Source organism: Bolinopsis microptera, chromosome 4 (assembly GCF_026151205.1).
Source record: "Bolinopsis microptera isolate Bmic1 chromosome 4, MBARI_Bmic_1.0, whole genome shotgun sequence".
Lineage (NCBI taxonomy): Eukaryota > Metazoa > Ctenophora > Tentaculata > Lobata > Bolinopsidae > Bolinopsis > Bolinopsis microptera.
In genome coordinates this window covers 13,902,708-14,024,377 of record NC_087075.1, presented here as the reverse complement: position 1 = coordinate 14,024,377, position 121,670 = coordinate 13,902,708, and the positions used below count along the sequence as shown (strand labels likewise).

The 121,670-nt window shown below is 38.2% G+C and overlaps 4 protein-coding genes across 7 annotated transcripts; 3 read left to right on the top strand and 1 right to left on the bottom strand.

Annotated features, from left to right (window-relative positions):
* The first annotated feature begins 8,575 nt into the window (after window positions 1-8,575).
* LOC134814474 (uncharacterized) lies at window positions 8,576-104,808 on the top strand. 2 transcript variants are annotated; one of them, XM_063822600.1, is made up of 13 exons: window positions 8,576-8,700; window positions 9,028-9,154; window positions 9,351-9,452; window positions 9,746-9,900; window positions 94,230-94,365; window positions 95,070-95,168; window positions 95,327-95,397; window positions 96,076-96,150; window positions 97,051-97,102; window positions 97,371-97,464; window positions 97,773-97,876; window positions 104,207-104,348; window positions 104,520-104,808. In XM_063822600.1, the coding sequence occupies exons 1-13, from the start codon at window positions 8,656-8,658 to the stop codon at window positions 104,644-104,646; spliced, it is 1,329 nt and encodes a 442-aa protein (XP_063678670.1). In that variant the 5' UTR covers window positions 8,576-8,655; the 3' UTR covers window positions 104,647-104,808. The 2 variants fall into 2 exon arrangements, with proteins under 2 accessions (XP_063678670.1, XP_063678671.1); XM_063822601.1 differs by lacking the exons at window positions 8,576-8,700; window positions 9,028-9,154; window positions 9,351-9,452; window positions 9,746-9,900 and adding an exon at window positions 93,242-93,338.
* LOC134814472 (GMP synthase [glutamine-hydrolyzing]-like) lies at window positions 16,804-55,238 on the bottom strand. 3 transcript variants are annotated; one of them, XM_063822598.1, is made up of 20 exons: window positions 55,164-55,238; window positions 49,511-49,608; window positions 48,658-48,772; window positions 47,279-47,376; window positions 46,997-47,100; window positions 46,693-46,835; window positions 35,344-35,455; window positions 26,701-26,805; window positions 25,732-25,750; window positions 25,308-25,431; window positions 24,906-25,073; window positions 24,632-24,737; window positions 22,480-22,601; window positions 22,037-22,162; window positions 21,270-21,391; window positions 20,997-21,087; window positions 20,775-20,872; window positions 20,398-20,471; window positions 18,194-18,260; window positions 16,805-17,948 (listed from the first exon to the last, which is right to left on the bottom strand). In XM_063822598.1, the coding sequence occupies exons 1-20, from the start codon at window positions 55,227-55,229 to the stop codon at window positions 17,876-17,878; spliced, it is 2,031 nt and encodes a 676-aa protein (XP_063678668.1). In that variant the 5' UTR covers window positions 55,230-55,238; the 3' UTR covers window positions 16,805-17,875. The 3 variants fall into 3 exon arrangements, with proteins under 3 accessions (XP_063678667.1, XP_063678668.1, XP_063678669.1); XM_063822599.1 differs by lacking the exon at window positions 25,732-25,750 and adding an exon at window positions 25,517-25,535; XM_063822597.1 differs by lacking the exon at window positions 25,732-25,750 and having other exon boundaries at window positions 16,804-17,948; window positions 25,308-25,450.
* LOC134814316 (beta-1,3-galactosyltransferase 5-like) lies at window positions 27,381-28,424 on the top strand. Its single transcript, XM_063822412.1, has 3 exons — window positions 27,381-27,577; window positions 27,751-28,014; window positions 28,191-28,424. The coding sequence occupies exons 1-3, from the start codon at window positions 27,386-27,388 to the stop codon at window positions 28,422-28,424; spliced, it is 690 nt and encodes a 229-aa protein (XP_063678482.1). The 5' UTR covers window positions 27,381-27,385.
* LOC134814475 (uncharacterized) lies at window positions 84,448-91,045 on the top strand. The gene is made up of 9 exons (XM_063822602.1): window positions 84,448-84,566; window positions 84,899-84,973; window positions 88,313-88,364; window positions 88,559-88,660; window positions 88,957-89,111; window positions 89,372-89,517; window positions 89,727-89,830; window positions 90,330-90,468; window positions 90,622-91,045. The coding sequence occupies exons 1-9, from the start codon at window positions 84,522-84,524 to the stop codon at window positions 90,812-90,814; spliced, it is 1,011 nt and encodes a 336-aa protein (XP_063678672.1). The 5' UTR covers window positions 84,448-84,521; the 3' UTR covers window positions 90,815-91,045.
* Window positions 104,809-121,670: the final 16,862 nt, after the last annotated feature.

Genomic DNA, 121,670 nt, shown 5'->3' with positions numbered 1-121,670 from the left:
AGATTAGTTAGCGAATTTAGACGTGTGTACCAGCTTTAGCGCTCCTTTTCTTTGTGTTGTAGCGCACGGTCACATTTGTCAGTTGATTTGCTAAATTTTCTATTACATGGTGTAGAGATAATAAGGATTAATAGATACAATTTAAAGTACATTTTGTACGTGACATGTGTAATAAAATTACCGCTAACAGAATATTTCAGATTCCTACTTCTAAAAGTCTAACATTTCAGTTTCAAACTTACTTTTCAGAAAGACGATCCTTTTCTTCTCAAAGACATGAAAGTGTTTACCTGATATTACTTTATTAACTTGCATCTTCTGTAGGAAGTGTTAAAAGGGGATGTTTGGTATTTTCTGTTGGGATGAGCTAGGAGCAGCTTGCTCAGCGTGAGTTTTTTGGTTTTATAAGAATGCTGTCGTTTCGATCAACATGCTATTACATGTTCTTCACTGATCCCGAGCCTTTAGGGACTCAGTTTGAACCTGTTTTTAAACGACAGAATTCATGTATTTTACGTTTTAGAACTGTTTAGTACAGTGGTGTGTGTCAATGATTGGTTAGTGACTCATTATTGACTCTCAAGAGGTTGTGTTTAAAGCTTGAATAGCTCCTAATATTTAGTTGTAGTACGCAGTTTTTCTGTCATTACGATAACTCGATACAGAAATCTCTCAAGATCACACGTGATTACTGTGTTGGACGGGTATTTTTTGTGCACCTGTCAGTCTTAGAACGATGTTTCAATTCCGTTCATAGAAAAGAGATTTTCGTATTAAGAACTTTGATAGTTAATTAGCTAATAGTTAGACTGTATTAATTCTATCGGACGTTTTGTACAAGTATTATATCTCTCAGATCTCACGCTCAGCGTGGAAGGCAGTCATTTTAGCCACTAGCCTGTTTTACAGCGGATGTTTTTCCCGCGTTAACAGAGATTTAATCCACTTGTACCACGTGACTCGCCGAATATGGAATAATCATTAACTGCTTTTTTAGTTATCTGCTTTCATGACAGTGTATCGACACGTATTTAGAATTAACTCAGATTGAGCCGCGCATTTTTTTATATAGCTGAAACTCATAGAAAGTATTTTTAGCGCGCACGACACGTTTTTGTGTTGCGTGTGTGGATTAGAATATTCTTAACTCTACGGTTTTTGCTGGAGTTTATTTCCTAATTTAACTCGGATAGTCGGATATCTATTTTTTAACAAAGAAAGTATAGGGAGTTATGACTTTAAGATTGTAAAAGTCATGAGTTAAATTATTAGTAAGTACTTTTTCTTTTTTAAAGTAGGGGGAATGTTAGAATCTTAATTCTATTTGTAGCTTGTTTTTGTACTTCATATTACTAACCCTGTATCTCACTTTAGCAAAGGTTTAGTTCCAGTGATTGTATATACAGTGTTGGGGTAAAGGGACTCCAGAAGGCAGACAAGGCTCGACTCCAGACTCTAGTTGAAGTAACAGAAGAGAGAGGAGTGTCCAGTGTTTAGTTGACTCCAGACTCTAGCGTAGCAGAAGGGAGAGGAGTGACGTTGTCGACTCCAGACTCTAGCGTAGCAGAAGGGAGAGGAGTGACGTTGTTTTAGTGATCCCACAGATTCCAGTCGACAGATACTATCTGTGTTCTGTGACGTGGAAAGAGTGGTAAGTAGTTTATAGTTATAGTTTAGTAGTTTAGTCTAGGAGTTCCCGCTTCCTCTTTCACTTTCATTTATAGTTTCACGTGGATTACCTTTCACTTTACTCACGGTAGTTTTCCCCCAGGGTTTGGTATTATAGTTATCAGTTCCAGTTTAGTTGAAGTCCTCATCATTCAGAAGTCCCTCATATAGTAAGAAGAACATCATCATCCTGGGTAGTAGTTTTAATTTAATAGTAGTTTAATCTAATAGTAAAAAGACATTATTTAGTTTAGTATTGAATTGTGTATTAGTTAGAGCAGTGTGAGTAACTGAGTCACACCAATCACCTTTTAATCACTCATTCACTATTTGAGGGTGAGTACATAGAGTAACAAGGTTACATTTGAAACACCATTTATTTGTATAACCTCTTTATTCATCTAATTTGTATTTATAATAATTGAGTATTATTTGTTATTTAATTAACCCAAGAACAGGGTTCCAACAGTAACTACTTTAGCCTTTGTGCTCGTATAGATACCCTCAATGAGCCGCACTATGGCTTCTGGTATGCCATATGCTTTTAATATCTTCATGAGCAAACCTCTATGCACACTATCGAACGCCTTTTTGAAATCAATGAAAACCATGGTGGCCTTAAGATTTTTGGCTCTAGCACCCTCCATAATTCTTCGTAGAGCAAGGATGTGCGATGTTGTAGAGCGCCCAGGTCTAAAGCCATTCTGGTTGTCCCTTAAAACTTCCTCAAGACTTGGCTTCATCCTGTTCAGCAACATTTTGTTCAGAGTTTTACTGACTATCGATGTCAGAGATATTCCTCTGTAGTTGTCGGTCTTAGTGAGGTCCCCTTTCTTTGGCACAGGAACAATATTACTGAGCTTCCATTGATCGGGCATGAGACCATCACATAATGCATCGTTGCAGAACTTCAGGATGACGTCATCGATGTCCACCCTCTTCATCACTTCAGGTGAGATACCATCATCACCATAAGCTTTGCCTTCTACTATCTGCTTTTTGGCAAGACGTAGTTCCTCAATGGTGAACGGGCCATCCTCTATATTCAGTGGAGGGTGTATATTCCTGATCGGAATACTATTGTCAGGGACTGTGGGTGGCTGTCCAAGTAACCCAGAGAAGTGCTTCCTCCAGTTCTCAAGACGTTCTGTTGAGCTGCCCCCTTCCACGAGTCCACAGCTGGGATTTGTCCTCCCTGAAATATCGTTGACAAGCTTCCAGGATTCCTTGTTCTTACAACGATCAGCAGTATCCTCAACTTTCCTGATCTTTCCTTTCAGGATCTCCTCCTCTACCTCTTTGTAGCAGGCCTTTAACAAATCCTTTTTAGTGGCGACTTCCTCTCTCTTCTCCTCACAAGGCTCCTGATGGTATTGGTCCTTGGCCAAGAACAGTCCCCTCCTTGCACTGTCCACTCTTGGGTCACTTGAGGGGTCAATCTGCTTTTGTCGAGTCTTCTTTGGCAGAAGGCTCTTGTTTGCCGCCTCAATAGCAACCATAAGCTTCCCGTAGCTTTCAGTGGCCCCATCATCCTCCTCTACCAGGCCAGAGAATCTATTCCGAACTTCAATTGCATATTTTTTTTGAAGCTCACCATCCGACTTCAGGGCACTATAATCATAGTTAACTTTTTTCGGAAGACAAAACCGCCTTATAGCTAAATCATATAACTCGATATAATTTAATCCTGGAGATAAACTCCAGTGCTTTCTAAAGCGGCTCTTACATTAACTGAGCTTAGTTTAATTGAAAATTAGACATGACATACTAATTGTTTACTATTTCAGAATGTGCCACAAACATGTTGTCTGTGGGGTTTGATAATTACTTGTAACAACTGGTGTGTTTCATTGCATAGTGATCCATTTAAAGTTAAAAACAATGACCCTATATAAAAATAACCCTTCTAAAACTCAATATTTTGAAAATCACCCTTGGCCTTGCGGCTCCAAGTTCAAATCTAACCTATCTATATTGACAAAGTTCTTTCTCGCCCCTCTGTCTCCCTTAGTCCACTTAGTCCACATACCTTGCAAACTTACAGCAGGGTATTTGTAATGGTCTAAGTCCCTAATACCCGCCAAAGATGGTTCCTCTATACTCAACCGTAGGAGAAGAGAATTAGGTGACTGTATTTTGTTCTAATGTTGATATTAATATAAGTATGTTCTAGTTGTTACTCCTTTTGTTTTAACGTTTTTATGGTACTCTCCTTAAATTATTTCAATGCAGTCACTCAGATGATTTTTAAATCAGGACACTTAAATAAAGACACATACTCTGCCCACAATAAGGGGCCATAATTTTTAAATTATGTAACAGTATAGAATTATTATTATTATAAAGGGTCTCAATAAGAGGTCTCGACTGCCTAGGCGTCAGACCTTGGCAGTCGGTAGTTTTCCTCTGGTTTTCTGGCCCGGGATCAGCTGACCCTAGGGACCAGAGGATAAAGGTGTAGAAACTATATGTATCTACAAAACTTTCAAGGTTGTTTTTACAAGAGACAGGGCTTGCTGCGCAAGGGAAGAAAAGCGGGAGAAACACTCACAAATTATACAAATAAATATTAAAAAACATAGCAAAAAGAAATTCAAACAAATATTATTATTATTATTATTATTATTATTCTCCCCGGAGAGAAATTACCGTCGTTCTTAAGATTTCGAAACGAAGGCGCTTCCTAATGTATCCCACAGCATCTGAGTACCTCTGCCCTGTAAGACAATAAAACTTGGCGTCTCATTGCATTTAAATTATATTCAATGGCGTCTTGCGACTGCTAAATTTGACAAATTAATTCATTACTTTATTTAAAATGAAACCTTTAAAAATGCAATATATTCCCCAACTAAAATATCGGCAGAAACATTTCAAATCCACCCTTGGCCTTGTGGCTCCAAGTTCAAATCGAGACTCTCTATATTTACAAAGTTCTTTCTCTTCGGAGAGAAATCACTGTTGTTCTAAGGATTTCAAATCGAAAATGCTAAATTGGACTCCTCTGATGTTATTTAATAAGTATGTATTTGATGCAGTGACCTAGTTCTGCAACCAGGTGGAGTTATAGCTGGTAGGAACTCAAAATATTTAAGCCTGGCTTTCGGATAATCCTGAAACTCATAAAAGCTCAATTTTGAAAATTCATTCGGAGAAACTCCAAGTAAATGTTGCAAGCAAAAACTCAGCAATTCTGTTCATAACCATGCTGTTTAATTTTAAAATGTTGATGGCTGACTTGTTTAAAACTATAAACCATTTTATTATTGAAATCTACAACTAGGTAACTAAAATTTCATTCACATTGAGATTTAAACCTTGTATCACGTCGTGACCTCCATGGCCGTTTCACTATAAATGTAAAGTTTGTACGATACAGGGGGAGCCGCGCACTCGTGCGCGGCGGGTCATACAACGCCGCATAACAATTGATGCGTGTAGGGGCTGGAGTTCGCTTGTTTATAAATTAATGAAATGTTGCATTTGCACTGTAAATATTTACAAATCATAAGTTAACGATATATTATGATCTATTAGTAAATTTTACAAAGCTGGCTTTGGAATTAGGTAAAATTATAATTTATTTATTTTTTAAAAACCACGGATAGTTTTAAATTTACGTTGTTGTATAACTATAAACAAGTTGATCCTGTTTTCAAGAATGCGCGGCTTTGGCGGCCTGCAGTTATTGACTTATATATATATATATACATAAAATTGAATTTTAAATAGCAAATAGAAATGTGAATATATTAAAATTTAGAACTTTCAAAACAGAGGTTTATAAAAATTATAATGCCCTCAGGGACGTTATATGTGATAATGTGTCATGAGGAAGAAAAGTGATAACGCTAAATTTTTCTCAGGGAGCATTATCAAAACAAGCATATGAACAGCGAGAGACAACTTTCATTTCTCGTGATACGTTTCCGGCTCTACAGCTACAGTTAATTAGTTTTTTATTTTAAAACAAATAACACTGGCGTTCTATATATTAAACACTATATTTGATATTGTATCATGCGCACGTATCACATAACACCCCTTCCAATCGGACAGTCGGGCAATATAATTAATAATGCTCTCGCGCTCTGAGGGCCGCGCAAACCCAGCTCACTACGTTAGGGTGTTATCATGCGCGGCCCTCAGAGCGCGAGAGCATTATTGTGTTATAATATTATGATTGTAAAATAAAAAATGAAATTTTAAATTTGTTTCACTAACAAACAAAATTTGTTTCACTGTTGCTCTATCGAAAGCCCTTGCGCTTGCAGTGGCGCGAAAGCACATGGTTAGGTGTAAATCTACTGTTGATTGACGATGTCAACCCATCGAGATCGTTGCTCTGCGAAGCAAAGTAATGATCGACGATGGCAAGAATGCCGTGCTAGTTCGCGCGGCGCGTCGAAAAAACCTGGAGTCCCACGCTATGTGTAGTCCCACGCTTGCTGCCGCTGATTCTACTCTGAGCAGGAACCCGTTAGCCTTGTCCATGTCCTCAGATATAATATAAGTGCTATATCATCTGAATTGTCTCGATTTCTGGCTTTAACCGGTTTAGAACCATTTTGTTTAGAGACTTGGCAACTAGGGATGACAAGCTTATTATTGTTGTAAAACAGGAGTAAACAGGAATAAATTTAAATTCGTCAATAAAATCCTTAATTCTCACGTCTTGATTATACATCAATAATTAAGAAATACAAATTTTACGGACGCGGACGAAATTATCCTATACTAAGGGGACTCCCAACACACTGCTTTGGCGGGTAGTTGATACACCTTTCAAATTGCAAAAGCCACTTTGGTCTACTTGCTGTGAGGTGTTAAAGAAAAGAAAGAATAAAGAAATTAAAAAATAATGTGCAATGCAAGAATGTTCTGAAAATAAAAATAAAAATCATTAACATTTAACTTCGTTACATCTTTATCAAAAAAGAAACAAGTGCGAATATAGTGATCTAACTCCCAATTTTCCATATTCCCATGAGTATGTTCCATAATGATATAAATAAGTAACTGAATATCAACATGTGTAATGTTGTGATGTCACAATTTTTACTTTGCTTTACTTCACTTGCAATTTCTTTCACATATTGGCCAAATCCCCTTGCATTGATACGTTTCCCCTCGGAAAATTTACCACTAGGATACTGAGTATCACCCTTTTTTCTTACATTCATAACTAAATGCTACAATATGATTAATAGGCTGTTCAACACCAAGAAATCTTTGGGAGATACTCCTCAGAAGATAGGTTTTGGTTGTGCTGTAGAAACTGATGGAATATGGGGAGTTATACGATTATTTGTTTCTTTTGTCTTCCATGAACTTGAAACTTTATTATTGATGAAGAGTAACCATGTTCATCAATTGGTTCCGGAGATTCTTAATTTGGTACTGACTGTCGGCAATTTGTTTGTTTGGAAGAATAATGTTTCAGTATATTATTATGTATAAGTTCGAAAAGAAATAGCGTATCTTACTATATTTAAAGCGAGACGATATGTATATATATCCAAACCATTTTACTGACACCACGGCATCAACTTTAACACGAATTCCCGCAAAAACCGTAAATGATATACAACTTAAACTTTTTTGACTGGTTCAAATGCTTTAATGGCCTTCAAATCGGCATGAAAAAATAAAGAATTGGCCAAAGAATAAGAATTTTAGTGCCCAAAATGTGGACCCCCAAGTGGTGTCAAAAACGTGAATTAAATAATAATTATTTTAGTCTCTTGAGTCTTGACACCACTAGAGGGTTAAACGGGTTCCTGCCAGTATATTTAAACAAATACGTTATCATGCATTATAAACTAATTATGCTTTGATAATATATTGCTAATTGCGTTAGGGACGAAGGTTTAGTTACGTGATTAGAGGTGTCTAATAAATAATGATAAGAATATATTTACCATGTACTGCTAAAATGAGATTAAGTTAATCAACTTAGGGCCACAGCGGGTAGAATTCTCTTCTTGTTCCAAGGAAATTCTAACTATAAATTACTGAATGAACTGATAAATCTGATGCGATTTTAAATATTTCATGCGGACTTATCACATGAGAGGGCTCCTTACTGTTGTGTTACAACAAGACGTACAAATCGTTTCATTAGAGGTCGTTTTTACTAAACATTACCGATTTGTATTACTAAACTGCAAAATTAACATTTGTGTTTTAGTATAAACTCTTTCCAGTACTTTACCTGTCATTACATATTATTAAAGACAGGATTTATTTTAGTTTTCGAAAGTTAAGAACTTTTATTCGGTCCAAAATAAGACTTTTTGCTAGTACTTAAGGACAACGGGGCCCTTCGTCACACCACTGCAATGAAGTAATAATCACATTTGTATCCTAATTGTGTATGTACTTCGAAATGGTCAGGACTGTTAGATGACCTTTAGTTGACCAATAAAACCCGTATTTGTCGTATGTACAAAACCTGTAAAACAAAATACTTTATTACATAATATAATAACTTTACAACCAAATTAAACCAATTCCAAATAAATACCTAAAAACTAAACATTATAAATACTTACCGATTGGACGGTAGTGTGCTGCCTCTGGTCTGCAACTCCCCAGTCCAATCGGTTATCCCTGTTTCCTTGTCATTGCTAGAAAGGGTAAACACGGTTAGAAGTATTCCGTCACAAAAGAGAGATAAATGTGTGATCAGAAATAACAAGGACCATGAAATCTTAATGCAATTGTCTGCGATATATCCCTTTGAATCACATATTCTAACATCTGGCTGTTAAGGGAATTTTACTATTGTCTTTTTTTTGATAATGTTATCAGATGTAAACTCATTGGTTTACAAATGTAGCTGGTTCTAGTCATTGATTTATCACTTTTGCGAAATATTTTAACATAGGCACTTACCACTTTTCATAGATGAATGACTTCGTAATCTCATTGTCTCCGTAGCATTTATAAGCACAGAGATGAGTAGTTGATGCTTGCAGATACATTATGCTCATTTTTATTTGTTTCATCTTGTTGGTACCTCTCCTAAAAGTAAGTGTCCTTATATTTTAATAATCCGCTGCAGATAAATTGTGATCAATTACAACATAGCATTATTACAGGATTAGTCGCTAGGACCAATGGCTGATATTTCACCACTACTGTGTTACTTAAATATTTTAACCAGTAACCAATTTTGTATACCCATTGCATTGTCATTGAAATGAACTTAGGGGTCGTTCACATATTGCGTAATTACTTTTTGGAAAAATTAATATCAGTTTTACACATAGCTATTGTGTCAAAATTACAAATCATTCGAAAACCCCCCTTCCCCCTCGGGTGATTACATAATATGTGAACGACCCGTTAATTCAGAGTGAAGATTACAAACCAGTCCACAAAGGAATTCCTGGCACTTTTAGCCATAAGGTATACTTGAAGAATTCAGATGGTGTGCCTATCTCTCCCTTTCATGACATTCCCTTTAAAGTTGAGGATGGAGGTAAGAAATTGAGATTTGACTTTTACTATTAGTACTTCTATACTATGGTTTGATTCTACGACTACTAATTCTAATGATTTAAATTATAAATTGTTGTGATCTTGATGAACAGTACTGCTCCTGTAATTTACCACATTCGTAGTGTGTACTGATATATATTTTAATTATTGACTGATGAGTTTTCTTAACATTTCAGTATACAACATGGTGGTAGAGATGCCAAGATGGAGTAATGCAAAGAACGAAATTACCAAGGAGGAAACATTAAACCCAATCATTCAAGATACCAAAATATATGGTAAAGCTTCTGATTCATTGCATGAGTAATAAGTTAGAAGTCAAACTTTTGTTGAAAATGTCATGAATTTGTATTGCAGTTGGTTTGTCACTACATAATGCTGTCAGTTGTCACTAAAAAGGGCTACTACCGGTTCGAAACCTCATAAATTGAACTTATGTTATCTTACTATATATCTTAGATTTTAAACTTATACTAGTATAAGTTTAAAATCTAAGATATATATTAAGATAACATAAGTTCAATTTATGATAGTTATCAACTGTATCACTGAACACTACTCCAAACTACAGATGGAGTAAACACACTGAGATATGTCAGCAATTTGTTCCCTTATCATGGTTACATGTGGAACTATGGAGCTATTCCACAGACATGGGAAGATCCGGAGTATGTTGACCCAAACACTGGGGTTGGAGGTGATAACGATCCTGTTGATGTTGTCGAGGTGGGTACAGCACAAATGTGATCTGTGAAAATAAAAATCTGTGTGTCATAAAGAAACTTCAGTTTGGACATTTAGTTATTTGTCAAAGATTAGACTTGGGCGCTGATTTTAACTATCCTTTATAAATAGAACTGTAACTTTTGTGGAATGATATTATAAGTAAAAACAGTCACTATCTCCTTCTTCGTGTTACTTTACCTTTAAGGGTATGCTGCCCAATTGGAATGTAGCGCTGTGTAAGACACGAATAAATGCATGTAGAGGGTAAGGCTAACTACGGAACAATTTTTGAGAATTTTACGTGTATGCCATCTGGTCCCTGGGCTTATTTGAATTAATATTTGAAAGAAGCTTACGAAATCCCCGATGATCGATCAATATCAAAATTCAACAATCATTGGACATAGGAGATATCAGTGTCTAGTGAAGGATCCGAAAACTGGTATAAAAGAAGAATGAAAAGTTCCGCTTGGCTTTGGGTTTAACCGAAGTGTAGAATAACTATACACAATTAGGATACGGCAGGTGTTTGATTTATATTAACATGTGGACCAAAACTTCTTAGTTATTTGCGCTGGATCATCAATATTGAAAGATTGTCTCTTATATTTGGTGAGAAAGCTTTAAAATCCTTTACGGCTAGTAACAAACTTAATCATCAGAAATGAACCAGAAATTTTAAATTTAGATCTGTGTCTTCCTTTTTACGGCATGAAGAAAAAAAGTTCCATATCGAACGGGGTTGTAACTCTGATTTATAGTTACTTTAGGAATAGGTAGATCAACTAAATCATAATGCAGTCTTTTTACTAACTTCCAAGAGATCATGGATCAGGCTATTCTAGGACTTGCCAATTAATCGAGCATAATTCACGATTAATCATGTCCCAGTTTGCTTTCTTATAATTATAATTTTCGTTTAGGAGTTTGCTTGCGGGAAATGGAGCTTTTATTGAAAAAGTGACAGGAAAATGAATCAGATTTGCAAACGGAATGAGGAATCACAGACATTAAGTTATCGATTGTGTTATCATATTATGAGAAGAATGTCTAATGTATTACCACTTTTATGGGTGGGTGATGTGGATCAACTGGGGAGGTGAATGATCACTGAAAGAATTATGAAGGATTGCTCAATAGGTACGGTATGGATAAGATAGCCAGTCTGTATGGGGGAGATTTAAAATCACCAATATCATAGTTTAGGGGGATTCTTTTGGAAACTAGCTTGCGATATAACTAACTATGACATCTTGATAGGTACCCAAGAGTTTCCTACTCTATAACAAGTACAGATTACAATACTCTTTTGTTAGGAAAAAGCAATTTTAACGGCAAAGATTCTGCACCTTGGCTATGGTAGTACGGGTGTAGTGGCATCGAGTCGACGAACAGCCAAAGAAACACACCTCCATTTTCCCTAAACTTTTTAGGGTATCTAGGATCTTGAGGATGAGTCTTTCTCGTGCGGTCATTGCGGAGAATTTCATATTGAGAAGAGGAAAGATTTCGTTGTAGAAATAGATTTTTGAGCCAAGTCTCTGTAGGGCATTATGTCAGCTGCTCTATGTTAGCAAAGGATGAAGTTCGGAAATTTATTACCATCAAGAAGGGGATGGGAGGAGGCTTAGGTTACGAATGGAATAAGACTGGAATTTGGTAGAGTTAAGTAGGGAGTTGGACTGGATTAGATAGAAGGATTAACAAGACGTTATCAAAGAAAGTTAGAGAGAAACAAGAATGAATAAAGATATAGGACGCTGAGGCGGCTGGAATCTTGACTTATTCATTTACCAGGAGAAGAACATTTCTTTTAACCATGAGGAGATAATACAAAGAAAAGTGTGATGTGGGAGCAAGCACGAAATGTTTAAGATTAGTGGGCTGTAAGGAGTGAGAGGAATGAATATTAGAATCTAGGGGGAATACGGTGTTACATGGACCTAGTCGTGGAGAGATAGAATTGCGGAGAAGGTAAGTCTATGATGAGAAGAATAAAGAGAAACTTATGATTATGATAATTGTAGTTGATGTTGTGGGGTTGCATGGAGAATTAAATGTGTAAATTTTGTTAGGTATAAAGTGTTGATATGTATATGTGCATTTTTGACTGTGTCGAGGCCGTTTGCATGCAAAAAGACTATTCTAAGTCTTTAAGATTCATTGTCTAACATATGGAAAAAATGGGCAGTGACGAAATGTATGAAATAGGAGCATAAAATTGAGAAAAGATAAATCAGAGATTTGTTTGGTTTTTAATTTTAGGGCGCAACGTTTATCAAAAATATTAAATGAAAGAAGAAGATCAAGATTTAAATTCCAGAAATTATTTACAACCTGTCAAAACTGTGTTCGTTTACAACAAACTTAAGCCAAGTGGACAGGAAACCTACTCCTCTCATGTTGAGATGAAGCCAATCATGGTAAGAAGTTCATCTACATGATCTAAAGTCTCGTGTTAAAAAGTTGAGGAAACAGTCTAGGAACACGCATTATTCTTTAGGCATAAGTTTTAAGTTAGATTGTTAAATCTTGAGAACATTCTTTGCTTATGTAGGATTAAATCACTTAATTGAAGACAACTTGGACATTTTATAATTGCAGCGGGAAATAACTGCTTAGTGTGTCAATTTAATTCAGTCAAGATACTTCCTAAGGAAACTGAAACCCCATAATAGAATGTCTTATGTCATTGTTCCAACACTAAATATACTTTTTTCAATTCGTAGCTTATGCAGCTGCATGAGTTTTATGAAAAATGCATTGAGGAGCTTGTAAGGAAAACTTAAAGCAAATTCTCCAAAACATTTTCCAGATTTTTCCTCTTTCATCTTTTATTTGCTCCCTTTTCGAGAACTATTACTGTAGTAAGCATATTTTCAAAATTTGCAGGACTTTATCCTTTGACCCCAAAATTGGCACAGCATGAAAGCCAAAATCTTGCTGGATTTAAAACTTTATTATTTGAAATTTGAATGGATCTTGAAACTGTGTTTGAAAATGATCTCTAGTGCCAAATTGCTCAGCTAGCTAGGCCTTAATGGTTCATTTTACCATAAGTTATTCAAATAATTAGAGATCATATCTTATTAGTCGCTCTATTATAGGGTCAGGAACAACATAAACATTTTTTTGACTTTAATGTTTCGGATAATTTTGACTTGGGCTGCGCCCATATTTTTCACCAATTTTTAACAGGTAAAATTCTCTAAATCTTCAATTTAGTCATGAAGGAGTATAGAAAGAGTTTTAAATGTGTGCTCCTCTTATATAAACAGTAGAACTAGAAAATGGTTAACTTTAGTCGAGGTCTCAGTTTGTACAATGTCGGGAAGTTCCTGCAGGAGTTTTACTGGGCCGCGCTCAGCCTGTCATGCCGCCTAATCTCTATGTTTATGAACATAATAGCCTGAGGTCCCCAGGTAAGCAGGAGTTTTGCGCAAGGTCGTTTCAAGTTCAACCCGTTCTCTAGCTGGCCCTGAACGACTATTTAAAACCCTAACCCTAACACTAACTTCTTTATACGATTATGGTCATATCACGTGATCGAGGACGAGACAATTTTTCGCCAGGACGCACCAGGGGAGCATTTTAACCCTATGTCATGGGGTGTGATTCGGAATCAGCGTCCGAAAATACATCAAATTAAGTTGGTTTTAATTACATGGGGACCTCAGGCTATTATGTTCATAAACATAGAGATTCGGCGGAATGACAGGCTGAGCGCGGCCCAGTAAGGTTTTAACTGATGGCATTGGCATGATGATTGATGCCTGATGGGGTCCTTTTAGAACATTTTCGAGGATCGATTGTGGATTGTAGAGTTATTTAGCACGCTCGTACTGCGTGTTTGTTTGGGGACCGGTTTTTGTACACCGGCCAATGTTTACAAAATCATATGATACATAACAATATAATTGTATTTAATATACGTGAATATTAGAATAGAAATGAAATCTTAAATTTCTATTTATTCCCTGAAATTGTTACTAAGTTCAAAATAAATTTATATGATGAAGTCTATCACTATAAGAATATATAATTATATGAAAGTCAGACCTGCTTCGCGAAAACTAACAGTTCTGTGTGCTAACAGATCCTAACTGATACTAATTTACACTAACTAACTAATACTCCTAACTATCTAAAAACCATCTAGCTAGCGTGTGTGCTCGTAGAGCAGCTTAAATAATAAAATATGAGCCACAGTTCATGCTGCCTAAATCTCCTCACAAAATACTGCATCGTAAAAAAACTCGTTAAAAACGGTTAATTAGACTACAACGGCCACCACTTACACCAGATTAAAATACTAACTATGTAAAAACTACACTGTATCACCACGTAGATAACGAAAGTGAACATAACATATTAAAGTTCATAAATTCTGATAACAAGTCAGAATACTTGTAGATAAGGCTCTAGTTCTCACTAACACAATTAACTTTATTGTCTCTGATAAAATAACGCTTGCTATTGTCCTGCTTTATTAGTTCTTTCATCTGTTTGACAAGTCCACTGTGTAGTATTCTCTGCTCCCTTGTCCTATCCGGTGCAAGATAAACTGACTTAAAATCATCACTTGTTTTAAGTTTGTGTGCGTTTCTTAGTATAATGTCCACATCGCTAGAGCTTTGTAACTGAACTTTGATCGGTCGCGTTTTCTCAGGAACTTTCTTCCCAATCCTGCATATCTCATCCGTGTCAGGAAAATGACAGTTGGCCTCAGCAAAAACTGACTTGAAAAAGTCCGGGAGAGGGTCCATCTCTAATACGTCCTCCCACTCCCCTTCTTCCGTCTCCTTCAAACCGTAAATAATCAAGTTTCTCGATCTTTCTTCTTCTTTATTCACTGATCGCACGGCTTCTTTCACAGTTTTTGTTGTCAGCTGATTGTTTTGGGCGCTATTCTTCTTGACGACATCTGCCCAACTTTTCAATTCATTCTTTACAGTTTTCTGCACCGATTCGATCTGATTCTGCTGTCTGTTTATCAGCTGCTTTTGCATGTCTATCTGTTCTGTTTTCATCTGATCTATCTTGCTGGCTGCAGACTTGCATAGCTTCATATTGATGTCCATTAAATTTACTATGCTGCTGAGGAAATTTACAAGCGGACCCTTAAGCAGTTTTTGTAGAACACCCTGGTTGATATCAGAGAATGACGAGACATTCACGGCTTTCATGAGCTTTCCGATCTCCGATTGCATATCCTTTTCCACTGTGTGTAGTAAGTCCACAGAGAAATTCATCAGGTTAGCGTGGTGTGTAACACTTGCAGATAACGACTGCTGATAACAAGCTAAAAACGATACAAATGCTAAGTGGTTTACTGCGAACTGAAGTGGTTTACTGCGTACGTTAAAAACTTTGTCATTTTAAAACCCCCTAGTGTCATTAACAATTAACGGCTAACGTATTGATATTTTTTGGTTTTAATGAATTTACTGGTAGTGGTAACGGATTTCTTCTAATTAATTGGACTTTGGATTTTGATTTTAGCACCGCTGATGATCTGACATCAATCATTATTTAATACATTTTAATATAGATATATTTGATATTTTGTAGAAAATCGCAAAGTTATCTCAAGGAAGTAATATAACTGAATAATTTGTAGGGGTCGTTCACATATTACGTAATAATTGTTTGGAACATTTTTACCCCCCCCCCCCCCCCCCTCCGTAATCCGTTTTAAATTTACACATATAAGCAGATAGCTATTCTGTCAAAATTACACAATTTTGACACAATAGCTATCTGCGAACGACCCCATATTATTTAATATCAAATGTGGCGATTTTCTCACGCTGCCAGTTCACGTGATTATGTTTTCGCTCTCACGTGATCATTTTAAACAGCGGTGATCCAGGAAATTATTCCAGTGTTGTGAACTAGCTGAATTATTGGACAGAAATGAAATGTTCACCATAGGCACATTGGAGAGAAAACATCAAAACATGTGAACATGTATAAAAAGTCTCCACATCCAATTTCATGTCTGGGAATATTTAAAATCTTACCGTATACAGTGTGTTTATACATGTGGACTTGATCGACATAAACCATTTCGGACCAATTCAAACACTTGTTATTAATGTTATACAGTTCCTCTGTATAGTTATACTTAAATTTAATCGATAAACCATTTCGGACCAATTCTAATGTCTAACACTTGTGAGCTTGTACTTGTAGTCAATACTCTGCAGTTCCAATTTTGGGGTTAAATGAGAATTAGCTTGGGACGCTGAGTTATGAGTTTTCTGGAAAAGCTACACGTACAACTAAATATTCCAATAATATATGCAAAAGAACCGCCTCTCAATCCTGGATACAGACGTGAATGCCAAATGGTGACGAAAAAGGTTGATTCCGGCAGTGTTCTACAACTAACGACCCTTCTGCAGTGGTTTAGCGTCAACATAAACATTTACATTATAATATATTTATAACATAATATTTATATGATCGTTCGCAATTTTAATTGACGCAGGGTGTTGTGAAAATGTTGTAGGTTTATATCCTACCAGTGACCAGGACGCGCGCCGAGTTGGACCCGTCGACGGTAATATTTGGAACAAATAACTTAGTCTTACGCGACGAGTAACACCCGTTAATGAAGATGACACGTCATGACAGTACAGTATTACCATTCCGAGTGGGTGCTGAGACGTATCTTTCCTGTTTCCCAAAAACCATGATCTCTGTTTTCTTTTCATCTTCAAGCCCACAGTATTTAGCAATATTACCCGCTGTTTCTTGCAGTCCGTCAATGTACATGGCGAAATTAAAGATTACTCGATGAGTTCAGCGCGCCGCGCATCAATAATAATTTAATTCAGAATATCACGTAAAATAACTTTGCGTGGCATTCTGATATAAAGAGTAAAATGAAACGAGATTTAAACGTCGTAATAACAAATGCGTATTAATATTATAAGGCAACTGCTCGTGTCAAAACGACTTAAAATACCTAGAATCGAACGCCGTGAAACTTAAAACACGGAGCACATGGGCGCTTAAAATATGGTTAATTCTACCTCTTTTTTTTCTTCGGTACAAACTCGATACATCTTCTGGAATCTAGTTTTTCCAGAAAATACAAATTGTGCAAAGAAGGAAATAATCGTAGATTAGTATGTTTCGACAATCCTGTAATTCTTTGCGATATCAACAACAAAATCCAAGCGGTAACACACTTTTTACAAAAACAATAAGCTACAAATCAGAAAACTTAGCAATTCATTATCCATTCGGGGTTCAATCTTGTGAATAACATAATCGCAAATGCTTGGATTTTGTTAAGTTTCATAGGAAACCATTAACATGCCACTTTTCAAAACAAAGCTATTTCACAACTCTAGACTGGATCAGTGATAAATTCACGCTGTCCTGCACCATATCTTCACACTCGGTCTAAGCATTAACCCTATAAGTATCCCATTATCCCAATTATTCCAATTATCCCAATTATCCCAAGTATCCCAATGTGTCAGGTCAATACCACCCAAAGTTCAGGAGGTAGCAGAAGAAAAGAAAAGAATTTCAAATGGGAATCAATGAGAAATAAGTCCTATATGTATCTAGAACTTTCGCCCCAAATTATGACATTCAAAATAGTTTTCGATGAATTGTCAACATGAGGGATGACACATCTACCCGACGAGCGTGAACTTTCACTAATTCATATTGCAAATAATCCTTTTCTCGTAGAAAAAGCAAAGTTTACCCATTTTATACAACAAGATACCTATAAGTTAACCCCCAAAAGTAAACATACATTTCCGGTAGGCATAATATAATCCAACGATTCCAAGAACAAATTAGTTGCTTTAAACAGTAATAATACTGAAACACTCAAGCGAGTCCACAGATTTGCAAGGAGTGCACGTTTTCGCAAGTGCATGTTTTCGCGAGTGCATAGTTTCACGATTGCGTATATTTGCGAGTGCAGGTGGTCGCAGGAGTGGGGAGACTATTCCCACTCGGTGGTACCAGGGGGTTTATCTGTCAGATCGTACATTACTCGAGAGATACCCAACACTCCACTGAAACAGACAGTTTTAGTTTAGTTAGATAAATAGGGTAGGGAGAGAGGAAAGGAGGGGGAAAGGAGGAGGGAGATGAGGTGAGGGCGGGGAGGGTAAAAGGAGAAGGAGGAAGAGAGACTCAGCACTCTACTTATACATATAATCGTGTATTCGTTTTAAGTTGAATCAGTGAGAGTTATGAATAACAATTCGGGGGAGGGGGAGGAGGGTGCCATCTTTGCCACTTGAATCAATGTACTAACCTGACTGCAGCTACAATGTCGTTCACCACAGGTTCAGGTATGTGTTTGCCAGGTATAGCTGCTGAGCCTGAAATGTTGGACCATGTGTATTGTGGTTCAAAAGTTAAAGATACAAATATGATTAAGATTTAGATTATATTGTAAAGTTTTGAGATGATTCGAACATCATTTGCAATTTTGTTAAAATTTCAGAGATAATGGTAAATGGACAACAGATTGAAACTCAGAAGTAAGCTCAATAAAGCTCAATAAAGCTCAATGAAGCAAAACAATATAAATAATACACTCGAATCTCGAATAGGAATAATTTGAAAAGTTTGCGACGCGCACATAAAAACTCGTAAATCAAAAACTGGTCCGTGCTTTATTTTAACATGTATAATATACTATGTATATTTAAGTTAAAAGACTAAGATTGTTTTTAAAATTTACAAATCAGTCCATTTTGGATAATTCACACCCAATCAAAACGACAGCTATCCATCATTTTTCAAGAGAGACGAGTAAAGAAAAGCGGAGCACTGGAAACCCGCGAACTCCGTCTCACAAGTTTCCGAGGAATAATAGCACCCAATCTGCGTGACATCCTCATCTTCATACGTCACGTGATCAACCTCCGTCCAGCGCCACGCGTTAAATATCTTGCAAACTTTACCGTCAGAACAGGGGGTGTTGTAAGGGGAGCCGAGAGTACGGACACATGACCGGATTATGGTGGGAGGAAAGGGGAGGGTAATCCGGGGATAAGAGCTGGTGTATTTGATGATGAGAGCGGAGTAGTCACGGCATACCGGACATACCGGTGAGGTGGCGACAATAACTGGGGAGTTGGTGACAGGAACTGGTTCAATGGCAGTAGCAACCGAGAGGAAGAGGGATAGCAGACAGAACATTACTTGTGGCACAAGGTTAAGAAATGGACACATTAGGTGGCGGTGGGAATTTCAGAATGGTTAGGTGGAGGAATCGTTAGAGCATGCGCTCAGTTGAATATGAACGCGGCTTATCTTTTGAGGTGATTATATGTACGGTCTGGTGTTTTAAAATTCGGAACTCGTTAGGTTAATCGTAAAACCCGTATGAATTTCAATAAAATAAAAATAAAACCCCGGAAACAAATTTGTTAAGTTCAAAGAAAACTTTTGAGGACAAATTTACATCATGTGCAGGGTGTTCCATAAAAAATGTGACTTTTTCCACTTTAATTTTGTTTCACGTTTATTTTAACAGAATTTTGTCGGTAAATAATCGAATTTTTAAATATGATTAAAAATATGATTTAACATATATTGTTAAGTATCTGCACAAAAAAGTCAGTCACGCTTCTCAGAAATTACATCTGCTATTGACATTATTTATGGCAAAGGTCCAAGATTTTCAAAATCTATAAAACAAGAAATGCGGTCGCTTTTCTTTTGTGGATGGCCGCTCAATTTCCCAATCCGTGACGGCGTATTTTGTCTTATTTCATACAATCTGTTTTTAAGCATGCAGATATGGCGGAGTGATTATAGGCCGAGCACCGCCCAGTTAATTCCATATTGAATTTGAAAATCTTGTATATTTCTATGTAACCATATTATGTTTATTGTTTATGCAACCTGATATGACAACGGATCTGTGCAAAATAGTAATACTAACTCGAAAATCGAAATAATACTCTATCAATTATGAGTCGGCACTTTGAGTCATGGATCGGGAAAAAAATTCTGTCTAGACAATCTCTTTTAAATATTCCTTAAAGCATATTATCCTGGAAATTTCAGGGTGATTGATTAAAAACTGTTGGAGAAGAGAGATTTTCGATTAACTACGCGTATAGATAAGACTCGATATTCAGAACGCGCGATGTAAAATCGCTAGCACAATACAATTACTAGTTACCCATCAGCGCTGACCTTTTGGTTCAGGAACAAAATTTTTCGATGGGACTAAGAGTAACTAATAGAACTTACTCATCTCTATCAGAAAAAACTAAAAAGTCGGTTCCGAATATTGAGACCCTTTGTTAAGTTCGTGAGGAAGCATCATAACAGAACAGCAATTTTCGAGAAATCAAGAAGTGATAAGGACTGGAAACTTGGTGTGCACAAATTCCATACATATTGACACATTCCCCTACTGCCCTACTTAATGAAAATTACTTTACTAAAAGTTTACTAATTAACGCTAATTGTACATTAATTAATCGAATTGTAGTATACCTGTCATGAAGTCCGAGGTAACGAAGGGCCGAAGAACTATCGAGTGCTTTGTCGAGGGGTCATGACGACTTGCTCTGACGGTAAACAGTATATAATTATCTGTAATTAGTTAATTACTTGAGCTGATTAGTAATAAGGTAGTTATTTTAGTTTAAAATTAATTAGTTTATTAAGTTAGTTTATTAATTATTAGATTAATTAAGTGAATTAATCAATTAGTTATGCGGTTTGCTCTTAAATTGTCGCAACTGAGATTAGAAGAAGACGAACAATAGGTAAGCGAGATGTTCTGAACCTAAAAATAAATTATGTTAATAATGTTATCGTTGAATGGTTATTGGTTATAGTCACGTGGTTATAGTCAGAGAGATATTTACCGGTCAAAGTGGAGAGGAAGGAGCACTACTGGCATCTGACTGACCAGTTTCAGAGCGTCGTGCTGTCTCAACATGTCCATAGCGGCACTGTCTGCTTCCTGAGTGATCAGTGATCACGTGACATTAGTTCCACTTTAATTTCATCATTAATATAATTTGTGACGTCACAAAACATTTTTAATATTATATGACGTCACGAGGGACTATGATGACGTCACTTACCCTGAGTCTAGAGATAGCACCGGGGTTAAGGAGTGTTGGTGTTATGTCACGTACTGGTCCCTCAATCTTGTCACCGAACACGAAACAGCATCTGGACAGTGTGGAGGTTAGATGATCGGCCAACAATTATAACATTACCCCCCCCCCCTCCCCCTGATTTTTCCGATTTTTCCGACCTCACAAAATGTACAAAATTATAATAATAATATAATGATTGAATAATATAATCTTTAGATATATAAATAATAAATATTATTTAGACTATAAAATAACCTGTTAACATTAGGACAGAGCATTGTGACTAGCTTCGTGAGATGACTGAGGACATCCCACTTAACTTGAGCTCCTGTTTCACAACTGAAGGCTGCAGCGTAACTGTACGTCCTCCCGTCACCCTGGACAGTGGAGACGGTTAATTGATTAATTAATTAGTAATTTAATTAGTTAATTAATTAACTAATTAACTGTATGTTCTCCCCAGCTGATAAGTTAGAATTTACCTGTACCCCCACAGTTCTGACGGGCAGTAACACTGGGTATATTCTATGATTTACCTGGACCCCCACAGTTCTGACGGGCAGTAACACTGGGTATATTCTATGATTTACCTTGACCCCCACAGTTCTGACGGGCAGTAACACTGGGTATATTCTATGATTTACCTGGACCCCTACAGTTCTGACGGGCAGTAACACTGGGTATATTCTATGATTTACCTGGACCCCCACAGTTCTGACGGGCAGTAACACTGGGTATATTCTATGATTTACCTGGACCCCCACAGTTCTGACGGGCAGTAACACTGGGTATATTCTATGATTTACCTGGACCCCCACAGTTCTGACGGGCAGTAACACTGGGTATATTCTATGATTTACCTGTACCCCCACAGTTCTGACGGGCAGTAACACTGGGTATATTCTAGGATTTACCTGTACCCCCACAGTTCTGACGGGCAGTAACACTGGGTATATTCTATGATTTACCTGTACCCCCACAGTTCTGACGGGCAGTAACACTGGGTATATTCTAGGATTTACCTGTACCCCCACAGTTCTGACGGGCAGTAACACTGGGTATATTCTAGGATGGTCCTTTAAACTGATCAGGAATTCCCTCTTAGCGTCCGTCAGCTGGGCCTCTAAGCTATTTAACATCTGAGATTGCTGAGGAGAGAAAAAGGTGTTTCTGTTATTAATTGGTTAATAAAAAAGAGAGAAAATTTGTCATATATATTTGTAAAAGCAAAAGTATGCCTTGTTTGAATCTTCCCCCATAAAATAACTATAATAATTATTTTAAATGGAAGTTCATTAAAGGACTATCCTTCATGGAAACAGAAAACAGAAAACAGAAAACAAAAACAGAAAACAGAAAACAGAAAACAGAAAACAGAAACCAACAAACAGAAAACAGAAACAGAAACAGAAAACAGAAACCAACAAACAGAAAACAGAAACAGAAACAGAAAACAGAAACCAACAGTGGTTCGAAGTCGATGATAGGAGCAGATAAGGTTGAGTCGGTTGTTAAAGTCGTTATAATTCTCCAAATACCAAGGGTAAAGGTCCAACTGGCATATTATCCTGGGACCCAAACCTGGACCTGAGAAGTTTTTAATATAGTTAATATAGTTAATATAGTTAATATAGTTAATATAGTTAATATACAGGGTGGGCCAAAAGTCAGTACCCATACGTTGGCCTTTATAGCTCAGTCACTGATTGCCCAATTTAAATACTTCTTTCTGGTATGACTTACTACCACCACTGGTTCGAGGAATTTGTCAACTCGAAAAATATTCGCGTTCATTTTTTTCAAATGGAGGTTCATTTTCACATTTATTTGATAGTTTGGATAGTCAGATCAAGCTAAATGTTATTGAATTGTGTTTGGCCATTCGAATTACGTTTGTCCTGAAAGAATTAGAACTGTAGCTTCTCAGATGACCGAGATATGAAGCATAATGAGTTTATTCATTACGTGTGATCAGGTGATTGGTTTACCTAATCACGTGATAAGGTGACCCCGTTAACTACCCCGTTAAACATGGGAATTGTTAAGGGTGCCCAATTAAGGTGTCGTGTCACGGTGTCACATAATCACCCAGTCAATTTTGTTAACGAGATACAGAAAATGCTTGATAACTTCGTCATTTCTAATCTGTTTTGCCTCATGTTTTCAGATCATATGCAACATTTGATAATTTACCGTCTCTGAAAAAATTAGGCGTTCAGCATGTCCAGAGAAAACAATATAGGTGTTTTAATATTGAATGGGCGTGGTCTAAAATATTCGAATTTTCAAATTTTGACGACGGAATCCTCGAACCAGTAAGTAAAGTATGCCATCTGCAACATCTCTCAAATATAAAACACGGCGGAGCTATTAAGGCCAACGTATGGGTACTGACTTTTGGCCCACCCTGTAGTTAATATAGTTAATATAGTTAATATAGTTAATATAGTTAATATAGTTAATATAGTTAATATAGTTAATATAGTTAATATAGTTAATATAGTTAATATAGTTAATATAGTTAATATAGTTAATATAGTTAATATAGTTAATATAGTTAATATAGTTAATATAGTTAATATAGTTAACGCTATCCAGCGCAAAATATAAATTTTCGATAATTGTCGCAATCCAGCGCTAGTTGTCGCCATCCAGCACTAGTTGTCGCTATCCAGTTGTCGACAACTAGCGCTGGATAACGCTGGCTATGCGACACTGTCGCACCCGATAGTTTGTGATGGCCAGCGCAACTGGCCATCGCAGAAAACAGTTCGATAACTAGCGCTGGATGGCGACAACTAGCGCTGGATGGCGACAACTAGCGCTGGATGGCGACAACTAGCGCTGGATGGCGACAACTAGCGCTGGATAGCGCTAGTTGTCGCCATCCAGCGGCCAGCGCTAGTTGTCGCGTTTTGACTATCGCAAAAGAACCGTTAATAGTTGTTAAGTTGGCAAATTAAATAGGCTGTTGAAAGTATAGTTGGTTTGATAGATGTTTGGTATACTGAATGATTGTTATTCGTTCCAAAAATTACCACATCGGATCCATCAGATTGGTTATAACATGTACCTAAAAAGATCGATATAACAAGAATTTCGCCGCGGTTAAACCACGCACGATCAATTTTCCCTACGATGTACTTGTATACCTTTAATTCTTTTGAGTGAAAGGTGTGACTGGAAAAAAGTGCAACATATTTACATACTATGTTATTTATAAATGAGTGGGATTCGTGCATGGTAAAAATTGACGATTTATTTGACCAATGTAAGAATGTAGCGCCGCGCATCAACAATAAATGAATCCAGAAGATTGCGGAAGATAACTTTGCGAAGGAGGAATTTCACTGTAATTAATTAACACATGGCTAGCGTCGCGCGCAGCATAACAGACGCTTCCTATACACATTACACATAATGATAGGGGAGTGGTCTATATTGCGAAGGAGCAGACTTTTGTTATCAACGCAGGTCCATCGGGCCACCTCATATATCCAAACCCGAATACTTATTCCCTACGATCTTTTTGCCTTCGGCAAGAGTAGGGAAAAAATTCACTACAACACTTCTTTAATACAACACTACAACACTACAACACTTGTCTAATACATTACCTGGGAAAGGGTGTCTGTTAACTAGTTCAGCTGGAAGGCTCAATTCTCTCCCTAGTTCCCTAACCTCATCCTTATAAAATGTTCTCAGAGGCTCTATTATTTTCCCCTGAAAGATACTTAATTAAACAAAACAACTTAGCTGTTTTCCATAAATTATCCCCAAATAGGAAGATAAATCCTTGAAATTTCAAGAGATAATAATATAGCACATGTTACTAATATTAGTAATAATAAATATTTTTATAAATTCTTTAGGTCGCGAACAATACCTTACCGCATTCCTGAACTCCCTAGCAAGAGGACTGTCATTGTGATGAGTTTTAATGGTGTCAGCCATGGAAGAGGATAGTTTAGACCCGGACTCTATAAGATCAGGAGCTAAGGTTCCTTGAGCCAGAACAAACTTGTCTTTGTCAAGATCGTTTAGCAACTCCGACATTATCTAGGGTTTTAATTATGAATTAGTTAAATAATCAAAAGCAATCCAAGGTGATTGTTTTATCCGATTGAACTTTGAAGTCGATGAATACTTGCCAGTTGCAAAACAGTGAGCCATTTACTTCAAGAATAAAATTAAACATCATTGTTAAAAGAAGCGAATAAGGGAAATAACTACAATATAAATTTAATATAAGATCAAACATACAAGATAATTAATGTAACAAACTGATCATACCTGCATAAAGACATCTCCAATGATCCTCCTCTTCTGCTCAGGATCCACCACAGTGTTCAAACACTCACTCAGCTGAGCGTTCTTACATCCCTCCAGGTGCACCCACGTCTTACCGTTTAGGAACCTATACGCGCAATCAACACCTGAAATAGGAAGGATTTAGGAACCTGTACGCGCAATAACACCTGAAATAGGGGGGATTTAGGAACCTGTACGCGCAATCAACACCTGAAATAGGGGGGATTTAGGAACCTGTACGCGCAATCAACACCTGAAATAGGGGGGATTTAGGAACCTGTACGCGCAATCAACACCTGAAATAGGGGGGATTTAGGAACCTATACGCGCAATCAACACCTGAAATAGGGGGGATTTAGGAACCTGTACGCGCAATCAACACCTAAAATAGGGGGGATTTAGGAACCTGTACGCGCAATCAACACCTAAAATAGGGAGGATTTAAGAACCTGAACGTAAAATAGTTATAAAAGAGTCCTAAGAAGCTTGTAGCCCAGGACCCTATCCTTAACTCTGATCCCAACCCTAATCATAACTCTAATCCCATACCAAAACCTTCACTCTAACTCTACTGAGGCTCTGGGAAGCAAGGTCAAAAGGAAATCGCGGCACGTGCGGAATCGCGTGAGTTAAAGGAAATAACCCTCATGAGTTATTTCCTTTAACTCAGAGGGTAAAGGAAATAATTTTTCCCATTCTCTACGACAAATTTGTTAAGTGAGATTTGGAACAATGGGAACATTGATCAATTGTTAAGACAGTTGACAATTAATCTATATTATAACTTTATAGCATACCTTTGCGAACACAATATGGACAAAAACTCATGAGGGTAAAGGAAATAATTCTACGAACATAGTTTATATACATACATTATTATTTGATTGTTTCACACTTTTCACATTTCATAATTTTATTACTAGGTGGAGATGATGTTATTGAGACTTTGGGCGGCCAAAAAACTCCTGTTCTGAAAGTTGTCCTTTGTACTTGTTTCACTGACCCACGCTTTTTAGCATTTATACATTTCGGCCCATTTTATATGTTTGTTCGAATTGCTGTACATTTGTATACTTGCTATTTTGTAAAAGTTTCAAATCAAATCAAATCAATAGTGAAAAACTTATACAAAGGATGCCATAATGCTGGCAACAGTAACCACCCCTGCATCTGAGTCGTACACACAAACCAACTAGCAAGTCATTACATTTACCCTACAAACCAGTCCACCCCTAATTCATAATTCTATTCGTGCAAAAACATTATCTTTCGCTTCGATTTTCGAGATTTTGGCCTAAATAATCGCGATTTTCTTTTGTCCTTGCTGGGAAGCAATGTTCCGGGGCAGGAAAATGGGTACCAACAGCAGACTCACGTTTTACATCAAGACCGAGGGCCTTCAGCGCTTTGACCACCAGAGTGCTCTCATTCTTACGCATCAGCCCATTGTCAATGTGTATAGCTAGGACACGTCCAGCACCTGTAATTGTTAGTGTCATTTGTATAATAATTATAGTTATTACTATTATAATAATAGTGTGGAACCCTCACGTTTGTACTATAATAGTATAACATGCTGTAATGTTAATGTGTGCAATGTATGGTAAAGTATTGAATATTGGTGCTCTGCAAATAAGCGAAACACGAAAACAGACATCTTTTAATGTTGTGCAGTTTCATTTGTTTGACTAGATATATGCTATAATCTTCTTTAAATTGAACTTAAATTATTGAACTTGAATCGGACTCAAATTGAATTTGAATTAAACTAAAATCTTTAAATTAAAAGGATCATAGGTACTTATTTCAGCGACATGGTATCAATAAACTTGACAAGATGGGACATAGTTGGAATACTACTGCTAACTACAAATATATGTCTACTCTACAGTTATCAACCTGTTTCAATCATCACACCCGAGTTAATGAAACCGAACTCTAATTTAACTACAGCCGATATTTTAGCGGTTAACAGAACCCGTGAAAAATATTTCATTGTGTTCTTAATACCGTCACACCCGCAACGTTTTAACGTGAGGGATGCTATTCGTCGAACATGGATGAACGTTAATAGATGGAATAACTTAACCTCGATCGATGAACAATACAAGAGAATCAAGGTAATGTTCTTGTTCGGCTCCTACACTGATAGCGGTGATTTTGACCAGGAGTTTTACGACGAGCTTAAAGAACACGACGATATGTACATGATATCCAATCTTAGAGAACACAAGACCGCTCTCAAATACAAGGTACATTAGTAGAGGAAATCAAGAGAGCAGGACATTAAGAAACCCCTTCCCGCAGTTTCTTAATTTTATGCCCTCTCTTAATTACGGTCACGGGTATGGTTTGGGTTTCCTAATTTTATGCTTACTAATTTTATGCATATTAATTATTTGATTTATTAATCATTTGTACCAAGGTACTCTGGGGCACCAAGCAGGCGCTCCACCACTACGACTTTGACTACATCGTCAAAACGGACGACGACATCGTCGTCAACCTGCCCGTCCTGATCACAGACCTGATAGCTCTACCACGTGACCGCTACTACACCGGCAACTGTAACATGAAGTACGGAGACTTCAATGGTTACCCTAAATGGAAATACTGCTCCGGAGGAGGATACGTGTTTTCACGTGATGTGGCCAGCAAGTTTCAGGAGTTACCTAGCTCTGTTCACCAGGTACTTTTCAGACCTAGTACTGCATTTCGACTTTTCCGTACAGTATTTATACTATAATTGTTGAAAGTTTCATGACTGAAGATCCACCAGAATGGTTTCATGCGAAGTTCAATAGGATAAGCTAATTCTTAATGGTGCTGAATATCAAACTTGTTTTACCCAGCTGTGTTCACCAGGTACCCTTCAGACCGGAGGACGCGTACACGGGGTATCTGGTAAACAGACTGAGAGAGCTGCTGGGGTACAAGGTCCAAATTGTGCCTAATCCCAAACTTAAAGTTTATGGTTACAAGTGTGGGCCTTTTGTGGGTTGGTTTTACCATTCTTATAGCACGGCTAAGAAACACGAGGTACTGCACGAGAAGATAAGGACAGATGTGTGGGTGCCCTGCAGTGAGCCCAAGGGTTAATGATGGTCGCGAGCGTTTCAAGTGTAGATTCAATAATTATACATTTATAGTTCGTCATCAGATTTAATTGCCATGTTATGGTACATGCTATTGTGAATATGATTGTGTACGATTTTTAAAACGTTCTTAGGAGGAGTATGAGGAGGAGGAGTAGGAGGAGGAGTAGGAGGAGAAATAGGAGGAGTAGGATGAGAAGTAGGAGGAGGAGTAGGAGGAGAAGTAGGAGGAGTAGGAGGAGAAGTAGGAGGAGGAGTAGGAGGAGTAGGATGAGAAGTAGGAGGAGGAGTAGGAGGAGTAGGATGAGAAGTAGGAGGAGGAGTAGGAGGAGAAGTAGGAGGAGGAGTACGAGGAGAAGTACGAGGAGGAGTACGAGGAGAAGTAGGAGGAGAAGTAGGAGGAGGAGTAGGAGAAGTAGGAGGAGGAGTAGGAGGAGAAGTAGGAGGAGGAGTAGGAGGAGGAGTAGGAGGAGAAGTAGGAGGAGAAGTAGGAGGAGGAGTAGGAGGAGGAGTAGGAGGAGGAGTAGGAGGAGGAGTAGGAGGAGGAGTAGGAGGAGGAGAAGTAGGAGGAGTAGGAGGAGAAGTACGAGGAGGAGTAGGAGGAGAAGTAGGAGGAGGAGAAGTAGGAGGAGTAGGAGGGCTCATGTTATTTTTTGTCCGTTTTTACTTTTTGTCCGTTCAATTTTGTCCGTTTTCAGAAAATAGGGTACCGAACGGACAAAAACGGACGAAAATTGTAACTTTTGATTTAAATTTTCTCCACAATTTGTAACAGGCTATTTGCAGAAATGGGTAGCCCGGTTAATGACCATGGTCCTTTCTCAAACTTTTAATCCTCAATTAGGTACAAAGAATAACATAAAAAGGGATGAAAAGGGAATTTTTTAATGAAAAATATCATGTAACAACTTTTCCATATTATTATTACTGGAGAGTGAAACTCTGTTAAGCCAAAAGATTCTTGAGCACATTTTGAGTCAGACTCAAATACGTTTAAAAACATTTTAGTATAACAATAAATTGTGTAAACAATAACACCAACAATAATTATAAATTGAACAAATTATTGAGAGATGAAAGTGAGGAAGAGGAGGAGGGGGACTGAGGAGGGGGACTGAGGAGGGGACTGAGGAGGAGGAGGAGGAGGAGGAGGAGGAGGAGGAGGAGAAGAAGAACGACTCAGGAGGAGAAGGACTGAGGACCTGAGGGCTGAGGAGGAGGAGGAGGAAGACTGAGGAGGAAGAGGACTGAGAAAGGAGAACTGAGGAGAACCGAGGATGCGGACTGAATAGGAGGATGAGGAGGAGGAGGAGGAGGAAGAGGAGGACTAAGGAGAACTGAGGAGGAGGGGGAGGAGGAGGAGGAGTAAAACTGAGGAGGACTAAGGAGAAGGAGGATGAGGACTGAGGAGGAGGACTGAAGAGGGGGACTGAGGAGGAGGAGGGGAGGCGGAGGAGGACGACTGATGAGGAATGATGAGGAGGGGAAGGAGGTGGATGAGGAGGATGAGGAGGACTAAGGAGAAGGAGGAGGAGAAGGAGAAGGAGGACTGGTGAAGAGGATTGATGAGGAGGAGGAGGACTGATGAGGAGGAGGAGGAGGAGGACTGTGGAGGAGGAGGACTGGGGAGTAGGAGTAGGAGGAGGACTGAGGAGGGGAAGAGGAAGAAGACTGAGGAGGATCAGGATGACCCAGGAGGAGGACCCAGGAGGAGGAGGAGGAGGAGGACCCAGGAGGAAGACTGGGGAGGAGGAGGACTGAGGAGGACTGAGAAGGAGGACTGAGGAGAACTGAGGAGGAGGAGGAGGGGGACTGGGGGAGGACTGAGGAGGAGGACTGAGAAGGACTGAGGAGGAAGAGGACTAAGGGGAAGGATGAGGAGGAAGAGAAGGAGGATGAAAAGGAGGAGGACTGAGGAGGGGGAGGAGGAGGAGGACTGAGGAGGAGGACTGAGGAGGACTGAGGAGGATGGCTGAGGAGGACGACTGAGGAGGACGACTGAGAGGGAGGAGGAGGAGGAGGAAGACTGAGGAGGAGAAAGACTGAAGAGGAGAAGGAGGAGGAGGACCCAGGAGGAGGACCCAGGAAGAGGACTGAGGAGGAGGAAGAAGAGGAGGAGGAGGAGGAAGAGGAGGAGGAGGTGGAGGAGGAAGAGGAGGAAGCATCTAAATGTTCTTTCCATTTTTGTTATTTCTTGTCCGTTTTTGTCCTTATTGTCCGTTTTTGTCCGCTCTATTTTTTGTCCGTTTTGAAAATATAGGGTACCGAACGGACAAAAAACATGAGCCCCCCCCCCCCCCCACTAATTCTCCTAAAACAAAGAACTAAAAAATGTAAAATACGCGACAATATCTTCCTTGAGCTGAAAAAGAAGATACAGCGTTTCGTACGTGTCCTCAGCCCGTCCTTAGACACATTTAGCACTTTTTACCGCATTTTAGCACATTTTGACATTTTAGCACGTTGCACCTAGTGAACATTTCATTCTTTTCTGTCTGACAATCACTGCTAGTTAGTACCTTGTGGTGCATAAAATATTGACCGCTGTATCTGACAATTCAGTACTTCATAATTGGCTTATCTTTACAATTGTGGTTTTACGGCAATACTGCTGATGAACAACTTGTCCCTCTCATGACCATTTCAAGTAACTATATTCGGATATCAGATTCGGGATAGAGAACAATGCAGAGAGATATTCCTGGGCTGCCTATCATCTATTTGGTGTTTTGTCAAGTCTAATCGGAGATACTCTGATTCTGTTTGCATCCTTCCAGAAGGACGCCTTCAAAGTCAACAAATTCATACTGACTCTTATTCAACACATTGCAGCTTCTGATCTCATTTCGACTATCTGTACACCCTTCTCTGGGGCAGTCTCCTTGCTAGCCAACTCGTGGGTCCTTGGAAAAACACTTTGCTATGCTCGGGTATATGTCGGCAACTACTTGTTGGTATGTCCCTCATCGCATGTCCCTCATCGCAGTTCTCACTACAAGCAAGTTCTTTCTACTCAGATATCCTCTCCGAGCAGCAAGTTGGTCGACAAAAAGAGCTCATCAAGTTTGCAGCTTCATCTGGGCTTTCAACCTTATCTTACCAATACTTTTCTCCGCTGTAGACAAGGATGATGTTGACTTCGATTACATAATCTACAACTGTCAATACGGGTATAACTCTGATATTTGGAACAAAATATTGCCCTTAACTGGATTTCTTTCTGCTTTACTTCCAAACATAATTATCGTAGGAACAACAGTTCCTACACTGAAGTACCTAGCTGATGCAGGGATATCTGCTAGACGTGTCCAAGGAAGTGTTCCATGGCAAGGAGCCCTCACTGTAGTCCTCACTGCTGTCATCTACTGCATTTCAACTTTCCCGTACAGCATTTATACTACAATTGTTGAAAGTTTCATGACTGAAGATCCACCAGAATGGTTTCATGAGAAGTTCAAAAGAATAAGCTATTTCTTAATGGTGCTGAATATCATGTCAAACTTTTATATCTACACTATGACGATAAAGACTTTCCGCAGATTTCTTCTCTTGAAACTCTTCTCTGTCGTTCCCAGCACTGTTAGTTCTTTTGCTTAGCTTAGGTAAAATCAATACAGTTTTTTCTATTTATTATATGCAGTATTTAGTGTATTTGTTGCTATGGATAAAATTTTGAACATTTATTATGGATGGAAAGCTGATGACAAAAACTCGCGGAATCACAAAATTTCTCATGAACAGCGATTTAGCATTATATATAAATAGAATTTAAGATATCATAAAATTCGTGAATTACTAATACTAAGAAATATGTGGGTAAATGTGGAAAATTGAAAACGATAAGTATGACCCGCTTATTAGTATGACCCGCTTATAATTTTTACCATTTTCAGGAAAAAAGATATTTTATTACTTTTAAGGCTTTGTAAAAACTGTTTTTTTGGAACTTGAGTTTTTATTATATTAGTTATAAATTATCAAATCGACGTAAAAATCATGAGTTTGACCCTGAAAATGGAAGAAGATTCACCGACAAAATGGCTTTTTATGTCTAACCGTGCAAGGAAAGCAGATGCAGCATATTCTAGGGGAACTTGGAGGAAGAACAACCTCTGGAGTCAACGGAAGAGAGGATTATGATTTAGTCTATAATTCAAATGAGGCAATAAGCCCCCCCCCCGTCCATTGTCCAATCATTCTTTTCTTACACAATCATAATGACATTACACGTTCCATAAACCATAAAAATATCAGGACATGAAAAAATATTGACATTTTTGACGAATATCCCCCACATTAAAATGTCCAGGGTGTGACGTTATTAAGAACACAAGGAAATATTTTTAACGGGTTTTGTTAACCGCTAAAATATCGGCTGTAGTGAAATTGGAGTTTGGTTACATTAACTCGACTGTGGTGATTGAAAAAAGGTGGATGACTGTAGAGTAGACATATAGTTGTAGTTAGCAGTAGCATTGCAACCATATCCCATCTTGTCATTCTCGATACAGGCACAGGTTCCCTGTTTCCAAGATTGCATCTCAAAGGGGAGGCCTCGACTCCAAGATCATATAACGAGGCCGAGTGGTAAGTGTGGAGTACACCGAATTTGAATCATAAAAAATGTTTCATGTTTGCCAAAATTCAGGCATTTTTTGCTGACGTCAGCAAGGCTCAGACCCCCCCCCCCCCCCCCCCCCCCCGTCAGTATTTTCCAACCCCCCCCACCCCTCCCCTCGGCTGCTGACGTAAAATGTGAACGCTCCCTAAGTGCTACGTCAACGTGAATTGTTCAAGTTTAAGCTATTAGCTACTTAGTTAAGAGCCATGAATAATACAATGTGTCGTTGCCTGGCAGCAACTTGGCATGTTACAAACTACAAAAGAGAACGTGTTTTCATTGTATCAAAGGTAGGGTAGGAGGGGGTAAAACGGACCAATATTTTAGTTTTTGAAACTTCCTGCCTCAACAGAAGGACTTGGTTGAAGAATGTTACATGCCATTTACCAGTTGGACCTTTGTCTAAATTGGTAGGTATACAGTAAAATTTGAGTGTAACGTTTAGTAGGTGTACCACCCATTCCAAAAAAATTGGTCAGCTGGTCCGATTTACCCCATGCATGGGGTAAAACGGACCAACACATAACTCCACATTCTTTGTTAATCTAGATTTGTTAATACATTTAAGGCACTTGGGGCTAAGTCCTAAACAATATTCAATACAAATTTCTGTTCTTCAACTTTTCTAACCAAGAAAACCACGCCCTTGGTCCGTTTTACCCCAAAAAAAATTCACAATTTTTTTGTCGTGTAGATTGCTTTTACGAGCCATAATTGCAAATATATGCCTAGTTCTCACATTCTATGACCTTTTTTTCATAGTAATTGCCTAAATAAAGTAATTCTTTAGTAATTGTAAAAATGGTCCGTTTTACCCCATTTTGATAAGGGTAGATCTGTTTGGTCAAGATAGCTTGTCTAAATCAATAAAAGCACTTTCTAAGAGATGATTGAACTGGTAAATTAAAAAGTTAAATAAGACCCCACTTCAATCGGCACTACCACATCTTCATCCTCACAATCACCAGTGCTAAGGTCATCAGAATCTACGACGGGGCAGTTATCTTCTGCAGAGTCACTACTAAGTAATATCTTCTTCTTTAGAGCAGCCTTGGGCTTTTTTCATGGTGTAGGTTCAACAAGTGTTCTGTCATCGTTTTTGATCTTCTTTGCAGCAGATTTCTTGGCCCTTTCCTCCTCTTCAAGTTTCAGTCGTTTCAATGATTCCTCCTCTGTCAGACATTCTCCTATTTTCTTTTGGACCCTTTTACGTCCCTTTCTTCCTTGCTCTAAAGCCTTCATTGTGCTCTTACTGGGATTTGGTTTTAATGTCGTCACAATTGCATTTCGTAGAGCACTTCGAGGAGTAAGTGGGGTTTTTAGAGTATGGGTAGAGGGGCTCTGGTCCAGGGATGAAGAGGACGGTGTAACCTGGGCTGTTGCTGAGGAGGGGCCAGGGTTCTGATCAGGTACTGATGACGATACAATCTCAGTCTGCTCTGGCTCTGGAGGCTCCATGGTCTCACTCAGAGTTATCTTTGATTGAAGAACTCGACTCATGTCTAGTGGACATAATCCGCTCTTTGAAAAACCATTAACAGCATTTCCTGGGTGTGCTGCCATGTGCTTAAACAACTCATTGAGCAATATGGGGAAGTGTTCCTTCTTTACCTTTTCGTGTCGTGACTCGAAGAAGAATTTAGTTAGAATTATTCTCCATTCTGCTTTAGCACTCTAATACACAGGTAAAATACACTGGCAACCACTACAGTAGACATAGTGTCTATTAAATAGGTCAAATTGAAATGGTCCGTTTTACCCCAGCTATGATCCGTTTTACCCCAGGCCTGGTCCGTTTTACCCCGTGGTCCGTTTTACCCCCTCCTACCCTATTGTTAGTTTTTGCCGAATATTCTAAAAATACCATTTACAATATTTTAAATTCCGTAGCTTTTTACATGATCACACTTACAGTTGGTAGCCTTCAAACATTTCTTTTAAATTTATTATATCAAGATTTCTCTTGACAAAATGTATTAAAGTGCGTTACTTCGACAACATTCAGAATCATTTTGTAGACAAGTTAAGCCAATGTCCCATTATAGTTGTGTTGTTAAACATGGTTAAATTGCGTTAATTAAAACCACAAAATAAACATTTATTAAACCATCAAATCAAATTATCATAAAACACATTGCACTATAAATTAAGTTATTATAAAACATATTGTGTTATAATAAATTAAAGTATAATTTATTAAACAAATTAAAGTATAAATTAAATTATTTATTAAATAAATTAAAGTATAATTTATTTAACAAATTAAAGTATAAACTAAATTATTTATTAAACCACCACGAACCTAGTGCTTTAGTGAGGAGTGCAGCTAAGACAGTAGAATCAACACCGCCACTCAGGAGAGCCAGCACCGTTCTGTCTTGAACACTACTCCGTATATCCTCCAAACATAACGCCTGTAAAGTAGGGAAATGTTACATTTGGTGATGTCATCGTATTACGTGACGTCATCATATTACGTGACGTCATCACTTAACTTGATCACGTTACGCCTAATGATTTGAGCCTGGTTTAAAATACTGGTCAGGGCTTATAAACACATATTTTGTTAGCCAGAGTTATTCTTTTACAGCACTGCAGGAACACAAGCAGCTTCTATACTATAATGTTGCCGTACCTTACTTAAAATGCAATACAATTATTATAATTACAATAATTACTATAGTGTACCTTACTTAAAATCCAATACAATAACTATAATTACTATAGCTTAGTGTACCTTACTTAAAATGCAATACGATTACTATAATTACTATATTGTACCTTACTTAAAAGAAGTTATTCAGCAAGTAATTGCAACCAGTTCTTCTTCAAACAATGTAAATTCTGCTATAAAAGTTTTGCTTTTAGACTTGATAATTGATTACTTATAACACCTTAAATATTTACTACGAGTTGCTGTTACATTGCTCAAGTGCAATAGTATCATAGTTGAGCAATTCGCGTTCGGTAAAATTTTGTAAAACGTTCGTTGAGTTCGGCACATTGTTTCAGTTCGGAAAAAATTCCGGGAAAATTCAGATTCATATATAAATTTTCTTAATTAGCTAAATTTAATTAAGTAGTATGAGTACACACTTACGATGAGTTTATAATTTACAATGTGTGAAAATTTTAATTTTAATTTCAAATATATAGATTATAGTTGTTGTTAGGTAAGAGTGACAGGAATGGAATAGAAACTAAATTCTAGATATCACCCCCGATTAGCAGCAAAACAGTTACGAATTTCGATCTGACCTCCGAATTAAGTCTAATATAATATCATGTTATATAGTTGTTATTTGAGCCTATATATGAGCTATTCTAGTTCTCACTGTTATTAACTCACACTATATTATGTACATCTGTTAGTACGACAGTCCGGTACTGAGGGACCGAAACCGGAGATATTATAAATATTTGAAGAATGTTTCATTTGGAGAATGATTCTAAATTCATCTAAGTGACCTCTAGAATCTAGATATGTAGATATTAGCATACCTTTAATCTTTATGTATGCTAATATCAAAATTAAAGGATTTGTAATGATAGCCGTTAAGTTTAGATTAAATACTCTGCTTTCTTTGTAGTTTGTGCTTTACCATCAACATTATAATTCCTTGCAAAATTCCATGAAAGTTATTGTATTCATGTAATTGAATACACTGCCATCAAAAATATATACCACAAATCTTCTGCACAAGTCATTAGTAATAAACCATTATGGCCACTCCTCTTTGAAGAGTTTTGCTTATAGAAGTCACATAATAGTCACATTTTTTCTCAAATCAAATCTCGCTTGTACTGGGCGATGTGCAGTGTTATAAATTGTTGTCCCGACGCATTTTGTGAAGCCAAATATTTTTAATCATAAACGTCAATGACAACTTTTATTATAAAATTATAATTTTCAGTTGTAGAAAAAACTTAAAGGGGGCCGTTCACATATTATTTTATCAGCCGAGGGGGGAGGGGTTTCCAAATGATGACGGTTGACTACGGGTGGAGTACGAACTTGCATCATAGCAAAAATATCGTACATTTTGAGAATTTTTCTCTTCCACAGCTACTCAGTTAACAATTTTAAGTAAGAATTTCCAGAAAATTGATTATGTAATGGTATTTATATAATATGAACGACACCTATAAAACCTTACTAAACAGATCTTTTTTAATCAACTGATGCGTACACTTGCATCATAGCATGAAGATTGTAAATTCTTCACAGCTACTCAAATTTAACAATTTTAAGTAAAAATTGCCAAACAAATTTATTACGCGATTATGTATGTGAAGTACCCCTAAACAGAGCTTTTTAAATGAACTGCAATTCTAGCTGCCACTTTTTGTTTTGCACAGCACCAGAGGTTCATTTCCTAATGAAACTAGAATTTTCTGGAGATATGGCACTCGATAGTTGTCAGATTGTAGTTGTGCAGTTTTTAGATAGTTTCAAATTATAAACTTACTAATCGGGAAATGTATTTCAATTTTAATTCTTGTTATAAAGAAGTGGATCCAGAACTGTGTATCCACTTTTTATATAATCAGGAATTGCGCCCGTATTTTTGTGGGACGGACGCTAGATTTCCATCCACTGCATGCTCTGATCAGTGCACTCATAACAGAATTAATTGAATAATTTTAACAAGCTCCGGAATTTTTTTAATTGCTTTATTATTTAATTGCTTTATTATTTGAATAATTACAGTTACAACAGCCAATTAGGCTTGTTATACGTAATTTAAAATTAAGATTGTCGTCCATTTAAAGGCCAGTTGAGAGTGCTTCAGTATTTCAAATCAAATAACGATCAAATGTGATTCAGTAAGAACTCCAGCCAGGAGTAACCTGGTTGTAACTATAAATACATATTATACAATGCAAATTAATTTCAAACGTTCTCGTGAGTTTTGCATTTTATTCTTGACGGAGCAAAAAAATACCGCGATTACATTGACGCCGCGTTTTGGTTCAGTACATTTCGAGTTTTACGGTATACGCCAAGGGAGCAATAGTAATTATTCAGTTTACTCATCGCTGCTTTAATGACAGCTCCTTTTAACTGAACCCCACTCCAGGAATAATGATACCCAACATAACAAGTGACTACCCTTCTCATGTTAAGTCCTATCCGGACTATCCTGACATGAAAACACCCTACATCCCCCTCGACAATACCCTCGGCTGCCTCCTCTTCCTCTGTGCACTGGTCGGTATTCCTGGCAACATCCTCGGAGCTCTCTACTTCTCATCCACCACAACAGAAGACTCAGTGTCCTTCCTATACACTATCATCTGCAGTGTGGACACCATCACCTCCATCACCCACCTCCCTGTTGCTGTAGCTCTGTTCAGGGGTCGGGTACCCGGGGTGTTTGACAACTATCTGTTCTGTGCCGTGTGGGATGTGATCTATACTATCCTTCAGAAGTTATCCATGTTCCTGGTGCTGGTTCTCAGTACGTTCAGGACGGTGATAATAGTGAACCCTTACTACAAGATCAGGGTCAGAACAGTGATGTGCAGTGTGGTGGGGTACGTGGTATTCCTGATCCTGATCCCAGTGCTTCAGTACGTCATCCCTCCTCTCCGGGGAGAGTTCAAGTATTCCTGGGACGGTGCTTACTGTTATTACGACTTTAAGATGAAGCTGGAGCATGTTATCAACCTGCTCCTAGCTGGTCTACCTCCCATCTTAACATTCCTGATGCTCCTAGTATCTGTCTTCAAGCTCCGGTACTCGGTGACTGAACCGTGGAAACGACAAGCTAGCGTGACTATAGCAATGTTCACAACACTGTTTCTAGTGTGTAATCTCCCTCTCTTCATCAACCTCATGCACAATATGACCAGCACATTCTTTGGGGTGGAGTACCCCGGGGTCTACTTCGGTACTCGGTTCATGTTCTGGTACTCCTGGCACATTGCCAAGATGGAGAGTAGGGCCTGTCGTGATATCATGGATCGCTTAGGTTCCACCAGGATCTGGTAGTCCTCATAATTCTGCGGCCTCTATGTGTCGTCATCTCGCACAACTCCGAAAAACCGTTGTGAGTTTGGCATGTGAAAATTTGCAGCCTTCCAGACATCGATTGGGTTAACGAGTTGTCGTACGTCACCTCAAGATCGGGTGACAGGGGGCTGAACAGGCCAGAACCCAATTGATTGGGTCTGAGGTCACGTGATTATGAGCCTGAGGTCACGTGACTATGACGTCACCAGAGCTCGTTCTCCTTTTCCCGCTCTTTGGACCAGGTGAGCTTGCATGCATGTGAAAGTGGGTGTAAGTACAGCTGTACTGTAGTTACATCCAATTACCCCTAATAGAACGAAGATTTATTTTCTGACAGAAAGCTAGAAATTTACCAAAATATCGACTTTGTTCAAAATTTATTTTGATGACCACTCCTGACCTAAAATTGCACGAGAAATCGATTAAACTTGGTTTCAGAACTCAACAATGCTTCCTTATGCCTTAAAATCCATGTTTTATCGATACAATAAACATTTTGATCCTGTGGATTAATTAGTAACAGGTAACAAATGCACAGAAAAAACCATCGCACTTACATTGCATTCTTAACGGGTCGATTTCGAGTGACCAATAATCGTCGTGATGATATTTATACGTCATGCGTTCCTGATCATCATCAGCAATCAAGAGACAGGAGCGGCGGTTGCTTCAAATCAATGGTTTACGTTATTTTTGTGAATTCGACCCCTGTTTTAACGGTTATCAGACTTTGTAATTGAATGTATTGAGGATATCTTTACAAATAAGAGGACCAGTAAATAAAATTGCCACAAGTGTTTCTCTCACTCACTTTCGATAAGACACAATGAAAATTCTTACTTAACCATAAGATTCGGAATTTTTCAACCGTTGAAGAATATCGGAATTTTATAAAATGTAAGTTCAATTTTTACAAAAAATCAACGAATCGTATGAAATTCCATCAGCAGTTAGTTCTTCTGCTTTTTCGTTTCCTGTCTGTGCTCTGCGACAGCAATTTGTTGCCCAGACTTCCTATCCTCCCCTACCACTTTCTTACCACAGGTTGACATAAGAGCCACTTGCCTCTCAACGGCTTGATTGTTGTTGACAAATACCGTTTTGAGAGGCATTCTTATATAGGAGATGATAGCGGCTCTCGTCAGACCATGTAGTGATATTATATTATATAATATGTGTGAAAAGAAGCCGATAATACTTCCAGATTATTTCTCGAATAAATTCATTTATATTGTACCAATCGCCGACTCACTTTTTCCAATTAGCCTCACCAGCGCAACGTGAATTTTATTAGAAATCGTTAACAACATATTTTACTAAAATAGATCTGCTGGATTTGCAAAGTGCTAGTAACAATCGGGGATCGGATTGCCGGATTTTAAAATTTAAAAAATTTCTAGGTAGTAGGTTTACAAAAATTGAAAAAACAGACACTTTAAAAAGCTGCCCAACTGAAATTGCATAAATTGCAATACAATACAAAGATATCATTGGAAATAACCGTCGCGTCATTCTAACAACTCATTCCTCATTTAACTGCCACCTAACGCAAGGTTTTTATACATATAACTGATAAGACAATTGCAGCGGTATCATTCACAATTTTTCGATTAACCGTTCAAAGGTTGATAAGTGTGATTAGATTTTATAAAATTCCGATATTCTTCAACGGTTGAAAAATTCCGAATCTTATGGTTAAGTAAGAATTTTCATTGTGTCTTATCGAAAGTGAGTGAGAGAAACACTTGTGGCAATTTTATTTACTGGTCCTCTTATTTGTAAAGATATCCTCAATACATTCAATTACAAAGTCTGATAACCGTTAAAACAGGGGTCGAATTCACAAAAATAACGTAAACCATTGATTTGAAGCAACCGCCGCTCCTGTCTCTTGATTGCTGATGATGATCAGGAACGCATGACGTATAAATATCATCACGACGATTATTGGTCACTCGAAATCGACCCGTTAAGAATGCAATGTAAGTGCGATGGTTTTTTCTGTGCATTTGTTACCTGTTACTAATTAATCCACAGGATCAAAATGTTTATTGTATCGATAAAACATGGATTTTAAGGCATAAGGAAGCATTGTTGAGTTCTGAAACCAAGTTTAATCGATTTCTCGTGCAATTTTAGGTCAGGAGTGGTCATCAAAATAAATTTTGAACAAAGTCGATATTTTGGTAAATTTCTAGCTTTCTGTCAGAAAATAAATCTTCGTTCTATTAGGGGTAATTGGATGTAACTACAGTACAGCTGTACTTACACCCACTTTCACATGCATGCAAGCTCACCTGGTCCAAAGAGCGGGAAACGGAGAACGAGCTCTGGTGACGTCATAGTCACGTGACCTCAGGCTCATAATCACGTGACCTCAGACCCAATCAATTGGGTTCTGGCCTGTTCAGCCCCCTGTCACCCGATCTTGAGGTGACGTACGACAACTCGTTAACCCAATCGATGTCTGGAAGGCTGCAAATTTTCACATGCCAAACTCACAACGGTTTTTAGGAGTTGTGCGAGATGACGACACATAGAGGCCGCAGAATTATGAGGACTACCAGATCCTGGTGGAACCTAAGCGATCCATGATATCACGACAGGCCCTAGATGGAGAGTGTAGTGGTGAACGCAGCTCTGAATCCAGTTCTGTACTACTGTAGGATGAGAAGGTTCAGAGCGTGGAGTGACGCAGTGTTAACATTACCTTATTTGGGCATCACGTGGAGTGACGCAGTGTTAGCCTGCAGTGGATCAGCAAACAAGGAGGAGCAGAATGGTGTTAATAAGACAGGTGGTCATGAGACATCACCCTTGTGAGACATCACCCTTGTGAGACATCACCCTTGTGAGACATCACCCTTGTGAGACATCACCCTTGTGAGACATCACCCTTGTGAGACATCACCTTTGTGAGACATCACCCTTGTGAGACATCACCCTTGTGAGACATCACCCTTGTGAGACATCACCCTTGTGAGACATCACCCTTGTGAGACATCACCCTTGTGAGACATCACCCTTGTGAGACATCACCCTTGTGAGACATCACCCTTGTGAGACATCACCCTTGTGAGCCATCACCCTTGTGAGACATCACCCTTGTGAGACATCACCCTTGTGAGACATCACCCTTGTGAGACATCAAGGCTTCAGGTCTAGACATCAGGAGGTTAGCAGTGCAGATAAGGTGGGGAAATGATTGAGTACAGAAAGAACGATTGAAAAGTGTAGTGTTCAAAAAGGTGTTCAAGTCTTTTAAAAAAGGTAACTGTTTTTTTGTTAAAATTTTTTAAAGAAAAAGAAAATGGAGTAGAAGGGAATTAACTGTAGTTTTTGTTATTTTATTACAATTGTTATTTTATTACAATTGTTATTTTATTACAATTGATAATCACGGTGTAAATTATGTTTCTTTGAATGTGAGTTGTAACCGTTATCGTTTATTCATTGATAATGAAAGTTTTGTTCGTGGAAGATGGCATGACTGACCAGTATCAAATAGTTAAAGTTTCAATTGCCGAATTAAATCTATGAGTATTGCTGAAAGCACAGTGTAAGGCCTACACGGACCGCCTCTAACTAGCCAATCCCTGTTTACATGCCGTGTGTATGATATAAATATATTTGTTATTCATTATTGAAAGGTATTTGCTATTTATATTGGTGATTGTTTCATTAGGCTGTAAATTTCCGAGTGAAGTTGTACCTTATTTTATTTGAATACTGTCCTGCTCCATGATTTCCTATATTTTACGAACTTTTGTTGAATACATTTTATTTTTGTTATAATTTTTACATTTGATAACTTTTGAGGATCATACGAATTTTGCTTGATCATCTCAAATGTTTTGCTCTCATGATGTAGTTTTTTACGAAGATTTTAAGCCTCATATTGTTTGTTTTCCTTTGTGTCCAAATGCAACATGTCTTTAAGAACATTGTTTTTGTTTCTGTAGAACCTAAGATGTCCCTAAGTCCTCACTTGTTCCTCTCGAGTCTAAAACGAGGTAGTTATGTTCAGATCACATAGGGACCGTTCAAATATTACGTAAGCCAGGTTTTGACTTTTCAGACCCCCTCCCCTCGCTCCTCCAGAAGTGGCCTTTACACACAATTGCGTAATTATTTCAAAACCTCTTCCTCTAATCTGGCTTACGTTACATGATGTGAATCATCCTTCAAGAAATCACAACTTAGCCTGCGAATCGTTACTGTTTAGGCTTATTTCTATCAAAATTATTTTACTAAGTTACAAACCATGGTGTAGTTGGTAAAGGAAGGTAGCTCAGAGGTATTAAAACTCATTGATGCAATGCTGTTCTGTGACACCGCACTGTTCTGTGAAACCACACTGTTCTGTGACACCACACTGTTCTGAGAAACCATACTGTTCTGAGAAACCACACTGTTCTGAGAAACCACACTGTTCTGTGACACCACACTATTCTGAGACACCACACTGTTCTGTGACACCACACTATTCTGAGACACCACACTGTTCTGTGACACCACACTGTTCTGTGACACCACACTGTTCTGTGACACCACACTGTTCTGTGACACCACACTATTGTGAGACACTAAACTTCCAGCAACTAGGGTGGAACAACCACTACTCAGTGAGGACAGTTCTTGTACAATCACGTGACAATTATCCGGCAAAATGCCAAGCAAGTCAGGTGCGTTTGGTCGGTGAGGCGATATTTGGTCATTCTCCGAGCTCACATCAGAAGGGTTATTATAGCTGGAATGGTTTGGAACAGTCTGGAACGAGCTAGGACCGTCAGTAGGCCAGCTGTTTTCAGACGAGTTTAAGCTGCTGAACAAATCCTCGGTGTTAACTTCGCTGATAAAGCTGCTCGCACAACTCGGATAGTCACTCCCACTTGAGGGGTCCCTACGGTCTGAGAGAAACGGAGACAATGTGGTGGTGAGTCCACCGCGCCGTTCCGCACGTGGAGAAATGTGGTACTGTTCATGTTCAGCACGTGGAGAAATGTGGTACTGTTCATGTTCCGCACGTGGAGAAATGTGGTACTGTTCATGTTCAGCACGTGGAGAAATGTGGTACTGTTCATGTTCAGCACGTGGAGAAATGTGGTACTGTTCATGTTCAGCACGTGGAGAAATGGAGCTGTCTGAGTTGGTTACTTCGAATCTCAGCGAGGAATCCACTTTCAGTTGAAATGGTGAGCGAGAAAGCAGACTGTGCTGATTAGTTTTAGCAGTTCTTGACACCTTAGAATGAGAGTTCTCGGGTTTCTTAAAGTAAGAGTCCTCGCTGCTTTTTGAATTTTCCTTGTCGGCTGAGGAACTGGAGTCCTCATTTTTGAACTTTAAAAACTCGTCCCTTCTAGACTTTTCCTTGCCAGCTGATAATAGAGATGAGGAACTGTCGGAAGAGTCTTGATCCTTGATGACATGGATTGCTGCCGGAAACTCTGGAGATTTCGAGCTGGTCGGGTAAATTTTGTCCGAATCACTACTCGACATGTTAGGCGGTCTTGTAAAGCCCTCCTCTTGTCCCGATTTTTCAGGCTTCTTTTCGTAATCTTTTGATAATTTTGAATGTTTCATCGAACAAATCTTCTTGATCTCAGCGCACTTTCTGTCGGAGGTATAATGCGATATCTTGATGTCAGAGAGTAGAACATTCTTTAGATTCTTGTCAAGTGTAGAGTTATAAGCTGGCGAAGCAATTGGAGAACAACTGAAATTCAGAGATTTGACCAAAGTACCCATCTTCCAATCATTGTCAGTATTCTCAATGATATCATCCTGAACAGACTGACCAACCAGAGATTTCAGCAGCTGATACAGCACGACATTCTGTTTAGCATGAAGACTAGTCTCTAGAAGAGGCTGGGCGATGTTCAGGTGACTGACCTCCCTTTCAACTTGTAGTGAGGTCAGTAGGGGTACCAGCTCCGCGCACGTCACAGTACTGAATGTGAGACTTGGAGAAGATGTTTGAGTGGATGAGTTTGTGGTAGAGGAATCTGGTGGTAGTGTGGAAGTGAGGATACCATGATCTAGGGAGGCCATATCTTACATACCATAGCTTGTTGAAGCAAGCTGTTTGTTTTAATATCAAAACGGAACAAACGCACAAAAACTGGTCAGTTCCAAAATAAACACCGTTGAGACAGCATTTCGGGTCGCAATACATTCTACGCTGTACTGTGGAATACACTAGGAAAAGAACTAATTGATTAACGTAGTTTTATTGTTGTTACCTGGTAAGCTGTTAAAATGACATAACGCTGTAATGTTGTCAGGAAACATTTCTTAATTTGAATTTTAATAGTGAATATTACCCGGCAATAAAAATAAAACTGATATTTTAAAGCACTGTTGAATGAAATACAAGGCCAGGCTCTGACACCCTGACACTCTGACATTGTGCACTTTTATTTATCGTAGCAACTCTACAGAAACCAATTTTTTGGTTGGAATAAAATCTTATCGATCAAGTTGGATCAAATATAAAACTCCTGCTAAAACAAACTTTTCGTATCTCTTATATGCTTTAAAAACAAATCCCCTCCAGGTTGGATCAAATAGTTCATTTCGACTCTTCTTGAATCTTGATTTGGTATTGCATTGGTTAATAATAGCAATGGGTAATGGGTATTGTAAACCATTTTAAGCCAAAATATTCGTATTTTTAGGTTGTCTATTATGAATAGAGATTAGACACTAACGATAATGACACGCGACCTCGCTTGCAATAATGGCTTACTTCAAATAGTTGGCAAAAAACTGTTTGATTACACTTAAAACTGATTAAGAGTAGAATTAGAAGTGTATAAAATTAGACTTTATTTATTGATTTCTCTATACATGAATCTACCCAAGACCAGACTAAACAAACTTAGATCCACCCTTAATGGGGCAGTTCGTTTCATCTATAACATAGAAGACAGAACCACGGACTTTGGATGTAGCGGATAAAGAACTCTCAAACACCATGACCATGACCAGGTCGAAGAGACCTGGTGACCATCTCATGCTCAAGGTACCAAAGAATAAAAAGTCCAAAGTTGATGACAGACGTTTCTCAAGCCATGCACCGATTGCATGGAACTCTCTTCCACTGATGTTGAGATGTATTACTGATACCAACTGCTTCAAGCGAATGTTAAAGAACCATTTATATAATCAGTTTTGATGTTTTTTCTTTCCATTTGTCTTCATTTTTGCAAGACACCTTGGCTTTTATCTCTTACCGCACCCCATTTTATGTCTAAGTTCTCTACCTTTCTATGTCACTGTACTAACCTTTATTATACCTACATGTATTGTATGGTCTCTGCTTCTTTTTAGTTTAGTGTGGTTTAAAATAAAAGATGTTTTAATTTTGTCTTGGTCTTATATTAATATTACGTTATACTGTTCATTTTTACACATTTGCTCACATCACTCACAGTCAGCCGCTCTGACATGGTTAACCACCTTCCTTGTGTTGTTGGTTAATCATATGAGCGGGATATAAATACCTCATTTCATTTCATTTCATTTCATTATTTGTTTGTTCAACTGCGTTTTCCAAGGATGAAAACGCTCGTCAATCAAGATCAAAATATTTCTTTTCAAATACAAACACAATAAAAAAGAACGAATTCTGACCTGACGATTCTTCATAACATCGCTGATAGCAATGCCACAAATCTTATAACAGAAGTTCCTCATAATTTCCCGACCGTGAATAGTTAGGTCAACTTCAGGATGGAATTGAACACCGTATATTGCCTTTGTGTTGTGCTGAACGCCTGAATGTCATAGTGAGGTATAATTGTAGCGTTTGTGGTTGTCAATTGTAATCGCCATTTCTGCCATAAACTTTAGAAATATTCCAAATAAATCCTTTTCATTGATTTCCCTTTTCAAATAGCACGTGGAAATGAAACAATCGACTTCATTCAGCACGTACCTTGAATGTGACCGTCAGAGGTGGCAATGATTCTGAGGTCCGGGCCCAACTTAGTGATTCCATACCCGTGCGTTACCAAAACTTCCTGTTCCTCCTTCATACCACTGATGGGAGGTGATATTAAAGATGGAAAATAATCAAACTGAGCTAGGCAAAAATAAGATGGGGTAGTAAGATCTAGCTGATAGCTGAAATTGTACGGAAATTCTAATATCCATATTATTGACAGCTGAGATTTAGGAAATTTAAATAAATACGTTGATTACGAATTTCTTAAAATACCTAAATAACGGAGAAGATATGTCGACACTTATTCTAAACTGTCCATCTTCTCTTGCTTGGGTAGATTCAACGGTGGAACCAAACGCGGAAGCTATTATCTGAGGAGAAAGGGTGTTAAAATTCTGAAACAGGAGCAATGCTAAATCACTGATAACGATCTACTTACTCTGGTTCGACACGCACTACAGTTCGACAACTTAGGTTCACCAGATATCACCCCTGTCTAACTTAGGTCCGTGTCGGACTAGAGTCCAGGTAGCGCACTTTAGTTCGACAGAGTTGAACCTTAGGGTTTGTCGAACTACAGTACATGTGGAACTTGAGTACGTGTACCACTGATAACAGTCACTGGCGTTGAGTGTTCCCACTTTCCGTTCATCTTAAATTTTCAGATATCGTTGATTCAGTTGATTTAGTGAAATAAAGTATGACCATAATGACCGTTTCTGAATATCGAATGGTACGTGTGCTCATTAGTAATTACCGTGCGTAAATGCATGTTGTCTAGGTAAAATTGAACCGGTCCGATTCGTATTCGGTATGGTCTAAGTCTAGAGAGTTAATTATGAATCAGGATTTTTGGATCCAAATGGGAACCATGGAACAAAATGGGGACGAAAGTGAGACATGCGTTTGTAACCCTAATAATAACCCCAAAAATAATGACTCAGGTTCATGGAATGAGCGGAAATTATCGAAAATGAATGTTCTCCTGAAAATGCTCAGAATGGTTCAAAATTGGTCGAAAAGTGTTCGTGTTGATTCTAGGACCACTCCAGCCCAGTTTAGGAATCACTGCATGTCAAGAACCGACGTGAGGGTGGTAACAATTTTGTCCAAATAATCCTCCTGAGTAATGTTTTGGAATTTGTCCCCATTTGGTTTCAAATTTATGGATTCATCTACTCAGTCGACTAGAAACCATCGCGTCCAACTATTAAAACTATAACTGCGCGCGCGTTTACTATATATATAATACAATGCGCGCTTAATTTTTATGATTTCTAAACGGATTTTCATACATTATCGTCGCCGCGTGTACCAGAACACGACCTTTTTTAGCGCAACCGCCCAACCATTAATTCTAATTTTCAATCGGAAGTGGAACAAATTGGAGCTCCACCGCAATTAGATTCTGAATAAACGTCGAAACTTCATTACATCAAGGTTTAAGAAAATTGACAAAGTCAATGCTAATTTGGTTGTCAGTGTTTAAGACAGGATCCGAGCTATGACTCATTCAGTCACATACTAGATGGTCTTCCCAATGTCATCACCAAGAAAGGCTAGAAAGCAATGAAATACAAATTCCTAATTACTGCTCCAGGTTGCTCAACCGCAGCTAACATTAAACTCACAATACAAAACCACTAACGAACCTGATTCCCAAAGCAAATCCCCAGAATGGGAAAATCGAGTTTAAATACTGTTTCCTTGAGCTGGTCAGCAGTCTCAGCGGTCCCTACTCCTGGACCTCCACTGATTATTACACCCCTGAAATAAGAGGTCATTACAGTTCCTGACCGATACTTGAGCGGTCATTACTCATTACAGTTCCTGACCGATACTTGAGCGGTCGTTAAAGTTCCTGACCGATACTTGAGCGGTCGTTAAAGTTCCTGACCGATACTTGAGCGGTCGTTAAAGTTCCTGACCGATACTTGAGCGGTCGTTAAAGTTCCTGACCGATACTTGAGCGGTCGTTAAATTTCCTGACCGATACTTCTACTCTTCAATAACATTGACTATGTACTTATTGTCTTTAACTGGTATAGCGTTTATATAACCCGACAAGGACTGTTTTACCCATGATGACGTCACAGAGGTTGTTTTCATGGTATTCCTTGTAATTACTGGCCTTGCAATCATTTACCAAGTAAGCGGATAACGAGACAAGGAGATTTGTTCTGCCAATAATATGACGTATTTGTTTGTTATCGTTTAAGCACTGTCCAGAGATGTTAATAGGGTTCATTACTGATTTAAATACTTGAACAGTTCTAATGATGCCTTTAAGATGAATAAAGGGAGCATGATAGATAATATAGATTCACAGATTTCAGAGTTTTGCTTGAAATGAAAGTGATCGAAACAGCTTTTCGTTATTGTTGCTATTTTCGGCATGGCGAAACTGATGTATTATTATAAAGCTTATCGACCACTTCTTTGATAAAATTCGGATGACTTATGTCATTATAAAAATAGAGTTACACAAAATATTTGTGAATTCACTTCAAAGATTCCGAGTATTGAGATAATGTTTCAAATGTTGAGGTGAGAGGCAGAAATACAGTCTTTACTCCCAGTTCTTCTATTTTTCTGTTAATTACCTGAAATATTATATTATTATATTTTAGAACAGTTATTATTCGAGATTTTTATAAGAAATTGCTGGCTCCACTTTTCAACCGTTATTGAAATATTATTAGAATTAGAATTAGAATTTACAGAGCAGTACAATAAGAATAGTAAATAATTTAAAGAAACTTTAAGATAATGTTAAACAGATAAGAAACTACTATTATATTCTACAAACGTGACGTTCGCATGGTTCGCCAGACAATTACACTACAATAAAGTACAACACAGTGTACAGTATACAGCTTATAATGGTATAAATTCGTCCGATTGTTTTGAGAAGGATTATTTTTACAACCCCTAGATAAAATCCAGCAAACACTACAAAACATGATATGGAGTGGAAACTGGAAAGTATCCAAGTGGTAGAGCCACTGACATAAAATAGCACAAAACTAATTACAACACTACAAATCTAGTACATTTATTTAGTATTATGTAATGTGATGGAAACGTTTTAAGCGGGTAAAAGCCAGTCCAAACTCTGGCTCCATAACATAAAGGCCTCATTTTAATTTGTATTGAAAAGCCCCAATACATCATATTGGTTATGCAGTTCAAAATAAACATTTATGCCATGGATTTTGTTCATAAAATTACATATTTGACACCTAAATTCAACATCCTAACATTTTCAGATTAACTGGAAATTCGATTTACCGTGCCAAAGTTATGCTCCAAAATAAAGAACATATTTTAATCATAACCAGGATCAGGATCAACCGAACTTTAATTCATTTCATTTATCTGTTGCCTTTCTCGAAAGAGCAGACTAACTCCAGAACATACTGTTTAAACAGCTATATAGTGTTGGACTGTTGGTATCAATTCACTAATATGATATAGGCTTGCATTTATGTTTAAGCTCGAGTACATAATATAGGGTAGGTATTAGGTAATTTTTTTATTTTATTTGAAAATTCAATTAATCATTATATATATAAATCAAGCGTTACATTTCAGCCATGCAAAATTACAATGACATATTTTGATATACTAATTGATAAATGGTACTGCAATATAAGTTGCTTAATGCTTGGCCGGATGACAACTAACGAGAAAAATAAACTTGATTACATAATAATTAATTCGGCTGAACCAACACATAGCAAGAGCCACATTAACGTTGGGGCCGTCTAAATATATGGGTACACGTACTCAAGTTCGACACGTACTGTTCTTCGACACACCCTAAGGTTCGACTCTGTCGAACTAAAGTGCGCTACCTGGACTCAAGTTCGACACGTACTAAAGTTCGACAAGATAACTTCGACTGTCGAACTAAAGTTTTAAAATCTCAAGCAACGATCCTTTACGAGTTTACGAGCTTGAAATTTATTCGTTTGTTTGTTTTCCACTTGTCTCATGCTGTACAACTATGTGTGAATGTAATCTCTATAATCCATATCTATGAACATTTAATTGACCTCAGGCTCAATTGTTAGTTAGCAGAATTGTATACTTAGCAGAGAGATAAAAGACTATCGTGGTAACTCGTACTCCGTTTTATAGATCTAGATTGTAGAGTACGCTATATGAATATCTACCACGTAGTACGTACCACACTTTATACCTTTATATTATCACAAACAACTAATAACCGGGTACCGGTCTAGAGATTTGGCTGCTGAACCGGAAACATTCGGATGTCAATCTATTTTCCTGTTAGCTATCTACCAGAACCGAGTGGCAAACAGGAGAATTAAAACTATACTGAAAGGTTCTGGAATTTGTAACCGCTGGTTGCTGGATGTCAGAAAATTGTTTTATCTGCCATTGAACCCTGTGATCCTATGATGAGGACCCGGCAATAGCCGTTGGATCACAAGCAGAAAATATTTGCGTGTCGAACTAAATTATGCGAATCAATCGCTTGGCTCCACTAGTTTTGTCATTGTGATTCTGCTCACTAGTAATTTACCAGTGCAGTGGTCAATTCTGTTTTGGACGAACCATGTAATGATAGCCCTCATGATTCTGATATGGAGTTTAATAACCGGTCACATACACATGGGCACAATTATATCATCTCAACATGGTAAAAATATGTTAATCTTATCTGGTCGCCCAACAGAATATCATAACTATAACTAGTTTATTTAGCTGCAAACCCGTCATAAGTCGGGAACTGCTATAAAATTGATGATACTGTTTCGTTAAAAGACTCCATATATCAGAATAATTAGGGCTATCATTACCTGGTCCTTCCGTAACTGAATTAGCCACTGGCAAATTGTGGTATTAACTACAGTAAAACCCCGATTTACCACAAAACCCCGATATACCGCGGCTATCTCATTTCCCCCAAATAGGGCTTAACAGTTAACATGTAAAATGTAAACAAACAAAACCCCGATTTACCGCAAACCCCGATTTACCGTGGATGTTTCCGTCGCGTTCCCTAAACTCTGCAGTAAATCGGGGTTTAACTGTATCACGATCGCAACTATGGAGTAGAATCCTAATGACAAAACTAGTCGAGCCAAGTTAGCCATACCGGCCATTTGAACGCATTTAAGTTTAAATATAATTAATTTATACGCGTCCTAGAAACAATATATGAAAGTTGTAACCAAATTGGCTAAAGCAGTAAGCACTTCCAAGAAAATCAGTGTGATATCTTCCAGAAATACAGAAAATAAGTATGTGTTTCTCAGTCAGAGTGTTCATGTTGGGATACTATAGCTCCTCAGCCTGTTTTAATTGTCAAATAACCAGAGCTTATAGCCAGCTATACTGCCGATTCTCAGAAAAGGAAGTAAGTTACATCGTCGCCATTTCGAGATATTACGACTTTTGCGTTTTTGGGTTTTTCTCCGCTTTTTTTGCGTAAGATCGAAAGTAAACACATTGAGTTATATCAACAATTAGTCAAATTTTAATTTTTCAGAAAAATTAAAGCTTTCAGCCGTCCATATGCTTGGAAATAACAATTTTTATGCCAAATAATTGAGCTAATGTTTCATACTGGATAAACTTACTTCCTTTTCTGAGACAAATGTGACTTACTTCCTAGAAACTAAACATTCTCTTCGATTAACAGCTCAATAACTGCTCATATGTTTATGTTTAGTGACTAAAATACATCCGGTGTTTTTTGGAAATCAGCCAATAAATTTTTGTTGAGGCCTAAATGAAAATGTTGATCACTAACATAAGATTGAAATGTAATTTTACATCGATCCTGAAAATTTCATGCGAAAATATTGATCGGCAGTTAAGTTATGTTCTTTTTGGGAAATCGCTTTTTAAAATTCCGTTTTTAGCATGTTTTGATAGGAAGTAAGTCCAGCTAAAACTTCTTCCTATCAAAGATCATTTATCTCAGAAAAGGAAGTAAGTCCACGGACTTACTATCTCCGAAACTATTTGGGCAACACCGAACATAATGTTTCTCGACTGGTACTTACTTCCTTGAGAATTGCATGTAAAAACGATTCCTACATTAATTATATGTAGCTCATATGTAGAGAATTTTCTACTGAAAATTTTGATACCAATATTGCTATATTTCGAAAAATTGGACTTATTTCCTTTTCTGAAAAAACGGCAGTATAAGCCGGCTGTTACGATTGCAATCTTTTAGCAGCCGGCTAAAATGTCATGGTCACACTTTCATGGTCGCAATTTCATGGTTACACTGTCATGGTCACCATATCATGGTCACCATATCATGGTCACCATGTCATGGTCACAATGTTAAGGTCACAATGTTATGGTCACAATGTTGTGGTCACAATGTTATGGTCACAATTTCATGGTCACAATACTATGGTACAATATTATGGTCACAATATCATAGTCACAATATCATGGTCACAATATCATGGTCACATTGTCATGGTCACAATTTCTTGGTCACAATTTCTTGGTCACAATGCAATTACTCAAACAGATTATGGCAGATTAGATGGAAATGTTTGATAAAACTCATCACATGACATGAAACACATTCATTTCGGTTAAAACACAAAGAGTAGTACTGATTTTTTGATTTGATTTGAAACTTTTACAAAATAGCAAATATACAAATGTACAGCAAATCGAACAAACATATAAAATGGGCCGAAATGTATAAATGCTATAAAGCGTGGGTCAGTGAAACAAGTACAGAGGACAACTTTTAAAACACGAGGTTTATGGCCGCCCAAAGTCTCAATAACATCACCTCCACCTAGTAATAAAATTATGAAATATGAAGTGTGAAACAAATTATGAAATATGAAGTGTGAAACAATCAAGAAATAGCTCGTATATAAATTGTAAAATTGTCTCTCAAATACAGATAACGTCCGAAAACTATTAAGATACGCAATACTCATTCAAATACTGATCAGTGTCCGAGAGACATGAATTGCTTCACGGTGGTTTCTTATCACGGCTACAGACTTTCCCGTACCGGATATAGTGGTCGAGGTGAGTCTGTTCAACCCTCTTCTTCTTCAGGTCGGTAACCAGATGTTTCCTCGTTGCTCGTTCTTCGCTAGATCTATCTGGACAGATCCATACATTTTTGTGGGTCTCAACTAGCCTCAGTCTTCCTGTTTTCGTCAGAATCTGTTGAACCGCTGTAGAGCTTGGGACAGTGATCTTTACTGGTCGGATAGTCGTACTACCTGGCCTCTTCCTGCCGACTCTAGTCGCTTCGAAGTGAGGTTTCTCCCCAATCTCCTCCAGAACTGCGGTTACTAGCGCTGGAAGCTGTTCTCCCTCTTCTTCTTTCAACCCAAACACAATCAGGTTCTTGCTCCTGTCCTCCTCTGCAGCCACACTCTTCATCACCTTCTTCAGGATGTTACTGTTGCAGACCGTACCACTTGCACTGTTCTGTTGTACAGCTGCACTGTAGCTCTTAATCCCTGACTCCACCGTTGTTTGCACTGTCTTCTTAACCGACGTCTTAAACAACTCTAGTTCTTTGTCCTTCTGCACAAGCAGCTGGCCCTGCAGCCTGATCAACTTATCCTTGTCTTCTAACGCTTCCGTCTTCAAGAAATATATGATCTCCTCCATTTTAGCCATCTGGCATTCATGCCGTTGAACGAGGTCTATTGCTTCCACAAGCCGAAGTGCCAGATGCTTTTTATAGACAGTTGGAGCCATAAATATTTCTCTGTCCATATCTCCACAAATATCTCTGTCGTCGATTTTCAGTTCTTTTCCCAGCGTATTGAACCACTTAGTAACACTGTCCTTCAATTTTGTCTGTTCATCATACTCGAATCCTTGAATTTGGTCCAGAGATTGGGTCACCTTACGATCATCCTCCATAATGTACTTGTATAGGAATGTACAAGTACACACGCAAAATATTATTTGGTAACTGGAGAGTGGAGGATAAATAATTTAACTTTAGGATCTATATTATATTCTGTAGTGGTAAAGTGCAACTGGACAATAATTTAATATCAAAGTCTAATTTTAAACAGCAATTTGTCGCAAGATATTCTTAACAGTCATATATATATATAGAGTTCGTCTTGTAAATGATAAAGCAATTCAGGTATAAAATTTCTACCCAACTTACTTTGCCATATTGTGCGCCAGCGTCTATTATAAGAATTTGAGCATCACTCACATTGTTCATCTTCATCTATAGAAAGAAGTTTGTTAAAATAATGAGGGTAAAATAAAATGTTAGTTCATTAAAATTAAAAGTTAGTTGACTACTATGATGTGGAAGTGGCTATAAATGTATGGGTATATGGCTCAAATGACAGGCATCACAAAATGAAAGTCCGCATAAACCATATTGTAGCTCACAACAACAACAACAAGGGCAGGTCTGGCCCAGTGTTGGGATAGCCTGAGGTGCTCATCTCCTTTTCAGTAACGTAAGCCACCATGTGCCAATGCACTATACTAGTATACTAGCTGCAGGGGGTAAGTGTAACGAGCCAGAGAGTGTATATCACCAGCCGAAGCTGTACATTTTGAGAAAATGGGACAAACGTGTTCGTCGTTTTTTAGGTAACTTTCATCGCATAAACGGGGTTAATTTAGACATTTATGCATTATTATTGTCATACATGTCCTAAACATGATTAAAAGCATAAATTCGCCAACACTGATCTATAAACATCACTTTTTTCAGAATAACTGAAGTATTTTAGATTAGATTAGATTTTGAAATTGTTGCTTTAATCGATTTAAATACTTAAACACTATACTTCTGTATACTTCAGTGATTGGGCTGATGACTCCAGTGAAAGGGCTGGTGAATCTAGTGAAAGTGCTGGTGACAACGAGAAAGACCATAAACCAGGGATTCCTTCGGGATTTGTATTCTATGAGAAGCAGAAGGAGCTTAAAATTCTACGGATTAGATCTAAGTTCCATAATTCAATTACGCTCTTCTATAAAATAGTAAATGATTTGGTAAGTATATCTCTACCTGAATATATTACTGTTGTTGAAGCTGGAACAATGAGGTACACAAGGAGCACGGCGTCAGTAATTGAAGGACTTAACACCAGCACATATACCTGCTCTATTGTACCGAACTGCGATAGTTTCAGAAACAGCTTCTTTTATAGAACAATGCTTTTGTGGAATGCATTGCCAGCCTATGTTAGACAGATTGAGAAAGTTTCTATTTTCAAAACAAAGCTAACTGAATTTCTCTGGTCTTCTGACGTATGCTGGCCTGATTAGACGGCCCATCTTGGAATATTATATATTTTATTTAAATTTATTCGCACCTGCAGTAGAACGCGCCGTTTTTTCTTCTAATGTTCTATGAAACAATTAGCGCATCACGCAGTACGTGAAGGTCCATTGAGTGGTTAGATATATTGGTATATTATAATATATAATTATGTTATTTTGTTGTTATGTCGTGTAAGTTTGTGTAGTAGTGGCAAGAAGGTATCGTATAGATTTTAATTTGTTCTCTTAATTATTTATTAATGATTTTATGTAGGGTCGGCACCAATGTAATTATGGTTTTACCACCGTGTTTTGGTTCAGCCGAAATAAATTTTACTTAGATGTTTACATAATGTTTCTCACTCCAGCTGCAGTCTGGTAGTGTTGAGTCTCATGAATATTTTTCTAGCTCTCTTTTTCCATGTTTTTGCCTCACAGGAGATATTGTGGTCTTTCCTATTGAATATAACTGTAATACATTGATGTAAAGTTTATTTGAATTTTGAAATAAAAAATGTAAGATTATATCCAAAGTTGGGTGCTACTTGTGATGAATACATACGGTATCTAAAATTAAGCGTATAGCAAGCATATTTAACAATTTTTAAGCAATAATGTATTGCGAGCAGCTGTTCCTTAAATATCGCATAAAAATCATATAATTATAACACAAAACTAAAATTTTATTGGAATCTAGGTTAAACTAAGATAAAATTAATATCAGCCCCTTCGCCACTCTCAGCAGTCAACCAGGGCTCATAAAAGCTTAACAGCGCCTGGGTCCGTTCACCAACTGTGCTAATGTGAGTGGCGGTGTGGTAAAACCCATTTTAACAGCGTGAATATTCATCAAATATAAGCGCGCTAGCTGCTAGCATACTTGTATCATTTAATTTTTAATCAAATTTATTCGGATATATATTTATTGATTATGTATTGAATTGGTGATAAATAATAAAATTGTCTTTTCTCAAAAAAAATTGTCTTTTCTCAACTCTAGAAGGATGGGGTGGTAATACTCGGTCTGGCCGTCTGGAAGCCCATAGAATTCCAGTTCAGAAACAGAGTAAGGAGGTGCGGCTATTGATGAGAAGCCTCCTTAAAGTTTATTTGGGTTAGAAACGACATCTGGGTCCCTACCCTCGCACAAGATTATTTTCAATTTTCTTGTTGTGTTCCACAACTATCAAAAGCTATCGAATATTCGATATTTAAAAGTAGGGGTTGGTCAAAACGAAAATGTTGTAAAATTATTAACTGTATCGTAAACTGTATATTGAACGATACATTGATAAGGTAACGATATTAACACACCCAGTGTGCTTTAGTAAAAATATGCTTCCACAATATCAGAGTATTATAAGAAAAGTCGAATGTTCTTATTTGTAGCCGGTTAGTGAAACGTAATTCAAAACTCTGATCTGGTGATGTCCTTGTGTTGATATTTTAACGCCCTCACACTTTCATGTCTCAAACTCTATTAATTAAAAAAGGTTTTTTTCGTGATTTGTTCATTTTATTTTTTCCCTTTTCTAGTAGCTGCACTTGATGAATAGAAGGTGAACAGTGGATATTTTGAAAATGATATAACTAAACTGTATGCTTTGAATTATGCAATACATGAAAATTTTAAAGTAAAATACAATTTAAGTAAAATACAATTTTTATTTTCCACAGAAGAATCAATACATATTGAATTATAAATATCCGATAATTCCATTAATAATCATTAAAAGTTGCTTTGTCATTTGTAAAATCAAAAACAAAAAGCCGTACGCTGAACTGTGAACGCGCGCGGCGCCCTTTCTGCAGCTGCCTAGCTTCAAGCTTGTAGCCGCTAATATCAAAGCCGCCGCGCGCGCCCAGTGCTGGGGTGCATTCTCATTAACAATTAAACTTGGTCAAAGATAGTTATATACAATTCCTAAATTAAATCAATAATCATGTTAATATGAGTATTCAACACTACTCGACAACAAATATTTGCCGGCCAATCAACGATTCAGTCGCCGAAACAAAAATCAGATGTTTGCTTTTTCGTTTTGGGGACTGTTTGAACTTAGTACTATATCCGACTAATCATACTTTATAATGGTTAAAATACAAAGTAAAAAGATTTTCCTCGATGGGCCGGCATTCGCAACCGCGAAACGTTTTGAGTACGACAAACGTGAAACGATGACACCACCACCATTCGTTAATTAATAAGTCCATGGGTGACGGGATAAAGTTAAAGTAAGATGTGTAATTTCATATTGCCTATCACCTATCACCAAAGTTACTTTGCATATACTGCTTCTAGTTACACGATAGCGATCTCAGTTCCCAATAACGTGTGACCCAACAGAAGGGATTGTGGAAGGACACGTACATTTTTCATTAACACGTGCCCTGATCAGTGGCGTAACTTAGGGCCCCGCAGACCCCGCTGTGCGGGGGGGCGCCGTATAAGGGGGGCGCAATTTTCCTGAATTTTAGGCCCTTTCACTGAAAAAACGTCTTGTTTGTGTATTTCCCTGTCCGATTATGCGTTCGGTCGACGCGAAAAAAATATTTGGGGTACCCTTTTTTGCTTCAGGGGGGCGCAAGAAGCCTTAGGGGGGGGGGGGCGAGAAAAAAGTACCCGACTTTTTTTTTTTTATTTTATTTTTTTAGGGACACAAAAAATTTTAGGGGGGCGCTTTTCGTCACTGAGCGGGGGGGCGCCAACAGGCCAAGTTACGCCACTGGCCCTGATTACCCCCTCCGTTGAGCTACTATACGGGGAACGTTGACCGCCAGTCTGTAGTCAGATCGTTAATAAATTTTTTTTATAAATAAAACGCTGAGCATTTAAAATTTGCATAAATTCATTTATTTTAAACATTAATTATGCTACATAACTCTTGACTCTACACTCGATATTTGATAATTTTATTTATTAGAAGGTCCCCGACTGTTGTGTGTTGAAACCAATTAGAATCGATATATTTTCGGACACTGATTCCGAATCCCACACATGACATAGAAAAAATAAAAATGTTCCCCTAGTCGCACAACTCGATCAATCGGGATCAGTTTAGAATAATCATTTAGAGCCACCTAGAGAACCTGTTAAAAAATGCATAACAGTCGATTGACTGTTCTAAAAAGTTTATTCGATTATCTAACCATGTGCTTTTTTCTTCGAAACGGCGCGCGCTACTTTGAAGAAATTTAGATGAGTAACATTCGTCAAAACGTTTACTGTTTAGCATGTACTGTTTTACCGGCCTGGGGCGGGACCTCAGGAGTCAGGCTATTATGTTCATAAACAAATAGAGATTCGGCGGAATGACAGGCTGAGCGCCGCCCAGTAATTACTGTTATCTATATTATATTTTAAACTTGACGAAATTTCCCCGGCAACGGGGACATAGAAGAAAAAACACCGAAAATCGACCTCAAAATGACCCTCTGGTGAAGCCAAACCCAGCTTGCAAATGGAGTTGAAACCTCGCCATTTTTAGCAGGGTTGTAAAAAAGGATAGGAATAGGCTATAGCATTCTTAGAATTTTGATTTAGGCTTTAGATTTTTTATAATTAACGTCGGAAGTGAGGTTAAATAATCGTTAGAATAATGGCGTTATTTTAGCAAAGGTTTACTGCGCTGTTGCGTAGCAACGATAAAAATGCACGTGCGCGAGCAACCACAGATTAACAACGCGCGTTGTTATGCTGTATGCTACGTCATAATTTAAAAACTAGCTCACATTTACGCTCACGCTATGACTTTTTATAACTTTGTTTCTGATTGCAATATTTTGATGCAGTAAAAAGTATCGATACTTTTTTTTTCGATACTAAATTCGCTAGAGCTACACACAATGCTGACATTACGCCGCGCACACACAATCAACAAAAATATTGTTGTTTTCTAATTACGCAAATAACTTTGCGCAGTTAAACATTTTAATTGCCTGGCAATAATTCAATTGACTGTCATTCTCGATTGAAATATCAGAATTTCACAACTAGCTAACATTTACCCTCATGACGCTATATACCTATATATATTTATAACTTTGGTTGTAATTGAAATTTTTTGATGCGGTAAAAAGTATCGTTTTGGGGCTATATGATGAAGAGAAATTAAAACATAACTGATGCTTAAAATTTCCTCGAACAAAGCTTTCGACTAGCGGCGGGTTTCTAGTGTATAATGTATGACAGTTTCAAGTTTAAATTACAGAATTCTACAAACTTTTCCATGTACGGCCACAGTTAATCATTGCCATGCATTAATGTTGTAAATCATTTAAAAATTTAAATTTAAATAAGCTGTTAAATTAAATCGCGCGTGCGATCGAATTAATTTTATCAAATTGATCGACGGACAATTAAATGTTGAATGTAAACAAAAAAAATTACATCATCGTCATTGCTTAAAATGGTAATATCCTTTAAAGATTTACAATTTATATTGTGCACGCGGGATGACGGGATGTGGCTGCAGCATTTACGAAAACCGATAGGATCGGGCGGCATGTCGAGTCTCTGCCGGTGCGTAATTACTTTAAAATTAATCATCACACATCAGCCCCGGCCCTCCGCGCGTCATCAACAATCATTGGAAGACTTTGCCGCTTCGACGCGCCGCGCAAACTAGCATTCTTGCTTCGCATTCTTGCTTCGCATTTTTACTTCGCATTCTTGCTTCGCATTTTTGCTTCGCATCGTCGATCGCAGAGCAACGATCTCGATAGATGGGTTGACACCGTCAATCAACGGCCCAGTATATTAATACATTGCGCAATGCGCTACTTACTGGGCCGCGCTCAGCCTGTCATTCCGCCAAATCTTTATTCTATTATGTTAATGAACATAATAGCCTGGGGTCCTCAGGTAATGCGCTACATGACAATACAAGTATAGTACAACTACAAGTCAACAGTCAACGAGCCAACCCACAACCCGAGCGTGCTAAATTACTTTATTTACAGTCGATCTTCGAGATTATTCTAAAAGGCTCCCCGACAATTGAAACCAGCTTGAAACGATTTATTTTCGGACGCTGATTCCGAATCTCCCCCATGACATAAGATTAAAATGCTCCCCTGTACTGGTATGGCGAGATATTGAAAAAAACTGTCTCAATCACGTGATATATATTTGTCATACGTTGTATGACCCGCCGCGCACGAGTGCGCGGCTCCCCCTGTATCGTAGAAACTCTACAGTGAAACTTTATAGTGAAGCGACAGTGGGGGTCACCACGTGATACAAATATATATAACCGTATAATAACCGTATAATAAGGAAGTTAGTATAATTTCTCGTACGGGTTAGTACAGGGTTTAAGCATATGCTTTTGTTAAGAATTTCATGGGTAGGGTTAGGGTTGGGATCAGATTAGAGGGTTATGGTTTCCAATAGTCCATACTCGTTCAGGGCCAGCCAGAGAACGGGTTAAAAAAGTCACGTGACAGTCGAGTGTAGTTGCGTCGTAAAGTGATTAATCATCATCACAGCCAACCATCAAACCATGTGAATATGTTTTCGCATTTTTTGAAAATAATATTCACAATTCATTCATAGTCATACTGTATTACGCAATTTTAAATTATTGAACTTGAATCATGCCACTGTTCACTGAAATATGCAGATTAAATTTTGATCAGATAAAGTCATTCGATGTATCATTTAATCGAGTTATAGCGTACCCATTTTTCCAGCATTTTATATGTTTGAGTTTCTTCATTTTAATTTACTCGAGCTTCACTTACATGTTACTGGTTCATGGTTACAGTTACAATCCCTTATAATATAAAGTTAATGTTGCCTCTTGCAAACTATTACAAATTTCTTTTCTTTGTTTGTACATTGTACATTCCCTGCATATTTATAATTAGTTAAGCTTTGCTTTTAGCGAACAATGCCTAATGATAAAAAGTAGCTAGTAAGAAATGAGAGTAAGGCGATACGTCCACTTCGCGTCTGGTTTAGAGCTCAATGTGGAATTGTTAAACAATTCTGCGATAAAAATGACGATTACTGCAATTAAAATGAATTTTCAGGTGTTTTGTAATCTCTGTTAAAAAATACTCTGCACTTGTTTATTGATAAGTTCTTATTAGTTGCAATGTTATCGCTCCCACTAAATCGCTAGCCCAAATTTTAAGAAAATTCTTGTGAAAAGGCCCTGAGGGTATGATAATGAAAGTAACCATAAAAACCAAAGTCCATAATTTTGGGCGAGCGAATTAGTAAGAGCCCAATATTATATCATTATTTGTTATTATTGCACTCAGTAAAGACCTTTACAGTATCTAAGAAACCCGTCCCAGCCCGCAGACTAGCGTCCGGCCGTGGGCCGGTGGGCTTGAACCAGTCCGTGGACCAGTCGGAGGACTATAAATTATAATGGTATTATTATTATACAGATCATATGAATGGTATCTTGGATACATCATACAATTAGTGAAGATTACCGTTAATTATAACTTTGTAAAGGGAGGCTCCCCAGAAAGGAAAACTCTAGTTTTACGCAGGTGTTGCAATAAATTGTCGATCATTATTGTTGCAGTTAATACCAAAAGTTAAATGATTTTGTACCAGAATCGCCAATCACTATGCCCTGTTTCATCCACATACACACAAAACGGTTATATTTCGATCTCCAAGGCTGGCGATTATTCTGTGTGCTATCAGTAACAAAAAGAGGATCGTGTGGCTCTCCAGTGTGAAAGTATTTTATCACAGTTACAGTTGAAACTTTTGGTGGGAACAACAAAAGGCTTTATGGCGACAAGGCACCTAAACTCCACAGACTGTTTGCCCATGCACCGATGTACAACTAAAGACCCTCCTAAAGAATGCAGGTTTTGTCTCTAAACTATTTCTTGAGGTAACTAGAGGATGTATGCAAAAGTGTGAAGTGATGCACAAAGCTACTCTAGCCAAAGCCCAGACAGTAGTTGGTCTCCACGAGGAACAGTGTTTAATGATTGTGTAGCTATGGACTTTGAAACGGTCCAGGGAGAGGTAACATTTCTGCACATGATTGACTGTGCTACACGATAATCTGTTGCATTGTTGGTCCATATAAACGAAAAGAGGACAATTGTAGAGGAAATATGTCTGGGTGGATAGCTCAGTTCTGGCCTTCCCTCCCGCCGTTATATGGCCGATAATGGAGGGGAGTTTTTCTAATTGCAGCAATATGTAGAAATGTGTGAGAATTCAAAATCGAATCACAACTCGGCAGCTGAAAGTCCTTTTAGCAATGGTATGGTGGAACGCCATCATCAAGTTCTAGCTGGACGTATGATAAGACAAAGCAAGATTCGAATTGTTCGTGGAAAACAGCTTTGTTTTAAGCTGGGCACTTAGTGCTAAAAACTCTTTACAAATGACGGGTGGGATTCCACCCATGCCAGTTGGTTATGGGTAGAAATCCCATCTTTCCCCATGTGATAGCAGTAAGCTTCCTGCATGGAATCGAGTATGTAGTGTCTGAAGTGAACACTGTAGCGAATCATCTAAGAACAATGAGGATTGCCAGAGAGGGGTTTATAAGAGCAGAGATAGTTCCAAGATCATGAGAGCTTTGAAAAGCCAGGTCAGAACATGTAATGATTGTTCATCTCGATCCAGGGGGAAAGATTTTCTATAAAAGATACAACAGTGACTCCTGGCATGGAACCAGGTGTTGTCATTGGTCGGGATGGTCAGTCGTTTGTTGTATAGCATCGGTTTCAAAATCTCAAGGTACATCCTTGTCACTTTAGCCAACATATGTCCCTGAATTAGAAGAAACTGGTTAATTTTGAAGGACAAAAGTGATCCCGTCAGTGTCCAAAGCTCCTTCAGATACGTACGATGATGACTTATCTGACTTTTGAGAAAAATATGACAAAGAACAGAAGATAGAATTAGGATTGAAAATGACAGTTTGCCATTGGGCTAGGGCAAAAAAATAAAAATGATGAAATAGATACTCCTTCTAGTGCTCCTGTAAGCACAGCCAGTGTTAATGGTAATGAAATAAAAACCTGCCTAAGACGAAAACTTCTGTGATGTTACAAACCCAAGTACTGAAGAGGGAGAAGAGGATGTCTGGGGAGAAGGCTTACATCTTAGTAGGCAGGTAAGGCTGGAGGAAATAAAATACAAAAAATGCCCTGAACATTTCCGCTTGATGGGGAGGAAGAAACTCTTTGTGTCTGACTGGTTTGAGTTAACTGAGGAATGGCACGAAGATACAGAAGAGGGCAGGAACTTGATGTTATGTTTACAAGCGTTACAGATTCATGTGAAACAAGCAATTGTTGATGCTTAAGGAGGCAGAGCTTGAAGTTTTGTACCAATAAATTAAAGGTCTATGAGGAAGTTCCTGATGTAGGTCAGAAAACGATTGGTGTGAGGTGGGGTAATCACAAAGAGTTAAAGAATACCACGAATGTGTACTAGGCACGGTTGTTGCTCTAGGCTATCAGGAGAAAATCAGCAATACGATCAGATTCCCAACATGCAGTAGGGACTCAATCAGATTGGCAATTACTCTTTTGCAAGCAGAGCATGGATACTGCTGACACATTGATGTACAGGCGCTTTTCTACAGGGAAAAGATTTCTCAAGAAACAGATTTACATTAAACCACCAATGATGCTAAGGGTATCTGGAAAAATTGTGCTGGAAACTCCTCAAATGCATCTATGGCTGTCGATGGTCCAGATGTGGTTATGTCGAACTAAGAGATACCCTAGTATAGCTTGGTGTAACTGTGTAAGTGTACGATGAATCATTTTTCTTTTTAAAGAGAAATGATAGCGTGTGGGATCATAGTGATCCATGTTGATGATTTATGTTTGGAGGACTGGAAATATTCATCAAGAGGTCTTGGGCTTTAAATGAAATAAATGGCTCAGTATGGAAGTCGATACATCCTTGACGTACATGGGCTCGTCTCAGTCAAAATTTACAGGGCAATCAAAATATCACAGCTGGGTTATGTAAATCAAGTGAGCAGAATCAAAATCGACCAGACAAAGTTATAAACTGATTTGCATGTCCAATCAATGAGGCAGAAAGTAGTCAGTTTGCGATCCAGTAGCCGGACAGTGCTTGGGCAGCAACCAGTCACGACCAGATATTGCGATTATGGCACCATGCATTGCATCCAAACTCCTATGCTTCGGAACGATCAAGATCTGAAAACTGGTGAACAAGGACAATTGTGTCTTATGCAGATAAACACACTGTTCAATCAGAGTTTCCTTCACTTGGACCTTCAACACACAACATTGGTTGTATTCAGTGATGGCTTCCTTTGGTACCTGGCTGATGGATCCTCACAAGGTGGCATCTTGTATTGATGGTGGACCGATCTGGTCAGTGCTGTCCACTTACATGGCAGAGTAGTAAGATAAAGAAAGGATTGTAAGAGCACTTTAGCTGCTGAAACGTTGGGCGTATGTTGACGGCCTGGAGTCTTGCGTGATGATTAAGCGCCCAGTGGTATGAAAAATTTGTGAAAATAGATGTTTCTATAGTCTGTATAAAGATTGCAGAGTCTTCTTTGATGCTGTGAAAACAAAACATTCACCCTTTGAATACAAAGGGTTGAGGATTCCCATGGCCCTTGTCTAAGTCAACGTTTTTCAACAGAAAAGAAGTACTTTATGTGTGGGGGTTCCATCAAATCTCCTGCTTGCAGACTGTTTGACAAAGGCTGGTGCTTCTTCGTCTTTGTTGCGTGTATGGTGTTTAGAAAAGGGGGACACTTTCCTAGTGAACTGAGAACTGTACCTCTATTGTAAGCCTCAGTAATTGATGTAATGTGTAATGAACGTAGGAATTGAACTATTAACTGTAATGTATTAATGAAAGTGAGAACTGAACTTTTAAAATAAAAAGTGTGAAATGACTGAGAATGAATATTTGGATATAATTCTATTGTTTGATTGAATTGACCACGGGCAGCAGAATCTTGTGTTTTTTTAAAGGTAGGCCCAGTGTGTACTTGGGTACGTTATTTTAGGGATTTTTAATATTTAAACATTTTTAATATTTGGAGAGATAGTTTTTTAGGGAGATTGTGAAACTTGTTTTTCTCCTATTATATTTTATATGTTGTATCGTTTTTTGAATGTGAGTTTTAACTCCTTATATTTTAGGAGTATGTTTTATTTATGTGTCTCTGTTAGCCCGTGGGGGTTCTTTGTATATCTATTGACTTCTTTCCTGACTTATCCAACGTGTGTCTTTGGCTTCTCGGATGTTATACAATGAATAGGTATGGTCCTCTAGATTTCGTTTTTTAGTTCGTTTATGATCTCTTTATTCTCAATACAGTCACATCACAAAGAAAAATACTGGACGTAAACTTGCTGTGGGCAGGTAATCAGGAAATGACGGAAGGAATTTATTCTTAAGAAGTCACAGAGTATGCTTCGTTCTAGTTAGCTGCTAATGAGGCAAAGTATTTTATGAAACTCATTTTGCTAATTAATCGCGATTAATCACACACGATCGTTATTTATCACTAAGTTAGGTTTAATCTCACGGTCTCTTCTTCCACGCCAGTTCATTCTATTATCTGCAAGTTTTCTTTAATATCTCCAGCGCCTTTCCTGTAATCTAACACATGATTCTTACGTTTTGCAGAATTATAAGGTGGGTTATTAAACTTCCTCGGTGTGCCTTAATTTCTTCTTGACGTGTTACGTTTTTTGTAAATTAAACAAGGGTAAGTCAGTCTGCATGGTTGGTTTGAAGAGGCGTTGAAGGCATTTCTCTTCAACTGCCTTTTTATACAGCGTTCCTAAAGCTCATGTTTTCTTTTTATAGAGGGCAATCAGGCCTGATGTAATCCATGGATTTATTCCTTAGCAGGACGTTTTGTACACTTAGGCTGGTTAGTTTACATGACACTGTCTAGTCTGATGATTAAATACAGTGAAAAAATTATGAAGTCGTTGGTGGAATCACTACGTTAATTCATTGTCTAGTACTTCACAAATTTGTCCACATTTTTTGACAAAGTTTAGTCATAGTACTGGATATAGTTGTGTTCTTGGACCTCAGTAATGATAGGGGTGAGTGTATATTTAAATACAGCATGGTGTGTGACTGATGCAGGTTACTAATTGTTCCAGAGCTGATAGAGTTCTCTATGTTGGTTGTGGAGTAGTTGTCAATGCATGATTCCGTTACAACCTGGTTTATGATGCTGGAAGTGAAAAATAAGTGGTGATAAGCTAGACTTGAATTAGGTTTCAAAGTCTTGATCAAGTTTACTGTTTTAATCATGGAGATTATGTTAATAGTCTCCTAGTTTGTAAACATTCTTTTTTGGGCATGTTTCAATAATTTTTCTAAAGTTCATTTAGTGGCTCTTTGAGGGTCCCCTCTAGTGAGGACGGTACAGTACTCCACATGTCACTGGTTCATCATGTTGATTAGTAATTAAATAGGGTTTCAAGATTTTGGTTACCATGCTTTAATTCTTCTGTCTTAACAACTCGTTAAGTTGTCCTTTAAGTACAATGCTACTCCACTTCCCTTTGCTTTGTTGATATGTTTGTCCTGATAGAAACATTGTTACCCTTCTAGATGGTAGACAGTGCTTTCCTCTATTCCAATATTTGGTTTCAGCAAGTCCATAATTTTAATTTTTCGGCTAATCGGTTTAGTTCCATGCTAAAGGCATCAAAATTTGTTTTATTTCATATATGTTTGGATAAATCGTGGAAGCAGTTGCTTGCAAAACACGGTTTGATATGTGTGTTAAAGTCATTACATTGTTTAGAATATCTACAGTTTTCCAAAGCATCGGACTTCATTTGGATACAGGGGTCCAGTCATTTACTTAGGATCGGTCATACTTGAAAAGGATTATATTTTTTAGATATGAAATGTTTACACTCGTTTGCTGTAAAAGTTGTCATTGATAATCTTGCGCTTTGGAAGGATTAATACATTTGGATGTTGGAGAATACTATTGCAGTTAAAAACATTCAAAGTGGGGAAGCACTAATCCATTATTCTTCAGTCAGTGACTACAAATTTCTTTTCTGAACCGATTAACCATACCTGTTAAACACGTTCCGAGTCCCCTCCGCTGCAGTCAGGCGGGGCCCTAGCCACGTTGCTGTTTAGACGTCCATTGACTTTGCGATGTGTTTTCTTCTGTCTCTTCCGACATTTAACCTATACTAATACAGATTGGTTTAATGTGTCCAGCAAGGGACTCTTGCCCCTAACTTGTTAAGATGAAGTGTATCAAGTCGACCATGTCTGTCGAATTGTTTCGACAGTTCGTCCGCAAGTACCTAGTTGCTGGGCATACTGTTTCGATACCGTATACCACATACGACATCCTTACATGTAGGGAGCAGGTCGAATGATTAAGTCTATTAAATACATTAACTTTTTACATTAGCTCTAAGTTCCTTAGTGCAGCAGTTTACATACTAAAAATCAGCTCTCGTGCTGGGGTAAGATTCTTAATTTGTTTAATTTTCAGCTTGTGTTTATTATAACAATCCGCAAACATCATTCTCACAAACTATATCCGGCGTCTCAGTCATTGATCCACAGTGGAAGCACCACATGGCGAAACCCATGCGTACAACAGGGTTGATATCTTCATTTCTGGGAGCCCAGGAACTATTGGACCTGGCTGAGTTAGCCAAGGTTACCCTCTTGTGCAGACCTCAAAACGCAAGAAGCCGTGTTTTGAATCACATGTAAGCATTGTGCATTTTTATTGGTCCAGCTAACAGCACGAATGGTTCAGAGAGTACCTAATACATCTGATATTGAGCACGCTCAAATCATAGGCTGTAAACTTCTTGTGATCTACGGATATTATTGTTCAGGGAGCGATCATGCATTCAAGTGAGGATTCTGTTCTAGAGTCACATTCAGTTAACTTTGATTTTGCAGATCTGGCGAGAAGAGACAATGTAAGTATTGATGATTCTGGTTGGTTGGTCACTTCACGGTTGAATGGTTAGGCAGGTGACTATCGAGCCAGCAGACTTGTTGATGAGCATGATTTGATAACCGGGGCCGTCAGGTGGGTCTGTGATCCGGTTAGCTCTTGTTAAAAAAGTCAGTTTGTACTTGTTCATTTCACAAATTAATGGTTTGAGTTCTCAGGAATTTGGTGGCTCATTTTCTGAAGTTTAGAACCCATGTACGTGGTAGGGGGTGCTAATTGATGTGACGGAGTGACCGTTCATCTTGTTTTGAAAGACATGGACTGATGTAAGGCAATAATTTTCTCAGATTCAGTAGTTCAGTAATGACTTCTGGCCTGGTTTGTCTGTTACTGGCACCTGTATCATGTGGTAAAGGAGGGGTAGGTTTTCAGGTAGTAGGGGAGCCTGCATCTGGAGGAGAGGGGTACTGGCTACACGTTGGTGCTTTAGATTGAGGAGACGATGCTTTTGGAATCCTGTTTTTGACTGCTTAAGTTGTAAGTTGGGTGGAAGTCTTCACTCTGTTCTTGTGAGAACTCTCTAAAGTAGTATGAGTGGCAGTGCAAGCAGGTAATCTTTTCCGTGTATCAGACTATCCTTTTTCGTTTCTAACGTCTAGGGAAAAAATTCGTATTGTTTTTTAAGAAGAATACCTTCATATCTCTTAAATTTATATCCGAGATAAATATGTATTATAATTATATATGCGAGCAAAAGTTTCACACAAAACCTGTTCAACCTGGCAATATGAAAACACCAAGTCTCTGTCCATTTCAAACAACATCACATACTGTCAGTGAAAGCAGTATTAATGACATTCTCACTTTTCAGAACTAAGGGCCTACTTAATAATTAAGATAGAACATCTAAACAGTTTTTTTCCTGTTACATATGATCGAGGATTTCAGGGCTACAAAAAATGACCAAGTTTAGCTCTATCCAGTACTGCGCGTTCAAGATATGAGGTTAAATATACCAAAAATAGAGGTTTTCTGGTGTGACATCATTCGTAATTATTTGGGTTTAACCTCAATATCTCATCAATACTTACAGTTGTGGTCTTTCTGAGTTACTCTTCTGTTTCCTTTGGCAAGTTCGTTCAGAGTCAATTAAGTTTGAAACAAAATCTCAGGATAGGTGAAAAGGACTGAGGATATTTCCAAGTTTTGTATAATGCGCGCGCGCGGCTTGCAGCGCGCGCACAACAGATAATGTGCTCATTATCTTCCACATTTAACGTTTTTTTATGTGAAATGCTTTCCACCATCCTGTAGCACTATGTGTGAGTAGGATGCATTCAAATCATTGTCTTTAAAGTTTTCGTTAGATACTGAGGGAGATAATTCTTGTTTGTAAAAGCGCCGCGCGCGCGAGCGCATGGGCCCAGACTATATAATGGACGGCCACGGAGTTGGATAATAGTTACTTTCTTACACACCTGCCATGCTCATTGATGGCTTAAAATGAATGCAAGACATCATCCTATCAGATCCCAAACCATAAGTTGATACCTAATAATCCTTAAATGTGTCTAAAAATGAGGAAGCTTTGACCAAAGTGCGAGTGGTTTTGGCATATTTTTGGTATAAAATGGGGCCTGAGATCATATTTTTCTCATTAAAATCACATATATCACGACTATTTATGTGTGTTGGGTGTATCCACAATGGTATCAACCTTTCAATCATCTGAGCAGCTTTCCTGATTCTGTTATTCATGAAAATGGGCAACAAAAGCTCTTAATTAGTCCAAAATCGCGTCATTTTCGCCGCTTTAATAACCTCAGCCTGGCACCCAGAAAATTTGGGTATTCAAATCTGGATTTTTTTTTTTTTTTCGGATACCTCAGACCCACTAACCTAGCCACATGGAGCCAGAAAGAAACAGCATGTAGGGACAACTTCTAAATTTCCATGGTTGAGAACCCAATGTCACACTATTGTTCATTAATCCTGCTTTCACTGTGGTCCACTTGATTTGGAACTAAATGAAGAAGTCTCCTCATTTCTTAGTTCTATTCGAGGAGGGTGACATGTGGCGGGACTTTTTCCACTTGGATGGCAATTGCTTCTTCAATCTTCATCTCATCATATCGTCAATTTCAGAAAACTGCACTGTACACCTGCCAAATATTTATTACTTCCCACATTTATTTCAACAGTATTCATTCACATAAGTTTGGAGATCGTACAAGTGTTATATCATTTTAAAGTTTGCAAATCCGATAGAAATGGATGAAAAATTACTACTGATCGCTGGCTATTTACTTTGAAAATAATGTTTTTCAGGAGGTGACCGGGACATGATTTCAGCCTCTCTGACGGGACCGTGGATTCAAAAATGTGACTTGACGGGACCGGGAAGCGGGACCGGGATAGCCAAAATTGTGATTATTCAATTTACCGGGACGGGTCCGGGACCGGGGATGAAAATGTGACTTGACCGGGACCGGGAGGATAGCTCAAAATTGCCAATCCAGGTACCGGGATTCCGGGTACGGTAATTCCGGTCGATTACTGGTTAATTCTGATCATATTTTATTACTCAATACTTGTTAAGGCAATTTTAAAAACCATTGTTGTATTTGGCTCAGAGGATGTTTAAACTTTTAAAGATTGAAAAATTCACAATGAATGAAAGGAAAAAACTTAAAAAAATCACTGTGAATGAAATTATGTAAAAGATCCGGTCAAAATCCCGGCAAATTTTGAGTGATTGACGGGACAGGACCGGACCGGGTTCCAAGAATCCCGTATTAACCGGGGACAGGGGCCTGGGACCGGGATCTAAAATTAAATAAATCTGCATTGACCGGGACCGGACCGGGATAGTCAAAATTTGCAATCCGACAGGGAATCCCGGTCACCTCCTGATGTTTTTTAAATGTTAGTAAAACAGGAGGAAAACCACTCATACCTGTTATAGTTGGTCTTTTACTTAGTTTAAGACTCTTTTTTATCTAGACACTTATTTTACTTCGGTGTTTTCCAGCAGCCACAAGTTACACAAGTGCAACCAGCCAATTACAGGAAGCCGAAGGATCTTTTTGGCCAGTGACGGTTTAGGTAGTGTGTACCATACTTTCTTCGTCGAGACTTGCGGCAATGTGCAGCTCTCATTTAAACCCTCACACCCATTTCTCGAGTATGTCTGCTTGAGTAGACCGGGGGGCTGCCATAGACCACTCATGATCCTTTGTGTACGGCGACGACGCTCACCCCACGACCAGGCAGTCAGTGGGTTCGAACTCGCAACCTTACGATTGTAAGCCAGGCGTTCTATCCAACTGCGCTACCTGGCCGTTAAAAACTGAATACACAAAAAAAGAGGTTTGCTTTGTATTGGTGAGCACAACCCAGGTGGTGAGCACAACCCAGGTGGTGAGCACAACCCAGGATTGATCTTCTGCAGCAGGGCGAGGAATTCTCTAGACCTTGTTTTGTTAATTCGTTCCTTTCAGAGCGGAAGAAACTGTGTCATTTAAAATCCTTTATTTTATCGGGTAACAGATACACACTCTGAAATTGATATGAATGGTCACATTTTTGTATTACCCTACGGCAAAGTCTTATGTATGGTGGTTAAAGATTGATATTCTTTAAATTTATAAATAACATCTATAACACAAAGAGGCACCTAAAGAGGCTCAGCAAAGTGCTGCCTATTTACGCTTCGAAGACTCATTCGTTAATATGTCTCAAAGTAAATAATAACCCTCCATCCTACTCTATCTCTTGCTAAGTTCACTAAGTTGGTAAAATCATCTTCATTTTTCAAATAAATTTGTCTCTTAATAGTCCTTTTTCACAATAATATCATACAAATTTAGTCCTGTGTTCTACCCACTCGTCCCTTTAGTTTTAACTGTTGACATCCTAGTGAAGCAAATAACGAGACTGGTAGGCAGGCAATTTCGTTGTCATGCGTTAGAAACATGACCTAGCATTGTCCACGTGCCTTTTCACTCTCTCGGAAACGGGGGGCCTGGTCTGGGTACGAGCGTAGAGGGCCTTGTTAGATGTTGAGCTAGGCCAATAGATGTTAGGATGCGATTGAGGTGCTTCCTTGAACAAAACATCTACAGACGCTGAACATGCTGAGGTACGGCCCAGAAGCAGTAGTTGTACAGGAAGTACTGATTACTACTAGTGAGTCGTTTTATAGAGTATGATTCTTTCTCTTCTTCAGTTTCTGACTCCTCTTGAGCCCGCATACGCTTGTCAAATGCCCTGAAGGCGGTTGTTAGCTTTATTAATGCTATTAGTAACATCATGCTTATCCAAGCTTAGTACCAAGAAAGCGTCTCGTTTCTCCACTCTCCTTTCCTCTTAGTTCATATCCCACTCGTCACATGCACCAACATTCTTGTAAATTACTATCTGGTAAGAACTTTGTCTTTGTGTCAATTTTTTGCACAAGAGACTCCATTCACTGAGAATTATTCTTGGAAGATCTGAAACGATATCTGTACTCTCTGATCTTCACCAATTCCTCTACTTCGTCCTGAATAGCGGGCCCTCTAGAGCATGTGGTTATCAAGCTATCGGAGGGTTGGGGGTTGAGGGAGGACTGCTCTTCTGTGCACAACAGCTCCAGCTAGATTGCGTGGTTAAACCAATTTACAGCTGTGCGGTTCTCCTGGGAGGCTCCTATGTTGAAAGGAACATCTCTGAGTCAGTTGAACACACTTGTCTACTAGTAGATGGTGTTAGCCATGACGGTATTGTTACAAGCCTCAGGTCGTATCTATGGAGATCCTGCAGCTTCTAGTGTACTGATTGTTGTACCTCTGCGGATGGTATGAAGGCAGCTGGACATGTCAATACTCACTTGGTCTCCATTCAAACTCCTTCGTCATACTACTGTTCTATGAGCATGCCTCTGTGCCCAACTAGGTCGGCACATCCTGCCAGCTTTTTGTAGGCCAGCTTGGACGGTCCGGCTGAAGTTTTTTATTAAGACCTTAATCTTAACTTCTCCAATCAAAATTGTTTACCGTCGGTCTCACCTCCTTGAGCCACTTTTCACATAGCTATTGAGTATAAATCACTCTAGCACAAAGCGATTTCAAAACCCATCTCCCTAGGCTGGATTAGGTTATTTATGTGTACTGTGCTTAGTGCATGGACTGACTTTACTTAAATGAGAGCATGCAAAGTTTTGATGTTTTTCATAAAACTTATGAAATAAAAGTTTTAAAATCGCGACATAAAAAGCAGTGGTCGCCCGGTTGCCCCCTGGCCAAAATCACAACCCCCAGCAAAAATTGGCAAAATTCTCCGGGGGTAAACCCTGGCCCCGGCCAATTCTCAAGTGGTCAGCCACGGCCCGGCTCTATATTGGGGCTCCCCGGCCCCGCGTCAGAATCCTGCCCCCCGGTCGACACTGATTAATATTGAAACTCATGGAATTGGCCAAAAGCGGAGCGAAAGTACTGAGAAAGACTTTTACGTCACCACCAGAGGGCCTAGAGAAGTTTAACTTTGTCTTGTTTAATGAAATTGAGTATTTAATATGAGATTTAAGATGACATGATAGATTAACGTCCAAATTTCTAATGTTCCACCAAAAATTGAGTCACATTAAATTGGTTTCGGTACACAAACAATTTTAGTTCTTCATTATGGTAGGTGATTTGACATAATGAAGTGTAGACTAGTTATTATTTTAATAATTACCTGTCGGACGGGATTTAAGTGTTCCTTAACAGTCCTTTTCTGGAGGTTGAGAGCTTTCCATTACAATCCAGAGAGCCAAATTGGAATTGTCCTTCTTTCGGGCATATTGCAATCTTTGTTATGATGCCTTGTACATTTTGAAATCTGCAGTATCATTATTCAATACTTATAGAGCCTTTGATAAGGGGGTTAGAGGGGTCCGTTCACATAATATTGGGTATTGCAATATAGTAAGGTTTCTGTTACATTTCCAAACCCTTTGTCATGTATATCACAACAGATGATGTTAAAGCATAATAATATTATGATACATGTTTTACAGTTTTTTTACGTGTTGATAATTCTCGCTCATATCTCTATTTTTATCCGCTACATTATACAACTGCAATTTTGCTGGTACTGTGTTTTACTTGATACATGTTCAAGTAATCGTGGGAGGAATGGAAACTCTTAAAGATGTTCAGTTATTCTACTAGCTACTTCATGAAGAGTATGAGGTCTATAAAACGGTTGGATCACAGAAACTCGCGAGAAGCTACGAAAAGTGACAATAAATCTGAGTTTTCAGTTGTAACGTTAAAAAAGCCAGTGAATAGTCAGTCTTCAGTAAAACATTTATAATTTGTATTCTGGTATCAGACTACGATAATCATGTAAGTCCGTTTCCGGATAACAAGAAAGATATGGAGAGTTTGAATGCAGCGATATTATCCAGATCGCAAAGTACTTTATCAAGCTGCAGGCTGAACTTCTGGGAAAACTAAATCGAAGCAGTTGGATTCCATTGCACTCCACCGTCAAGGACCGACCGTTCTAGACACTGTCCAAGCTGAGATGAAGTCATACAGTCAAGCTGTGACTAAAAATGCACATGTGCTTGCAGAAGAGATTTTAAAAGGTTGTACAGTATGGTGTATCGGAAGAGGATCGCTGTGGAATGTGCTCATCTTTGGTTTGAAGGAGACTGATGAAGAGGAACTGTGCAATAAAGTTACCGTGATTTTTAGCAGATTGAAGAAAATCAAGTTTGAAAAATAGCTATATGGATGGGAGAAAATCAGCCAACAGACTAGACCAGTCAAAGTTTCGCTAGATATACTAAACTTTAACCGTCATCAGATCTTAGTAAATGCCAAAAAGCTGAGACTGTGTGATGACTCATAAGAATGTTTTCATCTCTCCAGATCGATCACCTGAAAGATCGAGTTATCCATCAGCGGTTGGTCTTGGAAATGAAACAGATAGCCAAAAGCAAGCATGGTCCAGTGTAGGTTCGGGTGGGGTGCGCACCCACCCAAAGGGTGTTGCACCAGCAATCGATTGAAAATGTTCTCTCAAAATTGTCAAATTTTGTATTTAAAAAACTAAGGGTCAATTGATTCTGCTAATCAATTGAGGACTGTTTTGGAGATATTAAAATACTGTTTAGGAGAGTAAAATTCCAAAATTTTCCCAGGGGCTTCATACCCCCCCCCCCCCCCCCCACCATGCGCCAAGCTGCACCCACCCATAGAATTTGAGCTGGAGGCCATGCTGAGCCAAGAAGGACACAAAAAAACATTATTATATCAGAAGTGGTAATATTTGTTAGCGACGGACAAGGATGTACCCAATACTAGAGTAGCGCTGCTGAATATGTCATATCTTAATCGAGTGATATAGTCCATAGTTTTTAATTTTGATTGTTGATATAAGGTGATAAAAAATAATTTATTATCATTTGTATTGGGCCGGCCGTCTCACAAAGATGCTATGGTATGGTGCTGGGTATCTCATGAAGGACAAGGTTCAGCAATATAAAACTTTGTATGGTAGCTACCAAGGCTGTCAAACAAGTTACGAGCGAGGAGACTAACTCTTGGCGGGGACACTGCATCAGACATCTGAGCTACTTGCCAGTGATTTTGTCTTATGGAAAACCTATGCACTTGTAGAGCACAGCAAGTGGCCCGGACAAGACCAAAGCCTACTTGTCTATGTTACTGAAGGAAATTGGGACAAAATCAAAAGGGAAACTGTTGATCTCTGAAGCGGGACAGGGATATATGGAGGGGGTTATTCTGGCGTAGATCGGAACTTAGTTCCGACAAAGTAGTAGTAGTATTTCATTTCATTTCATTATTAACCTTGCCATAGTTTGAAAAGGGTTGTATGATGGAGGTTTCGATAAACAGGCGTCGTTCAAACTCCATCATTTCGTTTCAAGCTGGAATGTTGTATTGTTAGTGTGGTTTGTTCAATGTACTCTCATCATCAAAGGTTTTTCAACTTATACAGCATCGAAAACATCATCTAACAAAGCTTTTGACAGCTTAAGATTCAGTTAAATTACATTATTTCAGATACATTTTGTGAATGAAACATTTGTCAGCCTTGTATTTATAAATTATAATAATTATGGTAATTTAGCCTAAAATCATACATTTGAGTTTTCATTGTTATCCAAATAATGTCGGATCTAATTCGTCTTATTTATTCTGCATGCGCTTGGCGGATCGAGTCTTTTAACAACCACACAAAGCTTCTTTCATCAGAGAAATCATGGAAGTGATTGCCATTTACACCGAGTCTAGCTGTCTAGCTAGTTCTGGGTCCATAAACATGTCACCTTCTTTCTAATGGTGATTGTCAAGTTTGTTCCGCATAATATCAGAATTGCAGAAACTTATTTGAATCTACTTGAGATGAAATGGCTTAAATAACAAGCAAAGATGTAACTAAACAATACATATTGTGTTTTGAACTAATTTTTGAAACAATCAAGAATTGGGGGAGCTTAAGGGAATGATTGCTCAAAACGATTGATAATTCTTCATGTATTCAATGCAGCATCTATCATTTATTCGAAATTTAGTGATGGAGGAGGGGGTTTAAGTCAGGCATTCCTGACATTTACTTAATATATTTATAAATAAAATAAAATTCATGTTAAGAAGTAGGCAGCAACTAATCTATATTATTTGCTGTGCTTATTTTGTGTGTACTGAAGAGTGCCTTACATTTCTCCATTTGTGGTGTGTTTTCCTCATATACAAAGGCAAACAGAATGAGTGAGGTTGCGGGGGTTTAAGTCAGGTTGTTCCTGACATGTATTCCACAATTGCATTGAGAAGATAGCAGTATCTAATCTATATTATTTAAATTGCTCTATTTATGTACTGAAAGGGTACCTTTACAATACTTCAGGTTGTGGTTTGGGTTCCTCACATCCAACAGTAAACACGGAAATGGTGATGGATGAGGGGGTTTAAGTCGGCATTCCTGTAAAAAGTTTATAAATTAATCTTGTAAGGGTACCAAACAGTAGAATTTTATTGTTTGATTGTGAACCCAAAAGTTAATTCATACCCACAAGCGCATATGAATTATTAATCCAAATAGTATATATGCAATGCAATACTAACTGGTGAAATTGTATTACAAAAGGTTAAATCAGCAAAGTATAGTAAAGTATTCTCAACAATATAACATTGAAGTATATAGAAATGGCCAGTGACGAAGCTCTAGAATTATAAATCACTTTACTGTGCTGTTTTTAAACAATATTATATGAAATTAAGGCATGAACTTCAGAATAGGACAAACTCTACCGGTTACAAACAACTTAATGAGGTTTCAGGTAACGGGTTACTAACAATCTTACGGTATAGCGATCGATTTATTATAAAAAATTTCAAAGTGCTCAGCCAAACCGAAAATATAATTTTTCTTCCGCTTTCAAAAACTTATTTTTTTACGCTTGGAAAAACTTCAAATAGTATTAATTGAAACAGTATAAAACACTTTGTCGGGCAAAAAAAAGATTTCATTGTGGGTGGGTTAAAGAGCCGGAAATAAAATGGGCGCGCAAAAAAACATTTTTTTTTGGGAGGTTTTTTTTTATTTTGACCAGTTAATCTCTTGTGTATGCCTATTATATTGGTATTAACTAGTGCGGCAAATAAAAATGAACAAGAAAACCCAAAAATATCTAGCTTTTTTCACTTGAAGTTAACTGTCGAAATAAAATTTCTAAAAACCTCACTCAAAAAATGGCATTTTGGGGCCAAAAATCGGTTTTTCAAAATAAAACCAGGGTAACCATCATTTTAAACACTTCTAACCACTTTTAATCGATTCTACGGTCAAAAATACGTCTTATAAGATGGGTCTGGTGATTTTAGTGTATCTAGCAGACAAAGCCCGTAAGAGCCTCTACTATAAAGGACTCCGGAGGTAAATAAGCCCTCCAACAAAGCTGCTAAACACATATGGTTTGCAGATGATTCTGGAGCAGCAGGAAGGCTTAAAGCCCTGAAGATTTGGTGGGATACCCTACAGGCATCTGGCCCCGTTTATGGCTATTTTCCCAAACCTTCCAAGACCTGGCTTATAGTTAAAGAGGAGTATCAAGAGGAAGCCAAGTCTCTCTTCCCCGACCTTAACATCACCACCGAAGGTTGTCGTTACCTGGGTTCCTTTATTGGTACAGAGTCTGGAAAGAATAAGTTTATCCAAGCCAAATGTGCTGAATGGATAGAAGAGATCGAGGGATTGGCATCAATTGCACAGCATGAGCCACACCTTGCTTACGCCGCTTTTGTTTACGGCTCCTCCCGCAGATGGTCTTTCCTGATGAGGACCACCCCTGACATAGCAGTGAACTTGCAGCCGATTGAGGACAAGATCAGGAATTTTCTCATTCCCAACATGACAGGACACACAATTAGGTCCAACTTTGAGCGCAGCCTGTTCTCCCTCCCAGCCAAGTTAGGTGGACTAGCTATCATCAATCCAGTAGAAATTGCTGATAATGAGTACAAGAACTCACTCATGGCTAACCAGCAGCTTACAGACCACATCCTGAAGCAACACACCACTCTCAATACCAACAGAGAGGCTGGGAAAGCAGTCAAGTCTGCCATTAGCCTGTGGCACTCGGGTCCTTGGTATTGTCGTCGGTACATTGTCCATTACCTCCGTTCTGCTTTCATAGTTTAAACAATAGTGAGTTCTAAACATAAATATAACAGCTTTAAACCGACTAAGTATGAATGAATGAAATACCTGACAATCTACACTCCTATAAAAATTAAAAAAGCATGAGTAACTCGTAGTGATGTATGATTTCTAAAAACTTTAAATTAAATTTGGCGCTCACAGGTCCTCATGATCATGTGATCGCCGCATGAGGTTCTATAAATGCGCAGGGCACCATCGAGCTTATATTATTCACCTTACTGAGGCAGTCAACCAACGCGCGGCTTTATTTTTATGATATGATATGTTTTGATTGTTATTAATAAATACCAAAATTTAAATTTGTTTTCCTAAAAAAAAAAATTTGTTTTCCTCTAATGCCAAGAGGTATGAGTCACTGAAAAACCAGCTGATGAACGATCTTCCACCTTCGATCAGCAAGAAGATCCCACATGCATGTGAAAAAGGTGCATCAAGCTGGCTGACCGGACTTCCCTATGAGAAGTACGGCTTTGTCTTGAACAAGCGAGGGTTCAAAGACGCGATAGCATTGAGATATGCACTACCCATTGCCAACATAGCCAAGAAATGCATTTGTGGCAAAGATAACACCTACAACCACATTCTTATTTGCAAGAAAGGAGGCTTTGTCAACAGCAGACACAACCGACTGAGAGACACTGTTGCAAGCATTCTTGAAAAAATCTGTAATGAGGTTGTTGTAGAGCCCACACTCCAGCCATGCACTGGAGAAAGCCTTCGCCCTGGTACCATTCTGGATGATGGGGCAAGGCTCGACATAGCAGCTAGAGGTTTGTGGTCACCAATGGAGATGGCATTTTTTGATATCAGGGTTTTACACCCCGGAGCCAAATCCAACGCTAACCACAACACCCCAGCAAAGATGTACAGCAAGCATGAGAGAGAGAAAGAAAGGAAATATGGAGATCGCTGTGTACAAATTGAAAAAGGAACCTGCAATGGCCTCGTATTCTCGACCACCGGAGGTATGGGCCCACAGGCTACCATGTTCCTTAAACGAGTAGCAACACTTCTGGCAGCCAAGACCAGCCAGGACAAAAGCCTCATTATGGCAAATCTAAGACGTCGTTTGAGGTTTGAGCTACTTAAGACAGTATTGATTGCAGTGAGAGGACACAGAGGACGGTATTATGAGAAAGCAATACCTGTTGACGAACTGGACCTAAATCTTGCACACACCACCAACGATGAAGACAGGGGTGATGATGTTGATGATGAAGATAATGAAGTTGATGATGAGGCTGAGAATGTAGAGGAAGAGGTTTCAGAAGAGTGAGCTGAAAAGAAGACAAGTTTCTATTGTAATTTATTGATTATTATATTTATTGAAATAAACATATAATATCCATTACTCCAGGAGTGATGACAGGATATATAAAAAATTTAAAAAAAAAAAAAAAAAAAAAAAAAGGGGGACTCCCAACCCACTGCTTTGGCGGGTAGTTGATACACCTTTCACAATGCAAAAGCCACTTTGGTCTACTTGCTGTGAGGTGTTAAAGAAAAGAAAGAATAAAGAAATTAAAAAATAATGTGCAATGCAAGAATGTTCTGAAAATAAAAATAAAAATCATTAAAATTTAACCTCGTTACATCTTTATCAAAAAAGAAACAAGTGCGAATATAGTGATCTAACTCCCAATTTTCCATATTCCCATGAGTATGTTCCATAATGATATAAATAAGTAACTGAATATCAACATCATGTGTAATGATGTGATGTCACAATTTTTACTTTGCTTTACTTCACTTGCAATTTCTTTCACATGTTGTCCAAATCCCCTTGCATTGATACGTTTCCCCTCGGAAAATTTACATGGACGTTTTGACCACTAGGATACTGAATATCACCCTTTTTTCTAAACTAAATGCTACAATATGATTAATAGGCTGTTCAACACCAAGAAATCTTTGGGAGATAATCCTCAGAAGATAGGTTTTGGTTGTGCTGTAGAAACTGATGGAATATGGGGAGTTATAAATCAAGAGGCTTGCATATAATGAACATATTGACACGGGTGCAGAGTTGAGTCTGTACGGAACCTAGTAGTTTCAGATCCTTGTTTAACTTGCCGTACATCAAGGTCATCCACTACTTTAGCCCGGCGAGGCACATAACTCCCTCTACAACTCCATGACAAATGTTTCATATATACTAGCCGAGTTCACAAGTTATATCCTTGTGTTTGAGAAGAGCTCGTTAGAACTGCTTCCTTTCCCTTCAGTATCCCACAGTCTCTCGAGTTTCGTAACTGCCAGAGAACTCTCTTAAACAATTACTAGACTCGGTGATTATAAATCAAGAGGCTTGCATATAATGAACATATTGACACGGGTGCAGAGTTGAGTCTGTACGGATTATGCGATTATTTGTTTCTTTTGTCTTCCATGAACTTGAAACTTTGTTATTGATGAAGAGTAACCATGTTCATTAATTGGTCCCAGAGATTTTAAATTTGGTACTGACTGTTGGCAATTTGTTTGTTTGGAAGAATAATGTTTCAGTATTATTATTATGTATAAGTTCGAAAAGAAATATAAAGTATCTTACTATATAGAAAGCGAGACGATATATTATATACAGGGTGGGCCAAAAGTCAGTGGGCATACGTTGGCCTTAATAGCTCAGTCACTGATTGCCCAATTGAAATAATTCTTTCTGGTATGACTTACTACCACCACTGGTTCGAGGAATTTGTCAAATCGAAAAATATTCAAGATCATTTTTTTCAAATGAAGGTTCATTTTTGCATTTATTTGATAGTTTGGATAGTCGGATCGAACTAAATTTTATTGAATTGTGTTTGGCCATTCGAATTACGTTTGTCCTTTAAAAATTAGAACTGTAGCTTCTCAGATGACCGAGATATGAAGCATAACGAGTTTATTCATTACGTGTGATCAGGTGATCGGTTTACCTAACCACGTGATTAGGTGAACCCGTTCGCGTTAACCACTCCGTTAAACATTATGGGAATTTTTAAGGGTGCCCAATTAAGGTGTCGTGTCACGGTGTCACATAATCACCCAGTCAATTTTGTTAACGAGATACAGAAAATGCTTGATAACTTTGTCATTTTTAATCTGTTTTGCCTCATATTTTCAGATCATATACGTTCTCAAACTCATCAGCAACAACAGTGAAATCATTGAATTAATCACGAACGAAAGTCAAGTCCATCACGAGAGTCGTTGCTAGATTTGCCACTACGTGTTTTAACAACCGCAAGAAATTCGTTGACTCTCTGGCCAGTACATGAACATTAAACATCACTGTACCAGCGCTGTTTCTTTTCGCGCAACAATGAGTGCAGAGTGACCTGGCTCAAGCATTACAGCATTACCAAGGCGACTGTAAACAAAATATTTATTGTCAAAATCTTTATTTTTCACTTTAGTTAAAGTTATATAATATAATAAATTTAAATCATATGATATTGTTATTATCTTAACAGTTACTATTGTAACTAAAGATTTTAAATTTGTATTCCTTGTATTCCTTGTATTCCTTGTATTCCTATGCAACATTTAATACTCTACCGTCCTAAAAAAATTAGGCGTTCAGCATGTTCAGAGAAAGAATAAGAATTTTAATGCCCAAAATGTGGACCCCCAAGTGGTGTCAAAAACCGAGAATTAAATAGATAATAATTATTATAGTCTCTTGAGTCTTGACACCACTATAGGGTTAGACGGGTTCCTGCTAGTATATTTAAAAAAATACGTTATCATGCATTATAAACTAATTAAGCTTTGATAATATATTGCTAATTGGGTAAGGGACGAAGGTTTAATTACGTGATAAGAGGTGTCTAATAAATAATGATAAGAATATATTTACCATGTACTGCTAAAATAAGATTAAGTTAACCAACTTAGTGCCACAGCGGGTAGAATTTTCTTCTTGTTCCAAGGAAATTATAATTATAAATTACTGAATTGACTGATAAATCTGATGCAATTTTAAATATTTCATGCGGACTTATCCCATGAGAGGGCTCCTTACTGTTGTGTTACAACAAGACGTACAAATCGTTTCGTTAGAGGTCGTTTTTACTAAACATTACCGATTTGTATTACTAAACTGCAAAATTAACATTTGTGTTTTAGTATAAACTCTTTCCAGTACTTTACCTGTCATTACATATTATTAAAGACAGGATTTATTTTAGTTTTCGAAAGTTAAGAACTTTTATTCGGTCCAAAATAAAACTTTTTGCTAGTACTTAAGGACAACGCGGGGGCCCTTCGTTACACCACTGCAATGAAGTAATAATCACATTTGTATCCTAATTGTGTATGTACTTTGAAATGGTCAGGACCGGACCATGAAATCTTAATGCAATTGTCTGCGATATATCCCTTTGAATCACATATTCTAACATCTGGCTGTTAAGGGAATTTTACTATTGTCTTTTTTTTGATAATGTTATCAGATGTAAACTCATTGGTTTACAAATGTAGCTGGTTCTAGTCATTGATTTATCACTTTTGCGAAAGATTTTAACATAGGCACTTACCACTTTTCATAGATGAATGACTTCGTAATCTCATTGTCTCCGTAGCATTTATAAGCACAGAGATGAGTAGTTGATGCTTGCAGATACATTATGCTCATTTTTATTTGTTTCATCTTGTTGGTACCTCTCCTAAAAGTAAGTGTCCTTATATTTTAATAATCCGCTGCAGATAAATTGTGATCAATTAAAATTACAACATAGCATTATTACAGGATTAGTCGCTAGGACCAATGGCTGATATTTCACCACTACTGTGTTACTTAAATATTTTAACCAGTAACCAATTTTGTATACCCATTGCATTGTCATTGAAATGAACTTAGGGGTCGTTCACATATTACGTAATCACTTTTTGGAAAAATTAATATCAGTTTTACACATAGCTATTGTGTCAAAATTACAAATCATTCGAAAACCCCCATCCCCCTCGGCTGATTACATAATATGTGAACGACCCGTTAATTCAGAGTGAAGATTACAAACCAGTCCACAAAGGAATTCCGGGCACTTTTAGCCATAAGATATACTTGAAGAGTTCAGATTAGTAAGGGGAAAAGTGGTCGATTTAAGGGTTCCGTTGGATTTGAATGTTCACAAGGATTTCTCAACGGAATATGGTAGTTAGGACCCCTACGAACATAATTAGACTTGTTGCCAATTTTGTATCTCAACGGAAACACCACTTTTACCACTTTTTACCACCTTTGTACCACTTTTCTGGTTTGCCAAATATCTTTAGTTGTGAACGTCGTAGAAGGCTGAAAATTAACCTAGAATGTTTATCTTATCAAGGAGTAAAACTTTTGTATCAAAAATTTTTACATTGGACAATCAGCTAATTGGATAATTACCAATTAGTTAATCACCAAAAAAAGTGAAAATTTTTTATTGGCTCAAAATGATTGAAATCGTTTGAAACACGGAGAAATGTAGTTTTTAGAAAAACTTCAAAAATTTTCCACTTAAAATTTTTTTTCGAGACTTCAAAAAAAAAGTTTGAAAATTTGAAAATATTTTTTTCCGCCAAAAGTGATCGAATTGCATGAAACGTGGATAAAAATGCCTTGCAGAAAAATTTCGAAGATTTTTAGATTGAGGAATACTAAAATCATCAATATTTGAAGTTGGAGTTCAGTAAATCTCGACATATTTTAGTAATTAGGAATAGCTTAGCGGAAAGGGCTGGACCTGAAAAAGGTTAACCACACAATATTAGAGTTTCGTAACTAATTACAATACAGCTTTATCAAATTCCACATAAAGAAACAGCACAAAAGGACCATTTAAGATCGAACCGATTTTACCTGCTGTACTATCATTTTATTGATTTCAATGATCAAAACCTCTGTCAATCTTGCCAATCTATACCGGGTATCTGAATGTACCGGACCTCTTATTTACCTCTATAATTAGACCCAGTTGTGCAAGAAATGCGATTTCTCACAGGGGTTTCTTTAAACTGTGCACTTTTTATCACTCTCGCAACTCGCAAGAGGCCTGGTATTATAGGGGGGGTATAGGAAGCGAGTGTAAATATACCTTCCATCATCCATTGTGGCTTTTTTGTATTGTGAATGTGCATGCCGCTTCGTTTGCTATGCCATATACCTCGAATAACCCCCATATGTCATTGCCAGGGTCGGGATAGAGCTGGAGATAGCATTGAAAAGTTGCTAGAAATAGCTAGATTTAGAGTAAACTGGTGGTAGCTGGGTGGTGCTAGCATGGATGTAGCAGAACGTAGCTACACGGGGTTTCATTGGAGTTGGTTATTTTAATGGCCAAAGAGTGCCGGAACTAAAGTTACTTAAGATTGCAGTTTAGGGGCAGTGTAAACCACGGTGTAGTCAGGGACACAGAGCTACAGTGCAGGAGTACTGCAAAAGAACAGTGCAAGTGATACAGTCTGCAACAGTAAAACTCCGAAGAAGGAGATAAGATTGTGGCTGCAGAGGAGGAGAGTAGCTGGAACCTGATTGTGTTTGTGTTGAAAGAAGAGGAGGAAGAAGAGTTTCCTGCTCTGGTAACTGTATTTTTGGAAGAGGTGGGGTGAGAACTTATTTTCAAGCGACAAGGGTGGGCTGGAAGCAACCAGATACAGCTATCCGACCTATTAAGATCACCGTCCTGAGCTTAACAGCATTTCATCAGAATCTTATGAAAACAGAGAGACTGACCCACCCTTTTTAGATCCAACGAAACCCTTTATATAAATCGACTTTTCTGCATGAATTACTTCATGGTATCTTCTTATCAAGGCTACAGACCTTGCCGTACCGGATTTATTGATCAAAGTGAGTCTCTTTAGCCCTCTTCTTCTTTAGAGCTTTAGGTTAGTGATCAAACTCTTCGCTACTCGCTCTTCACTGGATCTATCAGGACAGATTCACATCTTTTTAGGTCTCAACCAGCCTTAGTTTTCCTGTTTTCATCATGTAGTACGTTCTGCTACCTCCATTTTAGCACCACCCAGCTTCCATCAGTTCACTCTAAGTCTAGCTTCGTCGGCGTTTTACTGTTGCAGACTGTATCACTTGCACTGTTCTATTGCAGTACTCCTGCACTGTAGCTCTGTGTCCCTGACTACACCGTGGTTTACACTGCCCTTAAACTGCAATCTTAAGTAACTTTAGTTCCGGCACTCTTTGGCCATTAAAATAACCAACTCCAATGAAACCCCGTGTAGCTACGTTCTGCTACATCCATGCTAGCACCACCCAGCTACCACCAGTTTACTCTAAATCTAGCTATTTCTAGCAACTTTTCAATGCTATCTCCAGCTCTATCCCGACCCTGGCAATGACATATGGGGGTTATTCGAGGTATATGGCATAGCAAACGAAGCGGCATGCACATTCACAATACAAAAAAGCCACAATGGATGATGGAAGGTATATTTACACTCGCTTCCTATACCCCCCCTATAATACCAGGCCTCTTGCGAGTTGCGAGAGTGATAAAAAGTGCACAGTTTAAAGAAACCCCTGTGAGAAATCGCATTTCTTGCACAACTGGGTCTAATTATAGAGGTAAATAAGAGGTCCGGTACATTCAGATACCCGGTATAGATTGGCAAGATTGACAGAGGTTTTGATCATTGAAATCAATAAAATGATAGTACAGCAGGTAAAATCGGTTCGATCTTAAATGGTCCTTTTGTGCTGTTTCTTTATGTGGAATTTGATAAAGCTGTATTGTAATTAGTTACGAAACTCTAATATTGTGTGGTTAACCTTTTTCAGGTCCAGCCCTTTCCGCTAAGCTATTCCTAATTACTAAAATATGTCGAGATTTACTGAACTCCAACTTCAAATATTGATGATTTTAGTATTCCTCAATCTAAAAATCTTCGAAATTTTTCTGCAAGGCATTTTTATCCACGTTTCATGCAATTCGATCACTTTTGGCGGAAAAAAATATTTTCAAATTTTCAAACTTTTTTTTGAAGTCTCGAAAAAAAATTTTGAGTGAAAAATTTTTGAAGTTTTTCTAAAAACTACATTTCTCCGTGTTTCAAACGATTTCAATCATTTTGAGCCAATAAACAATTTTCACTTTTTTTGGTGATTAACTAATTGGTAATTATCCAATTAGCTGATTGTCCAATGTAAAAATTTTTTGATACAAAAGTTTTACTCCTTGATAAGATAAACATTCTAGGTTAATTTTCAGCCTTCTACGACGTTCACAACTAAAGATATTTGGCAAACCAGAAAAGTGGTACAAAGGTGGTAAAAAGTGGTAAAAGTGGTGTTTCCGTTGAGATACAAAATTGGCAACAAGTCTAATTATGTTCGTAGGGGTCCTAACTACCATATTCCGTTGAGAAATCCTTGTGAACATTCAAATCCAACGGAATGCCACTTTTCCCCTTACTAGATGGTGTGCCTATCTCTCCCTTTCATGACATTCCCTTTAAAGTTGTGGATGGAGGTAAGAAATTGAGATTTGACTTTTACTATTAGTACTTCTATACTATGGTTTGATTCTACGACTACTAATTCTAATGATTTAAATTAAATTGTAATGATCTTGATGAACAGTACTGGTCCTGTAATTTACCACATTTGTAGCGTGTACTGATATATATTTTAATTATTGACTGATGAGTTTTCTTAACATTTCAGTATACAACATGGTGGTAGAGATGCCAAGATGGAGTAATGCAAAGAACGAAATTACCAAGGAGGAAACATTGAACCCCATCATTCAAGATACCAAAATATATGGTAAAGCTTCTGATTCATTGCATGAGTAATAAGTAAGAAGTCAAACTTTTGTTGAAAATGTCATGAATTTGTAATATTGCAGTTGGTTTGTCACTACATAATGCTGTCAGTTGTCACTAAAAAGGGCTACTACCGGTTCGAAACCTCATAAATTGAACTTATGTTATCTTACTATATATCTTAGATTTTAAACTTATACTAGTATAAGTTTAAAATCTAAGATATATATTAAGATAACATAAGTTCAATTTATGATAGTTATCAACTGTATCACTGAACACTACTCCAAACTACAGATGGAGTAAACACACTGAGATATGTCAGCAATTTGTTCCCTTATCATGGTTACATGTGGAACTATGGAGCTATTCCACAGACATGGGAAGATCCGGAGTATGTTGACCCAAACACTGGGGTTGGAGGTGATAACGATCCTGTTGATGTTGTCGAGGTGGGTACAGCACAAATGTGATCTGTGAAAACTGTGTCATAAAGAAACTTCAGTTTTGACATTTAGTTATTTGTCAAAGATTAGACTTGGGCGCTGATTTTAACTATCCTTTATAAATAGAACTTTTGTGGAATGATATTATAAGTAAAAACAGTCACTATCTCCTTCTTCGTGTTACTTTACCTTTAAGGGTATGCTGCCCAATTTATTTTAGTTTTGAGGGGTCAGGAAGTAAATAATGATTTAATGTTATGTAACAGATTGGTCGTAATGTTGGGTATGTTGGTGAGATAAAACAAGTGAAGATACTGGGAGTTATTGCCTTGATTGATGGGGGAGAAACTGATTGGAAGATCATGAGTATTGATATTACCGATCCTATGGCTGACTCTCTCAATGATATCCAGTAAGTCAACTATTAATGAATAATAAAATGTTCATTGCTTGCTAGTACAATTTATAGTAGTAAACACTTTTTAAAACCAAGGTCATTATTTAGTCAGCTGAGCTGTTATTATGCTCCTAAACCAGTTAACCTCCATTTATCTTTAAATCAATCAATTAGCTGTAATAAACAAATATATTTGCTTTAATTAATTAATTAACACTTAACAGAGATGTTGAAAACGAGATGCCAGGGCTTCTTGCAGCTTCTAGAGACTTCTTCAGAAATTACAAAGTCCCTCGTGGAGGAAAATACAATGTTTTTGGGTTTGAAGGTGAGGATATTTCAAGATACTGTACCGATTGAAGTGATTTATCATGCCATTTTATACGGTTTGAATTAGTGTCAGGTGTCAGCATTTATCTGTATAAATCTTGTGTGAACATATTGTTTTTAACAATATCACCATGGTGCAGAGGAATTTGTTTCCCTTTGAATCAATCAAACTAGATGAATTGTTGTAAATACTGAGATCAAACTATCAATCTACAGGCTATCGTCAAACATGTTGCAAGGCGTCATCTTCAGTGACATAAGCCCTAGAAATTGTAAAAAGTTAGTAAAACCCAAAATTCCTTTAAAAATCTGAACACTCTTAAAACGGTTATAAACGTGCACCACTTCTTAATGAGAGAAATCGATATTTTGATATTGTTTTAGTAGATTTTATATTTATACAATATACATATTATAATGATATATGATGATCCATTGCATTTCAAGGTAACTGATTAATGAAAATTGGTTGCTAATTAACTAAAATCGTGATGCAGGAGAGTGGCAAGGAAGAGAGTTCACAGAGAAATTACTAAAGAAAACACACAAGAAGTGGAAAGAGCTGGTATCCAGGACAACAAAAGGGAAAATAATGACAGAAAATACCAGTATTAATAATTCGCCTTGGCATATCAGGTTAGAGTAATTCATTAAATGGGAAATGGTGTGGTTAGTGGCACGATAATATTATTTTAAATCATACGCTCCTCAAAGTTTACAAACTTTATAAACACGTCTGCTGTTATTAATAAACCTCAATGTAACTTTCACACAAATAAATAATCTCAGCAAGAAAGAAGCTCGCGAGATCCTGAAATCAAACCCTCGTTATAACCCGGACGCACGTGTCCCTCCTCCCGAATCTGTGCAGCACGTGTCCTTTGTGAAGAGAACTGTTAGTGAACCGGTCTGCGATGCAGTGAGCGATGAAGTGGGGGAGGCGCTGCCAGTTCTGCCACTTTGTAGTCTTGGGAATAATTGATATGTTAGAAGTAGAAAGAGATTGCAGGCTGTGGTATTTAGAAAATATTAGAACAGAACTTCTATACTATGTTTGATGAACTTTATCATGTTGTATAGAAGTTTTGTACTGATCTCTTCTGCTGCGTTTTATTGAAATAATTTAAAAAATACTTGAATTTGAAGATTTATAGCGTTTCAGATAAGATTTGATTCACTCAAATTTAATTTTAATTTATTTAATTGTCTAAATTTTAATCGTTAAATTATCTAGTAAAACAATTTTACAATCTATTCATTGTTAATCTCATTTATTGTAAATTTAATTGATTTATTTTTCTAATTTAAAAACTGTGTTGACTCCAGCTTCCACTTTTTATTCTGGTTGTGATATTTTTTAAAAACCTCAGAAAAGTGATGAACTGTTAGTTAGGTCGAATTAAAGTAAAAACTGAATAATTTGAATTTTGTTGAAGTTCATGAACCAGAGGATTCAGATCAGATTCCTATTGGCAAAAGCGAGATTCAACAAGAAGAATCAGTTTTCAAATCCTTCACAGTAGTTAATTGACGGGTACAGTCTACGAGAACACAGTTTATGTGGTCATTGTCATGGGAGGGAAAAGAAACATTTCCAGTGTTCATTTTATCAATTTACCTGCCGGACAACATTTGACGAAACTCCTTAAAAGTTTGGCGATATTTTCATTACATCTCGAGGCCGAACATTGGATTCGCTATATTGAATAAGCCCGATACACCATAGCAGTGTAACCATGAAACGTTGTTCACATAACAATACCCTACTGTAAGTAGGTGGGAGGGTGACGTGTAACTTCCCACACCAAGCTTACACTCGGACCACACGCACTGTATATCAGAATTAGATTAACTCCATTACATGATCAGATATCTTAACTTTCTGTTTTGTTGTTTGTCTTTCTTGGGTTGTGGGCCTTTACGTGTCAGTGTTGGTACCGTGATAGTCTGTTCTGTTCCTCTTCCTTGCAATAATAATATTGACACGAATTGTTTTAACATCTCTTATTGTGCAATGTATAAAATGGAGCACCTTGTAATTTGATACACTCGTCATCTAACCTAGGTTTACCGGTTTATTATTTATTAATTAAATTAAATAATTGAGTCGGGCTGCACGGTTTTTTCCTTTCACCGCAACTCCTAAATCGGGGCTTCACTGTAATATATAATGTATATTACGAACTTGGGCAGGTATAAAGTTCTGGAATAAACCAATAACTGTGAACAAGAAGTCGCTAGCTTTTCCATAAAAGGTATAATGTGTTCGTACACATGTTTTGGTGATGAACTTATACCAGGCCTGGTAATTTTCTTTAAGTTACTTGTTGCGCTGGTGTTGCTTACTTTTGCATTATAATTTAGATCTTTTGTGCGATCTTTTGTGCGATGTTTTGTGTGATGTTTTGTGCGTAGTTGCTAAAGTAATTATCGTTAATAATAGTAGTGTTTTATAGTCGCATGCCACAACAGCTGTTGTACTCTCACAACCCAAAGTTTAGTGTGCAGACAACACAACATTTTGTCCAGATAGGATTCATATCAGTTTGTTGAACACAAAAAATGTGGATATGCAGTTAGAATTTTTCTTGTGCAGGTAACAAGGTTACCAATTTAAGGTTTTTTACTTCTACCCACCGCTGTATGAAATAACACCGGTCAAGATGGAATGTTTTCAAATGGGTGTTGTGTGAGGGCTCCTCCTTAAAGTACTACATGGGCCGTTATCTGACCTGGTGCTGTTTGTAAAATATAATCTAATTTCAGTCAGGTTTTAAACTAATTACAACACTACAAATCTATTACATTTATTGAGAATTATGTAATGTAACGTGATGGAAGTATTTTAAGCGGGCATATCCTGTCCAAACCCAGGATGCACTACATGAAGAATTCGTTGTAACTTTGTATGAAAAGCATTAATACACAAAACATTTTGTACATGGTTATACATTATAATAAGTTAATGTATTAATGTACTAGTATGATGTATGTATACAATCAATACTACCCATCTCTGTATCCTCACCAGGTCATGAAGTTAACGAAAATCTTGACTAGATGAAAAACATCTCTGCTTCATCTTGATCATTCTAATAATGTTATGTAAGAGAAAAAGAGAAGAGATAATGTTATTTTGTAACATATGTCATATTGTAATTTGCATAATTCAATGTTATCTTCTACCTTACAATATAATAATATAACTGCTATGGAAAATGAAGACCTTATAGTCTTCCGTAAGGGCTGCAATCACCTTCACATTGCAGGTTGCATGCCTATGTTTTTTCACCATCTCGAGACAGAAAAGATGCAGGAGACCACTTACTCCACAATGGCATCTATATAATATTATATATTATATAATAGTACATTATACGAATTACGATATAATACTGCTTAAACTGTGTGTTTTACCTGTAAACCATTGCAGTAGGATGTTAGGATGTTGTAGTAGACAAATTGCCTCCACATTCAGATACCCTCCTCTCTTGTCCGTTTTTAAGGTAATTATTTGTCGTAACGTTAGATAATAATATAATTGTTATGCTTGTTTGTTATGGTTTGAGACAGGGTACTGATTTGAGAATTTCTTATGATAATATTAATTGTTATGATAAGTATTTTCATTTTTTGTCTGTATTACTGGCCGTATCGCAGAATTTTTAAGAGTGGCCAAATTCTAAGATCATTAAGTTGCCTGCCTGCCTGCAATCGTTCAATAAATGATATTAGATATTACTTGTTTTCATTTCGTCGTCCTGTATCAACGGAGACCATGCTTGTTTTTAAACCTGATTCTAAACATTTGAACCCGATTAATCAACCAATCCCCAATCAATCGTAGTGTCTCTGCTTATTGGCTTATTCTGATTTTATCTTATAATGTCTTCCTTCGTTGGTGCTCTATCGGATACCATCTCAATCTTAGAATGTTACACAAGATTAATTAATGTTCTAATACGGAATTGTTATAATATAATAATAGGTTGTGATGCAATAATGTTTTATATTTAAAGTCGTACCTACTCGATCTTGTATGTGATTTAAAAACTTAGTTCAACTTGAATGTTGAATGTTAGATTGAGGCGATATTAAAATTTGCCATTCTGCCACTTTTTTCAAAATAATTTTTCAAAATTTAGGAACTGATTAAACATTTTTTATTCATACACAGCTCAGTTTTGAATTAACGAATATAATATTCTGACTGATTTATTAAAATTTTCTTTGAATTCTGAGCCCCCTGGTAGATTTCACATAATTATAATTATCTCAATCGATTGAATAACTATATCTCATTAATCTCATTAATCAATTGACGATGTTATTACTAATCTATTAACTAATTAATTAAGCACCCACTTTCCAATTAACTAATTACTATCGTTTTGTAGGGGCTCAGGATGTACAGTGCAGTAGAACGTGGTACTCCCAACACACTAGACTACAGGATATTCTACACTAATAAGGATGGAGCTGCTATCTCCCCCTTCCACGATATACCCCTTTACGCTGACGATTCTCAGCAGTGTAAGTTAATTATAATTAAATAATTACTAATTAGTTAATCACTAATTAATCGACTAAGAATGGAGCTGCTATCTCCCCCTTCCACGATATACCCCTTTACGCTGACGATTCTCAGCAGTGTAAGTTAATTATAATTAAATAATTACTAATTAGTTAATCACTAATTAATCGACTAAGAATGGAGCTGCTATCTCCCCCTTCCACGATATACCCCTTTACGCTGACGATTCTCAGCAGTGTAAGTTAATTATAATTAATTAATTACTAATTAGTTAATCACTAATTAATCGACTAAGAATGGAGCTGCTATCTCCCCCTTAAACTCTGACGATTCCCAGCAGTGTTAGTTAGAGACATTAATGAAATTAATGATTAGATATTGATAAATAAATAAATAACTTCTAACATTTATTACTTTTATTGAATTAAGTATCTATTTATAAAAGCTGTATCGAATTTTACTTTATCTTTTATTTGTTTATTTACCATCCATGTAACAAGAACTTATTTATTAATTAATCGATTAATTATTTATTTATTAATTACTCCAGACTGCTTATCTAGTATTCAAGTTATTTTCTGGGAGAAGTAGTTTAAACACTGCTGAGTATAAGTTGTATCGTAAAAGCGGTGTTATTAAATTTCAATTTATTATTATTATTATCATTAACTTGTTAATTATTAAAATTTATTAATTACTTCAGATTGCAACATGGTGGTAGAGATTCCTCGCTGGACTAACGCTAAAATGGAGATTAGTAAAGACGAACCACTCAACCCCATCAAACAGGATATCAAGAAAGGTAATTTAGATAAATAAAAAATATTTTTAACTATCAATTATTAAAATTAATAATAAATAGAAAATAAAATTTCCCGGGATAATCACATATTCAAACGGACACATTTCATTAAAAGCTCTGAATTGTTTCACTGTGAATACATTTTTACAATCTATCAGGTAAGCTGCGGTTTGTTAACAACGTGTTTCCTTACCACGGGTACATCTGGAACTACGGAGCTATCCCTCAGGTCGGTCACGTGACATGGTCACCTTTTTAACACGTGACATGGTCACGGTTTAGACACATGACATGGTCACGGTTTAGACACGTGACATGGTCACGGTTTAGACACGTGACATGGTCACGGTTTAGACACGTGACATGGTCACGGTTTAGACACGTGACATGGTCACGGTTTAGACACGTGACATGGTCACGGTTTAGACACGTGACATGGTCACCTTTTTAACTAGTGACATGGTCACGGTTTAGACACGTGACATGGTCACGGTTTAGACACGTGACATGGTCACGGTTTAGACACGTGACATGGTCACGCTTTAGACACGTGACATGGTCACGCTTTAGACACGTGACATGGTCACGGTTTAGACACGTGATATGGTCACGGTTTAGACATGTGACATGGTCACGGTTTAGACACGTGACATGGTCACGGTTTTAAAGAGTTATAAATTGTGATTTGTTAAAACCGTGACTCACAATCTAGGATAGCTGTTCATAATATTATATATAATATAGTGGAATTTCAAATTATATGTCAGTTTTATTGATACCATGTTGTCGCAAGGTATCTGAACAGGAATCTGAACACGTAGTAGTTTTGAGAATTCTGAATCTGCAGAAAATCTGGTTATTATTTACTGATAAGTATAGTATGTCATTAACGAATTTATTATCTCAGACCTGGGAGGACCCCGCCCACGTTGATGCTAACACTAAAGCTAAGGGTGACGACGATCCTTTGGATGCTGTGGAGGTAAGTTGAATATTATGATATCACGTGATTAGATTAAACGTTTTCGAATTTGATATTGAGAAAATATTGATAAGTATTGATGGTTCATACGCTTGAGCTTCACATTTGTATCACATATTATAATAATACTAGTGTAACCCGTGCCTTCGGCCGGGACTTAACTGTCACAGTTGCAATGTAAAAGTATACAACCGCATTATATATTTGATATCACGCATAACGCTGTCTTATGAAAGTATGAAATCTCCCTACAGTTGAAACAAAGCGGCCGCAAGAGTGAGCTCTAAGCTTATAGTATTACGTGGGGCTAAACTAATTACGGTACATGTTATCCTCCTCGTTCTCTCTCCCATCCATTTATGTCACATTTCTGGAACAAAATCATCAATTAAACCACTTACCACCGGCCGATTTTTATAAAATTTGCTTATGGGCTTCGTCAGAGTTTTGTCAGCACTATACCGAAAAAACCAGTCCCGTAACTATTACCTTTTTTTTGTATAACCGTTCGGAAATTACACACAGACACACAGACACACACACATTCTGGTGTTATTAAGTTGATAGTGAGATAGATTGAATAATACCTGGCAAATACCTGGCGAATACCTGGAAAATACCTGGAAAATACCTGGCAAATACCTGACAAATACCTGGCAAATACCTGAAAAATATCTGGCGAATAGCTGGCAAATACCTGACAAATACCTGAAAAATACCTGGCAAATATCTGGCAAATACCTGACAAATACCTGACAAATACCTGACAAATACCTAAAAATACCTGGAAAATACCTGACAAATACCTTGCAAATACCTGACAAATACCTGGTAAATACCTGGCAAATACCTGCAAAGTCATTACAGATCCATATTCCATTCCAACTAACTATATCTCAGATTGGAGCCGGTGTAGCCAAGAGAGGAGAAGTAAAACAAGTTAAAATACTTGGTAAGTGAAAATAGCGACAAATAGTAATTTGGGTTATTGTAAAAACCTCTGCCGCATTTCTGGGTTTTAAAGCGAATAATAATACCGGGCAAAAGTTATATTTTAAAGTCGCTAATAATCAAACCATGTATGATAGGCAGTAGATAACACCTGTATCTACTGCTTAACTTGTAAGATTGTATGTACATAATTATATCTACAATTACATAATTATATGTACAATTACATAATTATATCTACAATTACATAATTATATCTACAATTACAGGAGTGCTAGCAATGATAGACGAAGGGGAAACTGACTGGAAGTTGATTTGCATCGATAGAAACGACCCTCTAGCTGGAGAGCTTAACGATATCGGGTATGTAATTAATATATTCATAGCTTAGGAATTTTAATATATTTTAAATTGTAAATATTCACGTTCAGAACCAGAACTTTGTCCTCATCTTATCAACCATTATATGAGCGGGCTATATATATGTTATGTACCATTTTGTATTTTATTTCATATTTTATTTAAATAAAACGTCTGACTCATGTTTTATTTGAATAAAACGTCTGACTGATACCATAAAATGTGTGCAATGATTGATTATATGTTGTATATTATCTATAGATCTATAAATATTGAGAATGCGATTTATAGATTATAACCTCCGTTTGCAGGGACGTTGAAAGGGTAATGCCAGGATACCTGGAGGCTACCAGAGATTGGTTCAGAATATACAAGTTCCCTACCGGCAAACCTATGAACGAGTTCGCTTTTAATGGTAAGGGCATCTTACTTATAATTCGAAAATTTCTTTCCGCACGCACGACCACCCACGTGCAAATTAGAAGAGAAATAGTAAGTTGCATAATTACTAAAATGAAACCGCGCACGTGCAATTATTGTTGGGGGGGGGTCCAAGGGGAACTTTGGGGAACTTTGGGAAAGTCCCCCAAGATTTCTGAAGTTCCCCAAAAAAAAGTTCCCCAAAACTCCCCAAAGTTCCCCAAAATTCCCCAAAATTATTCAAAATTATTCAAAATTATTCAAAATTATTCAAAATTATTCAAAATTATTCAAAATTTCTCTAATATACATTAATACCCATTAATGTTAACATGTATGTTATTATAAGGTATAATCTTAACTTACTTGTTGATACTTGCAGCATGATAATTTTTTAGGCATGATAATTTTTTTGGGGAACTTTGGGGAACTTTGGGGAACTTTGGGGAATTTTGGGGAACTTTCTGAAGTTCCCCAAAAAAAAGTTCCCCAAAATTCCCCAAAATTATTTGTTTCATTGATAATTCTTTGGGGAACTTTGGGAAAGTCCCCCAGGTTTCCTGAAGTTCCCCAAAAAAAAGTTCCCCAAAACTCCCCAAAGTTCCCCTTGGACCCCCCCCCCCCCCCCCCCTATTGTTGGAACGACATTATGATCGGTTTTGTTGTTGCAAACAAATCTGACGATCAAAGAATCATATTAGCTTTTTCCATGTGACCACGGGCCTAGTCTTACTAATAATTCGAGAATTCCGTCTTGCACGTATGACGCACGTGAAAATTGAGTAAAATAATCACAAGAAAATATCATTTTAGCATTTATAAATAATCACTAAACACTCTAAAGCTAATGGTTTCAATATCAATCGTCTCAGCTCCTCCGTGATACCATTGTAGTTAAACTACTGACGGAAGGATGATTCCATCTTGTCCTCCTTGAGTATCTTGTGTTTCTGGAGTATCTTGGTTTGTAGCAAGTCTGTGAGGACGTGCCTGTCTGAGATGAAGTTCTTCACGTGGACGTGGTACAGTTGCTGGTCTTGTATTAGTTCCATGGAGGGGCCGTAGCAGAGAGATGAATCTGGTTATCTTTAGCTTTAAGAAGATTCGAAAAATTTGCAGATAAAAAAGTTTGCCATGATGTTAAGGAACTGAAGATGTATGAACACGCGATATATATATATGATCGAGAAGTCCAGGTGGAGATGACTGAAATCTGTCCCAGAATTTAACCACCAACCTATCTGGGAAATCAACAGTACTGCTGAAGTTGGTAGTACCGTAGATACACTCTCTCTCTCTCTCTCTCTCTATCTCTCTCTCTATCTCTCTCTCTCTCTCCGTAGATACACCCTCCCATCGTAGTGTGTTAGCGTGTTGAGCTGCTGGTCTTTTTGCTATTATTAAAAGAAGTATTGAAGTTACTACAATGGTCACATTAAATATTATAGGGATGCCAATAAAAGCTGCTATCACATAATAAAGATAAAAATCTGGTTGAAAAAAATAAGTATTATATTCTATTTCACATATGTGGGTAATATAATCAAGGAAAACTGTTCCATTAGAATTGTGAGGCAACGTCATTACGGAAAGTTGTGGTGCATTGAAACCCAGAGAAAAGAGCCACACGGCTGCACAGATCTTGTGTGCGAACACAGAGGACCAGGATCCTTTTTTTTATGAAAATCTTTTCAAAATTTACATACAATATAACATGTGGCGCAAAATAAAAACAAAATATAACTGATTGCGATCTCTAAAGGACAGATGTATGTAAATCTCAAAGGGAAACCAGAACGCAGTAAAATTGTAGTCGAAACCACACCGCACAAGCCTAGTCCCTGGTAAATGAAAATCAATTAAATAATATGTTGATAAAAAATCATATCCCATCAGTCCTTCTCGGAGCTTACGATCTTATTGTTCCTTATAACATGAACTCGCTGAGGCTCCAATTCCCGTTTCTGCTTAACTTCAAGAACTAACTTCCTGAAGGCAGCTCTCTGCTCGGCTGATCGGTCGGGGCTGATGTACACTGAGTCATACCCCTCCACTTCTCTTAGTTTTCTCGCTTTGCTCAACACTTGCCGCACATGATCTGAGCCGCTGAGAGTGAACTTGATAGGTTTAACGGCTGGTCCTCCATCTGATACAGTTCTCCCCATCCTACAGCAAGAAACGATTCGAGGTTTCTCATCTATGTTTTCTAGTACCTCAAGCACTCTCTTTTCCAGGATTTCTTCACTCTTTTCTGGTAGACCGTAGATGACCAGATTTTGACTACGATCCTCTTCCTCGGAGGCACGTTTCAGAGCAGCTTTCATTTTCTTAGGCGCTAGCGCCTTGCTGCATGAATTCTTCACAACTGACGACCAGGCTTTGAGTTCGCTTTTCACTGTCGTCTGAACAGAGGTCAAATCTTCACTTTTCTTCTCAAGCAATTGTCCTTGCAGTTTAATCACAGTGTTCTGATCTGCAATCTTTTCGTCCTTCAGTTGGTCGATTTCATCTTGTAGTTTGGTGGCTGAAAACAACAGCGGTGAACAATAACTGTCGAGAATGTCGATAAAAGTTTCCATCCAATCACACAGCGTAGCCTTGGTGATCTGAGGCTTGTTGAGCGTTTCTTTACGTAACACATTGGATTTCTGAACACCTGCCGCTTGACGCATATCGTTGAGTAGCATAATCTGAGCACCCAAAATCTGTTCAGCATACATTGATCTGAATTTGAGTGTAGAGTAATTCAACGCTATTTCATTGTCAAGATTCTCCAAGTATTTGTTAACCATGATGTACAATGTACACGCAGGGCCAGTTTAATATACACGAGTATATTATCTGCTACACAGTGAGAGCTGTTTAAACCGACGCAAAAGCAATTAACTGATAAGACTTGAAAACTGATAAGATCCCCAGCTTTAAGGTCGTTAAAACAGCTGTTAGAAAGACAATCACTGTAAACGCAAACCAGCGAACACATTCCTGCAGATAACAGAAAAACTCGCCTAACACCCAGCGATCAAATATCAAGGCCAAAGTTGTTGGAAATACTACAAAGACTGTCTGCAGTAGATCAGATATTGCCATATGTTGCATAACTGTGATTATAACTCTGTGTAGTTTTATAGCTTTGTATTTGATTGTAGCTAGCAGAATGACACTGTCTCCTAAAAGCGATGTCAGCACGACGGTTAAAGTCCATAATACCAACATGTTTCGAATTCCATCGTGTTCCCTATGATCGTACGCGTATTCCGTTGTTGTTCTGAACATCTTCTAGATCCAATCGGTAGTATTAACTTCTATAGTAGATGTATAATATCTAGTAATATTCAGTGCCATTTTCTGTAGATCCGTATCCATGTTGACTGGTTATTTGTAGTATATATACTCAACCTGTTCATTATGAAATAGTTACAAAATGTAACACAGTAAACTTCGATTTACCACAAAACCCCGATTTACCGCCGGTCATTTCCTTTCCACCAAACGGAGGTTACATTATATTATGAACAATCAATACCCAAATTTACCGCTAACTTTAATTTACTGCGGCTGTCCCTTTCCCGATTCCGTGGTAAATGGGGGTTACTTATATATTTCCCAGTCATCGTTGCTAGCGTTGAAACTGTTTTAACCCTGCCTTAGTCAGTTGAAAGTCTGATAGCATATGTTCCGTTTGATTTGACCAAACTAATGCCTTTCATTGCTTTATAGCAGGCGAAAAGAGAACAAAACGATTTATCGTTTGAAAAGAAAATTACAATTTTATTCATTTCGCTAAATTCTCTTGCGTGCTTAAATCAATGCGATTTTATGTGAAGCGAAAACCAGAAATTTATAAATATCTTACCGAAAGTGTTGGAGATGGTTAAAGGACCAGTTAACTGAAAAAAAAGTTATCCTCATATTTTGACAGATTGTGACAAATAGCAAACTAAGCAACGAGTCGAAATTCCTAAATCTCTAACTGCTCTCTAACGCATGTAAATAGCGTTTGTATTATTTTGGCGATGACGTCATAAAGTCCCTCTTGCGCGCAGAGTAGCTCGTGAGACTGTATTTTACAGGTAAAAAATGGACATAATACAATCTTTTCCCCCGAATAACTCGAAAAGTAAGTAATTTAGGGTACATGTTGCTTCATAAGTTGTATATAAACATGGCCATTCTGCACAATTTGCACACATTCAAAAACCTTTAGGGCCTTCATAGCCCAATTAACCAGATACCCATAGTTTTGCATGATTTCTGGAACCGAAAATCAGTTTTTCGCCAATAACTGAAAAAATAAGCACTTTAAGGCATATGTTTGTTCGTAAGTCATATATTAATATGCTAATTGCGGTTCTTTTGCATCCTGTCTGAAGACTCCATCACGATCATATCGAAAATGGGCTTAGCACCACGCCCAAAATGGTTTTTGGCGAATTTATCGAAAAGTAAGGATTTTAGGCCATGTGTTGCTCAATAACTCCTATATAAACATGCATATGCGGCTTCGTTCAAGCCTATTTTGAAGTCTCTACGACCTTCAGAAGCAAGGGGTCGGTTACGTTATTGGGTCAATATGGGCGCGGCCCTCCTGGGTTTTCTCCACGGTCAAAAAAATGTCTCCAAACGAAAATCGTTTAATCATAACTTCGGGAAGGTCTGTGCAAAGTTTCGTGAGTATTAGAACATTTGCAGGTTCATTTCCATAAATGTCCATAAATGACTGGACTACACAACTTTAGAGTTGACTTTAGAGAAACTCATAAGTCATTTATCTCAAATTAAGCTGTTAGTGTCCATGATCAACCTCTGGCGACAATGTTTTACGTGAAATGTAAAAATCAGGAGTAATATAAAAAAGGTATTTTTAGATTAAAGTGCTAGCTCATAGTTTTAGAATTGTATAGATTAACGTTGGTCATTTAGCCATCTAACAATCGATCGTGCCGTAATATATGGCCAGAGAATAATAGGGTCTTGGAAATTCTATAGTTGTTCAGTGGGTCGATCGACTGAACACGTTTGCACTTGGTATTTAAACTTACCAGTAGTTTATTTATGTTATGCACCGATGATAATGCAATTAGGATAACAACTAGGTAAGCCGGAAGTCTTATTCAAAACACACCTCACACCGTACACACCTCCAATCAGTAATTTTACTATTTGGTAGACCGGGTATTTTGGCGGGAATTCTGTTCCCACGGCACTGTTCTGATAGAAGCTACTTCTACTAATGGTCCCAGAGGAACGGCCGTAAAGTAGCCAGACTTCTTGTCTCCTGTACTGGCAGACACTTGCAGATTAAAGTTAGAAATTTCGCTATGCTATAAATATAATTGCTCTCGGAATTGAACAAACTCCTACTTATCTGTATCCTTTCTAAATTCGTTAGAGTTTCATGGACTGGGGAAAAATAATCGGTACAGTCTCCCTGCTTGTGTAATTAAGCAATGAAAACAATCCAAAATTATCACATATGACATAAGTTGTAATAGCAGTAACTTTCTAACCGTACATTCACCCGCCACTGTTCAAGAACCTATATCACTGTTTAAAATCATGACGTGAGCACTGTACATCCAATCAGCTATTCCTTTAGTTAGGATGATAGCCAAAACTATAAGGATTTTGGAGAACTAGGGTAATAGTCATAATTCTAAAATTTGAGTGAGTTACACGTGTTTTATTGACGATGATAAACATTTGTAATGTAAATTACGCTATGCAAGCGCGCACTGAGGGACTTTATGACGTCACGAGGCCACAGCTTATTATTACAATAACACGCGTTACACCTACGCTAGAGAATTGGTTCTTTCGGCGATACGATTCTTTACCAGTTTGTCACAGCTGATTTAAATCTTAGCCAAATTGGAGACTACAAATTTTTCAGTTAACTGGTCCTTTAATAGTTCGAGTACTCAGCTTTTCTTACTACAACTATTTCATCTTAATTGCACAGAAATCTAACAAAGTTGACGAAGATATCAGCACAATGCTGATCGATTATGCCGTTCCATAACTTTGATCAGACCCAGCCAATTATTTGTATTGTATGTGGTGGTCAATATAATACACGGATCTATACCTGTGTTTCACTCCAATACAATGCTTTGGAATAAACAGATCAGAGCATGAATTTTTATGGGCAAATCGTATGCTTTGTTATGTTGTCCACTGCGTTATGGATCCCTTTAATTTTGCAAATTGTGGATAAAGTATCCAATATCCTTACATTTTCTAGGCTTGGTATTACTATTTCTTCACCAGATATTAAAACCTTCCTTGTTCTTTTTAGCTGTTCAATAAATAATGATGATTTCAGGTGAGTGGAAAGACAAAGCTTTCGCAGACAACATCATCAAAGAAACCAACGGTCACTGGAAAGCTTTAGTGTCGAACAAGGGAGTGGCAGATGATGTGAACACTAAAAATACTACTGTTCAAAACAGTCATGGTCTTATAACGTAAGTTTTTATGGTATAGTTTTATTGCATTGTATTTCCATGTGTCTAGAATTATTACTGAACCCTCGGCATCTTAAATGGACACGTCATGGTGTTTAAGTTTTTGTGTTTCTACTCGAATTTTGACTTAAGAATTGCACCGAAACACCGTTATAAAACCAATTATTTCAGTGTTGACGAAGCTTCTCAAATCCTAAACAAAGTGGCCGCACCCCACCCAACCGGGCCTGCCGTGGACCCCTCAACCCAAAACCAGTGTTTCGTTAAGCGTACTATTCCTGAAAGTGTCTGTGCTTAATGTTACTAAAACTAGGACTCAATCGAGACTCAATCGGGACTCTGGTTTCGAATTTGGGCACAACTGTGGCTCAGGATCAAGATTTATTTTCCAAGATGTATAGAAGAGATTTCTAATTTCATAGATTGAGTTTTGAGTAATTTATTAGTTTTATGGTAGGGATATTCTGTGTTTTATTTAGTACGGCTCGCTACAAAAAAATTCGTTTTCTACAAGACTAAAGATCTTAACGTTAATTAAGGCATGTTCAATTTTCTGCTCTACAACCCGTAGAATATTCTCGGCGAGGGGTTTAATACGCGGTAGTCTGGACACCCTCTGCGGTCTTGGTGCGAAAATACTGTTTGCGTGGAGCGCTAGTACAAATTAGTAATTATACCACGCGCGTTTTTATTATTCTCAGCTCGATTCGATCGCTCCATGCATAATGCACGCACGTTTTTTTCTTCAAATCAAAAAATCAAAAGCTAAAGCAAAATCTGGCGGGATTTCTTGTCGTTCAATTTTCAATCCGTTTGATTCCACAATCCACACGTGTGTTTGTTTATGTTAGTAATTCGTTGGTAGTGTTAGGATATTGATATCTCGGGATAATTCGTGTGAGACAAACCTGATAACTGGCATGGAATATTTGGCAAATAATTGTTCAAGTACTTGATGAGTTGATTAGATCGGATATTTGAATATTCAATTGACCGAAGTAGTTAATTAGTTGAGTACTTAGATGCGTTGAGTAGTACAATAATTGAATTTTCGATGGAACCGAGTTAACGATGCTTAGGTATTCAATTCGATCGGGTACTTTGGGCAATATATCAATGGACTGTGGAGACTGGATGATTTTCTTAAAATTGCTTTTATAGCCGTAATTGCTTTTGTAGCCTGTTACATGGATATGATTAACATTCTTATCATATATTAGGTGATCTCAGCATTCTACAAATTTTCTAAAGCAGTTAGTGATAGCTGTGTGGCGACAGGCGTTGTTCTTTTAATATGCTACCATACATATTCGCTGGTAAAAAATGGAGACTACCATTCCTGAATGCGATCATATCCATTTTTACAAAAAACCTCCCTTATCGTGCAATGATCTAGATGTTGAGTAATGAGAGTCAAAGAGACCGTTCACGTATTACGTAAGCCAGATTTCGACCTTTAAATCCAGATCCCCTCCCCCTCTGCAAGCAACTCTACACATAGCTTATGTGTAGAAATTAAACTGCTTTCCAAACCCCATTTCCCCCTAGATGAGACGTAATATGCGAACGATCCCTCAACTGGAAGTAAACGTTGAAAACTGCGGATGAATTTAGTAGAAAATTACATGTTATCAAAAATAAGTCATCGTAAATCAGCATATATGTTATGTAGTGTAGTGTATACAGTATATAATGTTCACATTAAATAATATCAATTTGCTCCATGGTATTTTATCTATCAGTAATCTTCCTCATTTCATCTTTTCAATTTGTAAATAAGTCCGCTCCACCTTCTTTGGGATCATTTCAAACTACCACAAACTCTATCATGCTCCCCTAACACCATAGCAATGTGCACTAATACAACACGGTTTATTCTTCACCACCTTGCTGCACTTAGCCCACCAGTACCCACAAGGTCGGGAATACCCACCTGCTGTGATACTCGGACAAGGTTTCCAGCCGGGGTTTACTGTGTGGTAGTTACCGTGGAGCCAATGAGCACATTCCCGCGAGTGTGGGTGTGGTGTATCGGAGCAGTGTCCCCGCACATCATCCGGACCTTCCTCGGGTGTGGTTACGGTGGCGTGCATTGTGGCTGGCATTGTGGCTGGCCATGTGCCCGGTTCTGTGCTCAGACCCCCTGTCATGGTTTCTGACTGCGGTGTAGTGGCCGTACCCGGTGTAATCAAACCGTCGGTGGACAAGGTGGGAGGAATGTCACAGTAATCAGAATCCATCTTCACCTCCAGCTCTGCAAGAACGTTCTTAACAAAAGGGTTCCTGTAGAAGTACGTCTGTAGACAGTCCGCCTGTACTTCATACATCGGGCACACGATATTAGCTGCGGTAGCTTCATTCACCCCCGGGATGTTTAGAAAGTCATTTAACTCATCAAAACACTGACAGAACTTCATCTCCTCTCCCAGTCCCGCTATGAACATCGCAACGTACGTGTCCCCGGACTTAGGGGCTAGACACTCTTGGAATTCCGTGTAGAGATTACACTCCTGGTCTATCTGTTCCAGAGTGGAGAAGTCGTGGTGAAGTGCTCGGAACAGGTTCTCACTGTACTCCCTCATACATCTGTAGACAAAGTCGTAGACGTGCAGCTCTCCGTTGGATTCAGTGGGAACAAGGCTCGTGACGTACGAATCAGTTTTAGCAAGGCAAAGATCGAAGCAAGCGACCAGTAAAAATAACCTCGCAACAATCATGATGACAAAGCACACAAATTAGCCGCTATCAAGCTAAAAATGACAGATCGAAAGTTTTGTGCGGATTTTCACAAGATCCAAAGTGACAAAATATTCAATCGTCGCTCATCGCTCGCTGCATACTTGCTCTTAACTCGCTGAGATCAGTGAGTGTCGGTGTGGTTCTGTTACTGCCCTGAAATATGTGGCCACCGGGTGGCTTCTCAGTTTATTTTCGTACGGGTCTGTATTCAGAGCTCTATTTTTGTCTGTAACCGCAGACACAAAATTATGTTGAAATAGAAGTACAATTGCTTCGGGTAAAGGTCGTAGCTAGGTTATTTCTTAAGGTTTGTCCTTTTGTGTTTTGCACTCACAACGCCCTGTGTATGTTAAAAGTTGTTGCAATTGACAATTCTTGAAGCGTTTCGTAATAGGAATATTTATCGGGCCCGTTTTTCGTTCATGTTATGATCTGTGATCTTTGTCCACCAACTCGATTAGACTTGGGGAGGATCAGGAATCTGCCACCTGATCCTTCATTTAGAGGGGGGTCTTCACACCAACCTCCATATCCCTAGTATCACAACCCCAGCCAAGTTATACTGTTACAAAGGGCGATTCAAGCTTAGATAATCGGATCAAAGTCATTCCGAATATTGATAAGTAACGAAGCGACCGTTTCGGATTTCATCAGAAATGTACAAAAGATAGTTCAGCAAAATAGGCTTTGTACTAACGGAAGAAAAATTCAGTAATCGTGAATAATAATGCTGTATAAGTATTTTATATCACTAATAGCAGCTGATGATAAATATTTTTCTTTGGAACCTTATTTTAGATCTTCAGATTCAAGAAAATTAGATGGAGACACCCAGTGTTTCAACAAACTGTTCGACCTCCACTTACAGGCCACAGGTTCCCCGTCAAACTGGCAAAGCCTACCACTTAAAAATGTCTACATTCCTCTTTATACCCGCGACATTCCATCGGAACTATTAAAAATTACCGTCCAAAACTGCAAAGTTTATCACTCTTTAGGCGGCAAATTTCTGGAGGGCGATGAAAAGTAGTTTCTCAAAGAACACCAAAAAGGGATGTAAGCGAAAGGTCGGTTCACTACATTATACTTGGAGACTGAAATTAGTTTTTTTATATTTTGGAACAAAAATGTCCGTCACCCCCACGAGCAGTGTGATAATAAACATATCTAATAATGGCCATCTACAGCTTAGGACGTGCGGCATATTATAGATGGCCCCTAATTTGGTCCTTGGTTTATTAAAGATGTATCAAAACTTGGTGGACTCTATCTTATCACTGATGAAACATTGGTATGATTGGGGATCAGATCAACTAGTGAACTACTACTACTATTAACTACAGTCTACAATCCGCCACCTTTAAGCACTCTGAGTCAGGTAAGCGTTTTTATTTGTAAGTTCCAAGCTCCTATAACTCTATAATAGCTTACTCAAACTTTTATAATGCCAATTTGACCCGGCATATCCCTTAAACTTATGATTCAATCGGTTTTAACTAGGAGGCTTAAATCTTGGAGCTAGGACACCAAGCACAGGATATACTTACTTTTTATGACATATCCGGGCACGCTGTGAAGCCCTCCCAGACTTAGTCGTATATATAGAAGTTTCATTTTTATATAAGTTTTATAAAAGTTTCAGTTTCACACTTGGATTTAGGTTCAAAAATATCTAAACTTTAAAATAACATTTCGTTAAGTTTTAACTGTGTTGCATCAGGTTTCAAGTTAAACTTGTAGTTTATTTTCACAGTTAAACATCCGCAATAAAAAATGACGCGACATCCTTATTATATATATATATATTGCATATATTGCATTATTCATACTCAAACCTCAGTATCTCATAAAATGTCATAAATCTTTGCACAACATACAAAAATATAAATCAATTATAAACACTTAAAATACCTGCAACTTGATATCATTAATTACATCCTAACAAACTGTCAGCACTGCAAATAAATCCTAAAAAACTGCTCAACATCAACCAAGTCCCCCGTAGCAGTGAATACTGATACAACAGTTTTTGTTACTTGTCTTACCCGATTTCTTGCATTTAGCCCAGTACAACCCACATTTTTTACCGTACGATCCAGTAAAATTACTGCAATGTTTCCACCCGGGATTAGCCACGTGGTAGTTGTTGTACAACCAGTGCACACATTTCAGAGTCATAGCACCTGTGGGGTGGTCACGGTCTGTACACGGTGTCTCCATGTTATCTGGTAATAAATAAGTTGGAGATGTTGTTGAAATCACTGAGTTCCTCTCGGTAAAATGGTCGAACCGACTTGCTACGGCATTTCCTGCCCTTTCGAATTGATTCGTTTCCGTCTCTTTTCTTTTCTCTTCTTTTCTCCTTTCCTTCTCCAGTTCCCTCTCCCTCTCCTGTGTTTTAGCTTCAACACAGCGTTTAGACTTAACCGCCATATCTAACCCCGGTAACAGCTCCCCAATAAAGGGGTTATCTGAATACGGCCCCAAACAATACACCTGCTCCTCGCAAACCCTACAATATGCCGCCTCCCCCAGGCTAGTGGAAGAAAGAAGAATCTCCCTGCTGATACACTCACAGAAACCCATCGTGTCGTCCAGAGAGACCATAAACTCATCCACGTAGGTGTTCCCTGATTTGGTCTGGAGACACTTTTTGAATCCCGGGTAAAACGCACATTCTTCAGATATCTGATGTTTTTCCTGCTGCCGTGCGTGGCTCAGAGAGCTTGCCACTTTTTCACTGTACTCGGACAGGCAGCCGTAGATAAAATCAAACACTAGCAGGTCATTCTCTATGTCATTCTCGGTGTAAACATCACTTTCAGTTTGAGAAGCATTAATACCGAAACAAAGTATGAACACAAACACCTTTGAAAAGACCATCATGGTCGCCGTAATAACGTCCTAACGTCGTATCAAACAAACGGAAATAGTGCAGCCTTGGCGCTAGAATGTTTTAAAGTAAATGAAGGTGACAACAATGATCAATTAGCGCTTGTTAAATTCGTATTATAGGTGCACGACAGATCCTAACAAAAGACCGACGAAAATACATTCAATTATCCAATTAAGGACCTAGCATACACGGAGATATGAGATGGCGTCACTCCTGTACTATACCCAGACCCTGTACCTGCTCATGCTGTACCTGTTTTATAATTCGTACTATCAGCAGATTTAAGTCTCCTTAAATATTTCATGTCTGCCACCTAATTTGATCATGCAGTATCCTTCTCGCCGCTGTTGTGGGACTGTTGTGACACTGATTAAGATTTGCGCATTTCTTACATTTTTGGAGAGTGCTACACCAAATTTATTATAATTACGGGCATGATGACTTGTAACGTAAGGTATTGAGTATTATCTAGTGGACCAATAGAAGAACATGTGAATACCCGCCCAGAATTACATCGTGCCTGGTGGTACTGGAGGTTGGTTGGGCTGTTGAAGAGTATGGTATTCAGGTGGCCGGTCTGGTGGAGTATTAACGCTAAGCTTAGTTATAGATTAGAGGGATATTAAACGAGTCATAGATTAGGGTTTTAGACGTTTGGAGAGGTGTGGTGCAGGAATTTGCGCTGGTTACTCTCAAAGTTATTGCTGACTGGACACTGCAGTGTCGAGGAGGTACTTTGGAGGTTTTCTGTTCAGAGCAAGTTACTCGGCTTTTACTTTGAGTCGCCTAAAAGTCTTTCCAAAAGAAGAGATGACAAGTATTTTGAAGCTCTAAGTTACTTACCTGGTAACGAGCAAGACTTTAAGACGGAAAAAAGTTTTCAAAGAGATGAGACTAGCTAGCAGGCCAAAATAACTGAAGTTGACCTGTTGTATTCCTGGAAAAACGCGTGTCATTTCCGTCTTTTAGACCTGTGCTAGGTGTAACTAGGAGAGCTGAGCTATTCAGAGAATTGTTTACTGCATGTGTAGGAAAACGGCCACTTTAAATCAGCCCATCATCTCATTACGATTCATACCACGTGGCTCAAACTAACCAATCAGAGCACAGTATTCACACCACGTGAAAATGAAATAAACAGAGTTAGACTAGTCGTGTCACCGTGACACGTGTAAAGCTTGTTGATTTTTTCCAAGATTAGTCATGACATATTACTGAAGTCTATTTATAAGATAAATCTCATAATCTGGTAGCTGGTACGATTAGCAAAGTCTGGTATACTTTACAGGTCCTCGCTTCACATGATAGGCTGTCGTTGTTGCAAATGTGTGCGATAAGGGAGCTACTGCAGGAAAAAATGCTGTAAACGTGCAAGAGTTAGGACTAAGGAGTTACTGTAGGATTGAAAAGGAAATGTTGTAAAAATAAACTTTTCGGGCGTTACTATAATATAGTAATGGAAAATACTAGGTGCAAGGAAAAGGTGGATACACGTTGCATAGGTACCTCTTTACGCCGGAAGGAAAAGGTCAATAATAATCAGTTTATAATTTGTAGTCGTCTGCAGGGACTGAGCCACAACTAAGGATAAGCTGAACAAATCAGATTAACATTATATTTAGATCAAAAGAGCAAGTTATGTTATGTCGCTGATCTTAATTTGACACGTACGCTTCAACGTCTTTACAGATTCTTTGAGTTAGGATAATTAAATTTAATTTGATAAATATTACCAACCAATATAGTAACCGTGTCATTCATTACAAAGTCATTTTTACAAATCGATTGTGGACATTTCGACGGCTCGATCATTTGGCTTTACTGTTGCAGCTTACTTTGCTGTTGCAGATTTTCTATTTTTATCCGAGTAATTCCGTAAATTGGATTATCTGTTGCCGCTTAATTTTGGAATTGTTCCGATTTCTGATTTTTTTAAATTCCACACCATCTTGTTATTCGAATTTTATTTGGAAACAGGAAAGACAAACCTTTTCTAAAAAACTTTTTGAGATACAAAATTGTATGTTGAATCACAAATTGGATACATAATAACACAAGAAGTAAAAGTTCAACTCATTAAAAAATAAAGAGATAAATACCTAGCTGATAACTTTGAAAAAAAAATAAGAGCTATGCTGTAAATAAATTTAAATTACGACCACATTATCATGTTAAATATAACATTCATAATTTAGATTTAAATTAATTTTAAATACAATTTAAATAACATCCATGCAGTTTACGTTTCAAGGCGGCATTTTAATTGACATCTCCGCGTTACATTTACACCATATCATATCTATACACTTTGAATTGAAAGTATACTTGTACAAATAACTTAAATACAAACACAATTTTATAATCACTACATGCAGGCTCGTCATACTCTAAATTTAAACCGGTTTAAATTTTGTTACAATAAGATGACATCACCATGGTAGCTAAAGACGACCGTGCGAAGGCGTTAAAAATCACAAATTTAACAAAAATCCATGATTTAACTTAAATCTGTGACATTTTAACTCCAACATGTGATCACTTTAGCAACCACAGCGTCATCAACTGTCAACTCACAGGGTTAGGCTCGGTGTCAAATTGAAAGCAATAAGTAAAAGGTATGAAGTAATCAGTGATATCATACGGCGGGTAGACAAGGTGTTACCTCTACACATGTTAGAGACCCACCCGCTACCCACGTGATATCATCAATTATCCAATTAACCTAATCCTTCTGCAGTCTGCAGGATTGTTACCCAAATTAACCCAAATCATCAACTTGAGGTCATGGTTAGTTTGGAGAGTTCACATTAAATGGCATCAATTAAAGGAGGGTTCAGAGGTGCAAAAATGGCGACGATTTGACAAAAATAATCGATGACACTTTGGGAAGTGTCAGTGACGGTAAAGACTCTGGAATTGATAAAAAATTACAAAAATGTGAACTCTCCTAACAATTAATACGCGGTCCATCATAAAAATACATTTGTACAGAAACACATCAATCGTTCAGTTGTACCATAGTTCAGTCACTAAACTCGATCAACATTAAAATAAAGGCCATATCCAGGCTAAATAGTCTGTTAAAAAACATGAAACATTCACGAAGTCTTCCGTTGAAGTTCACGCTTGCTTCACACAGCAACAACTGTCTTTATTTGCTCACTCACACTCCCACTATTTAAAATGAAAGTGCAAGTGAAATTGGTCGTAAAGAGTCTGAAGTCCTCTACGTCCGGTTAAAAAAGTTACTCCACACGTGATCTTTCTAGCCGAGTCCTCCGTGACAGTGAACACTGACGCAACAGTGGTGGTTCCTATGAGCTCTCTTGCACTTAGCCCAGTACCAGCCACAAGGTTTGGTGTAGTTGTAGTCGAAGGTGGAGCACTTCTCCCAGCCAGGGTTGAGAAGGTGGTAGTTGTTGAACATCCAGTTGGCGCAGGCGTTGTCCAGGCGAGGGTGCTTGTAGTTCTGGCAGGGGGATTTGAACATTCTGCGTTCTCGGTGGTGCACGGCACTTTCGCTTTCACTTTCACTTTCAAGCTCGTTTTCTGCTACATCGTTCTCCGCATCTGAGGCTTCTACTTCATTAGCGATGGCTTGTGACTCGTCCTTCTTTTGGCAGCCATAGATACTCACTGTAGAATCCAATCCTTCCAGCAGCTCTTTAACAAACTGGTTAGCGGAGAAAGGTTTTAGGCAATCAATCTGGTTTTGGTAGTGGTCACATGGAGCTAAATCCTCTCCTCTGTCCTCGAAGCATCCGTAGATAAGATCAAATACCATCGTCTCATCCGAAGATTCGATACTCTGTACATCTGAGGCGGCATTGCAAATGGCTACGCAACAAACTATCAACAAACAAAATCTCGTGAGGATCATCATCATATCTTTAGTAAATCTGGGAGAGGAAACAAAACGCAAGTTATATGTTATCTAACCGAAGTGGCAAAATATGTCGATTGTTGTCCGTTAAATACCAAATTTCAACACTCCTGCTGCAAGTGCGAATTTCTTGAGCTTCCACAAGTAAGGCGCGTCTAATACCGCGCAACTTGGCAACACCTTGATCGTACCTTGGTGACGTGGCGTGCGTTGCCATGGTCACGTGGTACATTAGCCTTCATATCGCTGGGGTCACGTGGTTATTTGGGTGAGAAATCCGTGAACCGCCCTATTAAAACATCATTGACGAATATCCCGGAATACGATTCCTCGTGTGTGCTGTGTGAGGTGAAAATATAATACAGGGTGGCGTGTTAGGGAGGCTGGTCATTGACCGAGACATGCGCTAAGATCGGGTCACAGTGCTGAAGTCACACTGCCCCCACCCTGAAATACTGTTGAATCATCTAAATTTCGTCACCATTACTCAGCATGGTTCCTTAATTTGATAATTCGCATTTTGCTATTTGTCGGTGACATGCTGTTACTGCCAGTCAACCCGACTTGGCTCGATCAATCGCATTTATTATAATTCTGAGCTTTTACCAAACGGAATTTATGATGCTTTCCGATCCAAATATTTATCTGTCAACATTAGGTGGACGCCTGAGAAACAGCAGTAAGGGAGAAGACTCGGACAAAAATTCGCAATTACCGCAAAATTAGATGTGACGCCCGGTTGCTCTGCAGTGCGAATGGAATTCTCCGCCTTAATTGTTATATTTCTCTCTACCTCTGATATACTTTGTATATATATTGTATATATAAATGTAATTGATATAACATACTTTCTTCTGATACAAAACCTTAATATCCAGATGCAATAAACATTACCATATCATTTTATATCCTTCAACAATTAATGGGCTCTATTTTAACTACAGTGGGCTTTATTTTAACAAAAATCAACAACTTCGCATTATTCACGGCACCTAAAGGATAAAGTCATCGATTTATCAATCAATAGGCAGTTTTCAGAATCAAGGGGGCGAATTCTTTTTTGTTGTTGCTAATTGCAACCTAACAGTTCTTTAACATCCAGTGCCATGGTAGCCTAGATATTCAGTTTCACGTACGAGTTAAAACATTGAAATACAGAATGTCTGGATACAAATGTCAATGCTGTTACCGACGAACATTTCCACTGAAAACTTTCAATTTCTCCGAAATACCACCCAGTTTCCAAGTGGTACAATAAGTTGTAAGAAGTAAGCTTCAGTTTATATTATTATCATGTTACTATTATATTATAATACCGGGGCATCATAGACTTGCTCTTGTGCAACACTGTGCACAATGTCACTCTTGTTTAAAGTAATGAGTAAAGTAGATACGTGTTCCTGTTCATTAGTAGACGTGACAAATGTGGGAATCTTACAATATCACTCAAACACCTATAATACCGCACGGTAAAAGTGTTGACACCGTTGAGAGTAACCTCACTATGAATTGGACTTACTGGCCAGGAACCCAAGGTTAGTGCAGGGTTGTTGTTAGGACTAAACAGCTGCTGGATTTTAACACTTTAAACCGCACAGGTTATGACTCTCTCAACCTGGTTATTTCAAATTTTATGACATTCTGAACATCACGATTTCTAGACATTGGCATTTAAGCTGGGTATATGGATATTTTGATTCTTTTACAGAGAGAGTATATCGTTGGATCCAGTGCAGTTATAAGGAGTTAGAAATCAAACAAGGGTTCAACCTTTTAAAGTCTAATTGTAGTAAGTGAGGCTCAAATTCTTTGCAACAAAAACTCATATGGGAGTGCCCGTGGGTTTGAGATTTTAGTTTTTTGTCGAACGATCAGAGATGTAAGGCGCCAGTTTGCTTCACAGCGGACTCAAAAGATTTGATTATTTCTAAATTCTTTGAACCGTATAATATTTTAAAATATTGCCCATTGTCCGAGATTCTTTGATGGATTTAAGAAGCCCCAACAATAACTAATCTCATTTCACAATTCACATGCCAAGGATTTCTCAAAGCGGAAATTTGCCGCCCGATTCATTGGCTCCAATTTTTTGCCAATGACGCAGTCACAAACCCCTAAAATCACTGATCTTGTAAAGTTGTCAGCTCAATTCCTTTCTTTCCATCGCCAGTGTTCCCCTCCCTTGTTGTACATCTACATATCTTTAAGTTACAGATGTTACAGATGTTACATAATGTGTTACACATGTTACAGTGTAACACTGACAAGGCAAACGTCCTCAAATCCTTGATCCTACAAAAGTATATGACTGTGTTGAGTGCGGAGTTGAGAGGAATAGCAAAGGTTGTTAACAGTGTCATCACCACTGGGTCTAATTCCTCTCCAAACCGGCTGTCTTGACCACAGTCTACCAGGTAGTCGAAGTAGTAGCCAAAGTGGAAGATGGCAGAGGTCGTGGAACACATCTGAAGTAATGGTTTAGCGTTAAAGTTGTACTTGAGAGGATCAATCATTTATAACTTGTAAGTCAACTGGCGCTGCGTAGGAATTGATGTGGATTAAGATTTAGTTTAGGGACGAAGGACCGTAAATCATTTAAAAGTCAGCCTGCACTCTGCAGCTTTGCAAAGCCAAAAGCACATACAGATTCGCGTCGATGAATTTGGAAAGACCCGAAAATTAGTATTTCCTACAAATTGTAATTTTTACAAAAATAGCACAACTTAAGAATGTTCAAGGTAATTTTATAAGAGATTTCATAATAATATCGATGGATAGTTAAGCAAAAAATTCAACGGGTTATCAACCAGATTAAAATATGGATACTCTTATCATAGTGACAACTATTTACCATGGACTATCCAGCTTTCAGCATCGACAATTCAAAACCCAAAATCAGTCTCACAAATTAATTTGTTCATATCTGTGACTATTAATCACCGGTTAATTCCCAGCTAGCAGGTAACCCGAATTCACACTAACCAGGTACATAGCAGTTAGAATAACTACAGTTATGGTAGATTCTCTCTTGATGAGCCCTGTTTGGGAGGCTATACTGTTCCTGTGGTCAAGCGTTGGCTGCTTCAGTAACGCCTGAATGAGTATTAGTCAAGTGTTGGCTGCTTCAGTAACGCATGAATGAGTATTAGTCAAGTGTTGGCTGCTTCAGTAACGCCTGAATGAGTATTAGTCAAGTGTTGGCTGCTTCAGTAACGCCTGAATGAGTATTAGTCAAGTGTTGGCTGCTTCAGTAACGCCTGAATGAGTATTGGTCAAGTGTTGGCTGCTTCAGTAACGCCTGAATGAGTATTAGTCAAGTGTGGCTGCTTCAGTAACGCCTGATGAATGAGTATTGGTCAAGTGTTGGCTGCTTCAGTAACGCCTGAATGAGTATTAGTCAAGTGTTGGCTGCTTCAGTAACGCCTGAATGAGTATTAGTCAAGTGTTGGCTGCTTCAGTAACGCCTGAATGAGTATTAGTCAAGTGTTGGCTGCTTCAGTAACGCCTGAATGAGTATTAGTCAAGTGTTGGCTGCTTCAGTAACGCCTGAATGAGTATTAGTCAAGTGTTGGCTGCTTCAGTAACGCCTGAATGAGTATTGTCAAGTGTTGGCTGCTTCAGTAACGCCTGAATGAGTATTAGTCAAGTGTTGGCTGCTTCAGTAACGCCTGAATGAGTATTAGTCAAGTGTTGGCTGCTTCAGTAACGCCTGAATGAGTATTAGTCAAGTGTTGCTGCTATCAGTAACGCCTGATGAGTATTAGTCAAGTGTTGGCTGCTCAGTAACGCCTGAATGAGTATTAGTCAAGTGTTGGCTGCTTCAGTAACGCCTGAATGAGTATTAGTCAAGTGTTGGCTGCTTCAGTAACGCCTGATGAGTATTAGTCAAGTGTGGCTGCTTCAGTAGAGAACGGTGCCTTGCTTCATGTAACGCCTGATGAGTATTAGTCAAGTGTTGGCTGCTTCAGTAACGCCTGAATGAGTATTAGTCAAGTGTTGGCTGCTTCAGTAACGCCTGAATGAGTATTAGTCAAGTGTTGGCTGCTCAGTAACGCCTGAATGAGTATTAGTCAAGTGTTGGCTGCTTCAGTAACGCCTGAATGAGTATTAGTCAAGTGTGGCTGCTTCAGTAACGCCTGAATGAGTATTAGTCAAGTGTTGGCTGCTTCAGTAACGCCTGAATGAGTATTAGTCAAGTGTTGGCTGCTTCAGTAAACGCTGAATGAGTATTAGTCAAGTGTTGCTGCTTCAGTAACGCCTGAATGAGTATTAGTCAAGTGTTGGGCTGCTTCAGTAACGCCTGAATGAGTATTAGTCAAGTGTTGGCTGCTTCAGTAACGCCTGAATGAGTATTTGTCAAGTGTTGGCTGCTTCAGTAACGCCTGAATGAGTATTAGTCAAGTGTTGGCTGCTTCAGTAACGCCTGAATGAGTATTAGTCAAGTGTTGGCTGCTTCAGTAACGCCTGAATGAGTATTAGTCAAGTGTTGGCTGCTTCAGTAACGCCTGAATGAGTATTAGTCAAGTGTTGGCTGCTTCAGTAACGCCTGAATGAGTATTAGTCAAGTGTTGGCTGCTTCAGTAACGCCTGAATGAGTATTAGTCAAGTGTTGGCTGCTTCAGTAACGCCTGAATGAGTATTAGTCAAGTGTTGGCTGCTTCAGTAACGCCTGAATGAGTATTAGTCAAGTGTTGGCTGCTTCAGTAACGCCTGAATGAGTATTAGTCAAGTGTTGGCTGCTTCAGTAACGCCTGAAGAGTATTAGTCAAGTGTTGGCTGCTTCAGTAACGCCTGAAATGAGTATTAGTCAAGTGTTGGCTGCTTCAGTAACGCCTGAATGAGTATTAGTCAAGTGTTGGCTGCTTCAGTAACGCCTGAATGAGTATTAGTCAAGTGTTGGCTGCTTCAGTAACGCCTGAATGAGTATTGGTCAAGTGTTGGCTGCTTCAGTAACGCCTGAGAATGAGTATTATTCAAGTGTTGGCTGCTTCAGTAACGCCTGAATGAGTATTAGTCAAGTGTGGCTGCTTCAGTAACGCCTGAATGAGTATTAGTCAAAGTGTTGGCTGCTTCAGTAACGCCTGAATGAGTATTAGTCAAGTGTTGGCTGCTTCAGTAACGCCTGAATGAGTTTAGTCAAGTGTTGGCTGCTTCAGTAACGCCTGAATGAGTATTAGTCAAGTGTTGGCTGCTTCAGTAACGCACTGAATGAGTATTAGTCAAGTGTTGCTGCTTCAGTAACGCCTGAATGAGTATTAGTCAAGTGTTGGCTGCTTCAGTAACGCCTGAATGAGTATTAGTCAAGTGTTGGCTGCTTCAGTAACGCCTGAATGAGTATTAGTCAAGTGTTGGCTGCTTCAGTAACGCCTGAATGAGTATTAGTCAAGTGTTGGCTGCTTCAGTAACGCCTGAATGAGTATTAGTCAAGTGTTGGCTGCTTCAGTAACGCCTGAATGAGTATTAGTCAAGTGTTGGCTGCTTCAGTAACGCCTGAATGAGTATTAGTCAAGTGTTGGCTGCTTCAGTAACGCCTGATGAGTATTAGTCAAGTGTTGGCTGCTTCAGTAACGCCTGAATGAGTATTAGTCAAGTGTTGGCTGCTTCAGTAACGCCTGAATGAGTATTAGTCAAGTGTTGGCTGCTTCAGTAACGCCTGAATGAGTATTAGTCAAGTGTTGGCTGCTTCAGTAACGCCTGAATGAGTATTAGTCAAGTGTTGGCTGCTTCAGTAACGCCTGAATGAGTATTAGTCAAGTGTTGGCTGCTTCAGTAACGCCTGAATGAGTATTAGTCAAGTGTTGGCTGCTTCAGTAACGCCTGAATGAGTATTAGTCAAGTGTTGGCTGCTTCAGTAACGCCTGAATGAGTATAGTCAAGTGTTGGCTGCTTCAGTAACGCCTGAATGAGTATTAGTCAAGTGTTGGCTGCTTCAGTAACGCCTGAATGAGTATTAGTCAAGTGTTGGCTGCTTCAGTAACGCCTGAATGAGTATTAGTCAAGTGTTGGCTGCTTCAGTAACGCCTGAATGAGTATTAGTCAAGTGTTGGCTGCTTCAGTAACGCCTGAATGAGTATTAGTCAAGTGTTGGCTGCTTCAGTAACGCCTGAATGAGTATTAGTCAAGTGTTGGCTGCTTCAGTAACGCCTGAATGAGTATTAGGTCAAGTGTTGGCTGCTTCAGTAACGCCATGAATGAGTATTAGTCAAGTGTTGGCTGCTTCAGTAACGCCTGAATGAGTATAAGTCAAGTGTTGGCTGCTTCCAGTAACGCCTGAATGAGTATTAGTCAAGTGTTGGCTGCTTCAGTAACGCCTGAATGAGTATTAGTCAAGTGTTGGCTGCTTCAGTAACGCCTGAATGAGTATTAGTCAAGTGTTGGCTGCTTCAGTAACGCCTGAATGAGTATTAGTCAAGTGTTGGCTGCTTCAGTAACGCCTGAATGAGTATTAGTCAAGTGTTGGCTGCTTCAGTAACGCCTGAATGAGTATTAGTCAAGTGTTGGCTGCTTCAGTAACGCCTGAATGAGTATTAGTCAAGTGTTGGCTGCTTCAGTAACGCCTGAATGAGTATTAGTCAAGTGTTGGCTGCTTCAGTAACGCCTGAATGAGTATTAGTCAAGTGTTGGCTGCTTCAGTAACGCCTGAATGAGTATTAGTCAAGTGTTGGCTGCTTCAGTAACGCCTGAATGAGTATTAGTCAAGTGTTGGCTGCTTCAGTAACGCCTGAATGAGTATTAGTCAAGTGTTGGCTGCTTCAGTAACGCCTGAATGAGTATTAGTCAAGTGTTGGCTGCTTCAGTAACGCCTGAATGAGTATTAGTCAAGTGTTGGCTGCTTCAGTAACGCCTGAATGAGTATTAGTCAAGTGTTGGCTGCTTCAGTAACGCCTGAATGAGTATTAGTCAAGTGTTGGCTGCTTCAGTAACGCCTGAATGAGTATTAGTCAAGTGTTGGCTGCTTCAGTAACGCCCTGAATGAGTATTAGTCAAGTGTTGGCTGCTTCAGTAACGCCTGAATGAGTATTAGTCAAGTGTTGGCTGCTTCAGTAACGCCTGAATGAGTATTAGTCAAGTGTTGGCTGCTTCAGTAACGCTGAATGAGTATTAGTCAAGTGTTGGCTGCTTCAGTAACGCCTGAATGAGTATTAGTCAAGTGTTGGCTGCTTCAGTAACGCCTGAATGAGTATTAGTCAAGTGTTGGCTGCTTCAGTAACGCCTGAATGAGTATTAGTCAAGTGTTGGCTGCTTCAGTAACGCCTGAATGAGTATTAGTCAAGTGTTGGCTGCTTCAGTAACGCCTGAATGAGTATTAGTCAAGTGTTGGCTGCTTCAGTAACGCCTGAATGAGTATTAGTCAAGTGTTGGCTGCTTCAGTAACGCCTGATGAGTATTAGTCAAGTGTTGGCTGCTTCAGTAACGCCTGAATGAGTATTAGTCAAGTGTTGGCTGCTTCAGTAACGCCTGAATGAGTATTAGTCAAGTGTTGGCTGCTTCAGTAACGCCTGAATGAGTATTAGTCAAGTGTTGGCTGCTTCAGTAACGCCTGAATGAGTATTAGTCAAGTGTTGGCTGCTTCAGTAACGCCTGAATGAGTATTAGTCAAGTGTTGGCTGCTTCAGTAACGCCTGAATGAGTATTAGTCAAGTGTTGGCTGCTTCAGTAACGCCTGAATGAGTATTAGTCAAGTGTTGGCTGCTTCAGTAACGCCTGAATGAGTATTAGTCAAGTGTTGGCTGCTTCAGTAACGCCTGAATGAGTATTAGTCAAGTGTTGGCTGCTTCAGTAACGCCTGAATGAGTATTAGTCA

Coding starts and splice junctions, on each gene's coding strand:
- LOC134814474 (XM_063822600.1), top strand. CDS start 8,656: ATGCTCATTTTTATTTGTTTCATCTTGTTGGTACCTCTCCTAAAA. Junction 96,151..97,050: donor ATCCTTTGGATGCTGTGGAG/GTAAGTTGAATA, acceptor ACTATATCTCAG/ATTGGAGCCGGTGTAGCCAA. Junction 97,103..97,370: donor AAAACAAGTTAAAATACTTG/GTAAGTGAAAAT, acceptor CTACAATTACAG/GAGTGCTAGCAATGATAGAC.
- LOC134814316 (XM_063822412.1), top strand. CDS start 27,386: ATGAACGTTAATAGATGGAATAACTTAACCTCGATCGATGAACAATAC. Junction 27,578..27,750: donor AGACCGCTCTCAAATACAAG/GTACATTAGTAG, acceptor ATTTGTACCAAG/GTACTCTGGGGCACCAAGCA. Junction 28,015..28,190: donor TACCTAGCTCTGTTCACCAG/GTACTTTTCAGA, acceptor TGTGTTCACCAG/GTACCCTTCAGACCGGAGGA.
- LOC134814472 (XM_063822597.1), bottom strand. CDS start 55,229: ATGAAGATGAACAATGTGAGTGATGCTCAAATTCTTATAATAGACGCT. Junction 47,377..48,657: donor GGATTTGCTTTGGGAATCAG/GTTCGTTAGTGG, acceptor CTTTCTCCTCAG/ATAATAGCTTCCGCGTTTGG. Junction 20,472..20,774: donor CTTCCTCTCCACTTTGACCG/GTAAATATCTCT, acceptor GTTTACCGTCAG/AGCAAGTCGTCATGACCCCT.
- LOC134814475 (XM_063822602.1), top strand. CDS start 84,522: ATGCTCATTTTTATTTGTTTCATCTTGTTGGTACCTCTCCTAAAA. Junction 88,365..88,558: donor CTTTAAAGTTGTGGATGGAG/GTAAGAAATTGA, acceptor TTAACATTTCAG/TATACAACATGGTGGTAGAG. Junction 89,518..89,726: donor GACTCTCTCAATGATATCCA/GTAAGTCAACTA, acceptor AACACTTAACAG/AGATGTTGAAAACGAGATGC.